This window comes from Centropristis striata, chromosome 9 (genome assembly GCF_030273125.1).
Source record: "Centropristis striata isolate RG_2023a ecotype Rhode Island chromosome 9, C.striata_1.0, whole genome shotgun sequence".
Classification (NCBI taxonomy): domain Eukaryota; kingdom Metazoa; phylum Chordata; class Actinopteri; order Perciformes; family Serranidae; genus Centropristis; species Centropristis striata.
The window spans coordinates 14,873,684-15,001,601 of NC_081525.1; the positions used below are offsets into that span (position 1 = coordinate 14,873,684).

The following is a 127,918-nucleotide window of genomic DNA, read 5'->3' on the forward strand; positions in this document are numbered from 1 at the left end:
AAAGGTCAGAGCATGTCGTACCCTGTACAGTCTGTAAACTCCTTTGAGGCCAATCTGTGATTTGTGATTTCGGGCTATATAAGTAAAATTGAATTGAATTGAATATTGAGTAGGTAAAATTTACTCTACCTTGACAACAGTGAAATGTGCAATAACAATCATCCTGTAATATATTTGGAATATATATATAACAACAATTGGAATGCAGAACTTTTACTTGTAGTGGAGTAATTTCACAGTGTGGTATACGCAGTGGTGGAAAAAGTATTCAGATCTTTTACTAAAGTAAAAGTACTGATACCACACTGTGAAATTACTCCACTACAAGTAAAAGTCCTGCATTCAAAACTTAAAAATGTATCAGCATCAAAATGTACTTAAAGTATCAAAAGTAAAAGCACTCATTATGCAGAATGGCTCCACTCAGATTGTTTTATATATTATCAGGTCATTTGTATTAATTCATTTATGTAAGCAGTGGTTTAATTTTGTAAAGATAGGGTTCATTTTGACTATTTAATATACTGTTGAGTTTAAAATGTATCATGACTTTGAATTTATCACGACCTGAAAAGTAACTAACGCTGGCAGCTAAATGTAGTGGAGTAAGAAGTACAATATTAACCTCAAAATGTAGTGGAGTAGAAGTATAAAGTTACATAAAATGAAAATACTCAAGTAAAGTACAAGTATCTCAACATTATACTTAAGTACAGTACTTTCCACTACTGGGTATACGTTACATAAACTAAAGGGCCTGAATATTTCTTCCGTGTAACACACTTTAACCAAACAGTGAGATCATTATTCTATGCAGTTATTTTTGGTGTGCAATGTTCATGCTGCACGCATGAAAATTGTTGGACTTGACAGCTAGTGCAATCAACTGGGTCAATACGAACTCAAGAAGTGTGGTTACATTAATGGAATGTGAAGATGCTTCAGATTGTTCGTATCTTTGATGCATGGTAACGCTTTCTATCCCCCTTCCTCTCAGCTGTATTCACAACCCTAACACTGTGTAAATAAACAAAGTGGAACACTTTAACAGAGACATGCATATGTATGAGATGTAAAATAATTTGATCCCTTTGAGCGTTTCCTTGTCAGCTCTCAAAAGCAGGATATCTGTGTTTTTTCCTAGTGTGTGTGTGTGTGTGTGTGTGTGTGTGTGTGTGTGTGTTTTCCACAACAAAAGTTTGCTTCCTTCTTGTCACAGATGCCATCTCATTAGTGGTAAATCACTAAGCTGACATTTATGTTGTACCCAGTCACACAGCATCTTCTCTTCACTGGAAGTCTGATATCACAGCAAAGCAACGCAGTGTTTGTTCAGGAGGGTACGACAGATTTCACACAGAAGTCATTCTGCATACAGTTTAGTGCTTGTGATTGAGGTCGCTGGGTTGGTGGATTCAAAGTGTGTGACAAAAATGTCTTGTGAGAGCTGAGAAAAAGTATTTCACATCCTGATATTAGAAGGCACTCGGAATTTAAATATGAGAGAAGCCAAACATGCAGTGATGCTTATTGTGATTAATAATTTCTGTTCTTGTGCTAATCTGATCACAATAAAAAGCAAGTGACTCTCAATTACTTTTTGCACAAAATCAAAAAGCAGTAAGGTACAAAAAGAAATGCAAAGTGTTTGTATATCACATAGGAGCTTGAGTGCACGTACTATAGAGGGGTGAAGTCATTTATTTTAAGCTGCTTTGAGCAACAACAAAAAAATCTGCCAAATGAGTGTATGTGTCATAAACATTTAAATAACTAAATTACATGATCTATAACAATACCATATAGGAATATCAGAATGGTCCTATCTTATCTTATCTTATCTTATCTTATCTTATCTTAATTTGAGCATTTTATTTCTTGGAACCTGGCAGTAATAGATTGTACAGTATAGATCTATATAATAAGAGATCACAACAATCAGCAGCACATAAGCTTTCCCTCACATTCCAAATGCATTGACATTACATACATAAGAAGCTTCAAACTCAGCACCCATTATATAACTTATTTTAATTGCTTATGTTTAATGCAGATTTGTCTGCATGTTTGTATTATTATTCTATAATTTTCAGTATTTATGTTCTGTTTCATGGTATGTATTTATGTATGTTTGGCCAATTTAGGTCCGGCATTTGCAGTCTTTTCCACTGACTTACTGATGTTATTTCAGTAACATACATACTGTATGTGTGTGTTTTTGTTTCGTTTTTTTCTCTCCCCTATGGACTGTCATATTAGTGTTCACCTTTCTGACCACTCTGTATCTTTTTTGTTTTGCCTTGTTACTAATGTTTATTTCTTTAAGGTTACTTGTACGTCTACATAAATTACGTGCAATTAATAATACAAATTTGATCACAAAAAAGAAGCTTTAAACTTGTTATTTCTGTTGCATGATTTTGAATATCATCCAACCTTTGACCTTTGTAGGAGAATGATAAAGCAAAGATTTTCTGATTTTCAAATGCACAGTCAATAAGATGGATGATTGTTTAGTGAAAGGAAAATATTCCATATTTTCATTAGCTTTTGATGGAATCTACACTGTATTTATGTGTGTGTGTGTGTGTGTGTGTGTGTGTGTGTGTGTGTGTGTGAACAATAAATGTAATGTCATTAAACTTTCTAGATTAACATATGTTCAATATTAGGGTTATTAGAAATATCATTTTCCAATAACCTAAGTATCTCTGATGGTACACGTACAAATGTTGCTAAAATACCCAAATCCTGAACATGGCACTGTGTGTACTCTTCCCACAGTGATGGTAAATGGTATGACACAGTCTTAGTGTGTAACTGTGTGTATAAAGTCATTTTTACTTGTCATATTAGAAAAACCACAGGCCTTACTGATAACATTAACAGTGGCTCTGTTGTGTGCAAGTGTCCCAGTAAGCTGTGACAGTGACTGTTTTGTGTCAAATTCTACACACACTGTGCTGATACTGTTTCCTAAGTGTTGCTCTCTGCAAGTGTTTTTTTTCATGGTCTAATCCTCAAAAAGGTCATTTGCATTTTTTTCATTTATGCTATAACATAAAACAAGTGCACAAAATTACTTAACAATATTGATGAATTGTTTCTATACATACATAAAAATGTATATTACATTTGACTATATTGTTTAATACTAGAAATGGGCTAACAGTATACAGTATAGTATGTATTCTCAGTGAATATGACCACTGCATTCAGATCCCTTACTTAAGTAAAAGTACTAATACTACAATGTGAGATTACTCCACTACAAGTCCTGCATTCAAAACTTACTGAAGTAAAAGTACAAAAGTATCAGCATCAAATTGAAATAAAAGTACTACAAGTAAAAGTACTTGTCAAATATATTTCAAATATATTAATATCATTATTGATGCAATTATGCAAGCAGCGGTTTATTTTCTCAAGCCCGTTCTCATTTTAACCACTTAATATACTGTTATGGGGTTTAGTTTATAGAAATGTCCAATCACTTTAAATTGATCATGTTTTCATGTTAAATCTTGACCTAGTAAGTAACTAAAGCTGTCAGCTAAATGTAATGGAGTAAAAAGTACAATATTTGCATTGTGTTTTTTCCTTTCCTGTGTGTTTGAAAATGTAATATAAAAAGTAGTTCTGAAAAGTCCTTTTATGATGCAATGAAACTGTTTTGGAAAACCAGCAATGCATTCTATTCTCTAAAGTGATCAATAACTTGCTGTCAAGTAAATGTAGTCATGGACCCATTATGAGACAATGAGCCCCTGACATGACCACACTAACTCTCTCACATCGGAGCAAGACACAGACTGTGTGGTGGCTTTTGCTCTTTTGTTGTTTTGCATCTCTTTGTAGTAATTATGCAACATTTCATAGTTAGCATCTCTTTATGGTAATGTATGGTAATGTTTGTCTTTTTGATTGTTTTGTGTCTCTTTGTGTCTTTGTGATCATTAAGTGCATGATTTTTCTGTCTTTTTGAGTTGTTATGTGTCTGTTCATAGTCTTTTTTGTATCTTTGTGGCTGTAGTTGGGCTTTTTTGCATTTCTTTGAGGTAGATATTTGTCTCTTTGAAAGACATTTTTAGGTAAAGGCCAGGGGGGCCTTGACACTTTGGATCCCGGGGCCTGTGCAATCAACCTCTCCTGAATGTACTAATGTAGTAAAGTAAATAGTTAAATAGTTTCCTCTCAAATGTGTGGAGTTGGACTAGATCTATAAAGTAGCATTTATACTCAAGTCAAATAAAAGATAAGATAAGATAAGATAAGATAAGATAAGATAAGATAAGATAAGATAAGATAAGATAAGATAAGATAAGATATTCCTTTATTGATCCCTCATGGGTAAAATTCAGGTGTTGCAGCAGCACAAGTACAGAGTAAAAACAGAATAATAGCATATAATTATAAAAATAAAAAATAATATATATATATTATATATATATATATATATATATATATATATATATATATATATATATATATATATATATATAGCCATATATTTGCTCGTATGTGCAGTTCCTAAGGGCTATTTGCTAATTAAAATGAAATATATTTTTTCCATGCAGATTTGCACCCTTTATTCCTTCTATCTTTTTTTCAACAATGAGATATTTAAGCCCTCTGTGTGCAGTAATACATGCTGAAGTGTTCAGCTGAGGCATGAAAGTGTGCAGTGATTAGTAGACTCTGGGTTAGACTCTTGCTCTGCCAGACCGTCATATAATCTGGCATCAAGGACCCCCATGTAGATACAGATCACTCCATGGTCCTTCCTGTGTTAAGAGTGACCTCTAGCAACCCTATACAAAAATATTTTAAACATTTTGTATTGAGTTGCACTGTAATGAGGGAATGGGTGCAAATACATATCAGCACACAGTCATGCATAATTTTGGACTAAAATGTCAACATTAACCCTCTGGAGTCACCAAAAGCTCAAAATCATGACTTCTTCATCACATCCAGACTAGAAAAGCAGCATGGAGCCCTACTGTAAATTTACCTCTAAAGTTCTGGCTGTAAACTCCATGAGGCCAGTTTCAGTTTGATGATGATATACCAAGTAAAACTGGAGACAAGGTCAAATATATTTAGTATAAAATGATCGAACTGGATGTAACCATCTTATATGTTATATTTGCCACCTTTGTTCACATTTGCAACATTTAAAATTCTTCATTGAGCATGATAGTGTTTTGAAAGTTTAAAAAAAAGATTTAAAATGACTTTTTTTTTCGTAATTTTGTGTCTTTTTTCGGTAATTTTGTGTCTTTTTTAATCCTTTAGTCCAACATAAAATGACACAAAAAGACACAAAATGATCAAAAAAGGCACAAAATGACCAAAGAACCCCCCACAAAAAGACACAAAATGAACAAAAAAGACACAAAATGAACAAAATTGTTAGTCTAACCACACAAGACACAAATAAAATACAGTCACACTAGAATAAAAACCAGAGTTAGATGACAGGATCACACACAATCACAAGATCACATTTATGTTGGTTTTTCTTTGTTTCTTTTTGGTTCAAAATGTTGATCCAGTAAGTCAGAATAAAAAAATAAATTATTATTAGGTCATATAGAAAAAAAACAACATCGCATTTAAATATGTTTTAAGTGGTGTATACAGGCAGGATGAAATTTATTCAAAAATGGACAAAATAGCCCCAGACTCCATAGAGTTAAGTAAGAAGAAGAAGTGAATAAGTGAAGGACCTCCTGACAGTGTTGTTTGGGGCTCCGGAGCAGACCGTGCGCCCCGCTTTGGGCAGCTCTACAGCAGCAGCTCAGCTCAGCCTCCTCCCTCTTCGCCCCGCCTCCAGATGAGTCCCCTCAGTAAAAGGCAGATAGATAGTAGTAAAGTGTTTAAAACTTTGAGCGAGAGGGGCTGTTTAGCTACACTTTGGTCACATAATAGCACGTCAGTTTCGTCGGAAGCCGTTTCTCCCCAAAACAACGGAATGGTGTGACTGTCCAACGGAGAAAATAACGACTTTAATATCCGCATCCACCGGAGCGACTTTAACTTCTATCAAGTTTACTTGGGCATTTTCTGGAGACTCTGCATGGTACGTCCCGAGGAGCTCACGCTTTGAATTGTTACCTTGTTTTTTTAGAACAGTGTGGTTTATCAAAGGACTGTCATTGTATACAGTCTACGTTAATACTGTAAAAACATATATTTTCTAGCTATCTGTGTTTACTTAACCGCCCATAAATCCAGCTGAACATCTGTCTGTTGAATGCGTTGACATGCAGCGTCTTGCTTTCCGTCTTGAAGCTACAAGCTGTTAGCTCACATGTTCATATCCACTTTTCCACTCTTTTTGATCATGTTTTATTAGAAAGCGGAAAACACAGAGATAAACAGAGTGTTTATCCAGCGCTTACAGAGGTTTCCCCCTCAGATAGAGAACAGCATGCGCTCAGTCCGCTCGCTCCTCTGGGATGAAACGTGACTGACAGGGGAACCGTGTCGTGCATTTATATTTTACATGAAAGAAGCGGGACAAATTAACATGACAGTGAAAAGTGACTGCAGCTGAGGTGGAGGTGAATGACTGTGTGCTTATAATGTCAGTGACAGAGGAGCAAGTTCTATATAGAACGTCCCTATCCTTTATTCAACCAGGTAAAAGTCTCGTTAAGATAAAAAAAAAAAATCTCTTTTTCAAGAGAGACCTGGCCAAGAAAGCAGCACTAAAGTGACAAGTTACAACATTTAAACACAGTTAACATAAACAGTTAAATACAAATACAGCATTCACAACAACACTGAAGGAGCCTCAGTAGAGACTTAAATTAAGCAGTCACACTGACCAAGATAAATTATTTCTTTATCCTTTAGAATCGATTTAAATTCACCGATTGTGATCAACTCAGACAATTTCAATTCATTTTGCAGATTGTCCCATGATAAAGGGCGAAGGAGCTATCTTACCTAACTCAGTTCTCACTCTTGGCACCAGCATCTGGACAATGATTTGCGAGCTAGGACCATGTTTAGTTTTTTGACACATGTATGCACACAGGTAAGCAGGGAAGCAGCCCAAGAATACATTTATAGGCTAGATAAAAACTAACCAATGAGACTGCCTGCGGACATACAAAGATGGCATTTCAGCCAAGTTGATTAAGTGTTTAGGACCCTGGAGAAACAGCAGCGTGTAGATGAATGTTACTAATCAACACTTGTTAACAACGTGATGTGATGCACTAAGGATGCATATTTAATGATAAAAAAATAAAATCTCAGTAGCCAGTTCAGGGATATTTGGGTAGAAACACTATCAATTGTGTTTAATATATAAGTGCAAGTAATCAGTATATATAAGAATTAATATTTTAAGTATTTATTGATTGATCTGGTGATTTTCAATGCACTGGTTGATTGTTTTGTCTGAAATATTGAAAAACTCAACGAATAAAGCCCAACGTGATGCTTTCAAATAGCTTATTTTGCCCCATCAGCAGACCGCAAGGGGTAAGGGCTGGGCTTTGTCTAAGAACTCATAGTACCATTAAAGTGATACTAATGCCAAGATACTATACGTGTACTTCATTTGATACCTTTTATTTGTCTACTTAATTTGATTCATGTGGATGGAAGCATTCAATTGAGTAAATATACCACTACCTCTCCTCTCTTCCAAATATTTTTTACATGAACACATTACAAGCTGAACTGCCAGCACCGTTAAATACATATACTGTCGATACGTTAAAGATAAGCCCTACCATTATACAGATGCATTCAATTTGTAATGATGCAAAAACAGAAAATCCTCACAGTGGAGAAGCCAGAACAAGCAGCATTTCTGCGAAAAAAAAAAAAAGTTGCATAATCTTTTTCTGTCAGTTGACTAATCAATTTAGCTCTAATTTAAGTAATTGTATATCATTACTAATGTCTAAAAGTCACATTCATGAAGTTTTATGAGTACTGCAAACCAGACTTGGTACTTATTTTATAGCAGATCATAGATATTTTGGTCAAGAATCGGTTTCCATGGTGCACATCATGCGCAGTGGTCCCGGTCTAAACTCAGACCAGGATGTCACACACCGCTTGGTGTTTCTATACACAGAAGTGTGTTAGGTCTCGGTGTCAAGCTCTGTCTTTAGAATAAGGGCTGTGGTGTGTGGGCACATTTGTGATGGAATGAGTGGGAGGCTGAGAGAACGGCTCTTTTAAGACACATTCATCAGGTCATATGACCACACTAATGTCTAGATGACTTACCATGCAAGCTGGTGTCAGATGAGTAAGTGTTAACATGCTACTCCTGTAACACCAGATGCAATAACACATATAGCACCTCAGCCTATTGTGTTGGAGCCTGCTCTCTTCACTAAGGGCTTTGTGATTACGGGAACATAGTTTCTGCCCTCTGGACCTGAACAACACTTTACTGGGGTGTATGCATACGTGATGACACCGATATAAGCCAGCCCTTTAGCATTGAAACGACCACAAGTATGTAGCTTGGTTTCAGTAACGTGCGGTGCGTTCAGTCTGGGGTCTGCGTGTTGTGATGTACTTTCCAGATCTTCTTTGGGTGAAATAGTTCCTCGGCTTAGACGGTCAGGGTTGAACAGAAGTCACATGAGGTGATTTAAGTTGTTGCTGCAACAAATCCAGCACCGTGGCATGGAGTAAAACCCGTACACTCAACCCAAAACAAGTTAGAAAAAGCTAAGCTCTGTTGCACTGAATTTAACTTTAAAGTTTAAACACTTTTCACATTTTTTAATCTTCAAACACAGCCTTGACTAACAGAGTGAGATACTGCTCTCTTTCACTCTCCAAGCCGCTCTCCTTTGATTTGGTTTTTGCCTCACAGAAGGTATTGCAACACAGTTTACCTTCGTTTAGTCAGTGAGGAGATGAAGGTCAAGGAGAGGCATAAATCAAACAGAGGGCACTGGCTCTCCTTGACTAGCTGAAAGTGTAATATTTGTCATGATCTTCCAAAATGACTTCCCAGCTCCCGCAGCTGCAGAGCAGTGAAAGCCCCTTTTGTCCTGTGCAGGCTGCTTGCACTGCAGAGCGATGCACCTAGTACTGTATGCCTCACTTCCTCTACACCCTCTATGGTTCACCACGAGTCAGATAGGCGCACATCTGTCTCTTCCACGTGGTATTGCGCTTCTCACAGATACAGCGCTCTCTTTAAACTGAGTGCAATTCCTGTCACAGCACCTTTACCACATGGGCTTGACATTCGACTCAAGTTACAGTAACAGTTACAGTAGTTTTGTTGTCATAAGAATCAGATATCAGAAAAATAGTTTGCATAGCGTTTTCAGTGGACCACATCATTCTAAAAGAGAATGTTTGGGTTGTGGCTGCAAATGCCTTGTACCAATATATAATTAGTCAGAGGCCAAAACATACTGTTTGAAATTATTGTTGAGAGTATATTTTGTACAAATTGAATCTTTCTATATTCCCCTTTGAACCTTTATTCAACCTCTAAAAACATGGGGCTAGATTTTTTGTAGAGCTCTCTCTTTTTTTGGGATGTAATAGACCTTAACTTTACAAATGTGTCAGAATGTATATGTTCCTAATAGTGTGGGAAGGGAAACACTGAATTAGTCATGGAAGATGAGAACCGTACAGGTTTTCCTTTTGTATCAAGCAGAGAAAAAAGTTGTGTCAATGTGAATTTGCCTTACTTGACATGCCACATTCTATGATGTCACTATTGCAAATGCGCACATTGCAGTGTTAGTTCCAAAACAATATATTCTGCAGCACTAGTTCCTCTTCTGAAAATCAGCTGGTTGATAACCTGATATGGTATCTACATATCAGTATCTATGTTTTCGATATGGGCCAATATGAAAATGTTTTATACAGAACAAAAATGCAGAAAATGATGCTTGACGTGATTTAAAATTGGTGTGATATAGCTAATAATATTATTTTTATTTGTTCTTTATTTAAAAGGTTAGCAGGTGACTGATACTGAACATATAGTACTGATGTTTATTTTGTTACTTTTCTTTTCAGTGGTCATTTCTAGACTTGGTTTTCAGTGTTATAAATTATATGTATAATGCACAATATTTTAGAATAATGTTGAATATTCTTAAATAAAATACTTAGAACACAGACTTCTGGGCAGACTTCATAGTCATATCAGTGCAAAATTGGATTACAATCCACATAGAAAGACTCTATTTTAATTCCAGACTGCCAGATTGTAATATGTAAAAAAAGTAAGTAAATAAATAAAATAAATCCCCTAAAAAAATCGGTATTGGTATCAATCTCAAAAATCCCATATTGATCAAGCTCTATTTAAAAAAAAATTCCCTTTCAGTTATTTACAATTTGTTTTTTCACAGTGAAATTGTATTTTACTGTCAGTTTGACTTGATTCATAAAGTCCAATGTCATGATGAACTAAAAAAATGTTTAGCATCATTAGTGTATATTAGTACATTGCCTTATTGCTGCATCATTGTAGTTTGAAGTTATCTTACTGAAGTTAGAGCCTGAGGCGAGGTCATGCTAATTAGCGTATGGTACTAAACTGCTTATTTAAGACCCCAATGGAGCATTCAGTGTTTCCTGGCGCTCTCAATTAAAGTGTGTTAATAACCTGTGGCATGTTCCAAAGTGTTTTACACCCAACAAGCCAGTCAGCCGTCCCACGCACTCCTCACACACTCTGACTGGCTGTGGCCAGCGGGAAGGTGTGTGCAGCATGGTCCTTTGAAGCATGCATGACCCCCAATTAACCCGCCAGGATTAATCCCCTGGGCTCCTAACTGCTGCTCCTCTTGTCTCATCTCATCACACCCACGGGGTATATTAAGCAGAGCCCAGTTCCCTGCTGTTTGTCCACGTTCAATACGACCCTCTTCTTCTGCTTGACTTTCTCTACTTTTGTTCACTTTGCAGCTGGGGCTTGAAGCTGACTTCCTACAGACTGCTTCATAGAGAGTGACACCTTTGAGAAAGGCCCGATCATCCACTTTTCTCATACTGGAAGCTACAGGATGGCGAGAAGATTCCCCATTCCCTTGTTACTTCTGGCTCTATGCTGCCTGGCATCTGCAGGTAAGTTTCTACATGTGAAACTAAAAGAGTTATCCATCACACAAGTATGGGTCACTTGTGTCCGTTATCAGGAATGAATGGATGTGTCGGAAAGTTCTGGCTTCTCCGTTGCCTGGGCGACGCCCACCTCGAAGGGCGTGAACCTGTTTATACTTTGTTCACTTGCCAAAAAATAATCACAAAGTACATTCATTTATATTTTCAGAATCTTAAGTCTAAACTCTGTTTACCTGGTAACTTAACAAGAGGGTTCAACTAATGCCTGTAATAATCATTCCCAATTAAAAGATTGTTCACAAGTCCAGTAATTAGGAAGAATCGTAGATATTTCTAGTCCACTGAGCTCATAGAACCCTTTAGCTCAGCTGTTAGCTAAAATGCTAAGGTTATACGAGCAAGATTGAAAGTCAGTAGCATTGGTTGACAAACAGTAATTATAATTTAACAGTGTGTTAAACAACAAACTAGCCAGCTATCCAGCCATGTTATTGTCCCGAAGTCAATACAGAGATTTTCATGAACAAAAAAATCAGTGGTGGGAAAAGTATTCAGATCTTTTACTTAGATAAAAGTACTAATACCACACTGTGAAATTACTCCAATACAAGTAAAAGTCCTGCATTCAAAACTTACTGAAGTAAAAGTACAAAAGTATCACCATCAAAATGTATTTAAAGTATCAAAAGTAAAAGTACTCATGATGCAGAATGGACCCAAATATCACCAAATATATCATTAGATTATTTGTATGGATGCATTTATGTATCTTGTAATTTTCTCAAGATAGGGCTCATTTAACTACCAATTACCTTATGAGGTTAAATTAAAAAAAAACATCTTATCACTTTAAATTTATCTTGATTTGCAGGTCAAAAGTAACTAAAAGCTGTCAACTAAATGTAGTGTATGTAGTACAATATTTACTTTAAATGTGGTGAAGTAGAAGTATAAAGTTACATAATACCAAAGTGAAGTACAAATACCTTAAAATTTTACTGAAGTACCGTACTTAAGTAAATGTACTTAGTTACATTCAACCACTGCAAACAATGTAATGTCAGTGTTGCATAGGGATTTGAGACAATCACTTATGTAAAGTACACTTTTCAAAGTATTTTTACCAATAAGTTCAGAGAGGCATCATATTGGCATTTATAGCTGTGCATTGTTAATAATAATAATAATAATAATTCATTTTATTTAATAGGGCGCCTTTCAAGGCACTCAAGGTCGCCTTACAACATGGAAAAAAACAAAAAAACAATCAGAACATCATACATATCATACAATCTAAACAAATCAGAATATTTACAAATACATTTACAATTAAGGAGGGGAGTTTGTGTGGAGGATCAAATGGAGTGAGCGAGTCTGAACAGGTAGGTCTTGAGTTGTGATTTGAATTGATTGAGAGATGTGATGTTGCGAAGGGAAGGGGGAAGGGAATTCCAGAGCAAGGGAGCAGAGCGACTGAAAGCTCTGCTCCCCATGGTAACCAGACGGGCAGGGGGGACAGAGAGGTGGGTGGAGGAAGAAGATCTGAGTGGGCGGGCGGGTGTGGCAATGTGGAGGAGGTCAGAGAGGTATGGAGGGGCGAGGTTGTGAATGGCCTTGAAGGTGAGCAGTAGAGTTTTGTACTGGATGCGGTGTGTGATGGGGAGCCAGTGGAGCTGCTGGAGGACTGGTGTGATGTGGTGACTGGATGGGGTCCTTGTGATGATGCGGGCTGCTGAGTTCTGTACCAGTTGTAGTTTGTGAAGAGTTTTTTGCGGAAGTCCAAACAGGAGAGAGTTGCAGTAGTCAAGACGGGAGGTGACGAGACTGTGAACCAGGATGGCAGCTGTGTGGGGTGTAAGAGAGGGGTGGAGGCGGTTGATGTTACGGAGATGGAGGTAGGCCGAGCGGGTTATGTGACTGATGTGTGAGGTGTATGAGAGTGTGCTGTCAAGGATGACACCCAGACTCTTTACCTTGGGGGATGGAGAGATGTTGGAATTGTCTATGGATATTGTGAAACTGGGAGATTTGGATAGGGTGGTTTTTGTGCCAATGAGTAGAATTTCTGTTTTGTTGCTATTCAGTTTCAGGAAATTGGATGAAAACCAGGACTGTATTTCGAGGAGGCAGTCAGTGAGGAGGGGGGGAGGGAAGGTGGACTCAGGTTCAGTGGAAATGTGGAGCTGGGTGTCATCCGCATAGCAGTGGAAGTTGATGTGATGTTTCCGGAAAATGTAACCAAGGGGGAGTAGGTAGATGATGAATAAGAGGGGTCCCAGGACAGAGCCTTGGGGCACCCCAGTGGTGACTGGGAGTGGTTGTGATGTGAATGATTTGAGTTGGATGAAGTGTGTGCGGCCAGAGAGGTAGGATTTGAACCAGTTGAGGGGGGTGTGCGTGATGCCTATGGAGAGGAGTCTGTCAAGGAGGATGGTGTGTGAGATGGTGTCGAAGGCCGCACTCAGATCAAGTAGGATGAGGATGGAGAGGAGACCGGAATCAGCTGCGAGGAGGAGGTCGTTGGTGATTTTGAGTAGTGCAGTTTCAGTGCTATGGAGAGGTCGGAAGCCGGACTGGAATTGTTCAAAAATGTCATTGCGGGAAAGGTGGGAATGGAGTTGAGTGGCAACAGTTTTTTCCAGAATCTTTGACAGAAATGGCAGATTGGAGATGGGACGGAGGTTGTTGGGGTCGTTGGGATTTGCACCAGGTTTTTTTAGTATTGGGGTGACAGCAGCTGTTTTGAGGGGTGATGGGACAATTCCAGTAGTGAGAGAGGAGTGGATTATGTGTGTGATGAGGGGGGCCAGAGAGGGAATGGTGGCTTTGACAAGAGTAGTTGGAAGGGGGTCTAAGCGGCAGGTTGATGATTTTGATTTCTTGATGGTATCAGTAATTACAGAGAGTGGGGGGAGGGTAAATGCTGAGAGAGTGTGGGAGGGGGGCACAGATGGAAATAACGGAGATGAACTATGAGAGGCACTGGGAGCAAGTTGTTGGTGGATGTTGTGGATTTTAGTAGTGAAAGAGGATAGAATAGTGTTGCAGGAGGCGGTAGAGTACATCTGTGGTGGTAGTGAGTCCGGAGGTTGAGTGGTGTTGCGGACGAGTGAAAAGAGGGCTCTTGAATTGCCATAGGTGGAACTGATTAGATCTGTGTAGTAGATCTAATCAGAGAAATAGAGATCTAATCATTAAGAAATAATGGACAACCTGGAGCCAATCACAATTGAGTATTCACCCAAATCACGGTATAATACTGTTTGTTTACATCCATACAAATAAATTAATTGTCACTGGTAGGAGCCAACCCATGTGACTCTGGTATCGATACTGACTCTGCACAAAGCCTTGCAGTGCTGTGTATGTTGTCAGTCAACCACAGCTTCGCCCATACTCTGGGATTTTCCACCGTTTCTCCCAGCATGCCTTTTCTAGACAGTGCTTGTCAGAGTCGTGAGTAAGGGGGATTTACATTTAAGAAAGTGCTGACAAGTTCAATCTGAAAACACAAACACTCAGCAGATCTACTGTGTACCTGTCAGATTGATTGGAATGAAGCTCAGATACTGCCAAATACCTTGTAATTTATAGCCGTTAAGCTGGCAAACAAAAGACAGAGAGAGAGGAAATAAGCAAGCAAACTGCTACAAAGATGAATACAGGAAATGTGTGCGTTATCAGTGTGTCATATCAGTCAGTGTAAGGCTCAGGATGATGCCACTTACTGCCACAACACACCCCATAAACTCTATCTAATTGATGAGAAATACTGATATTCTCAGTTTTAGAAATGTTTATGACCTTTTAAGATTTATATCTGTGATGCCCTACTACTTTCTTACACCCACCTCTATATTCGTTAGATAGCTCTTCTTGTTTTTGTACTTGTTTCTGGCTGCAGGAGGCAATGACTGACTCCCTCAGAATAATGATATATAAAATAATCTAATCTAATAATAATCCTGATAAAAAAATCTTTTTGAAATTGTGTTATTCCTTTGTTGATTAGTATTGTAAAAAAAATAATGATTCAGCTCCCTTTTATAGTCACTGAATCAGTTGGTCTGAATGTTTTTTCTTAGGTGCTTTGAGCTAAAGGCAAATATCACCATACTGACGTAATGTTGGCATGCAAAATTTGTGTCCTAATTCCACACAGCAGTTCATACTAAGCCTTGTAATGTCATTTGGGGACCATGAATTTACTAAACTTTAAGATATTTCATCCTGAACCAAAAATGCCAACCTCCTGGTGGCACTAGCTGAAATATCAAGGCAATGCATCCTCTGAGGACCATTAATTTCTGTATTAACTCTCATGATGATTCTGTCAATAGTTGGCTGACTAACCAACAAACATTGCAATAAAGTCCTGCTGCTAGCGTGGCTTACTTAGTGTTCAGATGGCCCGCCGGGACATCGAATATAGTGGAGATGCTGATATTATATAAAACTACAAGATCTAAGTAATCTATAGACCCTAGCATGTCAGGATATCGTGTCAGGAAGTTGTCGAAATAACCCTGCAAAGTTAGGCTATTTTGGCGATTTTCAAAGCGTTTATGTGACCTCTGACGTTATGCTATCTGAATGAAAATAGGCTCATTGGGTAACACAAGTCTCCTCATTATGCTGATAACAGGCAGTTTAAGGCAAAAATCAGTTCAAATTTAGTTCAAATTTGCCATTTCCACCTACTGTATTTGAATATTTGTGCACACTGAGGTTCCTAAACAGGCTTTGAATTACATAAACTGGCTATCACTGGAAAGCTGAGACTCTTGTGGATTCAATGAGCCCAATTTGTGGCATTTATTGTTGACCTGCTATCTCTCCCTAAACATCCACTGCCCACAACCACCAATTCTCAAAAAAAAGGACCTTGAACACGAACTGGTTAAAGTCAACACAAATATATAAATATGTAGATTATGGCTTCAGTACAATAACCTGTTTGGTATGTTTAATAATGCAACATTCCAGGGAAATTCATTGTATCAGTCAAACTGCCAATGATATAGGCCGACATCTTGCTGATCAGATTTCAGACAGTTTTTGCAGTAACTCCACCCTTGTTTATCAACAAAAGTATGACATGGGAAAGACTTATTAAGAATGTACAATTTCAATTATCATTATTGTTGCCCAAAAGAATTAGAGGAGTTTTTACTGTCACCCACATAGGCTTCAAAACTCAGCAGCGGTTCATTTAATTTTGACCAAAATATTCAATTCACTGACCAAAGCCCAACACTCAGCCCAACACTCTGATGAAGAATCTGCGAAGATGGCAACAATCTGGCAGGAACCACGGTGAGAATCTTGTGTACATTCCTCTTTTTCATTTTTTTCAGGTTGTGAAATGTCCTGTTTACGGACTGGTTTCACAGTATATGGCTTTGGACTTGAACTCACTCCAGTTTTAATCTTCAACATCCCGTATTGTTTTTCCGTGGTTGCACAGAAATAATTACCCAGTAGGAGGCACGCTACATAACCAGCTCTCCAAAAACGTTTTTGTGCATTTTTCATGCTTTCTGTCTGCCGCCATAGGTTATTATTTCAGAAGTTGTTCTCTATTCTCTGGAGGATTGAACCGCACACTAGAGAGCTGACTTTTACTCAAAACAATAGCAGTGTAGTCAGTATGTGCTGTGGGTAGAGCAAACATCATTTCTCCCACAATGCCAGGATCTCCAACACAATGAAGTCACGTATGAAGTTTTCCTCTAAATTCTTCCTCATGCGGCACAACACATTGTTTTACTGTGTCACAAGGGACAGATATTTACAGTTAGACAACCAAATGCCCTTTCCCCCAAAGTGCCCTGCCAGCCAGTGTACTTAGTGATTTACACACAAATCTTCAGATCCTCTTGGAGTAACAGTAACAGGTATTAAAAGACATTCTTCCACCTCTATTTGGCCAAATCAACTTATCTTGTCTTATCTTTCAGTAGTTAGCTTATCAATTTTGTCATCTTTTTTAACACCTACACATCAGCCTATCTTTTACCTCTCTCGCTCTCTCTCTCTCTCTCTTTTTGTCTAATTCTATCATCTCGCAGCATCTGTGTAAACAGTCACATCTGCCCTCTAAACTTGTCAGGAGAGTTCTTACGTAATGTTTAGATTAGTCTGCAATGAGTCTTCTCTCAGCGTAATGCTATCCAGGATCTGGGCCTCCCATAACTCTTAAAAGTCAGACTGAAAGCACCTTGACGTCCATATTTCAAGGCTCTGTTCTGCTGCTTCAATCTATTTTTTTTTTTGCTGTTTATAACTTTTTCTTCCATATCCTTACTACCAGTTTGCGGTTGCCTCTCTTCAGCTTGCCAGAACGGTTATTTTTTGAAGGATATATTGTGGACATTTGGGCTGAGTTTGGGTTTCGCAGTGAAATAGAGTCTTGCAGGAGCTGTGCCAGGTATTAATTTGAGGCACTTGCCAGAAACAGCGCCGGCAGGATGCTGGTTATACTGGAGGCACAACGCCGGGCTGGTGACTCACTGACAAACACAGCAGCCTCACTGATTGCAGAAGTACTTTCTCCTCCTCCTATATAGCCTTTCCTGATTTTACTTATGGGGCGGATTGATGAATGATGGTGCTATTAGTGCTGATCTGTCTTCAGCTATTCATTATGGAACCACATAGTCTTACAACGGGATTGTTAAACAAAACAATAACTGGAAAGGGAATAGAATTGTGCTCAAATTCAGAGCGCATATGTTTTTTACAGTAACGTAAACAACTTTCTCTCTGTCTGCATTTTTGTATACTCTTGGCAGACAACAGCCACTGTGGTGCCAGAAGTGGTTTTAATGTTTTTTCCCCCTACAGTTGAGCAAAAGGTTTCGTCTTTATATCCACAACGCTTTTATAGGGCCAGAAAGAGGGGGACTGCCAAAATGCATTGTGCAACCGCTGTAATCTGAGAGGTGGGGTAGCCAGGGGGAGGAGAGAGGCGGGCGCAGGCGTGGGCCGTCTGGTCCAAATCGACACACTCCACACACGTACAGCGTGCCAAACCGACAAAGTCCCTTCCAGCATGCTAAACCAGATGTTGCCCTGTGATTCATGCTAGGAGCACAGAGGCAGTGTGCTGCTAGGCAGAGTGGTTGGGATGTTTACATAGCAACGGGAGTCCCGTTTGTGTCTAATTACAGGTCTGCTCTCCCCCATGGAGGGCCTTTATCTTAACAGGGCTGTCAAGGAGGAGACAGCCATGCTGGCACTGTTTATATATTTTGCTTATTGAATAAAGCACACCCTAATATTACCCGCTTTAATGAACAGCAGTGTATAAATTAGATTGTGGGATATTTACTTTGATTAACTCACTCCGTCTGCGACTCTCTCAAGTAGACACACTCGCAAGAAAGAGTGCCTGCATGAGCATCAGCAGACAGCGCTTTACAAATAGACTCATATCTCCTTCCAGCTCCATCATATCTGGTCAGCTTCCCATAAAGAGGTGGCTTACGCAAATCTACAGGAGTAAACTGAGTCCCACCCCCTTTCCCCTCTATCTGTCTCTCTCTCTGTCTGTCTCTCTCTCTCTCTCTCTCTCTCTCTCTCTCCATAGTTCCAGTAAGCAGGCGTGTAAATAATTTCGGTCAAAGCCAGTAATGGGAGACAGCTGGGGTGATCGTGCGTTTTCCATTGTGTTTCACGTCCCGATAAAAAAAAAAAAAGGCCACTGGAGCTGGGGAGAGCTAGAGTAAGTGAGTTATGCGTGACTTCATTGAAGAAAGAGACAGTTATTGTGCAAAACTCGACTCCCTCTATTCCGAGGGAAAAAAAAAAAGGGTAATCGCGTCATATCAGTCTAGGTTCAGATTATTTTTCACCTAAGTGAGTTTATCGGAACTTTAGTTGCCTAATCATGTTGCAAATGTGCCAATTTCTTTGTGCATTACTCTTTATCTGCAAAAAAGTCCAAATATGGGATTTTAGCTGAAGGCTTCCAGGTGGTGTCTTTCATCAGACCAGCCCCCTCCTGGGGCCTCACCTTCCCCACTCCTTTTCCACCAGATGAGTCCTGCTGAAAGACCATGTCCCAATTTTGGAATGGCCCTTTGGAAAACAGGAGTGTCTGTCCAAAAAATGACAGCAGGGCCTTTACTTTGCCCTAAATAACAGATATTTGGGTTAGGTCACGAACACACACGCACTTGGAAATGCTTTCTTTTTCCACTTGTTTTTCAAAATTTGATTTCAAATATCTAATAGAGACAGGAGTTGTGGTCTAGTTTGTTGTAGGAATAAAGTAACCATTAGCTACAGTGGTATGCCTTTTACAAAGCACTGCAATAGGCAAATTAAAAACAGAACCAAACAAAAACACTTATAAAAGTGACATTTTAGTAGCATATCTCTGTGTTACATCATCTGCTATCTTTGTATTTTTTTACTGTACTTCTTTTCATGGCATATTTATTGTCTTGCGACTATTCAAACAAACCTATTATTCATCACACTTTCCGTTTGTTAACTGTCCAGTAAAGAGGCCTTCCCAGCGTCCTTTGTACGTGTTAAAACACGAGGCAGCATGGCATTTGACAAGTCATTCTTCTTCTTTTTTGCCCTCCCTTTCCTGAAGATGAAGAACCCCGGAGGAATGTATTCCCCTCCAGCTTGTGTGAAAACGCTGTCCGCCTTGCCCTTTCTCACCTCCCTGGCCTCCTTCACACAGGGCTCACACACTGGTACAAAGGCCCAGCATTGTTTCATTCTTTGCTTTCTGTTGATGGCAACCTGCTGCTACTCAAAGGCCTCTATTATCACATCTGAGTGATGATGTTTATGTAAAATATCACAGGACCACAGGAAGGACATCTTTTTTGGTCTGCTATTTGATTGATGTTAAAAAAAAAAAAAAACACCACATCAATGCATCAATGTGCTCGGTGTTATTGATTTAGTAAAAGTTTTTCCACATGCCCCTAAAAAATAAGTGAGCCCAGGCTTATCTGTTGTTTTTTTCCTGTGCAGGGTGTGTCAATTTGGTTTCTATATGGGAAGTAGGGCTGTTCTTGACTGAACAAATTCATAGTATACTAACATTCTATGATTTTATTCATTTAATTTATATTTCATTAACATCAAACTGAGTTTCTCCACAAATAATTACATAAAAGCACCACTTTATATCTCAAATTTACCAGAGAAGTGCTTCTACATTTCTTTGAAATAAGTAATTGAGCATGTATAGGCATAAAAAATGACTTAAGGACTAAAGAAATTCGACTGAGAGGGGGCAGCCCTAAATAAGATAAGATATGACTTTATTTATCCCGCAGTGGGGATGATTTAGTGTGTCAGTCTTTCATTCTTTTAGCCAAACTCTTAAAAAGTTCGGCATTGCGATATTTGTGCAAAGTCCTGTTGATATGCATAATGTCATAATGTTCAAAAGTAGGTTTTTATCCTTCCTGCTTTTTTGGGGTTGCTTGCATCGCTACACCAGCGTTGCAAACTGTTGGCTAGTTATCCTGAATCTGTTGTATTAGCCTGTCCTCTTGTCAAAACATCACTATAGGTCGTATTTCTCCGTCTGCTCTTTACCTACATTTAGTTTAAACTGTCTTTCATAATGCCAAACCAGAAGTTTTTTGGCCTGAACCTAGTTTCACAACATAAATCCACACAAACTGCAGTCTTTTTATTTACAACCGTGGACCGTACGTGTGTGCTAATTTTAGAATGCGCAGTTGTACCACAAGCCGCGAAACCTTAATATTGGCCCTGAAACGCGAGCCGCGGTACGTGCCTACGTGTCGTAATTTGTGGTACTGACCTCTTCTGGTGTTTATGTTGGAGGACTTGTTGGTTGTGTGCATGTCCAAAAAATTCTTCTAAAACTGGAATATCGGAATTTCCCACATGTCAATCAGAAATGCTACATTCGGCGTAAAGCCTAATTTGGAATATCCGAATGGAATATTCTGTTTACATGACCTGTATGAAACATTGTCATATTCACAATAGTGGAATATTAGTCTACATATTAATGTAGTCTTTTTCCTTCTGATCTAGATAGTCCGGTTCAGACATGACATGTATGAAATGTGCAAGTGTAATTGCACATTATGATTTACCGCATTGTGTAGGCCCTTCAACATGTTTTCAAACATCTTTACATTCTGTGGCTTTTGGAATTTCCGGACTTAAACAAACGTCCTTCAGGCTTTCAACTAACCTTTTACCCCCGGCCTGTCTAACATATTGACTTTCTATCGCTGCTAGTGGATGATATTAAATACAGTACAGTGAGGATTTCTGACAAGGCAGATGATCCAACACAAATGAAATGAGGCTAATATCAAGTTGGACAACATAAGTGACCTCTGGGGCACAGCTCCCTGCATCCCCTACTGTGGTTGAATCTCTGTGAATGCAGATGAAGTCGCTCCTCCCAAACCCCCACCAAGCTGCTGTCAGGGAACATGGCTTTTGCAGGCATCTGTGATTGATGAGTGAGATGCCCTTGGAACAGCAGGATACACATTTCTCTCCATTGCCTTGTTTAACCAGGAAAGGCACTTCTGCTTGGGTACTTTTAGTAGTGCTAAGTACTGCAATGTGCAGTGTGAGCTGATGGCTGATGCAGTCCACTTATGGTGGCTAAGGTCATGTTCTGGTAAAGCTATCAAATAATTGTGCCACTACACTGTTGTTACATTTTTCACTCTTTCTGTAATTACCAACCAAGTCTTCACTTGTTTTGGATCTGCTCAGGGTAAAACATTAACTACTTTATATCTAAGTATTCCCTCAAAAGGAATTATGTAGAAAAATGTTTGATATTTTCCATTGTTATTTAGTTGACCACATCTATAGTTTTATGTTTATACTCTAAACTGTTCTGGCTTAGTTTGTCCAAATGGTTAGTCTTAACCATTTACTTATTTTGAGCTTCACGAACAGCCAGTTCTTGTTTCGTGACCGTGCTGACAACTTTTTTGTTCTTTGATAATATCGGTTCAGACAGCACATGTCAACACCCATCAGTAAAGACATACAGTGGTACAACAGCCTGTAAAGTCTTTAGTCATATGCACACATGCTCGGCTGTCTCACTTTACACAGTGGCTCCTGTGTTCCTCTGGGAATCAGCCTTGTCATCCATCTCTTCAAAGCCCTCTGATTTATGTCTGCATTTAGAGGTAGAGAGAAATGTTCCCACTTCCATCTCCTCTGCTTGCCCATGGCTACACATGCCCCTTGTAATTGGTATGTAAGTATTTTTTCCAACTAATGGTGATGGTTTACCAACAGGTGCCCACTGCATCTGTCAGGGCTGATGAATAATAACCAGGCTCACTGTCAGTAACAGAAAAATGTTCGGCCTACCTTTCGTTGCTCATAATATATCAACGACTCTATCTCTATTAAACAGAGCTTTTTGACATTGTTTTCGATCAGTTACAAATGTAACTCCTGCCATGAATGTGAAAAACAGGGCTCATTGAAACAAAGCAGCTGTCCTACCTTCTTGGCTAAGGTTGTTGGGGCAGTATCTTGCAAATCTAATAGAGAAAGGAATGCCCACCTCAGGATAAAATGGGATAACTTTGGTGAACCTTTAACTTTTTAGTTTTTATCAAAATGTTCCCAATACTAGCCAAAACTGCAGCAAAACAAATTGCATGAAGACCCACCAGTATTACTTTGTGTTCAGTGCTTCTAAGCAAGTGCTGTAATGCTAACACACTAAATTAAGATGTGGTAATATACTGTATATAAATAATATTGTTAATATAAGAATGACGACCTGACAGCTCCCCAAAAGTGAAGCCAAAACATCTTAATTGCCCCCTGGTGGCTGGCTGCAGAACAGGTCAATAATCCCACCCCCTCCATGTAACTGGATGGGACATGAGCTAAACATAAAACTCAAACTATAAGTCAGGTACATTTTTCCCAAAGATGGCTTCTGTCATTTCTGGAACTTCCTATCACACGATGTTAAAAACATGTTGAAAACATGAGTGTAACTTCATGAATGACAGATGTAATTGAGTTGCGATGGGTCAGGCAAGTGTTGGGCAGAAACTCTCTACCATGGCTCCACCAGTCAATCATTACTGCCCAGACTCTGGCCCCAAATTACGTCAAAAGCTCAAGATGGCAGCCGCTGTATCCAGAATATTTTGGCTTCACTTTTCTACAGTGGGAGAAAGTGGGGATTGGTCGTCTGTTCCTTATGCAGTCATATTAGCAGCTCTCTGGAGCTGCTAATATGACTCTATAAGACTCGTAGGTTTCGTTCAGACTGCAGGCAAATCCGATTTGTTTATGACATCAGATCTTTAAGACAGACTGCAAGTAATTAAATCAGTTTTGTGTGTCCGGACATCACCAACCTACCTGCATGGGTTGCTCTAGAAATGAGTAATGTAGGTCCATCATTTCACCCTCCAAACAATCGCACGGTGCCAAGTTGAAATGCATAAAATGTATTTTACTGTCGATCCTCAGACTTTTGTCCTCATTGGTGCTCTGCAAGTAGCAGCATGGATTCTCTTCAGCACTACAGTTACTCTGGATCTGATGCTGTCATTGTGTGTTGTGTTTCGGGGGCGACGCAAAAGACAGTTTGAAATTTGATGTGAGCGGCTAGAGCACATGGAATTGTATTTCAAACCACCTCCAAATTTGGTTTGGATCTGATTTGCAAAATTTTCATTTCTTGTGTGTTTTTGCTGTCCAGACTTTTCAAAATCCATCTGGACTGGACTGGACTAGTCTTGTATTTGGTACCTACCTCCATTATGGAAAGTATGATAAGTAATGAATTATTTACTAAATTGGTATACATGTATATCGATGCAGTAAAGTACATTCATGCTTTTCCTTTATTGTGCCTCCTACCAAACCTACGTTATTGCAAATGAGAGAGATGTATTGTTAACAGCACTGGTTTCCTTTGTATTTAGTGCCTTCACTATTGCTGACGTTTTTATATCCACAGGGATGCGGTTTATTGTCTGAACACCTGTTAACATACTTACAATCTGAAAAAGCTCTGCCTGCATACCTTTACTTGTGTTTGTTCCACATCTCTCACACAGATAAAATATAATCCATTGAAACTTCTAGCTGTTTTTTCAATGATATGCCAGCTGACAAGATTATAGTCAATGAGCAATAAAAAGTGTTTGGGTGATATTGAGTTCCAGACAAGTTTTCAGGATATCTTACTTCAGATTTCACACTTTGAAGGTTGACTTTACGACTTCCCTAATGGAGTACGGGCTCACTTATACCCTCCTCCCTTCATCCCCTTCCAGCTTCCTCCTCTTATGCCTGAATTTAACAGTCCGGAGATAAATCCTTTTCATAGGCAGGCGAATGAAATGAACCTACACTACCCTTATGAAAGGCTTTACTCACTTCCTGTAGTAGTGGCTCAAGGTTCAGGGGTGAGTGGGCTGCGCTAATGTCAACACTGCAGAGCTAGTGATTCTTTAGTCCAAAGCCCCTTAGGAAAACAAGAGCGGGCAGAATATTACGTTCCCTAAACTGGTTTGCATAGTTCGTGGTCCATGGGAATCATGCCCTGCAGTCAAAAAGAAAGGAGACCAGAGGATTCATTTAATCCTGTATTTCATATGGGAACTGGGATATCTTAGGTAGGGATGAGAGATAAAGAAACAAAGAGGCCCCATTGTTCGACTTTGTATTTATTGTAATTAAATTGGCCTTATTATTATTTCTTTACATTATTGGATGATTTTTTTTAAATGCACAGTTAGCCTACATGCTACAGGCCTACAGGCTACATGGGATACTGGGAACTAGCCGTGAGGATGTGTATACACACACAGGGGAGAGGTTCTGTTTGTTTATCTTCGGAAATGGCTTTGTGGGAATATCAGATTTGTCCCTAACTGGCACACAGACTGACATCACTTCCTGTACCCAAATCTTGGCCGAGTGCCGCAGTGTGGAAGGAAACAGAGTGCATTCTCTGGAAACAGGCGTTCATCACAAGTCAGAAAGGAGAGGACTTTATTGACAAATGCACCTAGCAGGGAAAATCCTGTGTACTTTGGTAATATTTCAATTTGTACATGGTCCATGTTCCAGTTTTATGTCCTGAATTAAACTTGGTGCTCAGACAGAACTTTACTTTTAAAGCAATATCTTTGTCTATAGGATAGTGTACTAAATATTTAAGTTGTTTTGGACTATTGGTAGGGGAAAATGAGACATTTGAATACTTGTACTAGGCATTTTTATGTATTTTATGACATTTTATAGCTCAAATGAAACAGTTGCAGCCCTTATGTCCTGTTGCAACCCTGATACTGACAACAGGACATGCATTCTTCAGTTTTACATTTTTTGGCCATCTTCTCATTGGAATAATTTCCATTCCATCCATCTACATGACTAATTTAAAATGTGTGATCATATAACATGAGCGTCAAGTATTTACTTCATAATGCACTTATGCATATAATCAGTGGAAGTTCAAACATAGAAAATTACATTTTACACAGTAGTATTTCTTTTCAGCTCTGGGTCCCCCAACTTTCCAAAAAAGCTCTTGTAATTCCTGTCCCATCCAGTTTCACTTATGTTTTTGCAGTTGTTAAAAACAACTGGTTCAGTTATCTGCATATTGTCATTTTACATAGTGATTGCTTTCTTCCCTTAGAAAGTGATGTAGTTGCACTTTGAAAAGCCTGTCTAGTCAAAAGTGTGACAATGAAAGCAGAACTTTCGATCACCTTTTTTTCCATGTTATAATAGTCGAGAATAAAACATAAATGAAAGAGATAATAAATCATAAAAAGGTTAGAGTCTAAGGAGCCTGCCAAAGAATGTGAAAAGTGTCTAGTGACATCATGTTCACTTCCTGCCTTACCTCTAACACCATCCCAGTTAAGCCTAAATGCATTTTAAGCAATGTAAAACAATAAAAGACTATAATGAATATCTTATACAGAAATAGCATATCCAGTGTTGCTCTTTGAATCAGTTTGTGTAAATTCAGTGCTAATCCCCCCAAAAGACATGATTGAAAAAATATACATTGAACTGTTGGTGGTTAGAAGTAAAAAGAGGTAGATTAAAGTGCGTGTCAGTCACAAGTCTTTACTTTTACTTACTTACTTTTTGTGTAGAATGAGTTACACTTCAGGGAACCCTGGTGATGAACTGTGCACAGATGGACCAGCACGAAAAAGTATGTGCATATTGCAAAACTCAAGAAGTTTCAAGACAATGAAACTGCATCCTCAATTAAACACAGTTTCTCCTGTATTACTGTTGCAGAGTTAAACACATTGTTAATGACTCAGGTTAAGTTTACGCACCACAACTACTTGGTTAGGTTTAGAAAAGGATCATGGTTTCGGCTAAAAAAGAAAGTACAAAACTCGTTAAATTAAGTACAATTGTTACATAAGTTTCATAACATGAGTACTTTAACATGAGTAATTCAAATGAGTCAACACAGGGACCAAACAGTGGTCTCCTGGGTTAGAGTCCCATGCTTGTTTGAGCCCTCCATCCTCTGTGACCTCCTCACTACGCAGACTTGCAGACTTCGATTAGAAACATATTTGTTATATGTCAAAACCGTACCATGAGAAAATATGTTCCCTTTAAATGCAAATTATTTTTCAGTGTGGCCACGTAAACTGAAACTTCAGCTTCTTTCAGCACTTCACTTCACTTCACTTCACTTCACTTCACTTCACTTCACTTTAGGAACAGTAGTTTATCACCTCTCCAACTTATTTTTCAGCTGTTTCAAGTGTTTCAGACACATTATTGTCTTTAGAAAGTTGAGTTTTCCTTTATTGATTCCTGGTCAGGAAGGATACCAACATCAAATTGCTATAAAATGCCTTATAGTTATAAACTGAAACTGAAAACAGTGAGGAAAGTAATTTTTTCCACCCTGAAATCTCCCTCTGACTTCTGACTTTCACAGCATAAACCACAAACTCTTCTTACACTCTTTGATGTGGTTTTTTACACCTGTGACATTTGTCACTGAGTTATTGAAATGCTGCCTGTCGTCTGACTTCGTGTGGGAGTCCTCACACAGAGCAGATCTGATGGTTAAGGCATCTTTCAGTTTGCTTGTGGACATGCAGAGATGCCCTGAGCTGATCTGTAGGATCCTGGATAGCAGTCGATAACAAGCATCATATCATACAGGCTAGTGGCAAAATAAAAACGGATGAATTTCTGATCCTTTGTTTGTTAGTTTGCCAGCTGTAAGGAACGCCCCACTGAGTTCTGTTACATTTCCTAATACATAGTGTGTGTGTGTGTGTGTGTGTGCGTTTGTGTGTGTGTGTGTGTTAAACCACAGAGCACAGCAAGCTGTTGGGTGGTACCCAGTAACGTTTAGATTGTTCAAAACAGTGTTTTTCCCCTTTCAGTGTTTCAGATCTTTCTGCGATTAAACAGGTCACATATCCCAGCATGCAAAGCTGAAAGAGCAGATTTGAATGTTAGAGAAGGATGTTGGATTTCAAAAAGAACTTTTACGGTATCTTAGCTTTCCTTGTTGCTGATTCAGAGCTTGTGTCTCTCAGCAGTATGCTAGTATGACTGGATTTAGATTGATGTACAGTATAATAAAGGTACAATCATCTTCATGCTACATACAATATTTTGGAAATCACAGATGCGATTTTTCTCTCCTCTTTATTTCAGTTCAGAAAGTGGACTTTAATAACCCAGCAGCTCTTTTTACTAATGGATCATTTTCATGTTATGAGGTGAGGTTATGAAATATTACTTTGTAGCTTACCACAATGCAGTTGCACATTAAGTTTCCACAATAATTTGAGGTACCATAAGTGGTAAGCTGCATTGACAAAAGGGTCTAGATGGACACAACAGATTTTTTTTCTTGCATATTTCATCATAGGATATAGTTAGGGGTTACATTATCGGCCATTCATCTTTTATACAGTTGGTGCTCTCATCTCTCTGAAGACTTTCAATAAATTTTAGAGATTACTGTTACAGCTGGAGTATCAGATTTAACATCAGATTTGGCTGTTTCTGTCGGGTTAAGGCAGTATTTGTGGTATAGTCTGCAGAGTGTCTGGCTGGACTTGTTTTTCAGGCACATTGAACAACAGCGTCTCTCATTCCTCTGCTGTGGGCGTTTGGCCTGGCCAGCTAAAAGGCACTAGTAGCAGCTGGACAGGACATACTCTGTACTCCATCGATGACCGAACAAACATATAGAGACGAGGGGAGACAGAATCGGGGAAGAGGGGCAGACAGACAAGGTGACAGAAGACACAAAGAAGTAGCAGGTCCAACAGTCGCTCGCCTTTTTTTCTTCCTTTTTTTGTCTGTCCATTGTTGCTGTGGGCTAATGGCTATAGCATATGTGATGGGATTAGAACTCATTCGCTTTTAACATGATAGAACAAATGAACGAGTGGCGAAGTCTGCTATGTATTTATTTTAAGGGCTCAGCTTTTACATACAGTCATGGAAAAAAATATTAGACCACCCATTGTTTTCTTCAATTTATTGTTCATTTTAATCCCTGGTACAACTAAAGGTATATTTGTTTCGACAGATATAATGATATCAACATAAATAGCTCATAATAGTTTAATTTAAGAGCTGATATCTAGACGTTTTACATGGTTTTCTTGATGATGATTTTGGTTAAAATGTCTAGATATCAGCTCTTAAATTAAACTCTTATTGTGTGTTATCATTATATTTGTCCAAACAAATGTACCTTTAGCTGTACCAGGCATTAAAATGAATAAGAAATTGAAGAAAACAAGGGTCTAATAATTTTGTCCCATACCAGACTAAACTTGTATCATCATTTATGTGACATTTGTGTACGCAAAGATCACTAGAGATGAATCCCATAATGGAGTCCGCTACTGTCATACTTTATCACCTGTGGAGAACGAGATTGGCTGCTATTAAAAACACTTGTGTTTAATAGCAGTCAACTTCAGTGTTTTGATACAGTTGGTTTTCACACTGAATGTGAACTGTACAAGAATACACATGAACCATACTCAGAATCACCTTTTCAAGTGGACCTGAGCACTGAGCGATGAACCATGCCTGGGTACAGTAAACAGTTATCACATAAATCAAACAAACTGGGTTTTGGTGTCAAGTGTACTCAGATCTGGTCCCAGGTCCCTAATGTGAACCCCCTACTTAAAGGTTTATAGGTCATGTTATGGTTCCTAGATTTACTATAGATTATGATAGTGAAACAACAGTATATCTTTATAGCTCTTGATTGAGCCATTTGCAGTAAAAGACTCATGAGATTTCTATTAAACTGATCAAATAAAGATGTTTGTTTGAATGCATTCATTGATTCTCACAAAACACACAATGTATAAAAATAAAAATCTAAATCCCCACTAGTTGCTCCTGCAAGCTGCAGGGTTCACTACACAACAAAATCCATTCAAAAGTATTGGATGGGCCGAACTAAAGACTTTTATCAATTATCATCATTAATTAACTATACGTAATGAGAAAGATGTTGCTCCCAGTGATAAACCCACCGAAAATTATCATCTGTAGTGTTCCCCCTGGCTCTGTGGAGCTTTTCTTTGTCTGTCAGCTCATTGTTTTGGTTTAACCAACTGCAACGTAACTGTTTTGGAAATGACATCAACTTTAAAACCAGGGAAAGACAACACTTATGCCATATTATGATAGCCAAACTCGAAGACAATTAAGTCTTATATCATATCGATATATTGGTCAGCCCAAGATTTTGGTTCAAAAAAGGATAAAATTCAGTTATCATTTCAACAGAGAAGTTTACTTGATACTTTTTGTTGATGCCTTAAAAGCACTGACATCCAGACCTCCTAAAATTAACATGAATCATCTTCTAGGGACAATTAAAATCTATTTGCTGAGGAGCAAAGTAATAAACAGACAGACTGACTAATATAACTTCTCTTCAGCTCAGCAAAAACAACACCGCAAAACTCTGACTGTCCTACTTTTCTGTCCATGTGGTACCCTTAACAACCACATGCCTCTCTTTTTCATTTGTATTTCTAAGCCATTTTTTAAATCAGATCATTGCCCAGTGTGTATTGTAATCTTTTGGCAGTCTCCCAGAAAGAACTTCGTTTTTCTTTGTTTGTCTGGCAGTTGTTTGTTATTCTCCGTGTGTGAGGGGAAAAAGTGAGTTGGATTGCCCTCAGACGTGTTTGTGGGAGTGAGTCTTGATGACATGGTTAGGCTGTGGTCCTTTGGGAGGAAGGGGGGTTGAGGGAAGGGGGTGAGTGGCGGTTGAAATATTGATGCACCGCAGGTTTTTGCTATTAAGCCTTGTGCTTTTATCACCATAGAAAGACCTTACCATGTTTTAATATATGTATGCTCCCAATAAGAGCTTCCTTCTTAGACAATCTATCTGGGCTTGGAGTGATTCACAAGCAGCAAGAGACAGCACGAAGACCAGGTTGAGACATCTGTCAAGGGCTTGGGGTTTGTCTCCAGAGACATATATGGTAACAATAAAGCCCCTGTTTTTTTCTCATAACAAGGAGAGGGGAGCTATGCCATACATAATCTCTGGCTTTATGCTGATGCAATGTTGGCTTATTGCACAGCACGGAAAGAGAAAACAATAGCTATGTGTTCTGAGAGAAAAAAAAACTTTTCCCCTTAGCTGTACCCCAATGCTGAGGCACTATGTTTTTGGAGTAGGTCCGGGGAGAATTTAACATTGTTATCTAACTGTCTTTCACTTAGACTTTAATGATTTCCAAATGTTCCATCTGATTGCTGTTGGCAACCTCTGCGAGTTTCGCGTGATGTGTTTGAAATGTGAGCGGGCCTTAGCTGGCACAAGGCTGTGGGGTAAAACACAAGGTCTGACCCCGTGAAAGAAAAAAACCTGGCCGCGGACGTTCTCATAGTATACATGTCTAATGGAAAAGAGCTGTTCAGTACCTGCTTCAAAACCTCAGCGCTGCTTATTGTGCCACCCTGACTTCATGTGAGGTGGCTGAATTCTTGTGTATGTGCAAGTTACACCCCGAATGTGTTTAAATGGGTCATACAGATGGAGGGGAAGTTTACAATGTAAGAAGATTTCAGACTGTGGCGTGGTTTGTTAACCACCTGAAAGCTTGTGGCTGAAGAGGAAGTTCCATATCATGCAAGAGCAAACGTGGATGTTAAGTGCGACCCTGTAAACGTCAGTGAATCTTTGTTTAAGTCAAGTAGCCCAGACGTTCACAGGTCACTGAACTGTTCATCACAGCTGACTGTGCAGTAGACAAAACACTGATGGAGACCCAGCAGACGGAGCTTCAGTGTCCCTACACCCTACTGAGTGCTGCTTTGCTTGATTGACTGAGCTTTGTTACTGGAATGAGAGCACAAACTACTAGAGTAAAGTACGAAATTCATGGCTGATAAAGGAAGTGGAAAATAAACAGTTTGTGACGACCAAATCAGATCTGACAGGTGATAACATAACTCAAAATGAGAGCAAACTTTTTTGTTTGACCCACTTTTTTTCTCATTTCTCAACAGTAAGTTGCCAGTGAAATTGTCATACAAAATTGTCATTTCTGGGTCACTCACATCTACTTTTAGGGTCAAATGAGAGTGAAATCTTTGTCCTTTATATCCCTGGTTTGTGGCCTTCAGTGGCAATCAGCGGCAACCACTTTTTAACATAAGAAATAGGCACAGCAAACAGCAAAACCGGCACCCCAGCCCAGCAGGAATTGCAGTTTTTGGCACTTCTGCATTAACTTAATTTTTTTAGGTCGAGAGATTTGGGAGACACTTAAGGTTTTATACAACTTTTTTCATATTCAGTAGTGCAGTGTGACCTGAACCATTACCTTAGACCATGTTTGTCCAGGATATTGTCATATCTCCAAGGCAACTAGCAAAGACCAAAACTAATGGTTAGTTCCAGGCTTTGCAGGACAGAGTGCTCTTGGATTTAAATTTGACCTTTCAAGGAAAATAAAAGTTAAAATTGTCTCTAAAGGAATTGCAATCAGAATGTTGATTATATGTTTCACACGTTGTGAAGGAAAAACCTACATTATAGTACTGAGAAAAAGTTAATTGGCTGACTTATTCTTTTTTTATACAATTGTTTAGTTCTAGTTGTGTTTCATGATGAAATTAGGATTTTTTTCTAAGAAAGAATTAAACTTTGTATTTAAAAAAAAATGGATTCACTTTGTATTGAAAATAGAAATTCACATCGTCAATCTTTTTTCATACATTTAGCACGTTGTTATTACATGCTCTGGTACAGTAAGACAAATGGTGATTCAATGTGTGCATATGTATTCATGGTGTTTATATGGTAAATGTTCAAAGCCCAGATTAAATTAATAAAAACTAAAATATAAAATGCAATTAAAACAATTAAAAAGTATGTAAAAAAACTTTGTATTTATGTGTTCTTGCTGTTAAAAAGTTGACCTACACTTTTCTGTACTACGTCATTGTGACCATGGGACAATATTGTGTACACTACAAGAAATCACTCATACATAATTAACATTAAAAAAACATTTGAAACATCCCTGCACATTGTGTAGCATTTGGTTAAAACGGTATTCTTCTCTTCCCTGAAGGGCCATTGTTTCGCAGCCCGTGTGAGCTGCTGCCGGTGGGGAACGGACACCCAGTGCAGGCTGCGTTGAAGAGCTTCACCGCCCTGTCAGGCTGCGCAAGCAGGGGCACCACCAGTCTCCCTCAGGAGGTCCACATCATCAACCTGAGAGGACATGCTCCAGAGGGACCAGACAACACCCCGGCTGAAGTGAGTCATTCGTAGTGGAAGAAGTTAAACTACAGTTATATTGTCTACCACCATAACCCTCCAATAAAAAAAGCCAAGATTAGACTGTGAGCAAAAATAGTGCATAGCAAAGCATTCAACAGTTCTTTCAACCTATGTCTGCTATCAGTGGAAGCAGAGAGTTGAGCCTTGTTTTTTCATCATTAACAATAGTCTAGTGGGAGGTGATCTGCCTTCCACCATGGTTTTCCTGTCGTCTCATCTTCTGGAGACTTGATAAAGAGTGCAAGATGTGCAGCACTGCCCTCGTTTGCTCTATTTTTAACCAGTAGCTCTGATAATGGCTGCCAGTCCTTTTTCCTTTGCTAAGAGAAAGCTTCTTGGCCAAAGCAAGATAGTACACCATCACACTAGTGTTGCAAAGTAAAGTTCATCCACAAAATTGACGGCACTAGAGGCTTGTTTTTAAAGAAATATTGCAGGGCTAGTTAGTTAGTTGGCTAGTTTCTGCTCTGCACAGTTTACTTCTCTTTGGCATTTTCAGTTCATTTTTTTAGTTTGTTAGCAGGATTATGAAAAAACTACCGGCCTGGTTTTCAGGAAAAATTGGTGTGAGGGTGTAGTGCCAAGGAAGAACCCATTAGGTTTTGGAGCGGATCTGAATGAGGTGCAGATAAATGTATTATTTTTTACACATTTTGGGATAGGACATGGCCGTTGTAGAGATCTGCAGTATCTAACTGTCCTTATTATTGACAAGATTTAAAAAAGGCTGGTAAGCTGTTCACTGTTCATTTGCAAACTTAATGTCATAGTTGCTAAGGGGACAATATGTTCGCATCTTTTACTCACTAGACGTAATTGCACCATGGATTCTTAATGATTTGTCAAATGAGGGTTAAATGAAAGTGAATGGAGCCAGCAGTCTTCATTTTTGACTCCAGTTTTTCCGTTCTGTCAAAGGTAAACACTGTCAGGAAGGCTTGCTAATAATCAACGGCAATCAAAATCAAAATTCCCCAAAGTTGAGCCCGAGCAAGCTTTACATACACAAACCTCATACAGTAAATAACTTTTAAGAATACATTTTTGGATCTCATTGTTAATGGAGGTAAAGTAAACCTTTTCCAAACTTCATGATTTGTATTTTTATTTTCTCAAACATCAAGGCAAATTCCTTGCATGTGAAAACCTACTTGGCAATAAACCTGATTCTGATGATCAGATGGGCTTACCTTACCTAACCCATGACTTTCTAAAGTGGGAAAAACACGACAGTGATTAGTCAGTCATTTAAATGTCTGTGCTGAGGCATTTTCCAACCACTTCTTATTTGTTTTGAGCAGCTCTCTTTAGTGGACTCATTCAAACTGTCAGCACATCTCCTGATAATGCTCTAAAGGTTAATGGCGGTTTTGAAACAACTCCCTGTCTTCAGGTGGTGTACAGCAATTCTCATGGCAGGATTCCTCAAAGTTAGCAATAGTTTGTAGATGAATCATGGCCCCACGGCCTTTGAAAAAGCTGTGTCTGGATTTTAAACTGTCCCACGTTCCCATCCCCCTCAGTCACAGCAGTGTGAAAAGCAGCATGTATAGACTTGCCATTGCATTTCTGCTGCTGATGTAGGCTTAAGCGTTGCCAAGGCCAAACATACAGAAACACAGGGGGGGTGCTTATGCTGCATCAGCAGGTAAATACAGAAATGACTCTGGTTTCAGTGGCTGAGTCTGCGATCATAACAACAAGAAGGATTTGTCTTTTGTTGTAATTTGTCATGTTTACTCCAAACAGTGTAATGTTGAGAAGTTGAAGTCAGCCTCAGGGTTTTTTACATGTAAGATATGACAGATTTTGTTGATTTTGACATTGTTTAAGGTTGAGCAGGAGGTTGTTTCAGACTTAACATCACAATGGATGCATGTGCAAAAGATCTATTGCAAAGGATACAGGTTTAGCATGCATACCCTCTCTGCACAGTGAGTAACAGCTACCTTATATGGGTTTGATAGATTGTTGAGGGTAGGGTGGGCCAACAGATGATGTCGTCGTCCATCAAGATCGACCACTGAGCCCGTCATCGTGATAAAAGCCTCACCCCCCATGCACACCTTCACCGTCACCTGGGCGTGTATTTGTGGTGTTATTTATTAAGAGCTTAAAAAGTAACCATTCTGATTTATTTATATATTTATCAAAATCAAATAAAAATTTGGTACACACTAGGGCTATCACATCAACTTAAAAATTAGTTCTTTTTTTACATCCAATGTAATGCACCCATTTTTGGTGAAAGAATTCATAGAATAACAGACATCCCTTTTATTCCTAAAGGTGGATATAGCCCCTGCGGTCCGTTATGTGCCCATATGAGTTGAATAGTTGACTTGTGCTGACAATATCATCATCCATTGAGATGTTTCACTGTGGACGTTGTCATGTGCCAATTTGGTTGAAATCGCCCAACCCTAGTTGAGTGCAAGGCAGAGTCTGTACAATAAGGATCCTTGACATAAATGCCAAGGATTTTTTTCTGTTTTTAAACTTGTTCCAACAAGGACACTTCAGAAAGTCAAACAATCTTAACTGTATTTTTACTGCTGTTGAAGCTGTCACAATCCATGAGACTGGCTGTCTCCATCCTATTTTCACTTGGTCTCAAGAGACACTTCTTCTGGTCGTTACGGACCAAATAATGGTTCAAGAGTACAGTCAACTGACAAGGTCTGGTGGTAAAAGGAATTTTCGTTTGCTTTTGTTTATTATTAGTCTTCTACAGAGTGTATTTATTGGGACTTAAAGTAGAGTGATGAGTGCATAATTGAAATAAACACATTTGGACACCGTAAGTAGTTCTCGGTTGCATCTAAAAATGTACATACATTTACTTTACATAGTTTTCTTTCTTAACAGATGTATAGAATAATTAGCTCACAGCATAACTGTAACAGATAGTCCAGTAAAACCTAGTTTGAGGATCTGTGAAATCCATCTCTTCACGTCAATTTATCCAGCTGTTGGTAACCCATCACCTCCATGGTCAAGTGAGGACTTTTGCGGAGGAGGCAGAAATCCAGCTGTCTGTTCCCCTGCCTACAGCCTTGGCTGCAGAAGGTCACTCCAGCTCGAGCTGAGATTAGGTGGCCCAGCAGAAAGTGGTTTCCGTGAGTGGAGGTTTCTGCTTATGATAAGATAAGATCCCCACTCCCACTCTAGTCCTTGATTGCATTTCCATCTGGTCGTGGGCACGGATTGGCCAATTCGGACACAAGCATCCTCTTCCTAAGTGCTTAGCCTTCAACAAGACCGTGTCAGAGGGCACACAGTGCATCTCACTTTGGTGTCATTGACACAATCTGACCCCGATCTGTGATCTTCCATGACAGGATCATTCAATATCTAATGGAAAAAAGGATTACCATTTAAAATGACTGATATCTTACAATCATCCTTGGCCACATTTGATGATTGCTGTCGTCTAAGAGGCTGTAAAAAGGATCACAGCTCTAATCTTTTTATCCTTGACCAATTTGAGTCTAAAGCATGAAACGTATCCCTCATTTCTGAAGCAAATTGACAGCAAGAAACGTTGAAAGTAAGGAAGGTTTCTTGAACATTATTGCTTAAAGGAATATTATACTGAAAATGTGTTTTGGATATCAAATAGTAACACCTTTAGGCCTGGTTTATAGGTTGCTCCTTTGCATAGTTTGATAGTCAGTTTGGATTCAGAATAGTTGGATTCCAACAGCATCCCAGTTTCACTGCGAAATAAAACACTCACATAAACTTTTCAAACCACTCTTGAAGCATAATCCATTTCTCCTCTGTCCATCTGTATACTCAGTTTGTGCCAGTCACCCATATCTTTGCTAAAATATGGCTATCTATACAGCTGGATTTGTTGTCAGTGTGTGTTTTGTCATTTTAGGCTAAAGACGTTTTTGGCCCAAGACCATAAACCATAACCTCTTTGATGAATATAATGAATTCAAAATTAAATGTTAATTTCAAGTTTTCACCTTCAAATGGCAACCTCTTATAGGGATAGCTTTAGTTAAGCCTTTTTGTTAGCATAAAGATGTGAAACAGCTATCCTTGCTCTAACCAAAGGTGACACCACCTTCAGTACCAGCAAGCAAACTAAAAAATGATTTTATCATCTTGATCTTCTAGACTCCAAAATGTTATCGGACCAAATGAGTCAAATTCTGATATTGAAATGACTACGTTTTTGGGGGTTGTTATAAGAAAAAATTTACAGATGTTTGTTTTCCAGTATAAGTCTATGGGAAAATACTTTTTGGGCCATTGTGATTCCACGGTTTGACCACTACAAAAATTGCCCAGCACTCCAAATAGGTAGCAAATGACACATACTCTAGCATTGCTTGGGGACACAGCCATGATATATGTTTGGATGAGCGGTTCTTGAGAAAGCTGCAAGCAGCAATAACGAGGAGTTCCTGAACACTCACATTATAAATGGCCACTGCAATAGTTTCTTTAATTTTGGTGTTTTTATAGTTGTCAGATTTGGAAGCGTCCAAATTGATTTCACTCTCAGTAATGGGTCTTTTCCGTATTTGCTTTTCCATGTGTATCCTTTGCTTATTTTCAATGTCAGCAGAGAGGTGCCTGGTCAGTCTGCGATTATGTAGATTTTCTCGGAGCGCTCCTCCTCACCTCTGCTGATGGGGGAGGAAGTGGTGTCTGGGCCACAGAACAGACTGTATTTGGTTGTTTTGAATGATGGCCTGCAGTACAAGAGGTGCCTGTGGCTCAGCTCTGGCTGTGCTGGACTGGCTGTCTGGGTTGAGGGGCTGCTGGAGAACATGGTGTGCCCCAGTGACTCCTTAATAACGTCTGCAAAAACCAAGTCTTGACCAGGTAGGGGAATAAATCTGCTATTGCACATGGTGTGCACGCTCTAATGCGGACAAAGGGGATCACATGGTCTATTTGAGACAGTTTTATACACACATAGGCACACACATATCCTGCAGCCACGATGTGTGAGGCCTGCTTCAAATCTCTTCCACAACCATGTGTGAAAGTCGTGGTTTGCAGTTTGTCCATATTTTCAGTGAAGACGTGAGAGAAATGAATTGTTTCCTGCCTGCACCAGTGAACCCATTCAGTATGGGTATTAACTAAAGGCTATGAACTGTTATCCACAGAAAGAAATGCACAGCTGGACCTGACTCAGAATACACACTTTGGCTCTGTGCCAATCTACACACCAAAGCTGAGTTATTAAGTGCAACAGAACACCTCAGTAGTGACTGTGCACAGTGCTTCGACTGGGATATGCTCACATTTACAGGGCTAGCCGTCACCGTAGAATAAACACACCAAAAGGAGAAAAATATTGTAATCATTCATTCAAGTAGCCTCAAGCTAGAAATACCCACAATAATATTTTGGATAGTATTCTAGTGATTCTCAAGCCATGTGCTCAAATCTGCTGAGTTGAAAGAATACAAGGCTGAAAAACAGGGAAGTTTAAATGGAGTCATTCTTTTATTGTTCTTGCTGCTGATTTTAAAATATGTTACAGCTGTTAAGCTCTTGTATCAACATAAAATAATACATTTGGAAATGGTTTCTTTCCACTTTCACAAGTATTCCCTCAGAAATCAAACGACTAAAGTCAAGTCCGGCTTCCCAACAGCTGTACTTAAATACAGTATTTAACTGCTCAGTTTCCGTTCTTAGGGTCCACCGATGAGCGAGTGATTATCACTTTGTTGTTGTAGTATTGAAACATGGCAGTAGGAAAAATAAGTAATTTTTAGGTTTTGAACAATCACATTCATGCAAAGTCTCTGATAAAGTCAGAAAGTCACTCACAATCATCATTTGTATTGGTCAGTCTCATTTTACTTCTGCCTCTATGGTATACTTGCCACTTTTTTCAGAAACATTTGTCCAATGTCTCACCTTGCACATACTCTGACTAAAGTTTGCTTTTTTATTTGTCTTCATTTAGTTATGGAGCTGGTACGTTTAGTCGAAAAACTCTGAAAAAAACAACATTTTGGTCCAGATCGAAATGTCTCAAAATCTACTCAATGGATTGCAATGAAATGTTGTACTGACATTTATAGTTCCTGGATCCAAATGACTTTGGTGATCCCCCCTGACTTTTCCGCTAGCACCACCACAGAGTGGTTGCTAGTACCACCACAGAGTGGTGGTACTAGCAACAAACTTGTGGATCAATGTCCATGAAATGTGACGCACAGTCAACGTTCAGGATGAGTTTTAATGACGCATGAGATGTATTGATTTATTGATCTGGTGCCATTTTGAGGGTAAAAATGCAAATGGACATTCCCATCAGTCTTGGCTGTACCAAATGTTGCTAAACATGCTAAACTAAGACAGTGAATATGGTAAACATTATACTTGGTTAATATCATCATGTTGGCACTGTCAAAGCCTCACAGAGCCCCTTGCTTGGCTTAGAAACTGATTTCAGTGGGGAGTTTGTAAAAACTTTAGTATTTCCAGAAGAGTTTTTCTCCAAACTAGGTCAGCGATGCCTTGGTCCAGTTAGACAATGGCCCCACTTGAAGAAGAACTTTTCAGTCTTTGTTATTTTTTTTAAATCCTGAAATTACACCGACCCAAGACATCAACCATCGTGGCTTTATTTGGCTAGGTTTGCAATTTCAAACAAACATTTTTTCTCATACTCTGGATTTTTACTCAACATTTCTTTGAGACAGTGGGCTGTTTGTTTCATAAATCCTTAACTCTCCTTTTCCATAAAAGACCAACACTGACAATGGCTCGCCTGGATAATATATATTTTTTATTTCAAAAGTGTTATTCACATTTGTCTGAAGAAAAAAGTGATGATTTCCTCAGCTCCAGTGGTTCTGATCAAAGTAACAGAAGCCCTTTTTGTCTCTTATACCCATGTGGGCCTCTAAATGAAAGACAACCCGGGCTCAGATCCAGTGTCCTGGAACAGGACTAGTAGAGTGACTGTTCTGGGCTGGCAATTCATAGTAAAGCTTGTATTGCGAGGTTGGGGCTTTGCATGTCTGCGGGTATTGGTTTCCTCAAATAATGGCAGAATAATGTTCACATTTTCACAAAATTCAATTAGATTGTATAAAAAAAGATCTTATCTTCTAGAATAAGAGAACAAATGAGTTACAGTCAGAGAGATCTGTGCTGTAGAATAGACTTGCTGCTGAAATTTCATCCAAGCTTTAAACCCTTTGGGACTGTGAAGCAAAAATATATTTTTGTCAGTTGACTATTGACCTGCAGGTGTTGGTGTTTTGCCACTTAAGCTCTACCAAAACAATGACCTCATCCTGAAGTGTGCTTTTTTGTTCCCCCAGCTTTGGTTCAACGGTGTAGGTATCAGCTTTGAACATTTTTCCATATGTTCCTTCTGTCACATGCTAAAGTGGCCTTTTGCACCCTGCTAACAAGCCACCACCACATGTGCATTAGTGCAGAGCTTGGCACTCTGGCAAACGTATACTTCCCCAGTTGCTGCAAACTGCAGAGCAGGAATAAGCGACTCAAAACAAGAGGCCTGTCTGGGGATGCAGTCGGGTGATAGGGTAGAAAATAAACATAAGGGGCCGGTGATATCTGGAATCTGCCATCTTTCTCTAATCAGTTTACCAAAGGCAAACATCAAACATAGCCACTGGCTCTGAATCAGGGTGAGGCAGAGCAGATGATTGTTTTATCAGCTGGAATTCGCAGATATCTTTGACTGCATAAGTGACTAGCTGGAGGAGCTCACCGCGCACAAACAGCTGGCGAGAGCACAGTGTCAGATAAGAGCAGAACTCATACACAAGACAAGCTGCACACACAAAGCCAGAAAAGTTTTTATTTAAACTTTCTTTGGGGCTCACTAGTCATTTTCTCCTGGGAGTTTTCCTAATGTGAATACATTTGATAATAAAACTAGAAGCATAGACTGTATAAAAATAGTGAATATAGTCACCAGGATGTCACCTGCTGGTTTGTTGACTCCAGTTTTGAAACCTTGAATTCTGAATTTTGGATGTCGCCAAATTGGTTTATAACCGTCACCATAGAGTTTTGTTTTTTTTACAACCAATGCATACACAGAATGAATCGGGAGCCGGAATGATCCTACATCATCACTGAACACTTGTGCTAGCCAGCTAGCTAGCTTGGTTAGCAAGGGCCAATCAGTATTCAAAACGAACAGCCAACTCCTTAGAGTGTCTTTAAGTCCAACTGAAAACTGAATAAGACAATATTTTTCAAAATCATGCCGTAAAAAAGAAGACTTGTGAAACAAGCGATTGAGACAATCAATAAAGGAGGTAAATAAATCAAGTGAGAAGTATGGTTATTTTCCTATTGACTTAAATCTAAACTGATTTCTTTTTGCAACCAATAGGGTCGCCCCCTGCTGGCCATTGGAAAGAACACAGGTTTCAGGCACTTCCACATTGGCTTTATTTTCGTGGCCAGAGGTCGCTGCTTGGGTAGAACACTAAAAGCAAAAGGATGAAGGAAGGACTTCACCAATCACAAATGTAACATTAAACTCCAGTTAATTTACAGCCTCTGTGGCTATTGAAATTGAAGTTATATTACAAAGTATTATTTGTGCCTACCTACACAGACATTACCAATGAAATTATAGCACCAACAAGAACCAAAAAGTAAATATTGCTTTGCAGAGATTGATTTTAATTCCTATTTGACTTTAATCTCATGAGTGATTAAATGCTGCTGAACCAGTTCCCCTGCCTCGACGCTGTGCTATTTTCTTCAGCATGTCCTGCCATTCTGCCATATCACTCAAAGATCACTATCCAGAGCCCCCGTCTCACTTTGACGTCTTTCCAGGCTGTTTTCTTGCAGCTTGGCGTTGAGCTGAGTGCAGACTGATTACCATCACAGTGCAGGGGAAAGGCTCCAGGTAGCATCCCATCGCACTCAAATATGTGGGTGGCACTGATAAGAGCGGTCAACAGGCTTTGGTCCGGCTCTCCTTCCCTCTGTACACCCTCAGTGATCCAGAAAGAACCAAGATCCAGACAGACAAGACACACGCACATACTCACACATCAGATAACACAGTATGATTGGTCCCAGGCAGTGTGCCTTTCTCCTCTTGGAGCCATGACTTTTCAGCTCTGAGCCAGCCTTCTTTGTTTTCAACTTTTGCAGTGTTCCACGGTTTAGCATGCAGAATTTTATCTGTCAAGTTGTGTGTGTTTTTTTTTAAACTATTTTTATGTTGTTTATTTAGAATAAGTAGTATACGTCTTCTGAAAGCTGGAAACCCAAAGATAAATTTGAGATGCAATTCAGCACTGCATGTCAAGTCATAAATCTGCGATAAACATTTTAGTTATAAAGGCTTGGAAAATTATAGGAGTATATGATTGCCATTTCCAATACTTCATTATGTTTTATAGGATGATCATAAGATTGATGGCACATTTTTGGGGTTGATGCCATTTGTTACACAGATTTGGTGCTGAATTTAAACATTGTTGACCACTTAAGAATTGATAAAAAGATCAAATATCCCTTCAGAATATCAGATTAAGATACCGAGACCTAAAGAAACAGCATAGAAAAATGCATACTGTGCAAAAACCTTTGCATTAAGTGCATTTTTTGGTGATGGAAGGGTGAGCCCTTTTGTTATGGAAACTGCTGAGAAACCCTTTTATTGTCAATATAACTAGGAAAGCCGAACATCCTCTGAATTCTCTAGGTCTCTAGTTTGTGATTGTAAAGTTTCACAAGACTTCATTATCCTAGAAGTCCCATAATGTTTCAATATATGGTTTGACTACAATGAAATGCTACAATGGGGAGTAACATCATCACACATGAACAATATTGGGCTAATTTGATCCACAAAACTCTCATTCCCAATTTATGCAATTCCAAGACTGTTTATGGACTCCAGTAGGCAAAAACATTCAAATACAATAGGTGAAAACAAGACATTTGTAAAACAGCATGGTTTTTGTCCTAAACTGCATGGAATTAGCATGAAGTGGGCATGTCTGTAAAGCTTGTGGTTACCTATAGAACCTATTTTCATTCATATAACTTGAGGTCAGAGGTCAAGGGACCCCTGTGAAAATGCCCATGTCATTTTCAGACATGACATAGTAGGTACCTATGGATCATTAGGCCTTCTTGTTCCAAATTATACCAATAACTTCACTTCACTGCAGCTTTAAACTTGAGCCTGCTCCAGTCTCTGAAAGACAAAGAGTTGGCCAAGGATGCCGACGTCCTCAAGGAGCTTGAGAGGTTAAAATATGGTTGTTATTCAGACATCGTTCAGTGTGTCTCTGTTTCATGTCATGGAATACATTGTGCTTTCCTTGATTATTATTTCCTGGGAGGGCGAATGTGTGCCTAGATTAGTCCTACTTTTAGGCTAATTAAAGGATGTTTGGGGTTTTCTCTGAACCAACAGGGATCATCAGGCACTTAATCAGCTCTGTCAATAAAGGAAACTGCAAGGACACTGAGCTGCACTGATACTGAGCTCTGACTGCAGAGCGTCTGCTGGTTACACTGTCGGGCACGATATTTGTCCATAAAGTATTGCATTACAATGTTGATTCACAGTGTTTATGGAGCACACTTGAAACTTAGTGTGATTTAGTTGCCTGGAAAGGTCATAAAATTGCAACCACATGCTCAAGACAGGACAAACAAATCAAGCATTACAATTACACTGTCAGGAGCATCAGTGCTTTCTAAATCTAACCATGTGGCTTTGTTATACAATAAAGACTTGTGTATGATTCATCTTTTGAGTTCCAGTTGGTGCTGTGTTTGTTGTTGAAGCCGATTTAGAGCTTAAAGTTCAAGCTGTATTGTTTCTTTTTTAACATTTCCATTGTTTACACATGCTACCACCACTAATGGTATGCTCTGTGACGGGCCTTGCTTATCCTGCTACAGCTGTCGTCCCTTGTGTGGAGTGTAATTTCAGTAACGTGATAGGTCTAGACAAGCCCATGGTTGCTGGCAAATGTGTAACTGTAATGGACACTGGACCTTCAAATCCCGGTGCCAGCCTCCCGATAATCAATCAGGCGTGGCCTCCCGTTCCCGGCAGACCCTCTCCACAGGATCCCATGAAGGTAACTGCAAGAGGGACAACTCAGCGCCACCTGATCCTTGCGAACACCATTAGAGGCACTTTGATGCCTGGTGTTTCTGCACCTCTTCTCTCCACACCCTGGCTGTGTGACAAGGTCTGTTGCTAAGCGCACCAGTCTTACCAAACCTCATGACGGCAACTCAGTGGGCAGAGATGAACACCAGCTGCTGTCGAGTCCTGATCATGGCTCATATTGTGCAACCCAGCTCTAGTGAAAACTGAGCTCGGTTTTATCATTGTTTACCTGCTAAATCTTGGATAATAGCAGATAAATACCACAGTTTTCTCTTTTTACCATCAGTGCCTCTTGGCACTTCCTCACCTCAGCGCTCTGTTTATGCGTGTGTTTTCAGGTGACTCACGTCTTCTGGAAATGTTTCTGTCTGGGTTCTTTTACAACTCTCTCACTTGCTCTCATTCTTCCTCTCTCTTCCATCTCTCAAAGCCAGGGCCTCAAAGCCAAGCCAGGTATGATTATATCTTGGTTTTTTGTTATTCTCAGAGGAGTGATACGCACGCTTTTTCCACAGTCTGGACGAAGGTGGAAGCAAAAATGCAAAAAAAAAAAAAAAGTAGAGCAGTGAGCTTCTGAGTCGCTGATTTGTTTGTTTGGATCACCATCCAGTTTGCCTCATAGATAACTATTCAGTAATTTCTTCCATTTTCTTCTCTCCAAGGGACTTTTTAATGATTTGTGCAGCACTTTCATGGACCACATCACTAAACACTCGTTTGTGTTGCTCTTCTCCAGGGCGTACATCTGTGGAAGGCTGATAATTAGGCTTTGATGCTTCATGTTAACTCTGTCTGGGCTGTCGTTGTCCCTTGTTAAATAGCTTCATGCAGCATCACAGTGACAAGTCTTTGAACGCAGAGTAGAGCAGAAGATAAAACTCACACTTCACTGGATTGAATAGAGATAGAAGCTGATAGGAGCATACAGTGTGTGTGTTTGAGAGATACAGAGAAATAGTTTTCATGTCTTTCCTCCTGACAAGATAATTACATTTATTTCTGATCAATGAGGAAATTGGTATAGCGATTATTGTCTATGAATTAAACTGCAGACCTGTATTTTTATGGTCTGTATAGCACAAGATACTGTGGGCTTGTTTAGGTTCAGGTTTCATTCACAGCAGTTGACTAAACAATTCAGTTGCTGTTGTGGAGCTTTAAATCATATCAAATCATGTTTATCAGCAGATGTCCTAAAATTGTAGATATACATTTTTTGTAAATAATAATGAGCAATTAAAAGGGAATAGTTAGTTTTGGAAATAACTATGTGTTTGGGAAAAACCGATACAGCCTAGTATTGTGATATTTTGTGTGGCAACTGGGGGAAAAAACGTAAGAGATTCGGTCACTCTGCTTGGTTTTAAAGCATGATTTTTTTGTCTGCATTTTAATATTTCAATTTGGCTTTTGGCATTTGGCAAGTCTTTTTATGGTTATAAAACTTATAGAACTGTTTTTATGGCATCATGGTGGCTAAAATGTTGGTGACAAATCTTCCACACCTTGATAACTTTTTGAGTTCATTAAGTTGATATTGTTATTATTTTTGATAGGCCTAGCTGCATAACTTTTGTACAAGTTACATTGTCCACAGGTGTGCATTCACTTAAGTTGGACTATTTAGACTCCAATACAAGTATTTATGATGTCATGACATGTTTTATGACAGTGCTGGTCATTCTTGATGATCCCATTTAATCCCACTGCAATAAAAGTAATAGAGAATGAACAGATTGAAAACTGAATCTTGTTAGATAAAAGACAGAATTTTCCTTTTGAGACATCTTATATAGTTGGAAAAAAGTAATAAATCTAAATCCATGCTATCACAGTCCTCAGGGGGGAAAAAACTTGCAAAAATGTTTCAAATTGCAGCAATATTGTATTCTGAAAGTGCAGTTATTTGCTTCCTTTCTGAGACTTAAATTATTTATATGAATCATCTATACTCAGCTGCAGCTAATCACTAAGCATAGCATAAAGAGAAACAGCTAACTGTCTCTGTCCAATGGTGACAAAATCTGCCTGCCTGCTCACATTATACCTCAACATTTCTCTTGACTATTAGTGTTTTTTGAGGGAAATACATACTTCAGCTCTTTCTTGACTGAGCCAGGGATTGCTGCTTGTGGCCTACCACTGTGACCACAAGATAGGTAGATTAAAACCTTCTTCTGTATCTGATGACCTCTAATGATTCTGCACTTCAGCTGTTAGTGCCAACTGGAGCTTCACAGCACCAAATCTGCAGGCAAGAGATTTTAAGGTTAAAAGCTCAAAACATGCTTGATGTACTTAAAAGGAAGATTCTGAATACTGTGGACTATCTACCAGCTGTCAGTAATTTACACTAATGAGCGAGCTCGTTAGGAAATCACTTCACATTCAACCACTTAACGAGCCAGCTCAGTGATCATCTAGTTTATCCAGGGAAAGACAACCAATCTGTCGGCCTTTTTGAGCAGGATAATTACAGTCGACTTTTTCCTCTTTCAAAACATCACGATGATACATAGTTAAGTTTCTTTTTTTTTCACTGTCTTTGGTGTAAATAGTTTAGACACATGAAAGTGAATAACTCACTAGTCTGACAACAATAACAAAGTCAGTATGTAATAGCGATTTTGGGGCTGTAAGGCTTCACAGAAGTCACCTTTCGGTTCATTCCCTGGTTTAGGAGTCACAGTTTGGTGTGAGTTTGGTACAGCAGGAAATAATCCAAATGCATTAGACATGTTTCTTTTCTTTTAACTTGAACAGTCAGAAGTGCAGGTGTGAACAGTTCTCATTATAAAAAACAAGGAATATTTGAAACACATATGCATTACACTGAACAAATACTTTCCCAAAAGGAAACAGGCCTTTTACATAAACCCCACCCTGGTGACGCAACTCGATTGGAGTGCTCTGAGGATAGTCCGTCCTGGTCAACAGTCACACCAGGAGCCGGGGGGGCCTGTCCCCAGCCTTTTCAAGCCCACCTAGAGCCGGTCGCGGCACACTGCCTCACAGCCGCTGTGAACCACAAAACCACAGGGGTGCATTACTTTTACCACCGCGGTCACAAAACTTTGAACAATCACAGCCCAAATCGACTGAAACAAGGAGAAGAACAGAAATGCATTGTACCAGAAAATGTGAATGGTTTCCATTAACATGAACAATGATCTCCATCTTGATAAAATACAATCTCATCCAAACAAATTATCAGTTTAAATGTTCTCTACAGTTTCTCATGGTTCATATACTCCTTTTATTAAACCGTCAACATATTTTTACAATCACCATCAACTCAACTCCAGATTGTTTGTTCCATTATTAGCTTCAAAAGACCAAAGGCTGTAAGTGTTGAGAAAAGTGAAGGGCCAATATGTTTGTGAGCTGTAACTGATGAAGTTACTGTAGGGGTCGTTTTTTATCATATAAAACATAAATCCTTGTGGTTTGAATTAGTGATTTACACTGCTGACACTCAGGATGGGGTTAATGTGATTAGTCTGGGAAAACAGAGGAGAGGAAGTTCAAAGAATTAATGTCAGACACACCATCAGACCCTCTAGAGAATCACTTCTCATCAAAGCTGGAGAGAACAATTGAACAATTTTAACAACTCTGGCGTGATGGCAATGTTACCAATTATGTAGTGCTATTAATGTGTAAAGAGGACGATGGAAAGCCAGATCATCGTCAGAGATGATCTCAGTGCATGCTCAGGATATGAACCACCTGACCAGATTTGGCCCAAATGGTGCAGACAAGTCTGAAAACAAGAAAACAACACGTAAGGTCCCAAAACATCAAGTTTGTTTTCCCCATCTCACTAGCAGACTGTGAAAATCTATTTTAATGGCAGTCTGAGAACCAAAGGCATAGTTGCGTGCTGTAGAGATGGCAACAGAGACCCCGCCACTTTCTATTTTTTTTCCTCTGTTAACAAAGACTCCACTGTGTGAAAGTTCAGATCCCGCTGAGGCTACATATCAGAGCTAAGCAAGTGCCTTTTAGGGAGAACACAGCACGCTGGCTTTGTGAGTTTATCAGCAAAGTGAGTACATAAACAACCACAAAAGCCTGATAAAGAAGAACAATCTACAACATTATAGCTCTGCAATTACGCCGGGATAGTAACTGATATTTTTGGTTATATTTCAGCGAACATGAGGATATCAAAGCTTTGATACTTGTACTGTGCAGCTGCGTGAAATGGGATCATGTGATTTACTGTGAATTTTCTCTGTTTATGCCCTTATCTCTTCTCTTTTACTGTGTGTTCCTTTATGTGACTTCAATCCCTTGATTTTGCCTTTGCCTTACCAGGTTGAGCTGCATCTGAAGCCCATCCAGTCTTTGCTGCGCCACCTGAAGCCTCTGGTCTTTGTGCTCCACTCCCCCCAACCACTGATCTGGAAGATCAAGACAGAGAACCTAGCCCCGGGCATTAAACGAACCTTTCATGTGAGTCCAGCATCACGAAAAGCCTTTAAATCCTACTTCCTAAAACTGTGTATTCATTTCCTCACGGGCTAAACCGTACTCCCGTTTCAGTAGCCTTGTTCTCTGGGGCAAATATTTAAAGTGATGTAAATTAGCAGAGAAGGAGGCCTTTCCTCATACAGGTCTCTCATGATGAGGCTGCATGCATGCAGAGTCATTGATTAACTCCTGAAGCCCAAGCAGTCTCAGGGCGTTTTAATTGTGCACCTGTCTCATTTGACTGACTGTGGTCTCTTTTTTCACTCTTATATATATTAAAGTCCTTACTCCTGTACTCTATGGAAACAGTGCAATCATGACTAGGCTAATGGGAAGATGTCAAAAATGTCTTTTGTGCAGTTTAACATGGTTACAAAGACAGAAATGACAAGAACAAAAGAAAAAACTGAGGTTAAATTTCTTTAATAATTCATTTTACAAAAAATTATAGCAGATTTTTGCCTATAATTGTTACCAATATTGGAAAAAATGGGGTCTCCACATTCTATACATATTACACTTTGCTTTCAAACTCTCTGCTCTGTTTAAAGAGCATGCATTACTATGTTTTTGTTACATTGAGGAACACAGAAATGTTTTTCACAGGATCTATTATTAAACACTTTATTTTCGGGGAAATTTAAAACATGTACAATTCAATTATTTTTGATGAAATATCATGATTATAAGCTTTGATTTGGTTACTCTCAGAAATGTCTCTCATGATTCGTCTCTGAAGATAAGGCCTGTTTTTACAGTTTCAGTCTTTGATAAATAGTGCAATTTTGTTAAGTTGTTTTGAATAAAACATACTTTTTAAAACCTGCTTTTTAAACCGGGGTTGAGAGGGATAATCGCAGAACACTTACATCATGATTCATTACTGCATACTTATTAAGCTACAGCTGTGCAATCTTCTCAGAAGTGTGCAGACAATTTCTCAGCATTGTATGATAAACTAGTTTTAGATGAGTAAAAATGTAATCAATATGAATATTCTTTGTTTCATATGAAATCATTCAGGATGCATTGTGAGTTCCAATTTTTTTTTATCATTACTTATTACATTATTACCATCATTACCAAACTCAAACCAGTTTCACTCCCCTGCGATGTGCTCTGTCAGCTTTATTCACACTCTATAACCACATGGCTGGATCCCCCCGCCTCCCTCTCTCCTGTTAACAGTCCTGTTGATAGCTTGGCAGCTGTTCAAATCAGACAGGGCGTATCCGTATACCACGAAAAACCCCTAACAACGGGGAATGTGTGGTAGCAAACACAAAACCACTAAACCTCTGCTGAGTAAGGAGTTGATCACCCTGTACAATTTGCTGAAATCCTGAATTATATTGCCAATTTGTTTGGAAATAATCATAATCTTAATGATTGAGCTGAAACTGATCCAGATGTGTAACATCAGCAAGACTCAAAAAAGTGGTCATCACTGACTTAAAGTGAGAATATGTAGTCTTGGCAGAACAGCAGCCACTGATGATGATGATAGTTGAATTAGCCTGAATTTCAATTAATCTCCAAGTATTCTCATGATTTCATGTTACTTTTCTGTGGCATGCTGAAATGAAGTGTAACAGGAGTGCAAGTAGAGCATAGTCATGAAGCCAGCAAAAGTTATGTTAAGTTCGACAGCCAAGTTTGCGAATATTGGCTAAGTAAGTACATTTTATCTATAAAACAGGAAAAAAGTCACAAAGTACTTTACAAGGGCATAAAACAACATACAGGCAAATACAGAAAAACACAATACAACAGGAAAACACAATTAAAATCTATTCGTCTAGTTGAGCAGGTACATACAGTCAACTAAATGCCTGTCTAAACAGATATTATCTTAATGTAACGTGACAGTATGTCCCAACAGCGCTGGACTATCATGTTCAAAACATATTAACATATAAGCAAGTTATGGCATAAGATGGAAAATGTTTAAGAAGAATCTGTGCGTTCTTTGTAGGTAATGTCGTCTTAAGCAGTTGGTGCATTGCTTTAAATGTTGCTGCTGCAAGGAATTATGGGACGGTATGATCTGCTTTTGTTCTGCAAAGGATTGCCCAGTGTACCACATGCAGTGAAGCACCTTTCCTTAGCATTTGGAGAGTTTGATTAACTCTTCTCACGGCTGCCACTGAGATACTTCTGGATCATTTCACTCAGTTAGGAAGCACTTTTTAAGCACAAACTACTTCAAGACTACAAGATTAATGATTTGAGAAATAGTGTGTTTATTGTGAATGATTAAGAAGGTGTTTTTTCCTCTTTTAAAAGTTACATTTTCTCACTTCAAAGCTTTTCAGCTCTTTCAAATTAGCTCACTAGAAATTAAATACTTATTGAGAAGGAAGAAAATAAAGTTTTGGTGAGGGTTATCTCAGTGTACTTGGAGCCAGATCCCCTGGAGAGCAGGCCTTTTTTTAGTAAAGGTACCAGGGGGCCTTGCTGGGAAACTTAATAAGAAATGTAAAAATGGACCGCTCCAGTGCCCACGTTCAAAGCCCTGTATATCACATGAGAAAATCATACTAAAATGAGACCCAGAAGCCTCAGCCTTGGCTTAACTATACTATATTGCGATGAAAACGTTCTATGCTCTGCAGGCTTTTTCTGTATTTTTGGCTTCCCAGATGTAATCATTTTCAATTGTATGTTAACACCACAGCATTCTCCAAGAATGCAGTATCAGGTACACAAATGATTGCCATATGTGGTCCTGTGTTTTCTTGCTTACCTCTCATGCGCCAAACATCCTGCCGTGAAAGCCAATGTGACATGGAGAAAAACATTGGTGGAATTGCAAAATTCCTGCGTTATGCACAGGCTCATCTATACACACGCACACACTTTATAGAAAAAGCCTCATACTCCGCTTACATATTCTTTTTATCCCAGAGTTGCATGCATCTTAAAGACCATATGGAACTTTTTTAGGCTTCTCTGACAAAGTATATAAAGTGAGTCATTGCTAAAAATGGTTTTATAAAGGTTAGGGTTATGGATTTTACTCATCTTGCATTCAATTGAATATTACTTTCAAGAGGATTTCTTAACCATAAAACCTTTTCAGGTCTCTTATCATTTTCTCGTGCTTGAGTGAGTTCCTAGCTTACAGATTAATACACAACATGAAGGCATGAGGACTGAGCCAAGTACTCCTGTTAGTTATTATTTCCTGTAAAGAGATAAATGGTCTTGTGTCTAAGGATACTGTTGCCGTTCATGCAGATGGATGTGCATATTGCCATGTATTTTTCTAAGCTGTGATAATTTGTGGCCAGTGAGATGGGTGTTTCTGTAGAGACCAGCAGGTCAGCATCACAGTAAATGTCTCCCCCTTGTCAGTGGTGGCAGACAGAAAACAGCTGACAACCATCATTAAAGCCTGGAGTCCAGGCAGAGCTGTTGCTGAGCGTCTAATGATGTTGGACGCCGGCATTTTTGCAGAACAAGGAGTTTTTACTTGTTAATCTCTAATAAAAAAATGCTCTGCTCTGAATATATTTTTAAAATGATAAGGTACATCCTGCATTCGAGTCCTTTCAGAATATTTTACAGTAGCTACACATGCTTAGCTATTTATCTGCCTGAGACAAAACTGAGGAATTAGCTTTTTCTGCTAGCCCTTCAGTATGATACATGTCTGACACATGATGATTTTCAAGTGGGGCGAGGAGAGATAAAGGGGATCTTAATGGTGAAGAAGGGGCTCCCTGCAGTCAGACAAAGCTGAGCTAATGTCTTTGACTGACTACAGGGTCCCCCCGCTGAATTAGGTGTTAAGTATTTTGTGTTTGAGTGACAGCACTGAGCCTTCTGGCAGTGCAGAAGTGGTATCTTATCCACCAGCCTGACTGCACATGGCAGGAACCCAGAGGAGTCCCAGGTTCTCAGGTTCTGTCCACAGTGACACCTCCTTAACATGCCACACAAGTCAAAGACTACACAACAACCAACAAACTTCTCTTTACTGCCAAGATTCACCTTTTTATTCATAAGAAATTGCAATTTAAAGGGATAGTTTGGATTTTTGGAAGTTGGGTTGTATGCAGAATTTACCCACAGTCGATGTATTAACTGCAATAGATGATGGTCTGCGTGTTTTCAGTTTGGAGGACCAGAAGTGCTCCAGGCAGGAAACGAATGAATGTATTGCTGCAACAAAACATATTGTAACCACCTCAACAAAGGACCACCCTAAAAATATTATACCTGTTTATGTGTACTTTATATATTTAGAATATGTCCACCGATTTTGTTGCTATCCACAGCCATTTGGCTCTACTTTTTCCCAACCGTGTTCTTACGCATTCTGACCAAAACAGCTGATCTGCAGCAGTGCACGAAGCATATAAGTGCACTTATGCGTAGGAACATGGACGTTCTTCACTTGTGCAAAAGTAGTGCCAAATGAAATGACTGTATAGCAAACAAATATACAACAATATAACAATACAGTCATGGAAAAATTATTAGACCAACCTTTTTCGTCAATTTCTTGTTCATTTTAATGCCTGGTACAACTTAAGGTACATTTGTTTGGACAAATATAATGATAACAACAAAAATAGCTTAATTTAAAAATTTTAAAAAAGTTTAATTTAAGAGCTGATATCTAGCCATTTTCCATGGTTTTCTTGATAATAACCAAAATCGTTATCAAGAAAACCATGGAAAATGGCTACATATCAGCTCTTAAATTACACTCTGTGTACACTCTCTATGCCTGAGCTATTTTTGTTGTTATCATTATATTTGTCCAAACAAATGTACCTTTTGGCATTAAAATTAACAAGAAATTGAAGAAAACAAGGGTCTAATAATTTTGTTCCATACCAGACTAAACTTGTATCATCATTTAATAATAATCTAATATTTTTTTCCATGACTATATATATATATATACATATATTCGAAATATAGTGTACACATAAACAGGTTATCACCAGGGCATCACTAAATCTAGGTTAAGAGTCTCCGCTGTGAGTGTGCTGGAGACAAAAGTGACATCATCACATATTTTGCCTAATACAAGAAGTCTCTGCAAGTTGTTGTGGGGGTCTTGTTTTTAAAATTAGTAACATTTGAAAGGGGTGTTAAACATGCGCTTGATGACTGCATACATGATATCATGCTCAAAGACTGCAGCTCCAGGCCGAAGTCAGTCCTTACCAGTCGATGGTCAATGCTGAATAAGGAAACACACACTGTTGGCTGCTTAGCTAACATATGATCTCTTATATTAAAACGGTATGTTTTCTCTTTTTATAAGAGAAAAAAAGACTTTTAAGATGAGGACAAATGTTTGGCAAATGTAAAGCTATTTTTTGGGTTGGCTGGGGATGCTGGAGGGTAAACCTACCCAAATCTAATAAGGAGCAGTACAGAGCTGGTAGCATTAGCCTAAACTCTAATAGCAGTCAGGATCAGATGTGCTTGTCATGGTTGTTTTTTTATGTCACCTGTAACCACACAAACTTTTTTATAAAGCTTAACTACCGTCTAAACTCTTTAAATGTTTGGATTTCACCATATGGAGCATATGGAGTTTGGCATGCCTGCCACACTTAGTTATGCTGCTAAACTATGATTGGACAATGGTTCAGGGGAGGGGTTTAGTGAACTTTCATTTAAATTAAAATCTTCCATCGGGCCACAAATGTACATATGCAGCATAACCACAGATGCAAAAATCTTAGTTTGTTGGTGGCACTGCCAGTTCCCACACTTCCTGATCGTCTCAGGTGGAGAAGTCAAGGCGGTCAGGTCCGAGAGTAACAGAGTCAAGCGGGACTGGTTTTGAGCTTAACACTTCAGAACAGAAACCCACTGCCAGACCTCCCTCACTCTGCCGTTCCATTGGAGAGGCTGTTTCCTAGGGCTAATTGGACTCTGATTCGGGCCTGCCAGTCCTTGTTTCCTGGTCCCAGCACTCTGGGCTCCGTGGCCACAGATGGGCTGCCTGGAAAAGCTTCAGAGCTGCTGAGCACACTGTTGCTGTTGGCCACTGGACCCTGCCGCCTTTTAAAATGCCAGAATCCAGACTTTTGTTGTAAAACATGTATTCCGCAGTACGCCTTGTCAATCAGCAGCAGGCAAGAAACATCATGGGTCTAAAACGACGTGAAATATAAACATTGAGATCAGGCCAAATTTTATTTTACCAAGGGACACTAGGATTCCGAGTGAGACACATGTGCAGAGTGTGCTGTGTTGACTTTGTGGCCAAGTGTATATATTTCTTTTTGATGGTTTGTGGGGGGGTTCTCTGCTTGAGGCTTGATCTGGATCAAATGTTTTGCGACTGTGGATGGAACAACACTATAAAGTTGTGCTCTTGGCTTGTGTTGCCTATTGTTTGTTTGCCAAACTTCGCCTTTTCACTCCTGTATTTCTTTCATTAGTTTATGGCTTGTATGAGCTCTTTTGCTCTCACACACACGAGCGCTCTCCACAGCGTAATTGTTAATGGAAACCATGGGTAGCCACTATTGGTTTTTATTTGGAGACAAGAATGGCAGAGGAACGCTCCTGAGTGGCGCTGTGACATATGGTGTTGTTTTCTCCACAGCAGAGCGTGCCAGTTCACAGGAACACACGCACATTTGCAGCGTGATTAGCTCCCCTGTATCTCTTCAAGAGAGATGAGATCAAATCAGCCACAAAAGCATTTATCACATTAATATCACCAGAGAGTTATTGCATGCTCATAATAATCTATCAACCCCTTTCTGCACTTTCCATCCCCCTCGTCTGTTTGTAACACCTCCTAATTTCTAAACAGCCTTTTGCGATTTCCCAGGCTCAGGGTGTTGCTCAGTGGAGGATTACAGCTCAGTGATAATTGATCTCAAACATTTGGCATGCCTTCCTTTTTTTTTTACTGCTCATATGGTCGTAATATGTTCATGCTAAATTGGCCGTGTAGCTCACTGGCAGATGTGCTGCTATCATAATAGATTATGAAGTGTTATCTTAAAATTTAGAAGAAAAGCATTTTAAACAGATATTGTACTGAGCTAACATTATATTAGAGAAGACAGTAGTGTTTGAGTTGTTGCAGGAACATGCCTGCCTGCAAATACCATTACAATCATAAGTACATGAGTTTCTGCCATTATGAACATGAAAGCATGAGTCTCAGTCCCCATGGTATGTAACTAACTTCTCCTCTACATTCTTTCTTTGCACTCAACTGCCAAGTCTGAGGAATTCCTCTAAAGTCCCGGTTACATCCATGTATTTTCACTTCAGAACACATTACAAGGCCTTCACAGCTAACACAATCTAGTCACTTTTTGGCAGTAATAGCAATAGATTGCTTAATAAGAGATGAGCTCTATTTTCATATAGTAAAATTGTGCTTTGGTTGGCATTAATGTGCTGCTAGCAGCTCAGAAGAACTCCACTCCAGACAGAAAGCTTTGCACAAAAGATTGGGCCTTTTCACTTAATGTGAGTACATTGGCAACAAAAGTTAAAGTATTTAGAATATGAACAGCTTATGTTATTAGAATGCACTAGGATGGGCGTTGCCAACTGGATTATCTATAATGTTAACGATCAATTAATTGATTATTCGCTATATTTTTATACATACTACAGTATGTATTAAAACATGCATACATGGGCAAAATAAAAGATATATATACAGTACTATGCAAAAGCCTGTTTTGATAATGGATGCTTTTATTTTGAAAGGACAAAAAGAGACTTCCTGTCGGTCATAAAACTAACTCACCTGAGGTGATACTGTAAAAATAACAACAAGGAGTTCAATGTTTTATGTTTTAACCCCTGAAGAGGCATGAGGTTAGTTTTCACAGTAATCTTGCATATTTAAGAGTGCTTTGTGTTTAAATAAGTTTTGGATTCAATTAAACCTAGTGATTCATGCTAGCAGGGTTTGATGCAGTAAGCTAGTTTTGCTCAAGTTAATACTGTTGTATTTCTGTGTGTTTTGTGATTGTTATTGCAACTTTCAGTTTGCAAACTGTAGCTTTATCCAATTTAATTCTCAGCTCATTGGCTTATTGACGTATGGCCGCAGAACTGAACGCTCGGCCGTGTTTCAGTTCAGTGATACTGATACGCAGTCATAGATAAAAATTAAAATTAAAAAACACACAGATCGATTCAAAATTCCATGTGATCGACCAAATTCTTAACAACCATTAATCAATCTTTGATAAATTATTCCCATCCCTTGTACACACTATAGTATTTTAAATTCACATATTCTACTTATTTATATAGTCCACTTAAACCCACAAAGTTTTTCTTTCCTTTTCTAGCTCTTTTTTTTTTAACAAAATGTGGCAATTTTGGTGATCACAGGTGTTGGCGTTAACCAGGGGCAACCAGATGCAATAAAATACACAATAACAAGCAGACTGGATCAAGTGAAAAAGGCAAATAAAAATGTTTTAATATTGCCAGACATTATAATAAAAACAATGTTAGTTAGTTATAAAAACAATCTGTCAGTGTAAGTACTTTTAGTTGGTGTAGATTAATGGTGCAAGATTGCCCTGAGTGGCTGAGTTTCATGACTGCTTGCTGCAGCAATTTTACAAATTGTGGTCCACATTAGTCACTTAGACACAAAAACATGAGAAAATAGGATCCAGGTTGAAAAATACTGAAGTTTCCCTTTAATAAAAGCTCATGAATACAGTTCAACTCTTCTTTCTCCTGTCAACCCTCATTTATTAGCTTGGCATTGCCGGACAAGTTTCCTCAATGCGTATGTCTTTGACTTCGGTTTATTTTTTGATTTCCAAGGAGCGTTATCAACAGGCGCTGATCAAAAATGTCCCTGTATAAACTTCCAACCAATCAGAGCAATGAAGTGTGTGAGTGACGCATGCGAGCTGGGCGATGCTTTGGTCTGTTGGCTGAGTCACAAACTTTCACAAATTACAGCTGACTGGTACACTAGCATGTGTTTCTGAAAACATTTTTGTTGGGAAATAGGCAAGACAGTAACAATCTTTATTCATATTTGATCAGCATTGCCTATTTCAACAGTTTGATCTGATTTTTATGAGTTGAGCTGGACGCCCCGTGTAAGATAAACCATTGTGACAGGTGAAATATGTCTCAATGGGAGAGTGACCAGACTCACCTGCTGGAGCATATAAAACATTAGCTCAGCAGCTTCAACTGGTTTCTTGGCGATTCGTTTATATCTTCAAAGTCCAATAAACATAAAAATACCAGTCTTTATTTAAACACTGATAATTCCTCATATCTTAAAACAAACAAATGCAAGCAGGGTTTGGAGATTTGTTTAAAGAAGATTAGTTAACATTAAATCCTGGTGTTTCGTCAATTATTGAAAGTGTCCACGCTGTGCCAGCTGTGTGTAAAGTAAGCAGGATTCTGGAGAGATATGAGTGTGATCTTCAGAAGAAAGGAAACACATGTGATGTGATCCACTGAAAACACTGAGGCGCTTATTCATCTGCAATCATTTTTATTTATCTATCTAGTCTGGAGTGTGCGTATGCCTCTGCTTACCAAAGCCACCCCCTGTTTCTGTGATAAGAGGTGGGCTGCAAAGGCTTTAACTCAAATTCAGTTTAGCATAACACAGCCTCTCCTCCCACCTCGGCATGTTTGTTTGGTGCCAGGAAACTACCAAAGGAGCACACATGCAAAAAAAAAAAAACTTGAGGCAGAGGAAAAATTGCATAAAAACCACATTTACTCTTGCACTGGCTTTGCCTCTGCAGGAAAACAGTGCCCTAAGTATTTTGGTTCTGTCAACTGAGCATGCATGGGTTAGACAGAGAGAGAGAGAGAGAGAGAGAGAGAGAGAGAGAGAGAGTGAGAGTTTGTTAAAGCCCAGAGTGGGTCCCTTACTTCCCTGTTTCAAATTCCTGAGGTTTTCAGAGCACTGGAAGGCCTGGAGCTAATTTGGCTTTCAGGCTTTCCCCTCTAATTCTTTGCGACTAATTACAGTCGTATTCCTGCAATTAAACTGATAAACTCTGCTGAGCTTGGCAAGGTTACTGGAGAACCCCCAGCCCCTCCTCACTGGCCCAGGGCACCACCTCTTCGCCATCTTTCTTTTTGTTTCTTCTCGCCATAGTAAACACACTAAAAATAAAACCAACCTGAATTCTTCGACAGAGCCTGTCTCGCAGGCCCCAGTATTTACTGCCTCTGGTGACAATGCCAGGAACATCGAGAAGAGCGTCCAGAGGTCAGACAGATGTTGCACATGAGGGGATTTAAACAGTTATGTCTGAAAAACCTAAACACCCTAAAGGGATATTATCATATTATCATTTAGGCATGATTGCAATTTAGGGACAACTTCATAACATCATCACAGAGAAGTGGTCTTACGTATTCCTCCTGGACTCAGATGGATTTAATGTTTTAATTGGGCCTGCCAGCACTGTCTCAGCTCATGCATACAGATAGGATAACCAGGGAGAAAGAAAAACAAGCGTAGAAATAAAACGAGGTAGTCTGTCTAGACCTTGTGCTTGGACTCATTTTGGTCGTTCGGTAGGTTTTTCAGCACATGTGAATGTCTATCCCTCTGAAATGAAGCATATGGGCTGAGCTCCATTAAGTGCTAAAGGGGTGGTCCCTCCTCAATACGACCCTGTCAAACGCAAATCAGCACTTCTGTGCCCTGCATATTTTAAAACCCTCATTTTTGGCTTATTTTGTTTACATTTCACAGCTGGATTCAGCATAGCAACCACCACTTTTATCACTGTAGTATTCAGGATCTATGACCAAATACTGTGTCTCTAGTTTGACATTCTTGCCATCGCCATCTCATTTTTATGAGGCCAGAAATTTGCATATTGCAGTAAAATATTATAAAATATATGCAAAATATCAGGTTATGGTGCAGTAAAATATTATAAAATATGTGCAAAATATCCAGTTAAAATGCAGTAAAATAATATTTTTAAAAAACAGTTCAAAACATTTTAATTGAATATATAGTACAATCACTTGTAATATTTTCTGGTACTGTGAAATAAAATTATATAAACCGTGTTAGAAGATTTTGGCCATATTTGCAAACCCCTAATAAATATAAATTACTCATGAGGAAATGTCTACTGAGGTAATAAATCAAGTGAGAGGTAGGGTCATTTTCTTTCCAAAGAATTGGACTTGTTTTTGTACTTCTGCATTGGCTTCACTTTTCAGGCCGCTTGTTTATGACATGCAAAAACTTTTTTGTCTGAATATTTTACAAACTGTTTTTTTATATGCTCACAGTTTAACGTTAGCTTAAAAAATGTAGTCGTACAGCTTAAATGTTTGTGTGTTTGAACTGTTATGAATGTTGAGCCCACCTACTGGCTGTCACTCATCCTTTCTCAACTATTTGTGTCTTCTCTGTTATCCCCTTGTGGCCATTTTTGAAGCAAAGCTACACATTTAGTGATGACGCACTACAACACAGTACACTGTATAAACACTGGATAGCAGACACCTTATTGTGTCGAGGAACATGTGTAAAAATACACAGAGCATATTTGTAGAAGCTTTGAAATAACGGCTGGGATGGTGTGTGAAGGATGGGTTTCACCAATGTTTAGAGAGCAGGTTTAATTTTGGAACGGCTGAGCTTTTTTTCACTCTGCCTGCAGGTTCTTCTTCTTCTGTTGACTTTTATGTGCATATCCTTCTCAACAGGGAGGTCACCGTTTGCTGCAATGTAAAATGTTAAACTGAGATACAGAAGATTAGATTTAATTTAAATAACTCAACTGAAATAGATGCTAGAAGATGAATCCTGTATTTCAGTATTTACAATCACAATAGCACAGCACTTAATAACCTGTTATCACTGGTGCTCTTTTTTCCTCTAACATTCTTGTGTTTTCTCCTATTCAAGGTGTCTGAGGGCTCAGAGGTCCACTTTCAGCCGGGAAACTTCTCCCTCTCCTGCCAGATCCAGAAGGAGACCCTTCCCCATGGCAATGAGCACCTCCTAAACTGGGCCCAGAAGAAGTACAGGGCAGTCACCTCCTTCTCGGAGCTCAGGATGACTCAAGACATCTACATCAAAGTCGGAGAAGGTGTGTGCTAGATTCCCAAAATTCCCAACATCGCTCTAGGCCCCAAAACACGCCTCCCTCTTCCCTTCAGCTCCCATAACTTTACTTAGCTTTTGTGTTTGAACCCTGGCTAGAGGTTTACATGCAAGACTCTGGGAAAATAATTTCATTCCTGCAACAGGCATTCACTTCTTCACTGTTTAACAGGCTACCTGTGGTAACTCTGAGCTGGAGCTGCTTACAGCTTATGTTGGAAATCATTTACAGTTTTTGTTTTTTTTTTCACTTTTGACTAACCTGGTCTTTCCTTATGCTACTTTTCCTCCCTATTTGTGATGCATGGGTCAGGGTTTTTAATATACACCCACCTGACCCGTAAGACTTAGACAGACTTTATTGTCATTCAAGTTATACATAAACAAATGTACATTTAAATGAAAATTCGATGCCTTGGTCAACAGTGATTGTATTGTGGAATGCAACAAACTCTAGATAAATATAGGTATAAATATAAAAACTATAAAACTGTAAAAATGGAAAAATATATATTGCACTGAAGTGTAGCAGCAAAAAAGTGTAGGCCTACTGCATGTAGAAGTATGAGAGGCAACCTTCAAAAATATGCATCAATCAACCACCTGAACCGAACTATAGCTGCCAACTTTTTGCACAATAATACCATAATTATCAGACTGAAGACTGAGACAGGGGCCTTTCACATCACGATGTTGGCCCGATGGACAATGCAATATGTGCACAGTTATTTATGAATATGTTGACTTATGCCTATAACCTAAAGGTGCCCTGTGGGGTTTTCTTGTAAACAAACAAGTTATGCTTATAAGTATTTTCCTGCAACACATTGAGTGCATCTTTGAGGTCTAACAAACATATTGATGCATTTATTTTGGTGTAAGTTACTAGCTACGCTGATTTTCTGACTTCCTTCGCAGGGGCATTTGTATGCTTACTTACAAGTCACCACTACTAACTGTCAATCACCATAAAGTGTGGAGGACTGTGTATTGCATTGCCCATCTGCTCTCACACATGCATGTACATCTTGATCAGGGGCAGTTCGGGCCTAGAGGTCAGGAATTGGGCCTATAACGGAGACTCGCTGGTTCGAATCCCTGGGTTGACAGATTAAGGACTAAAGTGTTTAAATCTTAATCTAGTTTTACAAACCACAACTTCTTAAAAAAACTCCAAAGGGGGCCTTCAACATAATGAACAACATCATCAGCATCATAATGTGTACTTGAATAACCAAATGTCTTTGTTTGAGGATACTTTGAGACCATTTAGACTTAGTTGCTGTATGTATTGTATGTGTTATAGGATGTAAGTTCCATTATAGAAACTAAAATATGAAGCCATTATAGTGATTTGACCCAAAACTATAAAACAGTTTGCTGGGTCTAAATCTCTCCACTCCACCAAGTTGACTGATTTGCCTGGTATCATGACAGCGTTTTCTCAGTTAAAAAACAATGAATCCAATGAGCTACACTAGGATTCTATAATTAGCCGATCATTGCCTAACACAATTGTCCACCTGTGCACGTACAAAGATGACGTGTATTTTCAATATCGGCCAACATCCTATTTTGTTTTTACCCCACTCTACTTGTAAAACCCTGGCAAAATCAGTATGTTTCCATGGCAACGCACAACACAGATAAGTTGATTAGAGAAAAATCTTATCTTCCTGCTCCGGAAACTAGTTGGAGTGGAGGCAATGTCAGACTAAAGATGGAAATAGAGTGTGACAAGTTGACAGTTCTATCTGGTATCAGCAAATAAAACAGGCAACTTGGTATTTCAATTCAGTTCAATTTTATTTATAAAGCCCAGACTCACAAATCACACATTTGCCTCAAAGGGATTAATGACAGACTGTACAGAGTACTACACCCTCTGTCCTTTGACCTCACAGCGGAGAAGGAAAAACCCTTTATTTAAGCCTTTGGAGTGTTAATTTGGTTTGAGACAGATGCTGGAGGGCATACATAGGTTGATCTAATGTCGAGTGGAAAAAAGCAGACCATCGTTTTCATATTTTTCCAATAAATAAGGTGAAGTTGGGAGTGTGTCTGATGTGAGGAAGCACTGTGGGAGCCACAGGAGGCTATGATTGATCTTCACACATGTTTCAAGCTGCAGACTTTCGATTCTTCATTCTCCACTGGCCGGTCCGTTACAGCCCATCCAACTTCACAGCGTATCAGCTCTCAGACAGGACATCTTAAATTTTAATGAGCATCTTTCACCACATGGAAATAAAACAACGCTCATGTCTGGAGAGAAATAATGGCTCCACTACTGCCGGTGATAAGTTCTGTCTTTATGTTGTTGTGGAGAGCAGAGTGGTTGCTCAGCCTGCAAGCGTTTGGCTTGTGTCATTAGGAGGCTGTGGTTTTGGCAAAAGCCCAGAGTGCCATGATGTTTACTTCAAGCAAAGAGCTGTAGATTTCCACTCCTTCGCATCATCGGTAGTGTTTCATGAAGATGGACAGATCCTCACTCTGCTTCCTAACCAGGCCCGTACTCAAGGTCTCCCCCTCAGCTCTTTAAAGTGCCACAAGGGTTCCGGAAAGGAAGGTGCCAACCTTCAGTTTACACTTCATCCGAGGCTCTGTTTGCCAAATAAGGAAGCAGCTGTCTTGTGTTTTCTCTGAGTGCTGAGAAGGGGTGTAACTTTTCACATTCTTAAAGAACTTTCTTAACAGTTAACGGATTTTTGAACCATCATTAAGGTGGAGGAAAAAACACAAGAAGGGTTGATTAAATGTGTTTATGAATATTATTGTCCTGCTATTGTGGGGGAATTCTGGTAAAAAACATTGCTTAGTTTTCCCACGTAAAAAAAAGAAACCTCCCTGAAGATAAGATGACAGGTCATGCCAACCAGTGCACGCCCGACCTCATGCAACGTAGCTCTGGTCACAGTTAGTGCTGAGACAATGGGAATACCAGCTGCAGGGCTGTGTAGTGAGCAGGGAGGCTGTTCTTCAGCTGGAACAGCTCGGTCAAAGCAAACATCCACCCTACTGACGTCTCCCTTAGCAGGACATTGGATTCCTCCCAGAAGCAGGGGGTGCTGTTCCGTAGCTGACCTCATGCTCTGACCTCCCTGTGGTGGAGGGGTAACAAAAATCCCTATTTCTCCTTTGGGGGATCAAAATATCCTCAGGAAACCCCCAACCAGTAACACAAACATCTCTCCACTTTCAGATCCACTGTTTTCTGACACCTGCAAGATTGATACCAAGTTCCTGTCTCTGAACTACCTGGGCGGCTACGTGGAGCCTCAAACATCAAAGGGTTGTGTCCTGTCTGGACCCGACAGAGACCAAGAAGTCCACATCATTGAGCTCCAAGCCCCCAACTCCAGCAGGTGAGCAGCCAAAAACCAAGAAAACATGTTGTCATAGTTTATTTTTGAGGTCAAGATGCTCTCACTAATCTCTCTGGAGTTTGTTTTGGATGGAAACTCGCATGAAGGCGGGTGGGTGGGGGGTTCTTTTCACTTAATCGTGCTCTTTTGAGAAAGATATTTCAAAACTGGGTCTCAAAGTCCAGGTTGCCAGATAATCTCCTCACTCCCCCAGTGGAGTGATTATTCTGTTTGCCCAAAAGACTGCAAATCTGGGAACGTGTTGCACTGTATCTCACTCCAGTGCTATCTGGTCTGTAGTGCACATGTATGCTTTTTTTCTGGGAACGCGTCCAGCTTTTTAATTAGTTGGCCAGACACAGATAACACTACGTAGACCTAACTGTCCAAAATTATTTTTCTCTCTGCAGTGCTTTCCAGGTGGATGTCATAGTGGATCTACGGCCTCTGGAGGACGATGCCCCGCTAAATCGTGACGTCGTCCTGCTGCTCAAGTGCGCCAAGTCTGTCAACTGGGTCATCAAGGCCCACAGTGTGATTGGCAAGCTGGATGTAGTGGTAAGCTTGCAACATGACAAAAGCTTTTCATTCAGGAACATCTTTTTTTTCTCCCTTTACAGACTTCACCGCTGAGATGTTATATCGTCTTATCACACATCACAGTGGCTCATGAGTCAGACAGAAATGTCATCACTTTTCACCACTGACCAAAGAATTTGTCACCTCAGAATGTGTGTTGAATTGGCGCCTGGTCCCCGCTGCAGGAGAGGGAGGGGATAACAGGTTAGGAGGAACTGTGAAATTTCATCGTGGCAGCTCCAGGGATTGTCATCACATTCAGACAGCCAGTGGTGGGGGCATCACATATTTTTTTATTCTTTTTAGCTAAGGCTACTGCAGTAGTTCAGCTGCACATAGAGCCTGAGCTGCTCCCCATCAGTCACAAAGTGAATAATGAGCAGCACTGGCTTCAGGCAAGCTGCGAGCTGTTAGGACCTCCTCGCCACACACCAAAGACAAACACTGGCTAATTACTGCCATATATCAGAATGCCCTTTACTCAGAAATGTGGTTTTATACATATCAACGCTGAGTACGAGTACAACGTTTTGATATTAAATCTTCATTTGTGTTACTCAAGTCTCTCAGGACCCTTAGGAACTATAAGAATATGACACCTATGTACACTTTGGAAGAATAGTTTAACTGTAGATCATGCTGATGGGGAATTGGCAGTTCTCCAGCTGCTGTATTTGCTCCAGGGATGGAATTTTAAACCTCATCTTTCTCCAGAGTAAATAAATCAGTGCATTTAAACCAAAACAGACTCACTTATGTTGTGCACTAAAAAATATATATTTTATTTGTGTGGTCACTTTTGGTATTTATGGACTTGCTCATCAGTTTGCTGCCGCTAACCCCGTACTGATTTCACTGGAGGTGTGCAAGGCATTCTGGGTTTCCTCACTTTTGTAATGCCGATACTCCTGCAGGGCTGCTGCAGCCATGACGCTGCACTATTGCCAGGCGCCGTATGTTTGTACAGCTGCCTGGTCACTGCTGTACAGTAAGCTAGTCAGGTTGTGTGAGTGTGATGCCAGGTCAGAGCCTATGGTACTTACATCAGCACAAATGCATTCTACAGAAATGCCTCTGGTGGGGGTTGCCAACACATTTGTGTTTTCTTATTCCTTCTAAACACTGTACAGCAATACAGCACTTTATTTCAGGAATGTGTATCACTATAAATGGCTCTATGGATGGCAATGTCAGCCTGTTGGTCAGTCTGACCACTTTGGCCTAGACTGAAATATCCAATATCAGATGGATTGGCGTAACATTTTTTACTGACATTCATGGTCCCCAGAGGATGTGGCTCTTTGGTGAGTGCCTGACTTTTATCACCAATACAAGACAGACATTTGTACTGAAATATTGAAACAACTATCAGGTGTATTGCCATTCAATTTGCTACACACATTCCGTGACCCCCTTATGATCATTTTTTTATAACTGATCCCTATACCTTTCTTCTAGCACCGTCATTCATTTTTTATTCATCCAGTACTTTGGTTTATGACTGAAAACCTGCAACACTTTGTCGAGTGTTAATAGCTAATCCTACCATGCTACCATGTAAAACAAGAAGGTGACCATGGTAAAAAAACAACAACAAAAAAAACATTAAAACAATTATAACATTACGAACTTGCAAAGATTAACTGGCATTTTTACTTGAGGAATGATTATGAAATGATTATCATTTACCAAAAAGTCAAATCTGTCCAACAACTAATCAACCAATCATTTAACTTTTTGATCTTTAGTGGCCAGATCTTCAACGAACAGTAGGGATGAGCGATTAAACCAGTATCTGTATCTGTATCTGTATCTGTTTAGCCATCTGTTTGATCTGTATCTGTACTCCGACTGGAGTCTAAACTGGAAATGAGTGGAAACGAACAAACAAAGTTTATATTTAGGGCTTAAATTGAAATGGGTTGATCAAAAGTTTTTAGAATCAAAATCAGAAAACTTTATTGTCTGTCATGACAGAAATTTGTCTTAGACGTGGCTCACATACAGTTCAAAAAGCAAACTCGGACAATAGACGTCATGTTTTCCTATAAACCAGAATAAAATACCAAATGAAGTTAATTTACGCAGGATAAAAATTACAATATACTATATGTGCAGAGCAGCAAAGTGTCTATGTGTGGATCATCACCTTTTATTTAAGATGGTTTTGGCAGTGGGAATGAAGCCATTTTTATTAGTGGTTTTCTTGGCTAGGGGAACTTTATAACGGCGGCCCAATGGAAGTAATTGGATAGATTTGTGCAGGGGGTGAGTGGGACCTTTTGTAATGTGATTTGATCTCCTGTCAACTGCTTGGGTGTGAAGTACTGATAATGGAGCTTGAGTCTGGCCAGTTATTTTGCTTCCGTGGTTAATGATCCGGGAAAGCTTTGATTTATTCTTAACAGATATGAGGTTGAACCAGGATGAGACGTTTAAGGTGAGTGCAGATTCAATGAGTGATTTGTACACAGTTAAAATGTCCTTCCTGGCCTCAAATCCCTTACATTAATTATTTACAATTTAACATTTTACAGATGAGACGCAGTATTAATCACAAGAGTAACAAAACTATTTAGAGAACACAGCTGGACAGTGAGGATTTTCCTTCATTCAATCCACACATTTTACTTGCATGGTAATGGTAAAAAAATACAATAATTGTACAGGATACTCTTTTTTTTATCCAAAAATCTTTAAATTTATCTACTACATTTTTTTGTTTAGAAGTTTTTCAACACTAAATACATGTACATGTATACAAGTTACCAAAATACACAGTGAATGTGTGTTTGAATGGTTACCTTTACCACTTGTTTGTGGATGTAAAACCACAGAAGGATGTTCAGATTAAACACAAAGACATTTTTGTCCCCAAATAGCTGACGTGTTGACTTTTATGTGGCACACAGGATGCTGTGCTTGTGCAACCAGTGTTTGGGAGAGTGACAACTATTTATGTGATATGATAGCCTCGTAAAAACCGAGGCCTTGCTTCTGTCAGAGAGCGGCTTCTCCTCGGCGTTGCTCAAGAGACACGAATGTGTGGGAAATGGCTGTGAGAAGGAATCATAACTCCCTCACACGGGAAGGGTATGCTGCAGGGCAAGACACACATTTTTAGGAGCAAACTAGCATGTTGGTTTCTCAGCATTGATTGAGCGGCGACACGCCCATTACCTCACACTCATACATATGATTCACACTTGACACAGAGCGAGAGCAGGACTGTACTTGAAGTTGAATTTCTGTGCAACAATAAATCATGTCTTTTGTTTCGTAAAGGAGCTTACCTAAACATATGTTCTTTTATAAATGTGTTATTTTTTTGATGGAAACATGAAATAAGAGATGATAAATTATACCTTTGCTGTCTTTTCCACAGGCCTCTGACACTGTGAGTGTTAGTTCCAATACGGATAGGCTGATGCAAGTTTCAAAGTCCCCCAAGCAGCATTTGCCTTTGGGGCCACAAGCCTTAATCAAGTGGGCAGGAGAGCACGGCTACAGTCCCGTCACGTCGTACACCAGCACTCCTGTGGCTAACCACTTCAATATCCGACTCAGAGAGCAAGGTAAACTGAAGAAACCTGCTCTGAATTCAATAATACTGAAGCCGAAATAGAAATAGTGTGTAGAGTGAAATTATAGTTCAAATGCACAACACGTAAAATTTTAGCAGCTGCTGCAAATTTTTCAAGATTAATATTGCACTTTTCACAGTCGTTACAGAGAAACTAGCGTGAAATTGTGAATTGGTTTTATAGTCGCGGTCCTGTGTAATTTCCCTGCCTGTAAAATCAGCCTCATGAGGTTCTCACAATATGTGACTTCCAGATGTGGTGGATCCTCTGGAGAGCATGTTGCCTCCAGAGCTCTCCATCCTGCGTGACTCCAGTCCTCATCCGAGAGAGGGAACCGCTTCTCGGCGCTCCGGTCTGCCCTTTCCCTTCCCTCCGTCCGTTTCCGACGCCCTGCCCTACCTGCGTCTGCCCCCCTCCCTTGACGAGCGTCCCTGGGAGAACGGGGAGCCCGAGGAGCATCAGGGCGTCCTGAGCGTCGGCCTCAGCGTGCATTGTGAGGACACGAGGATGGTGGTCAGCATCGAGAAAGACAGCCTGCAGGTCAGTGGACAGAATGACCTACAACTGTTGATTATTTTAGATACTTTAGTTGAATTTTATCATATCGTTATGCAAAACATATCACACACATCCAAATGTATGCAACAGAAAAAAGACACAAGATAAGCCTTTATTGATTTCCAGAGAGAAAATGTAGGATTAAGAAATAAATGCTGATAAATAGAGAAGTAAAAAGAATGATGATAATAATAATAATAATAAATATATTAAGAGGTATTTACAAGTAGTATGAGATTAGAAGTTAAATAGTTCAAGTTAAATAGTTAAATTATAAATCATTTGTATTAATTATATTAAACTGAGAAGAGCAAGCAGATCAAAACTCTAACCAGCAACAGTATTTTATAAATAATGATTTTGAATATTGAATGTATTTATTTGTCACAGCAGTAAAAAACAGAAATAAATGTAGATAAATAGTGAAGTAAAAAGAATGATAATAATTGTAATAAATATATGAAGAGGCAGTTACAAGTAGTATGAGATTAGAAGTAAAATAATTGAATAAAATCAAATTAATTTGTTTTAACTCAAAAAATATGTACTGCCAAAATTGTTTATTTATACATTTTGTTATTGATTTTATAATTATATTAAACTGGGAAGAGTAAGCAGATTAAAGCTCTAACCAGGAACAGTATTTTATAAAGAGTAATTTGTTTTTATTTATTTATTTTTATATTTAATACATTTTCTGTCACTCAGCTAATCAATTAAGCAACAATGTTCCCTAAAGTGTCTGACTTTGATTATACTGATGTTAGATTACAATTTCAAAAAGCCAATTAAAAGCCATAAAATAAAAGTGAAACTTCCACAACCACAGCCGCTGTGTGAGCCGCTGCCAGTTACAAACCAACAAGCTGGGCAACAATATAAAAGACACTTTCTACACTTATCAGCAGATTTTGGTGCACAACAGGCTCTTAATCTGTATTCATTCATCAGTTATTTTACATACTTTAACCCTTGTCTGAAGTCGCACTTTAACAAGACAAAAGGAACAGCTTTTTCTCATATTCAATGCTTAATAAATATTTATTCCAGCAAAGAACAAAACAAATGAAAGGCTTTGTTTCCTAGCCACAATTAATCCATTGCCATCGCTTATTTGAAATGTCATTCAAGTTGCACATCTTGAGATTGTTTCATGGTCCGATCAGTCACATTTAGCTTTTTTGGATATTTAGTTTTAACATCTCTGCTCTTGCGACACAGACTTGATGTGACAAATTGTGACCAGAAGAGCAGAAAACAACAAACATGGAGGACCCCCAAAGAGAATACCAGTGTCAGGACCAATTAGGGGCCTGAATGAATGTTTTCTGCACTGTGATTAAAAATAGCCAACACAAACTGTGCACTGTGTTATACCACAGTGGTCGGTATAATAATGAAAGCAAATGAAGAAACTATCTAAGTCTAAAGTTTACTTGTAGATTAATTTGTGGGCCTTGAGCTGCAGATGTCAGTTTTCCCTGCTGACAAAGATAACCTGATTTAAGTTTCAGTTCTACAAGAGTAAAATAAACAGAAATACTGGCGAATACAATGGAAAATGTTTTCGTTTTTCTAACACTTTTGATTTAAACGTCAGTGTCCCTGTTACACACATGCTGACATTGAAGCAAGCAGGACGTTTCCCAACATTTGGCGTCTGAACAGCCCACATCACAGAATGGAAACTGGCATAGACTGTAATTAGGAGAAGCTGGGGCTGGAGCTAGACCACCTTGTGGGATTTGTTTATTCCTGGGAACTCAAAGTCTCACACAACCATTACACTTTTCTTTTTCAATTTTGAAAATGAGTTAATAAAATGAAAAGTTTTTTGATCTTCATCCAATGCTATGCCATTTTTTGATGTTTCCTCAGGCGAATGGGTTCACTCATGCCAACCTCACCCTGCAAGACAAAGCCTGCAAAGCAACAGTGAATGCCACCCACTACACGCTGGAAACCTCTCTGACTGGCTGTCAGACCACTGTGTTCCCCATGCAGGGGAGCCCAATGGCCCTCCACATCAACTCTGTGAGTATTATACCTATTATTACATTTTAGTGGAAACAAGTCATGCCATTATAGCTTGTTTACCTGAATCTTGAAAAATTGCCTCCTAGGTTATAATGTAGAAACAAAGAAAGAAGTTTTAAAGGCATACTATACAGGAATTGTAGCTTACAGTAAACATAACATTAAAACTTGTCCCCGTCTCCCGGCTCAATGATATTTGTATTTTTTAGGCAGCTGGTTTTAATCCTGCATAGTATACCTTTAATGTTGACTGCTTTTCTTTATTTTTGGCAAAGAAATTAGCATATTTGGTGTTATGTTTGACTTGTGTACTTACCAATAAGAATATATTCAAGTTATTTTCATTTATCTGCAATGATAGCACCCTCAACATCAGCATTACTGTTTTCCAGGGGAGTACAATTTTAGTTTTAACTGGTGTCTGTATAACCCCGATTCCAAAAGAGTTGAGTAAAACATATATAAAGACAGAATGTGCCAAATTCAAAATTCAGAGTGTATTTTACAAAGTTTAGCAGTTTGAACTTTTTAGGAATCAGTGTTGTTATTTGACAGTATCATATGTGATGGGGCACTAAAAATCTAATTCCTCGAATTCCAACACAGGCAGTTAACCATCTGGGGTTGTTCACCACTGCTTAAAGCAGCTACAAGAAACTTTCATTTTGTGTTGATTTTGGCGCGCCCTTTATACAAAAGTGGTAGTACTTCCATGAGCTTCCCTACCTCGTGTTGTAAAGACAGGGTATCCGCGGTATCTTAAAAAGTCTTAAAACGTCTTAGAATCCAATACTTGGAATTTAAGGCCTTAAAATGTCAAAAATTCTCTTAAAATCTCATAAAATGTCTTAAATATGATTTTGAATGGTCTCAAAAATGTATTAACGTTGCTTTTATTTATAACAAAATATGCATAAACTTCAGTCTCGCTTTGAAATGTTTCGATTTTTGAGGACGCTTTAACATAACTACAAAACGGATCTAAGTACCTGTGCAGCCCGGTCACAATTTATCGAGCACGACCAGTTAGTGTGCTGTTCATAGCAGTGGAAAAAAATTAACGAAAGCCCACAGCAAAGCCAAATTACTTGTGTAAGATGGGTACGTAAAAGTTAAACGATTTGTGGCTCCAGAACGAACAATTTTTTGCCAGTATGGAAGTGAAATTGGTCTTAAATTGTATTCATTATAGTGTTAAAAAAGTCTTTAAAAGTCTTAAATTTGACTTGCTGAAACCTGCAGAGACCCTGAAAGATCTTGATCTGGCTGTTACATTACATTACATTAATTGTCACTGTAAGTGCATTCAACCTTGATGATACAAGCCTTAGAACACAGGAATCAAGTAAGTGTTTAACTTTTAAGAGCCAACTGTAACCGCTACAGGAGTGCTATATAAGTGTAGCGCAATGTGCTAAAGAAGAAGAGCAAATGAAGAAGAGGGGTTTTTTATTTTTTATTATTTTTTTAGCGACCATGACTCTTGCATGCATTTGTTTTGGAAGCAAGTGAAAGATGCATCTTATTTTTTATGTTGTTTTTCTAAATTGCAAAAGGTTCCAAAACCATTTAAAACTCCTTGTAGCTAATTTAACCACCTACCCTATTTACTCTGTCTTTTCAGAGAGGAAACATTAGTTTGCACAGCTTCTATTTTCTGAGTGGATTTCAAATGTTTTAAATCACTGATGATATGTAACCAAGGTTTTGTGGGTTTGTTGAAAAGAGGGAAACATTGACGTGCTCCAAGTAGACCATTACAGAAGTTGACATGTTTCCTAGCAACATCAGCTCAGAGATGTCAGTTTGTGAAAGGAAACTCCCACTCAGAGTCTTAAAGCATAAACATATTTCCCACAAATTGTTTTCAGCCCTTTTTTTAAAAAACATGATGAAGTTAAAATACATTTTCATGTAATGGTGAACAGAGTGGGAGTGTTTTTATGGGATTCAGTTGTCTTCATTATAATGGAATGCATTCACTCAGCGTGTTTGTTCTAACAAGCAAAGATGAATCACTTCCTCCCAAACCTTTTGAGGTCTTTTGTGGGGGAAATTTAGAACAACACATTTTCTGTCCAATGCAGATTGAAAACCCGGGCTCACGTCCAAGGTCGTCTTTTGTGTTTGCACTTGGATGCAGGGATAACCTCTGACCTCTTGTCAAAAGAGATAAAATTTCATTGTCTAGGGTCTCACACATCAAAGATAATCTGTTTTGGCTGTTGTTTCTCCCGTCTTGTGACATGTTGATTTAATTCCGCGGCGGCACAGATGGCAGGTCAACAAACTAATTTGGTGTAGACTTGAGAGGAACACTAATGTCATTGAGTTGTCCTCTCACCTCATTCAATCAGAATTCTCTCAAAAGCAGCGTGTACTCATGTCAGACCCCTGACATTCTTCCGCTCCGCTGAGAAATTAAAAGTATGTTTTTATGTTTTTGTCCAGGATGAGTCCCACTGCTGAAACCACAGGACATTCCCACATTTTTAAATCCAACTCATGGGTTGCAGAATGTTTTGGCAACTCCTTCTTAAAGATTCGAATCTCTGTGCCTTTGGCTTTCTGAGCACCCTGAATTAAGCAACACAACTGGATCTGTTTAAAAAAAAAAAATGTCTGGAAAGGACTTTTGTGAAGGTTTTCCTTTCACTTACTAACTGATGTGGCTCAGGTTTTAAGAGTAACGGAATCCTCTTTGGATTGCAGGTTTTGATAAGTCATGCTGAGACTAAAGATGGGAGTGGCGGGCCGCAGGATGATGAGGATCTGGAATCTGGAGACGTGCTGTTCCCAAGGGACCCAGTGGAGTTAGAGAGGAGGTTCACGGAGCCCGCAGAGCACCAGTCCGTCATCGTGGTAAGACAGCGGGATCATTGCGGTTCCGTCTCTGTGAAAGCTGCATCTCATTGCAGGCTCAAAGATGACAAGTCAAGACCAATGATCATCTACATCTCTATGTAAATCATGCCGAGTTGGAAGAAACTCCATTTCCCAGAGTCCCTTGGTGTGCATAAAGACGCATCTGGCTCCTGCAATCTCTCCGTCTTTCCATGATGTCTGTTTTATGAACTTGACCTGACATTTTCCATTTTGAAGTTTCTCCATCTTCTTCAACTTATTTTCCTTTGTCTCATCCATTCCTTGTCTCCCACTTATTGTTCTTGTTTATACAGTATCTCTTATGTCCCTTCCCCTTTCTCTGATCCATCTTAAAGTGGTCAAACAATGGCACACAGTCATGAAGGATGAGGGTTTTAGCAGTGGAATCAGATGTCAGATCCCTGCTGATATTTGTGTTGGCTTTGTCTCCTTCTCCTAGTTCAATTGCACGTACCGAAAGAACCAGGAAAGCTCAGCAACTCTTCCCAGGATTGTACCAGGACCGGGGAGGCAACCGGTCAGCAACATGACGTTTAACATGGAGCTGTACAACACGCTGCCGTTCAACAACCCCTCACGTCAGGCCTTCTACACTGTTTCACCAAAGCAGCAAGTCTTTGTGGAGGTATGCTTTGCATTCCTAATAAATTATCAATATAGAGTCATGGAAAAATATATTACACCACCCTTTTTATCTTCAATTTCTTGTTCATTTGAATGCCTGGTACAACTAAAGGTACATTTGTTTGGACAAATATAATGATAACAACAATAGCTCATAAGAGTTTAATTTAAGAGATGATATCTAGCCATTTTCCATGGTTTTCTAGATAATTACCAAAATCCTTATCAAGAAAACCATTAAAAATGGCTAGATATCAGCTCTTAAATCAGCAAAAGTTTGTATGAACATCAATGAGAAAATGAGCCTTCTGCTCACATGATTTATTACTTCAATAACATTTTTATGATGATGTTATGGTCTCAATTGTTAGTTTCAAGTCTTCTTTAAGTCTAATAATTGTATAAATAATGGTCCAATTTAGAGTAAAATAGACTATAAAGCAGAGTGCATTAGGGCGGAGTTACTGTATGATTGACGGATCGCTTCCACAGTGCACTGTCTGTTGAACTTTGACTCGTTCGCACTGTGTCTTCAGTTCATTAAAGTTAACTGTAACTTTTTGGTTGCATAAAAATGTCTTGTTCAATTGTACTAAAAGACACTCTTAGTGGTCTGCTTTTCAATTTGAATAACGATGACCATTACTTACCAGGCTAGCTAGCTAGCACTAGTGTTAGCTGATAAGAGCTGACACTTTTTCAAAGCAAGTCACAGACTTTAATGTATTGTTGGAGTTTTTTCATTTTCATGCTCCATTGTTCAATTGAATCCATTAGCCACCATTCTGTTGCTAAATAATTTGAAGACTTTGTCGTTTTTGTGTGTAGCCCCAAGCTACTGTGTTCTGTGATGGTATTACCATATTTCGATATAGGCCTTTACTTCATCATTAGACCACGTCTGTCCATGAGACATTTTTCAAGCCTGCTACTGTCGGTGCCTGATCTTGATTCTCAAACTTGGTTCACTTCCTTCCTTTGATTCGGACTGCGTTCTCACCTGCAGTGAACTGAACTGCGAAGTGAAGCGAAATCCCCATTCTTTAAGCGGACCCAAGTTCGATTTTTTGGTCCACACCAGAGTTCATCTGAGCATTCACACCAGCAAAAAAACAAACGGACTTACCGACAAACGCACCCTAACCCTAACTAAACAGCTCAGATGTGAATGCCTCCTTATGCAACTTGTGTTTTTGTTCCTGAATTAAAACTTTAGTGAGAAAACTGTGCTCTGTGTACTCTCTGTCTGGGCCTTTCACTCTTCCTGCTTTGATCTCTTGGTGTGGCATGCACAAGGTCAATTTGTATTTTGTCTAGTTTGGGGCTTAAAAAGCTAATACTCACTTCCACCCCTCATGTTCTTTGTAACTCCTCTCTACGTGTCTCTGTATTCTGTCTGGCTGGCTCAAAATCCTTGTTTCATAACACAATTATGAGGTCATGTAAGAGATGGCAGACACTCCTACTCTGAGGGCTTTGACAGGATGATTTATGATCATATCAGCAGGACATGTTTCACTAACAGCATGGACGTGGAGCCAGCTCCTTACAAGGGTTTTCTGTGTAATTCTGAACCTTTCAAGAAGGATACTATCACTGACTACCCAAAAGAAGGAAAGAGGAGGAATAATAACTCCTGGTTGTGGTTAGGGATGATATTACAAGCATCCTATCTGTGACTGAAATACAACTTGATGAATTTCGTTGCAGCTGGAATAGCTCAAATGTTAGCAAACAGTTGTTACCCATCCAACAGACAGAGCAACATTAGGGTTGAGTCATTTTTGTGTCCACATGATGTATAAAAGTTCAATAACCACTTTTAGATCTTGTCTGGTTTCTATGACAGTAAAAGCAAAACAAAAGAAATAAAATGTAGATGAAAAAAATACCCTCTAAGTCCTTATAATGAGAAATCTACTAAAGAAATGACTTAGTATCAAAGAATATTGAGAAACTTTCCTCAAAATAACTAACTTATCTCACAATAATAAGTTAGTATCTCAGTATAATGACAGGTCTTCTGAAAGTAATGTTTTTTCTCAAAATTATGAGTAAAGAAACTTCAAAATAATGTCTTGATGTAATAAGTAAGTATCTCAGAACAATGATAAACTTTCTCAAAAGATACTAACTCATGAACTCGACAAAGGTTGCCATTGAAATGACTTACGGGATTTTCTTTTTTCCTTTTTTAGCTTACCAAAGTAGCATTGAGTTCTTAAAACAAACAATATTACTGCTCAGTCATGACCTCTATCTATCTTACAATGAGAAGCTTGTCATTACAAATGATAAATGATCCATGAATGGGAAGAATAAATGCTTTTTTTTGCCCTTCAGGTCACATCCACCGCAACAGATCCAGAGCTGGGGTTCATCATCATATCCTGCTTCATTTCTCCCAACTCCAACCCGAGGGTGGCCTCAGACTACACTCTCATTGAGACGGTCTGCCCCACAGACGACTCCATCAAGTACTATCCTCAGAGGGACTTCCCTGTCCCTCACACACAGGCGGAGAAGAAAAGTTTCAGCTTCACCTTCAACTCAAAGTTCAACATATCCCTGCTTTTCCTGCACTGTGAGATGTCCCTGTGCTCCAAGAGATCCCAGAGCAACCAAAGACTACCGCTGGTATGCAGTATAATCTTCCCCAACTGACTTTTATTCTTTCGCATGTTAAGTGAAGTTTTTTTTTCCATCTCGATACTGGAATATAGTCATATCAGTGTTGGTGTGGGTGTAGTAGTTCAGTATCAGGTCTGCACCCGAAGCTAAGCAGGAAACATGAATCAATGTAAGGTTTGCCAAGTATCCAGCTGCAGAACAAAATAAGCATCCGTCTGGCCATCATTTTCATTTTTCGCTCACTGTGTTATCTGTCCAAATCATACAAACTCTCACAAGCGCTTTTCTCCACTTTTTCACCTCTTTTCACCACAAAAAAAATAGTTATTAAGTTGTGGTTGACTTGTGTTGAAGCGAATTGTTCTATTGTGATTCTGATCAGGGTCGAGTGTAGACTCATGAGTTCGTCATTTGTTTGAATTCCAAGTTTATTGACTTTGTTCATTGCCTGAACTCGGCTGCTTCCATATTACACAATTTTGTAATCTTACCTCTGTTTTAGAGAGGAAGTGCAATTACTTTATCCAACTTTATCATCCATTACTTGCCAAAAAGCTGTTTTTAAGTTTAACAAAAGCTCTTTCAAGCAAGAAAGTAATAATTTAGGTTCATATTATGTGATCAGTTTATCCAAATAAGGTCTATTTGGAAATATGCACAGATATTTTTGGAGCCGTGAGGAGCTGCTGGCTGTGTGAGACCAGCGGTAGGCATACAAAAGCACATGTCAACAGTGTTTTTGAAATTACTCACGCTGCCAGAAGGGGGCGAAAATCTTGAAAACAGAAGAGCAAATTCAATTTAGTTGAAACCAAGCAGCAACCACCAGGCCTGAAAAGTGAAGCCACTGTGGAAGTACCATAAACCTGCATTTTTTCTAATGGCCAGTCGGGGGTGGCTCCATTGGTTGCAGAAGTTTGTGTGTACGTCAATGAGAAAATGAGCCTTCTGCTTGCATGATTTCTTACCTCAGTAAAAATTTTATGAAGATTTCATTGTCTCAATTGTTAGTTTTAAGTCTTCTTCAATACAGCATGATGTTAATTTTATAAAGTATGATCCCATTTAGAGTAAAATAGACAATAAAGCAGAGTGATTTCGGGCGGGGTTACTGTCTTTTACTGTACTTTGACTCTTTCGCACTGTGTTTTCACTTCATTAAAGTTAACTGTAACATTTTGGTTGCGTAAAAATGTCTTGTTCAGTTGGACTAAGGGAAACTCTTAGTAGTCGGCTTTTCAATTAGATTAACCAAATTTACCAGGATAGCTAGCTGCCACTAGTGTTAGCTGATAAATGAATGTCATTCCGCCTCCCAATCCACTCTGCACATCCAGATGTTGCCAAAAACAGTTTGACAACAGGGATAGGCCAAGATTTTGACTGCCAAAATGCCATATTTGAGGCTTCGAAACTGAAGTCCACAAACCACTGGGTGACATCACGTTAACATGGGCAGGGCCACATCGGGTGAATACTTTAGGACAGGTATGACAGAAGAAAATTTCCCAAAGTTGAGTAAAACCTTTTTTTCTGTTAAAAATCCCAGAGCATAAAGCCTTTTACAGAGCAGCATGTTTTCTTTCTTTGTTTTCATTTCTGCACTGAAATTGTTGTAAATTAATCTGATTTTTTTTTCTCCACTCAGTGCTTACATCCCAGAGAGTCCTGTGATTCTATGTCTTTGGACAGTATCATGGCAATGATGATGAACACCAAGATATCTACCAAGCCGCTGGTTGTGGTGGATGGATCTGGATCTGGTCCACCACCTGACCCAGGTTAGTTAAGAGGGGATGAAATAAAAACATATTTTACGCCTGTTTAGACCTTTTGCCATGAGCTAAACTTGCATAACATACATGTGGGTCTTTAAAGCTCTTGTCACTCATCCATGTTAGGGTTTTATCAGCGCTACACATTATGAATTAAGCTCAGATTTCCATTGTTTTGAATATAAAGTGTGATAAGAGAACTGGAGTAAAGAGAGAAGCAGGTCTGAGTTTGAAGGAGCCAGAGAAAGCTTGGTCCGATTCTTGGAGATTAGACCAAACCACAGAACACTGCACATCATTTCCCCACATCTGGTCGTCATTAACTGCAGTGTGTGTGTTGTGTGATTGTGTATGCACGCGCGTGTGAATGCACTTTCGGCGTATGTCTGTTTACATTAATGTCAGTACACAAGAGTGTGTTTTTGGGTGTGTGCACATACTAGCATGAGGCTGACAGCATTAAAGGGGAGTGTGCTAACACTGAGGCCCAGTTCGGCTGCTTTGGACCCGTCCAGGCTGAGGGAGAGGTGGAAAAAGAGAAGTCATACAGCACCGAGCTCCAGTTGTTTTCACTTAGGACTTTCACTGTGGCCTCCCCCTTTCCACTAGAGAGGGGGAGAAGGGAGGAGTGTGTGTGTGTGTGTGTGTGTGTGCAAGAGGGGAGTGGAGGTCCTCTCGTTGGCTTCGGGAGTCCAGCCAGAGCCTAAAGGCCCCTCGATCATCACTTGTTTAGTCAGTCATTCATTTACTCGATGTCTTGTGGAGTCTCAGGGGTTGTGAGTGTGATCAGAGGGAGGGATCAGCCTGCAGATGTGGGCGGGGGGGGGGCCTGAGGTAACCACGGTCACATTTTACTAATTATGACCTAAACTGAGATGGGGTGATATCATGAGTGCCCAATCTCTGGTGGACTGCCAGAGCTCTTCAAATCAGCATCCCCTCTGAGCAATGACATCAACAAGAGACCTGTGGTCAGTTTGAATCTGTTTCACTGACTCATGAGTTTAATATAAAGCACATCATTTTAATCAGTGTGAGCTAGAGCACTACTCATACATCAGCATGGCTGATATTGGCCTTTTCCAGGTTATTGAGAACGTATTGTTGTCAAAAGTATACATTTTTTAACACCCCATGTTAAAAACACTACAATCTCCTATAATTATACATTTGATAGTGCAGAGAGTACGGAAGTTATCATTTATACACATAAACATTAAACTTCTGTACACACAAATACACCATGTTTGCAAGTGAAGTAACATTAGAGAGAATAGTAATGATAATGTGAAATACTAAGTATTGGTTTTAAGGTTCCATGTGATAAAAAGTGAGATTTCCATGTATTTTCTGATCATAAAACAGGTCTAGGTCCTATATGAATACTGTGAAAATATCAAAACACTCAATCCACTGAGAAGTTCACACAACCTGTCAGAAACTGTCTTTAAACGAGCCGTCAAGACTTCTGTAAGACTGTGATGGTAAAAAAAAAGTGCAGCTACAGTCATTCCCTGGCTGCAATGATGGTGCAGAGACGCAGAGAACACAGAAACACTGACCAGTCAGAGCAGGTCTTAAAGAGACAGGCGCTAAAGTATGTGTTTCATACAGAGTGAATACAGGTATATTCAGACAGTAGTTATGGGGGAAATAATTTATTTTGTGAACATTATATATTATAACATATGTCCCCTTTAATATAAAGTACAAAAAGTTATAACATATGTTTATATATAATATAAACTGGAACAAAAAAATCAATTTCCAATGCCTTCTTTAGCTCTATAATTGTGTTTATAGTTGTCTATTATTTAGAATGTGCCATAACTTCTGTCAAGAGCATTTTCAATACAGATATTAAAAATGGAAAATGTGCATTTTTAAATGTATCCATCATTACAAAAGGCATTTTACATCTTTAATTTGTAATATGTAAGATAGGTCAGTACAGATTGCAATACATATATCCCTCGCCCACAACTCTTTAACAAAATTTTAATTTGTTTATTCGTTTAATTTAAAAATATATTATTTTTTTCAAGGGGCTCAGAAAATCAAGTATCAGTCAGGCTCTAGGTTGACAAGCAAGAGTGGTACAGAAACCTGCAGAGAAGAAGTGGGTGGACTTATTCCATTTTAATTGGACATAGGGTTTCACGGCTGGGCAGATGTGTACAGTGGATGCAGTCACTTTTCAGCACAGAAGTTCCAGTGTGGATGTTCGAGAAGCAGCTGAAGATATTGGTGCACAGAGACTTGCACTAATGAGCGAGCTGGACGAGCTAAAGTCCAGACTAGGCAGCAAACTGCACTGCCCACGCTACTGTGCCAGTGCAGCAGGCTTATTTTCCATGGAACAGATTAAGTAAACACAAATATGCAATAAACACAGTGAAAAAAAAACTGTATTTCAAAGGCCGTGTTTTATAACACAAAGGCATCTCTCATGCTGGGATGGCAAACAAAACAAGCAGCCTTTCAAGGGCCACAGTTCTGCACTGGACAGTATCCCAAAGAGCTCAACTTGATCTACAAATCAAAGGGGGCCACTTGTGGCCAACTTGGTGCATGGAAAAACATAGCAGCCTCAAAGGCCTGCCATCAGAGGTAGATTTATTGCTTCACAATAAAATTTATTGCATCTGGTTACATTCAGGAAAAAGCTGAAAAGTTATCATTTATTTGAGAGGTTGGCAGTGTGGATTATATTATTACACCAGTACAAGCAGTTTTACTTCAGTTGCAAAGGGAGGATAAGAAGAAAAGCTATAATAAGTTTGGTTTATAAATTAAAATGAGTGAAATTGAATCTGCTTTAAAAGAAAACTTTTAATACCAGGATATTGTATAAAACATATTGGACAAGTTGAAACTGCAGTGTGTAAGATAAACTTGTCGTTCATTATTCTAAGAAGCTGATTTCAGTGATAGATATCTGTGATGATGTATCATCTTAAAACGTGCTGAATGAGGATTATTGATGCTCCCTATGAACTGCTGTATTCACTGGCCAAGTGTCAAGAAATGTACTTTATCATTAAATGTATCGGTAAACTTGAACTAATCGTTTTTAAACTCAAAAGAAAAATGATGTTTCTACTTGTACATGAGTTTGGATTCACGCCTCACCAGATTGTGGCCATTAAAAAACTATAAATCATCCACACTTTTGATTTATACTCAAGAGAATTATGTGTGAACTCTGTGTAACTATATGAAACCACTGTATATTATCAGTTGTGCTTGAAAAGTATGAACAACCAGTGTCATGCATCCTGCAGAGGCGACTTCAGCAGTTTGTGTGCTGTGTGGGGAGAGGTTAACACAAACATGCTCTCTCATTCCATAGCAAGAGAACTTGCATAAACAAATGACGTTCACAGAGATATCAGAACTGTTCCAACTCTGGCAACGGCTTAAAGCTGCAAACATGTCATGAGTTTAACTTTCGGGGCTGCTGTCTGGTTCTGTTAAAATAGCGAACAAAAAGTCAAGACCTGACAGACGCCCAGCAGGGCATAGTTCCCCACACACATAAAGGCGGTTTTTGAAAAGGTACATTCATGTTTGCTTACAGGAGTTTACAGGATTATACAGCGCTGTCTGTTTTTTGCTTCCTCTCTCTTCTGTGTGTAGGGCTGAAAGCATTACTGACCACTCTGCAGTCTTAGCACAACAAGCCACAGATAACACTGGCGGGGTGGGGGCAGTGGGTGTCAGAGAGGACGTCCTCTGGCCATCGTCCCCTCCAAAATTAAAGTCCTCTCTGATGGCCTGTCATCATCCATTACGCGTAATGAAAACTCAAAGGTGTTCTGTCCAAGAATAGCACCCATTGTGCCGGAGTCTTGGACTTGCACCAGGCTCGCCTCTTGAGTTTGCCCATACACAAGCGCCTTTGTATTGTTTTTAAAAAAAAAACATCATTACAAGGCCTTCCAGATGGCTTGAAATAAACTGGTCAGAGTCAGTAGGTTCATCCTTTCGGACGCTGTCAGCTGACTGAATAGCTGCTCTCTTTCTGGTTCAGGTTTCTGTGTCACATACCTCAGAGAATTGCTTATCAACACAGGACAATATCAGTCATCTGCTGATCCTCTGGCCTGACTCGGACGATTAATTAAAATTAATAATGTATTTTGTACATCAATTACTATGATGGTCAAACTGACATTATTTGTTTTTATTTTATTTTGCAGTTACTCCTTCGCACACGGCACCGGGAGTGGATCCCCCTGATGGTAAGTTATTTATTCTAAATGTCCTATGGTGTGTTCATACCAGATGCATTACATACAAAGTCAATGCAAAAAAAATCTGCAGATTTTGTGTCATTCTTGTCACTCGGCGCAAATTAATTCTGCATCTTTCCAGTCAAACTAATATTTGCGTGAGTGTGTTGTGAAAGTCAGTGTTTAGACTCTCCTGAATTGCATTGCCTTGAGCAATCCGAACTCCATCCAGAAAACAAGCATTTTAAAAGTTGTTTGCTTATCTGTCTTGCGGACGGACCTGACAATGCATGAATTCAGACTTTTTACACATCAAGTCAAAGTCAAAGTCAACTTTATTGTCAACCAAAAATGCAACAGGTAGTAACACAGATGATTGAAATTGCATTTCCCCATACTCCAAATGTGCAAGTAAAAATATAACACACAACAGATAATATACAACAAATAGTGCAAGCAGACAACAACAATGGGCACAACATTTACACAGACAATGGACCTATAAGTTCTATCAAGAAAATTCACAGTGTGCCAGAGTGTAGCATCATAATGTTGTTATTTCGGCGTATATTTGATCTATTTAATAGAGATTAAATCACAGCAAAATGTGTTTATTTTTGATACGTAATGATGTATTAGCACTGTAGCCGCAGTCATCCATATGCAGTTCCTGGAGAAGGCGGTGAAAATCAACAAGCTGTATGCAATCTCTGGATGATTATTATTATTAATTCAGACATGACAATGTCTGAATTTTTTATTTTTTGGACTTCCATGGCTGATGATGGAGAGAAATAGCAGCATCTCACACGAATGACACAAATAAACACAAATGTGATCCCACTTTTCACGCTACACGGGTAACACAAGGTGGGAATTTGCTTTGTGTTTGGTGCGAACACACAGTTACTCCTCTTCTTTATTTACATATGTCTATGTATATGAATTGTGCCCAAAGTGTTCAGGATAGATGAATATGACATTATGAATGTCTATGTGTTAAAGAATCGGTTGAACCCAGAAATAGTGAAATATTACTTTATTATTATTATTATTATTATTATTATTATTATTTTTATTATTATTTAACATATTTTTAGCTCATTTACACACAGATTGTTCATGTTATTATATATGTCCTATACCAATTATACTATACTGTCTATATCTCTGTATATATTTAAAAATATTTATTCATTGATGTTCATACTACTACATGCAAAAAGGCTTATTTAACCTATTTAACATGCAATATCTGTAAAATGCAAAGTACTTTCAGGAAAACAAAAACAAGCACAAAAAATATATATTAATAGTAAATGCCAAACAGCAGAAATGTGTGTATATAATGTATATAGAATATGTCTTATTTTCTATATTCGTATTCTGTCTTCATATCTATGTGTCTGTATCTTGAGCTGCTGTGGCAACAAAATTTCCCCACTGCGGAATAAATTAAGCCATATCTTATCTTATCTTATAATGTATTTGATTTTGAATGCTATGGGAATCCATGGTTATGTGTCCACATATATGAACTGTGTGCTGCTTTGTTCTCAGGCCCGGTGTATGTGCTGGACACTCCGACGGTGGTGGGGATCGCCTTTGCAGCCTTCGTGATCGGTGCTCTGTTGACCGGAGCCCTCTGGTTTATCTACTCACACACAGGTAGGTCCTTTACCTGCTGCTCCACGGCCCCGGCTCACCTCTCTGCATTAATGAAAAGATTAGATGCAGAGGAATGTCCGTACGTCTCGGTGCCAGAAATGTGCCGCTGGGAATGCCAAACATCCTGCTGCTGACAGAGGCCAGTTCACAATAACAGATTGACTTCTCTACTGTAAATATATCCTGTTGGTCAGCAGCGAGGGCTCTTCTCTTTCCTGCCTTTGAATGTTTTGGGAGCTGCGGGGTGGTCAGCGAATATTCTCAGTACAATGGCTGGAGACGAGTTGGAAATTCCCCTTGTTGGGTTTAGCGGCCCTCACAGGAAAAGACACACAATCTGTCCATTAGATGCCAAGATCTTCCCCATCGTCCCGAGCATGCTGACCCCGGCCGACCCCGGGGAGGAAGTGCGCTCCCAGCAGCCCTCTGAGTTCACCGCTGCATAGAGCTGCCCTGTTCTCGCTGACCTGACTGCTTGACTGGTGATCTGCCATGCCATTGACCTGTTACCCCGTGGCTGATGCCTTCACCATGGACGTCTTTCATAAACGTGGTCAGGATGTTTGAGTTTTAGAAGTCGGGGGCTTTCAGAAACAACAATGTGAGTGTTTAAGTTTGGAAGAAGCTCACAGTCAGTGTTAAATGGTTGGATCAGTAAATCATCCCCCCTGATAGTCGTGAATGTAGCAAAGATCTCTTACAAACCGTTCCAGTCATGCTAAGTCACGTCGACAAGTGTTTACCAAAAAGATCAGCTGTCAGATTTAAGTGCCCTTATCTTTGTCACAATATTGGTCCTGGCTCCTTTTTAGAAAGCCACTTGTTCGGCTTTATGGGTTCCCTAGAGTGCCTTATTGGCTGGTTTTCCAAAGATATTAGAGGTGAACATGTACAGAGAAACAGGTGTAAGGATAGTAGTTCTGGAAAGTTTTCACAACATGTTCCTGTTGACGTTATTAAAATAGGCCTTAGCTGGGCGTGTTTGGCTGTTTTAGCTGAAATGACCTTACATGGTAATATTGGCAGTTCCGTGTAAACCCCAAGAATGTAGATCCCCGAAAAACAACCAACCAAAAATATCAGTTCCGAGTGTATTTTAAACAGAGTGATGAAACATGAAAACAGATTTGGGTCTATCCCCTCAGGGCCTGAGGACAATCATGGCCTCTTGAGAAAAACAACTTTTTTTAAAGTTACATCTAATCATTGGCATTATATTTGGGCTTTTGTGTCCATTACAGTTTAATTCCAAATAAGGCAATTAAAAGTATAAATTCTTTAAAAAAGAACCCTGCAGTATATTATTTGACATTTTGCTCATTATCTTGGCACATACAGTGGGTCCGCACTCTGCCAGGGCTGCAGTCATGTCTGCCAAGAGATCTGCTCTTCACCTCTGCTCAATTGGTAAAATAACATACACATGAAAAAGTCTCACAGATTGTGAAAACAGGCCGAATAACTCACAAGGAAAAAAATTTCACACATTATTTGCTCTGAATCCAAACACTTGCTACTAGATTATAAAATAATAGTGAACTCACACTCCATGATAGTGGGATAGGCTATCAGGACAGAGAACACTGCACTATTAGCTTCATTTAGCCACTTATTTGCCATGCTAGTCGTCCAACATTCATCGCATCTAAAAGATGTTTTCTAAAGACTTTGGTGACCCTCTGATCTTTCCTCTCGCGCCACCATGAGGTGAAGTATTGTAGTTTTGAGTGACATGTGAACAGCTCCCTATGATAATTGGTGCGTACACTCATCTTCAGCTGCACTTTGTGTTAATGCTAAGTGGCAAATGCTATCTTGCTAAAAGGCTAAACTAAGATGGTGATTGTAATGAGCATGTTTAGCTGCTAAATGCCAGCATGTTAGCATTATTTCTTTGACATCAACATTTAGCTCAAAGCACCATTGTGTCTTTGTACAGCATCACAGAACTGCTAGCATGGCTTTAGACTCTTCATCTTGGTCTCTCAAATAAGTTCTGTGATCTCTCTTTTAGAGTTCGACTGATTATCCGATTTGGATGATGGGAAAGTCATGAGTCTTGCAGGTTTTTGGTCATCGGTTTGGCCGATTGATCAGGATCAATGGGATGTATTACAAACTGTTATCAGTGGAACTAGGCTCAGTTTAATCCTTCTCAGGAACAGCAATAATGTTCGTGGGTCAATTTGAGCCGGGGGAAGGTTTGATTATCCAAAATCCAAAAGTGTCCGAAACTAAAAAATCCCAATCCCAATTTACATTTTATTAATAACTCAATTACATTTCAATCAATATTTAGTGCAATGGTGTTCTTCACCTCTCATAGATCATGGTTCAATTGGTTCTCTCAGAATGCATGTTGAAACTTTTTTAATGTAATTTGGAAAGACCTACATATAAAATACAATGGTTTCACATGAAATTCAGTCAGAGATTGAAGTCAGAGATAATAAAAATAGTCTATATTTGATTCTAGGGTCCATACTATAGTATTTATCAAGTGGTAATAGATTAATTTTCACTTGAGTGTAACAATATGATGCTGCTCATCCACAATTCACACAGACGATATGACATGTTTCCTGTCTCTCTAGGGTTAATAAAGTTATTATTTATATATATATATATATATTATTATATTATAACACCAAACTGTGAAATTAATCCACTACAAGTAAAAGTACAGTACTTGAGTAAATGTACTTAGTTACATTCCACCACTGACTTAGTAACACACACATATTTTTTCTCTATATAAATTAGCCGTTTTCAGAAATGTCACGGCCTTTAAAGGAGTTTTCTGTATCATGTCGTTGGACACTTTTTTTGAGATTTAGTTGCGAGTGTTGCCTGTGCCAAGAGATAATGTGAGTCTGCTTTTGTGATGGCGGTAAAGGCAAACTGTCCCTGAGTCACACATCTTTTGCTACAAGTGTTTTCATACACAGTGTGTGTTTCTGTGACATTAAAGCCGCCTTTATCTCTCCTCTCTCAGAAAGATAATATTGGACTTGGGAATTTATATTTCCTCAGACACATGAGGTGAATCACAGTCCCTTTGTTTTGTAGAGCTCTTGGTCCTCTGAGGGAAAGACTGCTGGCAGCTCTGCTCTGGTAAACATTAGCAGAACTGAGGGGCCCCAAAGAGGGATTCTGGATGCAAGATCGCCTGCAAACACATATGCCTGTCATATATGCACGCACTCACACGGACAAGCACACACAACTTTTAGTATAAACCAAACAGTCGATTGGAGAACATTTGTCCAAGAGAGGACATTTTATTGTGAGCTGTCCGTTTTTCAAAAGAGAAAGTTAGGAAGCAAACAGAGGATGGGCTGCAGTAATAATTGTGCCAAATACTCAAATTAAACACAGACTTGGCTTTATTTCAAAAGCTGTTCAGACAGACGCTTTTTTCGTAAACAAATCCGAGAACTTTTATTTGCCTCTTCATTTCAAGTGTTGAATCCCAAGAGTGTATGAAATGAAATGCTTATTTAGACATTGAACAATAAACCAGTCAGTGGTTTGAGCTCCAGTCAGAAGGTCCTGTCTCATGTTTGTTCTGCTTTATCTACTAAAGCCGGGCTAATTGAATCCAGATAACTAAAGAAATGAACTCCATGAACGTGAATCCTCCTCTCTTCTCTTTTTGTTCAAAATAGCATCTGTCAGATAGGATGTGACTGGTTGTTTCTGGGCCCTCCGAGGTGAAGTTTCTTGGGTCGTAGCGTTTGAAAACACTTTGTGAATCTGTGGCAGATTATGATGAAAGATGGTAAAAGTTAGCGCAGATGAAGTCCAGAGATCTTCTTCCAATACTTTACAGATTTTCCGAGTGCTTTGTACTGAAAGCTAGATTCTTTTTTACTTGCCAGTAAAAATGTGTAAATCTGCACAACACTCTGCACAAAACATCAGGATAAAGAGTTTCATTTTAAGTGTAAGGTTTATGTCAAGTGGTGACAGTCATAGTAAACAGTAGGAGATTAAACAGTACCTTTTCTTTTCTGTTAAAATGTTAGAGAAACAATGGATGTTCCCCATATGGAGGATTGGAGCTGCCAAAATCAAAAATAAATGACGCAATAAATACATTAATGTAATTTATCCACTATCCTATTTTCCTTTGATTTATTTATTTTATTAACTTTAAAAGCATTTATTTTTTGTTCATTTGAAATTGGGGTTTTTTCACATTTATTTCATATTCATTCATTATATAATATATATAAAGTAGAATTTATTATTTTTATTTAATAATTTAAGAGATTTGACTACATAAGAAAGCCCCCTCATTTACATAATAAGGAAGAAAAATGCATCAAAAAAGTAAAAAGAAATTGTATGAAGAAAATAATACAGGAATAAATAACTTTTGGGGGAAGTATAGAGGGGAAAATGCAATGGGAAAACAATAAATGAATGCACAAAATAAATAAAATGTTTTATAAATAGGGAAATCAATACAAAGGTAAATAAATAAAGAAGCACATTAAAACATAAAAATTTAATTTTTAACAAATGTTTAATGTCTACATTGATTTTTCATACTTTGGTACATTAAATGGCATATTAATTTACTTATTGAGTCCTTATTTTGTTTCGTTTCCTTTATTTTGGTAGCTTAGGTCCACCATATGCAGAATCTCCAAGGAGTGCAATTTGTAGCAAAGGGAAAGTGATTTGTCTTGTTCCTCTGCCTCACTGTAATATATATTAATTTTTCTGTCTATCTTTGGTCCAATCCCCTCCCTCCCTCCCTCTCCGGCTCTCTCCCTCTGTCTAGGTGAGACAGCTGGCACACAGCAGGTCCAGAAGTCCCAGCCGGCCTCAGAGAACAGCAGCGCGGCCCACAGTATCGGCAGCACGCAGAGCACGCCCTGCTCCAGCAGCAGCACGGCGTAGCCCCGGACGCTAAGCCCAGGAAGGGCCCGACGGTTCACTGGGACCGGTTTGTTCATCTCCTTCCATGAAAGGAATTATGTTAAGGGATGTGATAGGAAGGAAAATAGTATGATTTTTTTTAAAAACACATAAAATAGCAATTTCTTTCCAATCCAAATGCTGCCCTAAATGGTGAGGTTTAGGCTGTTTGTAACAAGCAGGTGAAAGTTATCAGGCTGCAGTGTTGTCAGTATTTCTAAGTAAGCTGTTAATGGCTGGACTGTAACATGTTACTTCACAACACGCAACCTTGAAGGTGGCCAAGGAGCAAAGCAACCACTAGAAACACGCGGACAAGTGCAGTATGAACGGATGTCGTCATCTACGCAAAGAGAAAGACGATAAAAGTTGCAACACAGTGTAGGTATTGAATGTATACAGAAGAGTAAAAGCCAAAAAATGTGAAAAAAAAATGTGAAAGACATGCTGATAAAATACCACATTTTATAATGTACTCATTTCCCCCTTAAAAGATATTTTACCAGTGCTTTCTATACAGTAGTTATAGTAATGCATATTCAGCAGATGGGGGTCTATGAGTCTATGTTTCATTGATGTTACACAACTTCACAGGGGCATTATGGGTTCCCTTCTACCAGTCGTTGTTAATGGAATAGTTCAACATTTTGGGAAATGCTTTTGTTTGCCTTTTATCTAAAAGTTATATGTTGAGTGTCTGTACTTTGAGTTGAGAGCTTGGTGCAGGAGTTGAATAGCATAGTTGGCATGAAGACTGAAAGCAGAGGGGAAACGGCTCAGAGAAAAATAATAACATTTTATAAGAAACAGGATAACTGTAACTTTTATTACAGTAAAATGTCCTCACAACTACACCACCACACTTCTCATACTACACATGAGTGTTTCCTGAATTAGCGCCCCCTACAGATGGCAGGAGGTCAACACATCCTCATACCTCAATGTAATATTGGTTTTACACATATGGATAACATTGTGAAACACAGTTTGGTTAGGTTTAGGAAAAGATCAAAGTTTGATTATAAAAAAGTATGTTTGTTACAAACCTTAAGATACAGTTGGGCTATAGGCGCGTTTCCATTAGGTACTTCTCCTCTAGTGAGCCGTTATGGGTGTGGCTTGGGATAGAGGATCCGCCCAACTTCACCAGTTAGAGGCTCAATCAGCGTTGACTAGCTAGTAGCTGCTCAGTAGCGGCTCAGAAAGTACCTGCCTTGGGTAGGTACTTTTCTACTACTAACTAGTGAACACTGATTGGATATGGTTGAAGTTGCTGTGGGAGGACTGGGCCGCTTGTGAGTTCTTTGGGACGGCGCCTGCTACTCATTAAGAAGAGAAGGAACGAGTCTCCAAAAGTCTCCAATAACACCAGGAAAAGTCCCTGATTTGTCACTTTCTTGAAAAAGAGTCGCTAGAGGGGTCTGAATAGTCGCTAAATATAGCGTCAAAGTTGCTAAGTTGGCAACACTGCTTGCTGCGTCGGTCTGTTGTCGCATTCAAACTCCGTTGGTTAGCCGCAACAAAAGTACCTGTATGGGAACAGAGGCCGAGGGGAACTAACTAGTGGGCGTAACCAAAACACTCAACCGCTTTCCAAACTCAGTGGAAACACGCCTTGTGTTATGGACTAAACTAAAGTTACATACAACAGTAAATCAAGTAAGTTACCTACCTGACATAAGTTACATCGACTGTTGGTTTCACTTACGTAAGTAAAGTGACCTTTGTTTTGACATGGGACACTAGGGAAAAGACAACTGATCTCAGACCTGCTGTTTCCTCTACTCATATAATATATTCCTATGTTAACCAACATCTTTCTGCTGAGCTTTCCAACCACATGTGTGTGTTTCCCACCACGTAGCCACCCACTGTAGCTTTAGTTTTTTTTAAAAAACATCTTAAAAACACATTTTAACAAATCCCTGATGGTTAGGACCACTGGATTTGCAATACACTGGGAAAACCCTATATAAACGTACTGTAAATAAGGGTCACAAAAAGCTGCTTGTAAAAACAACCTGTGGGGTGTTTTTTGTGGGAGGACAGTCCTGGAAAAAAGCTCATTGTTTCCCCTGCTTCAAGTTTTTATACTTAGCTAAGCTCACCTTATATGTCCAGCTCCATACTCAAGGTACAGACTTGATCTTTATATCTCATTCTTAAATATTAGGGAAAAAATGTCAAACTATTCTTCTAATACATGTATATTTTTGTGAATATTGTAAATAATCAAAAATGTTATGAGGCAATGTGTGCCAATTCTAATCTTGTTATTCTGGATGAGAGAAGATTTATCAGTGAGGCGCAAGCTAATTCCCTTCCTCTTTTTAAAAGTGATAAAATAAGAACCATGGTTCATCTTAGAGCATAATTTAAAAACATGGATTTAAAATCACGGCTTAGTGCAGCTGATGTCAGTCCTTTACACCTGGGCTGCTACTAAATATTTTTCAATAATTAAATTAAGAAAAGCAGCAAATTGAATGATATTTGGCATTTCCCCTCGATAAATAACTTAAACAATTGTTATTTTCTCTCAATTGATTATTTAACTAAATGTTTTAGTACACATTCAGCTGATCGTCCTGTTTTCGGGCAGAGCCTGAGGGAGAGCAGATTATGAAGCCAAACAGTGGATGGATCTTCTTATCTTTTGATATAAATCTTGGCACTGACAGTTGAATAAGCTGTAGCCGAAGCTCATTATTATGATCATATATTTTTATGTTTTGTTTTAAACTGCAACACCACAACTACCCCACCACCTCAGAATAATATGAATGTTTGCTGTAGTGCCTTCCTTTAACCTGTATGTGTTTGTGTGTGTGTGGGACTAACTGGGCCCTTTTATATCACAGAAGGGAACTTTCCCTGTAACCATGACAACAAAAAAAAATAGAATGTATATTATCTCAAAGCTTTTGATTTTTTTTTCTTTTGTAAACATGTGTAAAGCTTTCTACAGAGGGAACAGAGTCTAAATATATATTTGTGTATAAAAGTATATTTTGGAATATATTAACCAAGAGAAATCTATCTGTCTTTTATGTGTGTAAGTACTGTGAATTGTGGATGTGCTCATACATAACATAATACGCGTTTGTGGGGGATTTATTACGTTTATTATAGAAGCCTCATGGCATGTTTTGTGACACCTTAACTCATGCAAATGGATAGTCATATTTGTAATACAAAATTATTCAACTTAAAAGAAAATTTTAGAAGTCCAGTCGCCACTACACTGACACGTGTTTATTTACTATAAAATCTTTAATATTTCAATTGTTTTTTCAATGAATGTGTCATAAAAAATGCGATGCTTTTGTAGTGAATATCATATTGTGTTGCATCATTTCTTCTGTTCATGGAATACGATTCCTTATAGTTTGTTTTAAGCATCATTATATTATCATCTGGTTACTTTTTTGTATAAATCAAGTGTTTACTAAAATATTTCATATGAAGTAAAGAAATCAGATGTTTAAAACGTCGCAAAAATTAATATATCTTAAATACTATGTCACATCATTGATGATAAGTTGTATCAATAAATATTTTTATATTTTTTTCTATATTTTAAACATATTATAGTAAATTGGAGTCAGTCCCACACAAACGTAATGTTCCTCCTCAGTAACTGTATTGCTCTATAACAAACCCATATCAAAAACGTATTTTGTTGTCACAATATTGATGTGAATCCCCTTAAATAATGACAAAGAAAAAAATAAAATCAAGGCTAAAGATGGCAGCAGTTAAACCAAAATGAAAGTGAAATGTATAATAAGTGTTTATGTATTCTGTTAGAATGAAAGGTGCAGAAAATGTTTTTTGTTTCTGGAAACTCAACTGTTTTCAGAAACACTTGAGAATTATTGTTATTGAGTATTAGAACCACTTTGTTTTAGAGCAACATTAGAACTTGTTTGTTTTAGCAGGCCTGTTGCCAGTGTGTGTCCACGCCAAAACCCAGTCATACAGTAAATATACAGCAGTGATATGTAGTTCACTGTTGCTGTTATCAAGCAGCATTATTGTGAATACTGTATCCCACTGTATACAGAGCAGTGAAAGATCCATCATGACTCGCAGCCTATAATCAGCGGTCATTGTGGGATTAAGGCTTTCTGACATTCCTGTAGTTTTGAGGTTTCTCTTATCGCCTGCGGCTAATCCATCTCCCATGTATAATTATCTCCTCCACCCCCTTGTGTCACGCTGTTAAGTGGCTGAGCCTCAACTTATGTTCTGGATCTAATCTTCTCATTTGACATAATTTGGGGATATTCTTTCACTTAAACTAACCATGCAATTCAGGAGAGTCGCTGTCCAAATATCAACATTCCTCCCTGCTTTTTGACCCAGTGTATGCTGGGAAAAAGCTCCACCACTTCCCCCTTAAGACCATGAATGTGCACAAGTAGGTCAAGATAATATGCTGTCAATATGAAATAACAAGTCCTCCAACCCATGTGACCACATAGGTCGTTTGTTGCTAGCCTTTCAGACAACCCGGAGAAGTGTTTTCTAAAGTAGCGCCCCCACAGGTGGCAGGAGGTCAACACATCCTCATACACAGTTTCTAAACGTGGTTGAAGTGGAAGTAGACAACGTATCAACTCCTATTGTAACTTTCACCACTGCTCATTTTAGTAAGGCTTCCGCCAGAAATTGTTTTCCTTGTTTATCTTCAACTTGAACCGGGGCTGTAGTTGAGACCCACTTCATGGAGTCCTTCATGGAGACTATCTAAAGGACAATAGATCATAGATGTTTGTTTCTGGCTGCCAGCATTAACTAACTTATGGCGGAGCTGGAGTACTTGAGTCCGGACTTGCACTTGTCGTGGTCTCAGGACTTGTCTGGCTTGTCTTGGTCTCAATGGTCTTGGCTGTTGGTCAAGTTGTTCTTGGCTAGTGATTTGGGATCAGTTTTACAAAACTCATTTTACCAACATGATACAACAGATTAGATTAGAAGATATATCAATCTTGTTTATAGATAGAGTATTTCTAATCATCCTCAGTCCTAAATCACTACATTAGCATCGGAAAGAACATGGCTGGATTTGCTCTGGACTTGGTCTTGACTCGGACTCAACTGGATCTTGTTTCGGTCTTGACTTGGACTCGATGACGTTGATCTCGACTACGTCCCTGGCTTATGGGGAACCGTTAAAAAATAAGCAGTAGTGAAGGTTACTATATTGTGTTATGATCAATTTTAGCAGCCAGCACGACCTGAAATTGTCTACTTTTACTAGCACTACTTGGTTAGGTTTAGTGAAAGATTGTGGCTTGGGTTAAAATAAAAATATTAGGTCAGGTACATAAAATTAACCTACATAATGTGAGTTAAGTTACTTAAATTAAAATCCACATTGACTTTTAGTTTCACATGGGACACGAACAGCTGTCTCCTGGGTCAATGTCCATCCGGCCCGACCTCCTCCCCCATGCGTACTTTGTCGCTCTTTGTACTGCATCACCTCACTTCCTCTTTAGGTTGCCACCTAACGATAAAGACAAATATGGGTCCTAATATTCTGCTGGTATAAATGACCTATGTGGTTATTTTTTTGGTTGGAGGAAAGTCTGAAAAAATGATGCTGTATCAGATAAAAGGAGCATTATTATTGTAGTAAAATCTTCACTATAGAACTTATAGTTAATGCTGAACTGAGAACAGCTGTAATTGGAGCACAAATCCATATATCTAGTTATTGATTGTATTTTTTTACCATTTGACTACCTCATGTTTTTCTATGAATGTGTAATTTGTGTACTATATGTGTGTGATGTGTGTGTGTGTGTGTGTGTGTGTGTGTGTGTGTGTGTGTGTGTCAGAAAAAAATGCTTATAGATCATACTGCAGTTGTATGATTTGGGGCCCCTGCGTGGTGTTATTACATTTTATTTTTCAATCTTAAATCAAACGATGAAGAGTTTTTCAGCTTTCCCATGATGCCAGGATTGCCTTTTTTGGGCATTGTAAATGTGTAAAACTTTTGGTAAGCCTTTATTATTTCCCTTCCGTTTTTTTAAACTTTTTATATGCTGTACATGCGCATGATATCTGTATACCCATTATGTCCAATAAAATTTCTATCATAATGTACAAGTGTTGTTTATTGATTTCTCTGTCATTCTGCAGGCCGAATGTGTGAGGATACCAAGGTTATAATAGTTTTGGATTTTTTTTAATTAGTTTTAGTTTTAATTTCATTGTGAATTTTTGTTTTCAAATTCAGTTAGTTTTTAGAGTGAGTTTGTGGCTTGTTGTTTTTTGTTTGTTTGTTTTTGAAAATGCTAAATTTTAGTTTAGTTTGTATTAGTTTTGGTGTTAGTTTTAGTTTTTTTGTAATGGGGTATTTGTTGGATGCGAGATTCAGAAGGGTCACAATACATTTTTCCTACATTTCCTTTGCCTTATCCATCTCAGGCCCAATAAGGTTATTAACACATAAAGCCAGATACAGTCATGGAAAAAATTATTAGACCAGCCTTGTTTTCTTCAATTTCTTGTTCATTTGTATTGCCTGGTACAACTAAAGGTACATTTGTTTGGACAAATAAAATGATTACAACAAAAATAGCTCATAAGAGTTTAATTTAAGAGCTGATATCTAGTCATTTTCCATGGTTTTCTTTTATAATGATTTGGGTTATTATCAAGAAAACCATGGAAAATGTCTAGATATCAGCTCTTAAATTAAACTCTTGAGCTTTTTGTTGTTATCATTATATTTGTCCAAACAAATAAGTTGCACCAGGTATTAAAATTAATAAGAAATTGAAGAAAACAATGGTCTATTATATTTATCCATGACTGTAGATTAAATTGATTTCATATCAACCAAAAAGTATTTTTCAACATACATAAAGTATGAAAAAGTTGAAAAAGACTAAAAAAGAAGGACATTTTCATTATAGTTTTAGTTAGTTCTGTAATCACACAATACAGTTTCAGTTAGTAATTTTATTTTTTTGAAACTCATTTTTATTTTTGTTTCAATTAACAAGAAATGCTTTTTCAATTGTAGTTTTCGTTATTTCGTTCGTTTTTGTTAACTATAACAACCTAGGTGGATGCCTCCTGTGTGGGTTTGGTTCAGAACAATGAGCTGCAATAATGATGTGTTAGGCCTGGCCCTGTTGCGGTGAAGTCATGACTCGTCTCTGGTGGTGAGCTCATAACGTGATACAGACCATGTGGACTTCTGGCTGTATTTTTTTTTTTTTTTTGGGGGGGGGGGGGGGGGGGCACAGAGATGAGTGCATTGCATGAGTCTTTACCTCCCTCCTCCCCTCCCCACCAACATCTTTGTTTTTGATTAGAGCTCCTTGGAGACGCCTGCAAGCAGCGTGCCCAGAGTAGGCAGTGTGGTTATAGTACTAGAGAGCGGGGCCAGGGGTGAATGGTAAAGCAGCCTCACCTTGCCAGCTCAGGTTTGGGTTCCCTAGTCCACATGAAGCCCTGTAAGGCCTCTGTGATGTCACATCTGTCTCTATCTTTTCTTCCCACACTGAGGAATCCCTACGCTGCGACCCGGTTGTCCAACTGATGACTAATATTACATTCTTAAACAAATGCTCACCCTGCGAAGTGAGCCATAATGTAGATGATGATGTCATTGTTTTCATTTCCAGCGTTCCCCTTTGGGTACCTGGAACACAAATTTGTTGTTTGGCTTTAACACTCTGCAGCTAATCCATTTAGTCACTGATTGCATGTGCCCCAGACAATAGAGCATGACAAATACAGGATCAAATTAAAAAAGGGCTTTTTGTTTTTCGCTGACAGTACTCCAGACACTGACGCTGGGGAGGCTTGGACTAATTTAGACCAGACCTTTTGCTTCTAAACATGATTACATGAATTAAGTTAAGTGAGACGTTCTGGAACTTTCTGGCTGGTTTACAGCATCAGAGGGAGATGAGACCAGATTAACAGGCCATGTGTACGTACCCTCACAGCACCTCTTCCTGTCCCGTGGCACATCACTGTAATGAGTTTGGAGTATTAACAGCCCGTCCTGTGATCAACTGGGGCTAAAGACGCAGGCTGGAGATGTTGCTTCACAGATTCACATACACACATAAAATGTAATTAAATAAACTTTTCACAGAATAATTAGAAATCAGAGCATACTGCATTTTGTATCTCAGAGACACAGACACCTTCCTCTAACAAAGTTCTGATGTGAAAATATAGTAATGTACCCCCAACTGCTTTGGCTCTACCCATCCCATAGATGGATCACAGGTCCAGTAGCCACAGTGGCCTTCATCTACAGAGATCACTCAAAGGGACTCAAAATGACCACAAATAAACATAAAACGATTAGAAATAGACCAAAAAGAAAACAACCATAAAGAGACACGAAACAACTATAAAAAGACACAAAACAACCACAAATGGACATGAAACAACTTAAAATAAACTCCAAGTGGCTACAAAAAGACCACAACAACTACAAAGAGACACAAACATGTCAACAAAAAGATACAAAATAGACACAGAGAGATGCATAAAAACTATAAAGACATACCAAACAACCACAAAGAGACACAAAACAACCATAAAGAGACACAAAACTACAAATTGACAAAAGCATAACCACAAAACAACTACAAAGTGACACAACCATGACCACGAAAATATACAAATAGACACAGAAAGATGCATAACAACTATAAAGACACACCAAACAACCACAAAGGGACATAAAATAACCTCAAAGAGACTAAAAAAAGCCATAAAGAAACACAAAACAACTACAAAGAGACATGACCAAAAAAGACAAAACAACAACAAAAAAGGATAAACTACGATAAAGTGTGTGTGTGTGTGTGTGTGTGTTGCTTCTGTGTAGGAGAGGTGGTTGGGCCCATTGTTTTATAATCTGTCGATCGCTCTACCAGCTCTGCTTCATCACATCTATCATTCAGTATCTGCAGTAAGTGATAAATAACAGTGATGGTATAGTTCTGTCACCTGTCTTGCATTTTCCATCCAGTTGTTTGCTCTGGTAGACTTAAGGTGGTTATTGCAGTTTGGCTGATTTCCCTTGAGAATGTTCTGGATTTGTGTTCCTTCACGCTGGATAAAGTGGGAGGCTTGGGATGATAAAATGCGATGACACGTTGCTCTATGCTCCAATCAGGATCTGGCAACATTTGAATCAAAATGTGATTGCAGTTTTTGGGCTGTTTGCTTTTGTTGCCTGTCCAATGTCTATGAAATATGATCAAAGCACACCCACAAAGACCTGATGAAGCAAATACAGTTTATTAGGTGTGTCTATTTAATGTTTTGGAAAACAGTTTTCACAACTTTGTTACATATATCAGTGGGCTTACGTTTAAGATTACACTGTTGAGAAAACTGATAACACAAAGTGAACTTCTTTTTAATGAATTTGCAGCTGTCTTTTGCTCTCAACTACAAGACAGAAACATTTTTGAGTTTGCTACAGCTCTAATCAGCCTGTACTCACTCCCAACTCGTCACTTCTGATGTACAAAGCACCCTTTAGTGTCTGTATGAGACATACCAGAATTTCAATTAACTCCTACATAAACCTAAGTTTGTCAATATTAGACGCTTAGAGTAATGGAAATAATTTTTTGGATATTTATTTCTATTTCTTGTTTTAATTAGGTTATGGTTCTGTGGCAGAAGGGCCTCTTTTGGATCTGCTGGCCCATTGAGGGTTGGTCCAAGAGTCTCCCTTACTTTTATTGATTTTTGTCAGCCCACCAGACCTTTTGTTTTTTGGGGGGGTTTTTTTGTATGTTTAACTTTTTTTACTAAATCATTGTTTTGCACAGCTCCTGACTTTGTGTCAATTATGTTAGATCCCCTTTATTGGGAGCCTTTGGTAGGGGTCATAACACAATTTGGGGGCTCTTCCAAACTTAATGCCATGTGGTAGCATGGAGTGTTATGTTCTTTTAATCTAACCTAAGTCAAGTGTTTTTATTACCGAAAGTCCACAGCAACAACAGCAGAGACTCATGAGTAAACCCCAAAATTCAGAATGGGGGTATTTACCAGCATTTTTCATTTCGTACAACAAAATGCAAACATCTCTTCAGCTTGTGTTATCCACAGACCTTATTTCAGACATCTAACAACCAATCCATTCAAAACCCTCATTGATTTTGGGAGGTTAGCGCTAAAATGCTAACTTACTTCCAGGTTTATGAACTCATTCCTGTGGCGCCCTATTCTAAACCAAATAACTGTTGGTTGTTTAAACATTTGATGATTAACTGATCAATTTTATTGTGCCTAACAATAGTGATAATATACGCCTCACCAGCTAGTTAAATGAGCCTCAAAAACTCCATGACGGAAACTCAGGGGTGGGGTGATGCATTGTGTGTGTGTTTGTCACAGCGAATGACTCAGATGAACCATTGTTAATGTAAAACACACTGATCACATCGGTCAAAGGATCACTACCATTTACAGTCACATACATACGATGGATCCAGTATCCAGCTCTTACTCAATATGAGTTTCAACAAGTTAAACATATGCAGCCCTGAACATGTTTATCCTCCAGTATGCGTTCTTTTCCTGTTGGGGGTATTGTTTTTCAGCCATGTTGAAACTGCAGCCCCTGACTGAGCCATGCTAACTTTAGCCTCCCATCACAGCTGGTTCTTATGCTGCACCAAAATATGACTTATACTACATTGATACCGCTGCCAAAATCCATAAAACAGCCTCATTTTTTGCTGAATTGCAAAGTCTATTTTCCTTGTGGCACATGGGTACAGCATGTGTGTGTTTTTTTAGACATCTGAGGCCCTCGTACTTATTGCTGGAAAACACTAGAGTGTTTCCAGTGGGAAGAAAAGAACGAAAGAAAAAAAGCCTCTGTAGCCTAAAATTACATTGCTCATAATGAAAAAGCTCGATCATAACCAGCTTTACACCACAAACATCTCCCACTCAATTAATGTTAACGTCTCTTTTTCTCTGTACCCCCTTTTTTCTTCATCTCCTAGCTGGACCTTTGCATGCACATGATGTACACACACATACACACACATCATCCTTCCTTCCTGCACGGACTGATTTGCTGCCCAAGCCTCAAATCTAAAATTAAAAACTGGGATAAAAACGGTCTTATCTGAGTAATCTGTTTATATATCTGCTAATATAACATTTAAATTCATTCAGAAGCTAAATATTACACTTATGTCGTAAGCATCATCCAGATCCACATGATATTTACACCTGGCCACAGCAGAGGTGTGCTCGCATCGACCCGACAGTTTCCTGTGAAAACAACTGTTTTTCATCTGAGGTGGTTGTGGAGTTTATGTTTCCGCTGGTGCGGTCGAAGTCGTAACTTTTTAGGAGGAGCACAGGGCGCACGTGGCTTGTGCAGACACATCATTCATTTACACTCGACCAACTTGTGGCCTCGACCCCAAAGTGTCTCAAACCACCTTGGGAGGTGGTTTTTAATACACACATATAACAGATAAACAGATTAGAACTCAGAGCGGTTATATATGTGTCTGCAGTTATCCTTGGCTTTTCATCTCAGTCATAGATCCAAGAGGTGGCTGATAGATTTGCTCATTTTTCCAGAAAGCATTGATCCAAAGACAGAAACTTCAGCGAGGGCTTTAACCCTTTTGAGTGACTGTTATTACTCTAAAAGCCATAGAGAGAAGGACGGCCGCTGTTTGTTTTTAATAGAAGGAACTTTTGCAGCTCATTTGGATCAGAGCCAACACAAGCATATCAGCTGCGGTGCAGATGACATGCTGCCTGCTTGTGTGTTTGCTGCTTTCAAATGACTCTTTTTACGCAACCAGCTTCATGACTTTACAGAGAATAAGTTGTTGGAGAGGGTTTAGAGTGAGTTGTTAAACAGTAATTAGTGAAACTGACATACTGTTAAATAAACTTAAACTGAGTAAACATCATTTTTCAGATTTTCAACACAGAAAAATCCAAAACATATATACATAAAACATACACAAACGATCATCTCAATCTTATATTGATCATCTAAATGTGATTATATGAGTTTCATGCATTTTTTTATGTTCCACACAAAACTTTGGTTATAGAAAAAGGAAAACAGAAAAAACAAAGGGACATGAAAAGTGGTCTCCACTTCTTCCTCCTTACACAATAGATGATCTAATTAAATTGAATTAAATATCTATTTGGGCTTTTCTTTATTTGTTGTGATTTTGCTCATTTGCTGCAAAAGATTATGTATTGTTATTCTTGTTTCTTTATTTTTATTCAATTTAATTAATTTTTTTATTCTAGATATTTTGTTTGTTTTAACGTTTTCAAATAAAAAGATCAATCAAAAAAAAAGTTTTTTACTTTGTTACGACCACTCATACAATTTTCTCTTACCTAAGAGAAGAGCAAAAATAAGAAAGGATTGGTGATTGGTAAGAGAAGAGCAAAAATAAGAAAAGATTGGTGAATCCAAGAAATCGGTGGGTTTAAAGAACAAATTGTGAAAAAAGAAACAGCAGAAATTTGTTCTCATAACGATTCCTGCATGAGGCCCACTCGGTCTTTGGAAGATTGTATTTTTGAATCATTGTTATTGTTTTATATTTACCTTTACTTTCTGAGTCAAGCTTTAAAACGCTGTCTCCATAACACACTTTGGGATGTTTGGGTTTTTCCATGAACATGTAAACGGTTGCCCATAAAGTTGGAATAATTTTGTTTTTAAGAGACACAATCCTCAACAATTTCATTGTCATATGTTTGGATGAGATTGATTAATAAGGATTTGAGAAGATATACACTTTATCTGTCAAGAATAAATCACATTGTCACAATAATTTCATGGAAAGAGGTAAAAAAAAATATTTATATATTTATATTTATGGGCTACTGTGTATTTCTAAGTTTTGACTCAAATGAGTGAATAGGCTGCTTATGAAGTGAAGTTGAATATTGGTGGGTTCAAAGTAACATTACAGCATTTAGTTTGTCACAAAGGAACGCTATGATCAGATTTCATGATTATTAAAGTGAAGCCAAATCCTCAGTGGTCTAATTGGGGAATAGCTATTAACATGTACAGTTTGGAAAGTTTGTTCCCCTTTGAGATAAAATGATTTTAACATAATATATATTTTTCTAAAATCACAAAAACAACCTTTGACACGGGGGGCCACCGTTCTCTGAGTGTGTTTACCACTGAACCGCACACAATCTGACTTCTGCTAAATTTTCCTTTGACCTTCCTGATGAACACACGAATGATGAATCACACTCTCTCTGCCGTCACAACGACACACAGCACAAGATGCAGGAGGAGGCCAGACTTCATTAACATTTGTTTTTCCATCCAAAATCCTGCATGGAGAACCGCCTGGCCAAGCCTCCAGAGTGCAAATCTGCGCTGCAACCAAACCAAATAAGCCAGGTCCAAGTACCCGCTCCTAAATACAACCAGATGTCTGCCCTCAGCTAATAATCAGAGAAAATACAGACCTTTCCTACCATTGGTCCAATGGAAGCCCCAGCTGATCAGTGAAAGCTGTCATCCAGAAAACAGATGTGCAGACTGTGCGTAGAAATTACGCTCACAGCCCGAGGCAGCCCTGAAAGGTGAATGGAGCAGAGGTGTAGTTAAAGAAAATAGTAAAATATAGAGTGGAAAGGAACGCTGCAGTGGACTGCTGTGCAGGAATCTGCAGCTGATACTGACTAAGAGCAGAAGAGAAAACAGGTTTGCTTGGAAAAGTCATAAATTGATTATATCAGTCCAGCAAATTTTTTAAATAACAAAATACTTTGTGGGTCAAGATTCCACAATTCAACTTTCATCCACAGTTGGAAATATTTAAGCAATTAGGGGAAAATTTATGGTAAGGGTACAGCAAATATCATGAATTCATGTTATGCATGATGAAGCATGAATTAACTATCAGGGATGTACAATAAATAATAACATATTATGCATGACTTAATGCAAGAACAATATGTGAATTACTGCAACAACTAAAGTATCTCAGTCATCTTGATTTCTCAGTAATTACCTGTCTATGTAATGTGTTGAAGAGATATCTACTGAAATTAGCATGCTAACCAGCTAATCCTGTCTTGCAATACCACTTGCTCCTTAAACCACTTGTTTCCCAGACGGAGCTACAGTGTTATTTGTACAGCAGTTAACAGCTTTAGTTTACACCTAAAACTATTGTATGACAGACATACGGACAAAGATTCTGTGTTTAAATAGAGACAACAATGCAGAGGAAGTAGAAGCAAGGCAGTCACATAACCTGCTGTACCTTGCTTCTTCCTGCTGGACTACATGAGACTGTGGATTACCAACCACCGCACGGACATCTGCGTTTTGGTGATATTGAAGATTAGGCTGCATGAAAACATATAGGGCTAGGCTTAGCTGTATCTTTCTCACACCCGACTCCACATTGCATCCACCTGTGACTTCTTTCTGCTGGCTGTTACTCTCTGTACTCTCTGGGCTCTGGGAACACATCCATTGCAACAGTCTCCTAAATGCAGAATCAGTTAAGGGTTAGGTCTTATCTTTGGTTTGTAAAGTTCGCAATATATTTTTGAAGACATGGTTTATTGCTTGTCTTTGTGTCAACGCTGCATTTAGTCATGCATTACACAGAGTAAAGTTCTACCCCCTATTTTTTGGAGCATGTGGCCAGAAATTAAAGATTGCACCTTTAAAGGGTCAAGTCAAAAGAATTGAGCAGCCACAGCGGTGCACGTGTATTTTGTTGAAGTCCAACAGAAATGTAACAATAAAGTCAAACAAATTATATATATATATATATATATATACATATATATATATATATATATATATATATATATATAAACCTCTGAAATGTATATCTTCTACTTGACAAGGATAACAATCTTAATTTTTCCTTAACTTTATCTCAATTTTTTTTCGGGAATAGTAATAGAAATACGTTTTTTTTCTATTCCTTAGCTTCTTACACATCAAAGGATACCAGATATATGCATATAAGCCTTATGGTTGAGGAGATATTACTATCTAATTTCAGATATGTTCTTTTTAGAAGGAATAGGTCTCGTGAATAAGATGTGAAATCAAGTCACTTTGTCCCACTGTGGAGGATGGTATCTGTGATGAAAGAGCAAGGTAACTTCTGAAGGAAATGTCTCTGTTTTATCATTTCACACACAAAAAAAGGAATCAGTCCCCTGTATTGCTCATATTTGGCATTAAAAGCCGTTGGTAGTAGCCTGCAGCAAGTGGTAACAATCAGCCTCAGAGGGGAAAGCTGACGTCTGTCTTCAGGGTAGCTCAAGGACAAATGTGGAACATTTTTTTCTAATATTGGTCACGTGCCAGGTAAAGAAAAATATCAGAGCACAACCGTCAAAGGTATCCCTTAAAGGGGCCCTCTATGTTGGCTGAACTGAGTTAAATTCCACAGACACGTTACCATAAAGACTCCCTGAGGAGTTTTCATCTCTTCTCTCGATCTTAATAACAGACTCTTCCATGCACCCCAGTCACAGTTAGGTCAGACCTGGCTGTGGTTTGTCTCTTCTTCTCTCCTCCGTCTGTTATTGCACACTCTCCCTCTCTCTTACTACCAAACACTATTCATTTTTTCACCCAGCCTGCATGCTGCAATTTGTCTTCCTGGATTGGTACAAAGATTGTGGGTGTTTTGAAGCAAAGCGTGCAATCCTAAAAGCTCCTCATTACGAATCTACTGGTTTATACAGACTGACAGCTGGGCTTGACTTACTCTCGAGTCCCACTAAAGATCAATAATATCCTGCAGACTGCAATGGAAGGATTACATAAACAGCTCTCATGATGAGGGCCCCGTACACAGCATCACAACTCTAGAAGCTTTGGAGAAACTTAAACATCAAGCTTCTTTTGCTCTGGAAGCTGTCAGAGGGAGAGGGGCAGGAGGCATGCTAATTTATTAAAAGAAGTCCGCTGATTCTTATAAAAGTCCTGCTAGTCTGATTGCTCTGGTGTAAACAGTGCTGTCCCCGCTCTGCAGATGCAGCCACGCTCTGCTGCACTGCACAGAGTCTACACCCTATATGGTCAGCATAGTAAAAACACTCAGGGTTAGGACCTAAAACAAATTATTCACAGGGACCTCTGTTTATGGAAGTGTCACCGTCTTGAGGTTTTACATTTTTGTGAAGGTCCTCTGCTGGAGCCCAGCTGTACAAAATTTCCCCCTGAAAACAGAAAAGTGAAACATTAACCCCTGTAGTGAGCATGCACATCTTAATCCCTTATGATCAATATGTCACATGCACAGGATTAAAGATGACGTCCATGAAAACGCCACGCGTTCTCCAGCACCTGTGAGACCTCTTCGGGCCTGCAGATGTTACATCAGCTGTTCAGTTTGTTAGGAATCAACATGTTTCTTTTTTTTCTGCATTTTCCCATAATGAGGGGAGTTTACTGGCGGGCTAGCACCTTCACGGCGCTGATATAAGTCATACTAGGATATGATGCACAGCAGAGCGTTGTGACCTTGCCGGGCAGTGGTGAGAGCTAGACACACAGACAGTGTTTGGGTTGATCTGCTAATGTGTAACACAGCTGGACCCACCCCCACTCTCTTATTATACAGGTCTTGTGTAAGTGGTTCTGGAAGGTAAGTAAGGATCCAAATTCATGAATGCTTTTGCATTCAAATTCTTTGTTTTTCAAAGATATTAAAGGACCGGTATTTAGGATTTAGGGGGATCTATTGACTGAAATGGAATATGTTATTCAGAGACATGTGTTCACGGGTGTTTGGGGCGGCTGTGGTTCAGATGGTGGAGCGGTCGCTAAAGGTGGTTCAATCCCATGGCAGTCTATGTGTCGACAAGAACAAAATACTGAACCCCATACTGATGATCGCCTTATAGGTGTACTGCAAAAAAGGTGTGTCTAAAAACATGATAAAAACACTAAATCTGAGGGAAATGATTTTGCTGCGTGGACAGATAATTTCACTTGATAAGATTTCATGAATTAAGATAGTTAAATCTAGAAATAAGCATGTTGAACACTTAAAATAAAAAAATAACTCTTAAAACAAGATAAATTATCTAATACTTTTAAATCTATGTTTTTTTTTATCTTGGTAAGAGCCAAATAATTTGCAGTGTATGAATATGTGTTTGAATGCTGATCTGTAGTGTAAGAATCGCTTTGAGTGGTCGCTATGAAAAGAAAAGAGCCAGACAAATCCATATGTATAATCACCTAAATTTAAGAATCAATGTGTTGTAGTGTCATGTTACTACAGCAGACCTGTTGGTCAACATGTCCTTAAATCCAGTCCAGTGGTGGAAGAAGTATTCAGATCCCTTACTTAAGTAAAAGTACTAGTACCACACTGTGAAATTACTCCACTTCAAGTAAAAGTCCTGCATTCGAAACTTACTTAAGTAAAAGTACCCGTTACGCAGAATGACCCCACACAGATTGTTAAATATATTCTAAATATATTATTAGATTATTAATTTTGATGCATTTATTTTAGGATTAACTGCACGTTTAACAAACCCCAACCACCTCATGCATACAGTCGCGAGATCAGGGAATCCTAATTAACCAAACCTCCTAACTTAATTTAAACATACATCACTTGTAGTAATATAAATGGAACAATACGATCAACTGATGGAAAGTTACAGTTGCATACAGTTACATCCAGGTGATGCACACTGTAGCACAAAAATGAAATAGAGATTTTCCTGCATTCCTGTAGAACATGTAATGTTAGACAGCCTGATTTACCGGCATTATTAGATCTTGGTACAAGCATGCTGCATGCTTATTGTCTCACTGACACAGATGAGATTAATTCATTGAAATTTAGTTTTTAAATTGTATTTCAGTTATTTAGTTCAGTACCCAGCCCTACACAACAGTGATTCCCCCCTCCGCCCCAACCGTGATCCCAAGCAGCCTCCAGCTGGAGTTGGTCAGCAAAGTGTTCAAAAACTGGATGGAGCATAATTATTCAGACGTCTTTATGTACGCCCACCCAAACTTTACTATGTAACCACTGCTCTGGTCAGGAGAAAGATTTCCATATTTTAGGCCCAAGCCCTTTTCTCCAGCCAGAGCCTCTCACTTCCCCTCAAACATTGACTTTACTGCTTGCTTCAAACTTTATCCAGGAAATGTGTAATTCTCCTAGTAAAGTTGTCTGTGTTACAAACCCTCAACATCCTAATTCCACAGGAGAAAGTTTCACTTTGTCAAATGTTCCATCTTCAGTGCCAGCTCAGAATACATTAGGCTTTTATGTGCCTCATATAAGAGACTGAATGGTATGATTCTCTATGATTTCTCTCAGGCCACTTGACTGGTTTTATCCAGTGGTGGAATGTAACTAAGTACATTTACTCAAGTACTATACTTACGTACAATTTTGAGGTACTTTTACTTTACTTGAGTATTTTCACATTTGTAACTTTATACTTCTACTCCACTACATTTTAGGGACAAATATTGCAATTTTACTCCACCACATTTAGCTGCCAGTTTTAGTGACTTTCGAGGTTGAGATTTAACATAGAAAAATGATCAATCTAAAGTGATTACGCATGTTTATAAATTAAACTGAATATTAAATAGTTACAATAGGTAAAATGCTGCTTACATAAATGCACCAAAAATAATAATTGAATAATATATTTAGAACATATAAAACAATCTCTCTGGGGTTATTCTGCATAACAAGTACTTTTACTTTTGATACTTTAAGCATCTTTAAGTATTTTGATGGTGATAGTTTTGTACTTTTACTTAAGTAAGTTTCAAACACAGGACTTTTACTTGGAGTGGAGTAATTTCACAGTGTGGATTTAGTACTTTTATTGAAGTAAAGGATCTGAATACTTTTTCCACCTCTGGTTGTATCCATATGAGTTTGCCTCACTCCAACCAGGTTCCTCTATCTTTACATTTTGATTCAAGGACACACCTTGGCCCTTCCTTCCAACCTTGACAGTATAGCCTTACTTTTGACGGCTTCCATATTTCTGGCTGTGAGCCTGCCTTCATTTGTTGTATCCCCACCGTCACTACTGTGTGAGAGCTGACTGATTGGGTCTCTTGAGTTCTATTTTTGCCTCTCTGCTATTGTCGGCACTGCATTCATCAAGGTTAGCTCTCTGCATTCTGTCAGCATCTTCTCCAGCTGTTCCTTTGTATAGTTTCCCTGAAGCATTGACCTGAAGGAGTTTAACCTTAACTTCCTGTTGGCCAATTAGCTATATGTATGTTTTTTCCCTTTATTATCAATGCTCAGTAATCTCAGGAGTCTTTTTGTTTTACTGTCGCCTGGATTCTTCATTTAATCATGTAATTTAACCTTGGATCTCTCTCAGGGTTTCAATTATGCCTGCCGCTACTTCAGAATAGGGGATTGTTTTATTTTTTAAATTCTGTAGCAGTGACCACAGCACTCTCTCGCCACGGGGATGAGCGAATGGAGATTTCATAACAACCATAACAGCGCTAGCACTCTGTTGGCATTACTCCAGTTCCTGAGTGAGGTTAGACTGCCTGTTAGAGCAAATGGCTAGCTAACGTTACTGGAAGAGAACAACACACACTGCGGTCAGTCAGCCTCGTGTTTTCCCGGTGCATGTATTTACTAAGCATTACTGTAAGAACATGTTAAACCCGCCTTCAAAATAAAAGGAAACACATTTAGCTTTCAATATAAGACCATATGGATGTGTTAACAGAGTCCACCATATCATTTACAAGAAGAATGTCAAAATATGACGCCTTGAATAAAACATAGAAGAACCCTTATTCTCCGAAGCACCAAATTTAGGCTTTGAGGGCAAAACCCCCCTACTTTGTACGGGTCTCCCCATCATAGCTTGTTTTGCAGTCGAGTGTCATTTTTTTATACTTTTTAAATTGCTGATTGATATTTATACACCATGAAGGGGACAAATAATCCTTTACCCCCGCTGCTGAAAACAATCCTCTTGTAACATTGTCTCTTGTACATGATACATGTATCCTTTAGTGCTTTTTGTATAAAACTAAATTGGATCTGGTTATACTTAATACGGCTATTTATTTAATGGTTCCTTTCATTACCATTGTAGAAGAAAATAAAAGCCATGCTCCCTGTGATGTCTGTCTCCACATGCTGCTGTGGAGCAGTAAAACTTTGATGTTGATGACATTAAAACCACAATGTGTTTAATTTGCACATTTCCTATTTCCTGTAAATCTGCAATCACATTGCCATGCATCAATTAAATAATAAAAACAAAAATATGTAAAAATGTATCAATTGCTTACCTAATATTATGCTAAAATAAGCATGTGGCTTTATTTTTTACTATTTATTATTTTTTATTGATTTATTTTTTTAATTATTATTTTCAATTTTTTAATTTTTCAATTTTTTAATTTTTTAATTTTTTAATTTTTTAATTTTTTAATTTTTTAATTTTTTTAATTTTTTAATTTTTTTTATTTTTTTTATGTTGCTTCTGCGCATGTGCGGCCTCGTTGCGCTTCTGCGCATGCGCGCCCCCGTTGCGCTTCTGCGCATGTGCAGAAAAGCCGCACATGCGCATAAGCGTAACAGGACCACACATGCGCAGAAGCGCGACGGAGCCGCGCATGCGCAGAAGCGCAGGAAAACCGCGCATGCGTAGAAGCGCAACAGGGCCGCGCATGCGCATTGTGCAGGAAAAAAAGAAAGAAAGAAAAATAAAGAAAGAAATAAAAAAAAAAATTTAAATTTAAATTAGAAATTTAAAAAAATAATGAAAAACATAAATCAATAAAAAAATAAAATAAAATAAAAAAAATAAACAAATAAAAAAGGAAAGAAGTAAAAAGGACAGTGGTGGAAGAAGTATTTAGAGTATTGCGCATTATTTTTAGCCAAAGCTCATATCCATAACCACATTGCGCAGTGGGGCCGCGCATGCGCATTGGGAAAAAAAAAAAGAATAAATAAAATTTTAAAAAATAAAATAAAATTTAAAAATACAAAAATTAAAATTATAAATTAAAAAGTAAAGAAGTAAAAAGGACAGTGGTGGAAGAAGTATTCAGATCCTTTACTTCAGTAAAAGTACTAATACCACACTGTGAAATGACTTCACTCCCCTCATTTTAACTACCTAATAAACTTTTAAGTGGTTTCATTAATAAAAATGGGTAATCATTTTAAATGTATCATGTTTGTAATTTTAAATCTTGACCTGAAAAGTAATTAAAGCTGTCAGCTAAATGTAGAGGAGTAAAAAGTACAATATTTGCCTCAAAATGTAGTGGAGTAGAAGTATAAAGTTACATAAAATGTACATAAAAGTACCTCAAAATTGTACTTTAAGTCCAGTACTTGAGTAAATGTTCATAGTTACTTTCCACCATTGCTACCTGCCTCTTCTAACTTATACATATCAGTTAAGAGTCCTCCTTCAGAAACTGTATGAGGATTAAAGGGATAGTTTGTGCATTACAAAACTTGGCACAATTATTGTCAATGCCCTCCTGAGGATAACCCTTTAAGGTTTTATTGATCGGCCCCTAGGTGACACTGTCGTGGCAGTCTAATTTCATATTTGGTACCGTGGCCACACTATAACACTTAAGGCAATGAAATTCATAGGGGTGGTATAGACTGGCCCCTGTAACGCACACACCCCGACGGCAGCATGCCCCGACACGCGTGTACTGCGAGGGCCCGTTCAGTACTGCTTGCAGTCCTAGTTATTATTATTATTATTATTATTATTATTATAAAAATAATAATAGAATCAAATAGTTATAACATGCAGAATATCTGATTAATAATTAAATATGAATCGTGATTTTTGATGTTGAGTTACAGGTGCAGAGCTGATAGAAGCAGTCCGAGCTATTACAGAATAAATATAGACGACTGAAACAGTACAAGCAGATGCTGCAAGCAATAAGCGAGTCCAGTGAGTGTAGACGTCTCCGTGTGGATGATGAAGTTTTGTCTCCTACAGACGTAAACCTAATGGAGCTGGTTTCAGGCCTTTCCAAAAGTACAAGCAACCTCAGAGGGGAAGAGGGCGTCCAAAAGATGACCACACTGATAATTCTGTAGAAACTCACAGGATCCTGCGATAGACCATTCTTCTGAGAAAAGAGCCAGGCCAAAAACATCTCTCAGCAAAAGCACCCTTGAGCAGGCTGATGCTGAAGACATGGGAGGTAGAGGTCCAAAAGGATTCACAAAGTGCAAATGAGAAAGTTTGGTGGACTCAGGCTGTCTGAGGGGCAAAACAAGATTAAAAAGGGCACCAGCTGTGTGCGGTGGACCACCAGTGTGCAGAAAGTTTTCTTGCATATATCAGCTTTTATGGCAGTTCATCACATCTTCTAAATTTTATTTCAATATTTCCATTTTCTCCATTTCTCCACATACATTCCTATGGTGGCCCTGAGAGCTACAGCGCTGCAACTTAAGAAAGCACATGCAAATACACAAAACACAAACAAATTGTGAAAACATCTTCATTAATTTGACAACACAATACATTTTCATCCCTGCAACACAGGGTTTTTAATTCACTATCGACTTGTTTCATTTGCTTTATTCTGCGTGTGTGGAGAGAAGATGGACTACAGCATGCTATGTTCCTCTAAGTTATTGATAGCATGCTCTGAGGCATCATGTTGCTTGAGTATCAAGACAAAAGACTGGTGTGGCAGCTGGATTTCCTCCAGACTCCTGCAACTTGTACATCAAAATGACGCTTAGAATCCACAATTAAAAAAATTATATGCAATAGCTGCCATTCTATGAAATATGTGCAAATGTAGTATTGTACGGCATACAAATACATTTTTTAACTTGCACACAATGGCAAAAAGTATATGTTGCATATTATTTTTACCATTCCCAACTGTACAGTATACTGTATAATTATTTAGCTTTTAAACGTAATATTTGGACTGTCTTGTCTAACTACGTTGTATTATCAAGTTTAATTCCTGTCTCCTCTACATTTGGCAAATAAAAGGTATTCTGAACATGTTTTGGTGTCGTCAAGGTAAAATATTTGTCCATGGAAGTGCTGTCTCATTTCTATAAGTACCATTTTCAGCTCTTACAGCCTCTCACAGTCAAGCTGTATATCAATGTCCACTCTAAAACTGATGTCATTGCTTGTGTCCCGCTACAGAAAATGCAAAGGCATTTGTACCATGGCATGACCCTTCCATGTAAATCTGTATATTTTGGCTGTTTTTGTATTTTTGAATAGTAGTAGCCTGACTATTTGGAAAGTATTTTATGTTCCAGTGCTCTGCACAGGCAGCTGGATGGACATATACAGTCCATCCAGCTGCCTGCTCTCATCCCCAGCTCTCTGTAACTCTGTCTTATCTACAGTGTCCCACTAATTTAATTTAGTAATTTTGGATGATCAGATTTCTTAAATGTACCAAAATCCAGGAATAGGTAGGTAGTAAACACTTTCTTCATTTTGTAATATCTATGTAGTATCATCTGTTCTGAGTATATAGAAGCCGGCGAGTCTGGTCAAGTAGCCTTCTAGCATAATTGAATTATTGAATGTGAATATTGAGCATAATAAGAAAAACATCAACACAATGACAAGCCAGACAAGTTTATTAACCCACCCAAGCTCTTTTTTAATCAAAAAAGTATAGTTTTAAGGCTCAAAAATTGAGCAGAAAATTGCAGAATATGACAACAAATCTCCACTCCAGATCCAGTTATTTTAGTTATCAGAAAAAAGGACAAAGACAGCAGGAAGCGTTTTTTTTCCCCCATGCATATTCGTAATAATACATAGTTAATGTGAGAGTAACCACTGAAATACTCACACACAACACAATGACAAGAAAGATTTGTAATCAAATTTGTCTTTCACAATTGGTGCAGGAGGAGTGGTTAATGGACTACATGCCACTGCTGCTAATTGTACGCAAAAAAAGTCATAAAGGGGCATCACCTGTAGAGCGTCAAGGCTTAGTCCTTGTAGTGCAGTGGGCCGGGGCTTTGTATCTCTACACTATATATGATACTGGAATATGTTTTACTTTCCTAAACCAATCCTTTCATCTTCTTTGATTTCTAAAAAATACAACATGTGTCAGATTATCAAACAATAACCAATATAATGAATGGAATAAAAAGCCTATATATAGCAGCATATGTACAAAAAGGTCAGGTAGGCCACATTGTGACCTTTCCTGACAGAGTGGGCCTACAGATGTATGTATGACGTGTACTTGAGAATTCAAAACAGCCCTTTGAGGCAACACACAGAGCTGCAAATGTGGAACCGTAGCGCGGCGGGCTCTGTTGTCCATGTCTCCGGAGACATGGAGCGTCCACTGTAGTCCTTTTCAAGAGCTCCATCGGTGCCCTGCAGGAGCTAAATGTATCTCTCCTGCTCTTCATCTCTCGCTCTGCTGTTGATCCAAAGACTTCTGTGGTCACTTACTCCCAGATGTAAAGTCTCTTTCATGAACAGAATCAAACATTCAGCATCTCTATTCCCTCTAATCCATACAAGCTTTTTTTTTTTTTTTTTACGACACTTTGTTGTTAGTTCTTAAGTGTCCCCTTTAAATTCCCTTACACAATCCCTGTACAGAAATAAAGGTGTTGATGTGCATATGGACCATACTGAAACTGCAGTGCACAACTTATAATCACCCCAAGGACTAAAAAAAAATCAGCTTTTTTGGTTTATTTTGATACTGTGCATGCTTGCAGGGTAATGGACTAAGAAAAGAAAATAGCAGAAAGATGCTATCAGTGTTCAGATTCAGAAATAAATAGGCTTTTTGTTGATATAATTAACCGGGACGTTGATTCTGATCAAACTAATCATGACTATTAACAGGATTTGGCGTAGAACCCTCACATTATGCCAGTTTAGTCCAGGTCTGCATCACAGACCGGAGCCTGATTACAGCATCTGATACGCTGTGGTGCCAAGGAAATGTAGTGTGTTGTGTAAAAATGCAGACCGCATGCTTATGGCGGGCTCAGAGCGGATAGGGACCTTCTCTGCTATAAAGCGTGTGGTTAATGACGCCGTGTGGTAGCACCAAATCTCCGTTCCCAGGGGGAAGCGTAATCACGTGGGCAATCATTAAGATTCAGTCTCTGTTGTGATCAAAACTGCGGCGTACACACAAAAAGCTGGGCCCTGCTCTTATAAAGCATATTTAGACCATTAGATAAGCCACAACTGACAATTAAACTGCTGGCTGGCTCCCCCACACACATTTTCCTGAGCCTGGTTCAAATTTTAAACGCAATCTTTGCACGGAGCAAGCAAGGGGCTGCCTTATCAAAGTCTTTAAGTTTTTATAGCTGGTAAAGATGTTGGTTCTGTGCAGGGAATTAATCCTGTCACACAGTAAATCGTGCAGTTGTTACTGGATTTCTTCTTGTGCATGTGTAGTCCATCTTATCTCAGCCAGATGTTTCCAGGTTTAGTTCGCTCACGTGACTTAAAGGGTGTTAAGTAAAGGAAATTACATCAGCTGTCTTCAGTTTCACAGGCAGACTACTGTCACATGTACCCTCACATTCAGAGCCCAGTAAACAGGAAATAGTCTAAGAGGATAACAAATCATTTGAATGAGCTCCATGAGCTGCAGAACACTAAACAAAGGTTTATTCTTTTATTATTCTACAACCAACCGTGAAAGAAAAAATTCCAAGGAAAATCAGAGCTAAAGCCTTCTTGAGTATAACTTTACGTTTTTTGTGAATGTGACATCTGTTACCTGTTAGGATCTTTCGTGGCTTTGAAACGGTGCATGGCATTTCCGAGATCTGGAAGCTGCGGTCTACCTGTCGTACGGCAGCCACCTGCTCTTCCTTGGCTGCCTGGTGTAAGCCCAGTGAGCAGACACCAAATCATAGAAGGGAGGGAGAAAAAAATACATGGAGAAATAAAAAAGGGCTCACAGATGTTGTATTGCAGATTAATGCTAATAACCCTAGCGCAAGGACAGGAGGAAAAAAAAATGCTCAGTGATCCAGATGTGTGGAGGAAGCGGCTCCCTGAGGAGTGGTGTCTCTCCTCTTGACGGGACAGAGAGGAATAACTCATCTGCACATGAACGCTGCAGACTCTGCTTGCGTTGTGTTTGGGCCAAAGGGTCGCTGTGGATGTCTGGTGATCAGACTCAGACAAACTTAGCCGTCACCTCCATCAATCTTATCAAGGAAGATGGGGACAAACTAAAGAAAAAGGGATACTTTTGCAAGGAAAATAACAAAACCAGGAGAGCAAATGTTTGAAGAATTGATTAAACAGTAAACAGTGTATTTATCTGCCCTAATGCAAATTGTCACGGGACTCAAGTCTGCACTTCTGCCACGTGCTACAGCATACACTGCTTTATCATCTTTATTATTCGAAATTGGAGCATTATTTTGAAAATGAACATTATGCTGTTTTGGAGAAGGCTGAAACCGAGCGATTGAGACCATAAACTTATTAGGAAAGTGGTAACTGAGGTGAATACAACCCCAACTCCAAAGAAGTTGGGGCACTTTGTTTAATGTAAATAAAAGAGAATGCATATTTACAAATATAAAAAGTTGTACGTTTCAACAATTTATCATCTTTGTAAATTATTAGAAAATTATCGCATTCTGTTTAATTAAGTTTTAGACAAGATCCTCACTGTTTTGGAATAGTGGTCATAAATCAAGTGAGAAGTAGAGGTATTTTTCATAGACCTTAGTAAAGTCACATTTCTTTTTGCAGCCAGAGGAGTTGCCCCCTGCTTGCCATTAGAAAGAATGCAGGTTCAAGGCACTTCTTTTATACAGTCAATGCTGCCAACATTAGCAAATAACTTCCATGATCAAATAGCACATAATTACCTGACTACTTTAGTTTGTGCAGTAACAAGTTATTTTAATAATAAAAGCTTGGGAGCAGGTCCAGGTTTCTCTCTCAAAGCCTCTCTTGCCTTATCCTTCACTGCCTTTCCAAAACCACAAAGAAAACCACAAAACCACAGGAACAAAAGTGAAAGAAGTGGATTAAACATTGTTTCTACCCATCTGTTCTAATGTAAACTGAATTTGTTAGTTAGAGAAAGACAGTCTTAAACAGTCTGATTTCCCCTCAAAAACATCAATATTGGGCATTTATACAGCAAAATACAACATATTTACCTTTTTTACGTAACTTCCATGGCTCAAGGTTTGTGGATCAGGTTTTTTTTGGGGGGTGTAACTCACGTTAGTTGCATCACCCTTCTAACTACTTTACTTCCGGCATTTCCGTTAATTTATTTCCTTTTTAAACAGTCTTTTATAACACCTAACCAGGACGTTGTTTGGCCTAAACCTAGGTCAGTGGTTTTGTACCTAAATTCACAGAAACTGCAGCCTTTTTTACAACCGTGTCAACACATGTCATTATACATGTATGTATATTGACGTCTGTGCTATTTTTATTGTGTATTTGTACTGTGAGCCGCTTCTGACAAACGCTCACATGTCGTTGTGGGCAGTATTGACAAACTGCCTATTCTGCCATTTAGGTTGGAGATCTTGTCTGTCTTAAAACAAATTACACTTATCAGAATAAATGAACGGTAACTCCTTAAAGTTTCTTCATGCTGTATTGAAGAAGACTTTAAACTAGCAATTGAGACCACAAACTAATCTAAAAATGTCTTACTGAGATCATAAATCAAGTGAGATGTGAGCTATTTTTTTCATAGATCTACACTTCTTTTTGCAGCCAGTGGAGTCGCCCCCTGTTGGCCATTAGACATAATGCAGGTCTAAGGGATTTCTGTGTTGGCTTCAGTTTTTATACACTTTTCATATACAGTCTTTGCTACTTACAGTATGACAATCTATGGCTGGGGCGCCCGGTAATACCTTTAAGGCTTAGTCCTTGCAAGCAGTGGGCCAGGGTTCAAACCTGGCATGGATCCGGCTGTCTCCTTCTTTCACTCCACCGCCAAATAAAGCAGACAAAGGCCAAAAATGGCTAAAAATCACTCAAAATAAAAGCATAAAAGCATTTCTAGTTTTCCCTCTCAAAACTGATCTGAGGTCATATCCAGGTTTCTTAAACCAAACCAGACCATAACAGGTCTATGAAGGCGAAAAAGAACACATATATAGTATTTCTCCTGCAGCTTCCTCCAGCTGCTCCTGAGGCCAGCTGGGAGATGTAGTCCTTCACTGTGTCCTGGCTCCAAACCAGAGTTTCCATCCAGTCAGTTGTGCTTGGTACACCTCCAAATAGAGGTGTGGCAATATTAAAAACCTCATGCGATCCGATAATTTTTAATAAGACTGCAGCTGGTGATCACTTTACAACAGCATAATGAATGACCAGGGAGGAGGGTGGCTCAGGTTCCAACACAAATAAATATGAGTGCTGTTTATTGATCATTTAAATCTGCTCATTATAAGGGGGCAGTCAAGTCATCACTTGTTCTTGCTTACTCAGAGAAACCTCCCTGGGATTACAGATGGCATAAAGTGTAGTTTCTGCTGCTGCCTGAGATGTGTTCATTGGCACTGCAGAGGGCCGCGGTAACACACTGTAGAGGCAGAAAAGGTTTGTGTTGGATGAGACCCAGCAGAGAGGGTTGCGCAACATTAGGCTGACCTCCCCCCTGCGTAATATCTGGGATGGGGAGGGACAGAAAACTCCAGACTAACCGTCAGAGTGAAGCTAGGAGAGGAATGGACGGAAAGGGTAGCCAAGCTGTCCCAGGGGACGACGGGTCCAAATCCTCTTCCAATAAAAGGTGATGAGTGGAGTGTAACTCAGATTTTGTCACAGAGACTTTGTCAGAATAAGATGAAACCCGGGCTCCAAGTGTGTATACATGTGTCAGTGTGTACAAGAGAGATTGTGAAGAGGTGAAACTGTAACGATGAGCTCACTTTCAGCTCTGTCAGGACAAACTGTGCGATGAGATAACACACACACACAAATACAACATCATATTTCTCTCTGACGTTGATGTGCTGAGGTCAGAGCAGGTACACTATAAAACTTTGTCTTATCACCATCATAGTCAAGTATGCACACAACACACACACACACACACACACACACACACTGGCTCTGACCCAGTTCTTTGTAGTTGCACACACATACACACATGCCTGCCAGATGCACATACAGTACACTATAAAGCATATATTGGTGAATGCATGCATATGTTGAGCCAACAGACTTGCACTCATATGCGCTGCATGTTGGCATAGAGATAACTCCGAAAATTATAACTTTTTATCATACACTACCTGGATATAATACATGTTGCATTTATTTTCTCTAGTTAGTACACCATCAGTATTAGCAAAAATAACATGGTGCCACAATTTGCTGTAAGTTATTCAGCTCTGTTTATCTTGTTGCTCAGGTAACCGTTAAATGGAAGGGCAGCAGAGTGGAGTCACTAAGAGAAATTTGCTCATCTGCAGCACCCTCTAGTGGAAATAAAATGTCATTAGAGTTTATAGGGGGTGATAGAAAATGCTTCTTTATTATTGTGTATGAATCATACACAATAGTAAAACAGTTATCAGAATAACATAATAGTGTTTTGATTTTACATTTTTTTTTTTTTTTTATCAAATAACACAAAAAAACAAGAGGATAATCAGCAATATCAACATATCACTGAGGATTACACAAACATTAAGTGATCCCTTAGAGGTCCCTGACCCTCTCGGACCCCTTGAAAAGATTATTTAAGTCAACAAGAGACAATATTAAATCAAAATTAAATTCTAAACAAAAACTGACAACATTTTGTGCCATATTTGCCAACAAATAGTGACAAAACATAAACTCACAGACATGCAAAAAAATGGACCATTAGGAAGGCTAAGTAATTTATTGCCCCCTACAAAATACACACTGCCAGGATTCTTTGACCTAAAAATGTATCACATTAAAAGCATAAAATCATAATAAACAACAACAGATAAAACCAAAGTCGACACAACAAGAAAGTGTTTCTACAAGCTAATCGTCGACAGTTTGTAGCCCATAATTTAAGTTAAATAAATTACACTTGGAGGTCAGTTTAAGAATGTTATCTTTTCTTATGTCATGTCCTTACATGGTGGATGTTTAAACTAGTTTTAGTAAGGTACTTCAATATCACCACAAATTATTAGAAAGAGACTTGGCTATAGTTTTCCAAATGAGCATTCCAAACCATGGGTGCCCGATCCTTCAGCTGCTCAGCACCCAGGCTCTGGAACTCCCTCCCCACACACATAAGACAGTCTGACACCATCACAACCTTCAAGTCACAACTCAAAACTCACCTGTTCAAACTGGCATACACTCTAACTGGACACTACTTCACTTGCTTTTATCACATTGTCTTGTTTTTACCATGTTGTGATGTTTTTACCATGTTGTCTTGTTTTTAAAGATGTTTATGATTTTAGACTTTGTAAGGTGACCTTGGGCGACATGAAAGGCGCCTATAAAATAAATGTATTATTATTATTATTATTATTATTATTATTATTATTAAACTAACTGCTGATTTATTTATTTATTCCCCCCTCCAGACATGTTTTGAAATTTGCAAAAACACTCTGCTATGATTAGAACTGTATTTAACATCGGTTTCCCACATAAAAAGTAAAGCAAAAGCTTTGAGAAGGGACTGGACACACATTAATCTTCTTCCCCAAATCACAAATTCTAGATCCCTCCACCACCACTACTCATGTACTGGGTTGACCAGTGAAAGAACAGAGAAGAACAGCTTCCAGGCTCAGATGAGGAGTCTGTTGTGCACCAAAATCAGCAGACATATCAGATTGCTAAGCGTAGTTAGCATCTTTTAGATCGGTTGTTAGCTTGGTTGCTAGCTTGTGATTGGCAGTGGCTGTCACAGCATAAGTGGTTGTGAAAGATGCCTGTACTAACAACTCCACTCTGTAGTGGAGGTTTCAGGTTTATTTTACAGCTTTTTAAAGTACTGATGTACCTAATCTAACTTTCCCGACATACGTTGAATCACAGATTTTAGCTAGAAGCTAGAACTTCTAATTTGATCACTGTAAACAGGCTTGGCTTAATAGTATTATTATTAAATGGATATTTACCATATGATTGCACTGTGAATCATATCTTTTCCTTTCTACTTTCATTTTACACATCAAGGAAACGACCTTGAGTAAGATACTTATATAGTGCAAATATTATATTTGCTGTAGTCTATTTAAAGATGGTGTTGCTTCTTGTCGGTCTCACTTTAGTCTTTGCATGCTTGTACATTCTGAGTGCTTAAACTAATATTTATAAAACACAAGCTGGTTTGTCTGGGGCTCGCCCTAGACATCCACCAATAAAAAGGGTCTGGGCGTATAGTATTATTGTATATTGTGCACATATACATCTATTATATGGCTAGTTGAAATAATAATGTTAGTAATACCTGATAAAAGGAGGGAGAGGAAGTGATAGTAAGTTATAAATGTGTTTTGGCAGCTTGAAAAATAATTTACACAAAAGCAGCAGGGGCCTCATTTCACATTTTATTTGATAATTTGACTATAATTGGTTTTACATTTTTTCCCTATATAGATATAGATATCTAGCTATAGTTCACATACACCCACCTTGTTTCTCTTCTGCCACCACTGCTGTGTGTATCACAGAGTCTTGGAAAGGAAATAACTACAATCCGAAAACCTAAAAACCCCAACCTAAAACTTCAAAATGAACGTCTGGTCAGATGAAACATTTTAACTTCAAAATGTTAAACAAAGCAATTCTTCCTTCAAAGTCTTTGCATTCTTTGAACTCATGCACACATGTCTCCTCTGACTGAAATACACAAAAAAACATGATGTATTTTTGAAATGCATCTGAACTTGATTGAAGCCCTGCAGCAGCCACAGACACACAGTGAGTAGTGAGAGGGATGAGTGTGTTGGAGGAGTCCAGACTGCGACCCGGAGCCAAAGTCTGCATTCCACTGCAGTACAGTTCAGTCCGGAGTACTGTAGCACATTTATTACAGCAGATGGATGTACAGGAAGCTGCTTGGCTCGTTGCGCGTGCTCGTCGTGCCAAAGTGTTGGGAGTAACTGGCCGAGGCCGCCGAGCAAAAAAAAAGTACATCACATGCTGCCACACTCCTACGAAAAACCCCACTGCTGTCTGGAAAACAAAAGAATTAATCTTTGATATTGAAATTGACACAGAGCAGCTGGATGCCAACATATATATCCAACTGGGATGAGATTTCACAGAAAAGATGATGACTATGAACAACTCGCAACGTACTGTCACTGTAAGATCAGAGTGCAAAGAGACTCGGTGGATCTAACTTCTGTGGCGGGGGAATCATTAAAACAGTCCCATCACTTGATTTCCCCTACGGCAGCGTTGCCCTTATCCCCAATTGTTTCTCAATTAAATTGAAAGTGTTGCAGCATGCAAGTGCAACAGTAAATAAATCAGCTGCATGAAAGCGCACAGACTGTCAATCAATTATCCCATTAGTGGAAAACTTTACAGAAGGGGCTCAAACAGGCTTTGTTTTCTGGTGTGATTACTAACTCAAGCAGCATGTTCCAAAGGGCCACATTCTCATCTAGTCCATTTGAGTGCGGGATAACAAGGCGGACGGGGGGTCCCACCATAACCTCGCTAATACCCAAACCAGCATCTGTTATTTTTTTTTGTGCAAAAAGCATTAACTTAACAACAGAGCCAGGGTCATCCACTATTCTCTTTTATAGAGCAATCACGGGAGGCAAAATGGGCTTATTGAAATAATGAGCATGCACATACAACATCTGACACACACTCACAAGATTTCTCTGGGCTTTGAAGAGAACAAACGCATCGGTGAAACTTTAAGCATTCTCTTTATTTCTCTTCCTCAGATATGTTGTGAAAAGAAAACAAATATCATTGCAGACTCCAAAGCGCTTCTCGTCTCCAGTGTACAAAACTAATCAGCCTGTGTTACTCGCCCAAGGTCTTCCCACTTTTTTATTAGCAATGTTCAGCCCCCACAGTGAGGCAACATGAAAGAGAAGGCAGAGTGCTCAAAAGATGGCTTCGTCTTTGCAATTTATGTCAATCTCGCTTGCTTTAGCGTGTTTACAGAGAGATCAATTCCCAAACTCCGAGGGCCAACATTGTCAAAAATGAATAATTTAATAATGATAACCTTAAACTTTCTGTTTTGCCATAATTGCCTCTGTAATATTCTTCCTGATTTTTTTTTTCTTTTACTGCTAAAGAAACGTGACTGGAATCAAAGTGCTTGTTTATTTCATAGTAGTGACAATTTTCTTCTTTTTTTTTAATGACTTTGACCTCAGCTGGAAAAATAGGCTTGCAAAGCTTTTGTCTTTGAGGCCCTGGTGTCTTCTAATCTATCCTAATGTCTACACAGTTTTTTAAACGACTTCTCCGGCTGATTCTGAAGCATTTTATATGAACATAAAGTTCACACAGATTAGTTTCCCTCGCCCTCTACTTAGCCCTTTAAATCGGCACCAGTGAGGCCAGCATCCCAGCACCACACCACTCTGTTATATCCATTCTACCACTAAGAAGTGCTTCAGATCTTGCATAAGCATTAGGATGTGAATATCTGCGCTCCATGTGCCTCATCAATGAATTATGGCCCACTGCTTTCCAAAAGATACCACTGTGTGAGATCTGCTTAGCTGATGAAAAATTACATCAACATCAAAGAAGTCCTCTTAAAAGAGCAAGTTTAGAAGAATTAATATTTGATAATGCTGAAACCCTGCATAAGCACACAGGCAATGAGTGCCTGGTAATCTCTTAAGAATATTAAAAGCCCTAATATGCCATATTTACTGATATTAAGGATTAAAACAGCATATAATATGCGTTTAAAAAGCGTTTTGCATATCAAAATACAATTTGTGAGCAGTGATTTAATGGTAGTTAATAAGACTCATTTCAAAAGGCACACTAGGAATGGACCCAGCAGGCTTCCTTCTGCCACCTTGTGGTCAATTTATACTACTGCATGCATGGATCGGTGTTGATATATTATCATTATATTAACATATAGTTGATGCACTTTATGTTATAGCTACATTCTCTTATAATGTAGCCATGTGAAGCACACAATAGTTTGGGTTAAGATGTAAGTCAAAGAGGGAAGCCACTGATTTGACACATGAAGGCCGAAATGAGGAGAGCGTTACTCCTCATTATAATGTCTTCTGTGGCTCTGGCGGAGCTTTGTCAAATCTAAGATGAAGACCCTTGATGATTTCATCATGGATATTTCAGTTTAGGCTCGGAGACTACAGATTCATAGCAGAAAGACTGTGTTACAAGCGGGCTGTGTGGAGTTTAAAAAACATTTACCAGGCAGAGAGACACACAGAGCCAAAAGTCAGGAGATTACTGCTTTGATTTTAACATGACTTTTGCTTGAAATCTGTCTTTTCTGAGACGTCTGACTTTTTGGAAGTACAAAACTGAGCCATGGGTGGATTATGAGACAACGGGCTCCTGGGCACTGCAACCCAGTTATCTTTGTAGCTGTCCTCTTTTTGTTGTTGTTGTTTTGTGTCTCTGTGGTCCTTTCATGTCTCTTTGTAGCTTTTTTTTTAGTCTTTTTTGATTAGTTATCTTGTGTCAGTGGTTATTTTTTCTCCGTTGTTCTCTTTTTATGTCTCTTTGTAGTTGGGCTTGTGTCTTTACAGTTGTTTTGTGTCTCTATGTGGTTGTTTTTTGTCTCTTTGTGGTTGTTTTGTGTCTCTTTGTAGTTGTTTTGTGTCTCCATGTGGTTGTTTTGAGTCTCTATCTGGTTGTTTTGTGTCTCCGTGTGGTTGTTTTGTGTCTCTATTGGTCGTTTTGTGTCTCTTTAAAATAGTTTGACCTTTTGGTAGTTATTACTTTGTTTGTGGTTGTTTTTTAACATTCTGCTGCATAATGAATACTTGTACTTTTGCTACTTTCATAAAATTTTGCTGATGATACAATTACTTAAAAAAAAAAAATGATATCATAGGTTAGATAAAAAAATGTTATTATTCCTGGGAGGAAATTTCCATGCTACCAAGCAATATATAAATTAATTTCAATAAGCTCCACGTTTACCAGCTACAAAATGAAAATGATGAACATATAAGTGCATCAATAATATAATACATATATTACTCTAAAATGGGACATTCTGCATAATGTGTATTTTTATTATCGGTACTTTGAGTACATTTTGATGTTTTTTCCACAACTAGTCATCTGCAAAAGTCGCAGCTTGCTATAGTGCAGCATTAGGTAAAGCTCCTCTGCTGTCTTTAAAGTCTATGATCACAGGTGACTTCATATGCTTAGAATAAATACTTTAAATCATGTTTCATAAAAACATCTGGCCTTTTTCTGGACATTATGACATGTCACAGTTGGGAAAGCTCAGGTGTAAATAATGTATTAATACATGTCAATGAATGGAAATGAAAAAGGGTCATGACTGGTGTTCATCTGATGCAGACATGGGCCTCACGTTTGAACTAAAGCATAATTTATTAGAGGGAAAAAAATGAATTTCAAATAGCACAGAGTGGTCAGGTGCTGACCTTGAATTCAAACCGAGGTCTAAAATGCGCCTTCATTAGTGAGCCATTTCACCTGAGCAACTGCAGAGAAACAGGCTATGAATAGCTGCATCGGAGTTAGTGAACTCAGTAATTCCTCATACTGTCTCGTGCCCCGTGATTTAAACTGGTTCCCTGCCTCTCTTTGTTAACTAGCTTCAGTATAATGATGTAGTTTTCTGTGATGTTCCAACACCATGGCTGGAGGCAGGAGTTTAGTCAGCAGCATGCAGGATCAAGAAAAAAAAAGTGAGCCACTGAAAATGGAGAAAAATGGCTCGCAGTACCCCAAGGTAGGAAATAAATTGCAGACGATAACTAGTGAAGCGAGGCACAAACAGCATAATAAATTGTTTGAGATTTTTGCTCTCATTTTGCGGAGCAAAATCAAACTTTGGAGTGCACAGTTGGCAGGCCATTAAAAGAATTACTTCATGCTCTGAAAACAGAGGGCTTGTGTCAATCCCTATATCTCGCACAAAAAGACAACGCACTCCTCGGAATTGCTTTGTGTTTTCTGGCATCTAGGTAGGTACAATGATAAGCTCAGATCACAGCGAGCCAAGCACAAATACAGTAAGTGACTTGGAAATAGCTTTGAAAGAAACACATCTCTGTTGAATAAGGAACTAAACCGAGAGTTAATACACACTGGCATGGAGTAGATAAATATTTATGCACAAATATTTATGTCTTACAGTTTCTCAATATATCAATATTAATGATTAATGATCTGCATTCCACACATTTAATAATTTATCATAAATAAATAAGTCATATTTTGCCCACTCTATAAATATTCAACACATTTAGAGGAATTTTTAGTTGTCTGCAGACTATTTCTTGTTGATAATAGCAGTCACTGGAGCAATGTACACTCAAAGATGTGTTAGTTCTTTGCTTAATCCAATCAATATTTTATATGTATGTGAATATGAGAATTACCACTCCAATCAGCCACTGCAGACACCACACACTGTGTTTTCCTCGATGCACTGAGCAAAAAATGTCATACACAATAATAGTATATAATGGTTGGGGAAATCTGTGAAACACTGTGTTTTGTACAGAATTATAATAATAGGGAATGTGGAAGCATATGGTGGACTTAAAGGGGAGTTATTGCAACCTAATAGCTGCAATGCAATGCACTTTAATGCAAAATGTAATCTTAACATGATGTAGACATTTGGACCGTCTTCTAATAAAATGTAAAGGGCAGAAAATTAAACATATTAGTTCACCACCAATGATTCCTGGGAATCATGTTCACTTATAGACAAAAAAATACCAATTTGTAATAAATAACACCTGCTGTAAAACACCCTGACACTGACACGATTTTTTTTCCCTTGACGGGATTCAAAATGTTGTATGGTTTTCCTGCAGAATCATGGAAATAACACTTGGACAAGAAAAAAAAACATGTGAAAGTATTAATAATGTATTTCCAGCATGCATTCTGCATCATTATCCTACAATTTAAATGAGGGTTAAAGCTCACTGCTTCACTTGTACATGAGCAGCTGAACATTAAATATACAACAGTAGCAGCTTTTTTTTTTAACCAGTGAAACTTTCATTGCATCCATTTTTAAATTCAGTTCATGGTCACATAAGACAAATTTAATCCTTTCTGTCGAAGTTCTTGCTACACTGGCAATGACACTGTTGTGGTTAGTTACACCCAGAAGAGTGCAACACAGCAGCTGTACACTCAGCCCAACACTGTAGCCTACTTTCCCTCAGTAATAGGCTGACTGAAATAAATAATAGATACATTCAATATTGTTTTTTGCTTACCCATGATACCCATGATAATGACAATCCACTTATAAGACTAAGTCTGTATCTCTGTGCCAGAAAGATAGACTAAATATTGATTTAATCATACAGGTGCATCTCAATAAATTAGAATATCATAGAAAAGCGTATTTATGTCAGTAATTCAATTCAAAAAGTGGATATTTTTCATGGTTTTCTTGATAATAACCAAAATCATCATCAAGAAAACCATGGAAAATGTCTAGATATCAGCTTTTAAATTCAACTCGTATGAGCTAGTTTTGTTGTTATCATGAACAAGAAATTGGAGGAAAACAAGGGTGGTCTAATATTTTTTTCCATGACTGTATGTCCATCTATATGCACTCAATACTTGGTTGGGGCTATTTGACTTGAACTACTTGAAATTTACTTTTCCATGATATTCTAATGGATTGAATTTTTAATGTACGTAGAGTTTAGTTCAAAGTCATGCACCTTGCTAACAAACTTTAAAAAAAAATGTGTTGTCACTTTCATCACATCCAGACTAGAAAACAAAGCAGCGTGGAGCCCTACTGTAAATTTACCTCTAAAGTTCTGGCTGTAAACTCCTTGAGGTCAGTTTCAGTTTGATAATGATATACCAAGTAAAACTGGAGACAAGGTTAAATATATTCTGTATAAAATTATAAAACTGGATGTAACCCTCTTATATGTTATATTTGCAACCTTTGTTCACATTTGCAACATTTACAATTTTGTATTGAGCATGATAGTGTTTTGAAAGTAAAAAAAGATTTAAAATCACATTTTATGTTGGACTAAAGGACTAAAAAAAAAGACACAAAATGACCCCCCAAAAAAGACACAAAATGACCAAAAAAAGACACAAAATGACCGAAAAAAAGACAAAAATGACTAAAACATAGACAGAAAATGACCAAAAAGACAGAAAATAACTAAAAAATACACAAAAAGACACAATATGACTAAAAAAAGACCCAAAAATGACTAAAAAAA

The 127,918-nt window shown here is 38.7% G+C and overlaps 1 protein-coding gene across 1 annotated transcript; it reads left to right on the plus strand.

The window, feature by feature from the left end:
- Positions 1-5,892: 5,892 nt before the first annotated feature.
- tgfbr3 (transforming growth factor, beta receptor III) lies at positions 5,893-95,606 on the plus strand. Its single transcript, XM_059341102.1, has 17 exons — positions 5,893-6,085; positions 10,933-11,091; positions 32,706-32,893; positions 48,369-48,506; positions 60,415-60,598; positions 63,815-63,977; positions 64,388-64,535; positions 67,942-68,131; positions 68,394-68,680; positions 70,577-70,732; positions 73,448-73,597; positions 74,061-74,246; positions 76,589-76,882; positions 78,525-78,657; positions 82,854-82,895; positions 84,447-84,554; positions 89,347-95,606. Exons 2-17 carry the CDS (start codon positions 11,031-11,033, stop codon positions 89,463-89,465), a joined length of 2,547 nt encoding a protein of 848 aa, XP_059197085.1. The 5' UTR covers positions 5,893-6,085; positions 10,933-11,030; the 3' UTR covers positions 89,466-95,606.
- The last annotated feature ends 32,312 nt before the right edge of the window (positions 95,607-127,918 follow it).

What these genes read in the sequence shown, in the direction of transcription:
- tgfbr3 (XM_059341102.1), top strand. Translation starts at nt 11,031, where the DNA reads ATGGCGAGAAGATTCCCCATTCCCTTGTTACTTCTGGCTCTATGCTGC. An exon ending in TATCCGACTCAGAGAGCAAG is followed by an intron (nt 68,132 to 68,393) that starts GTAAACTGAAGA and finishes TGTGACTTCCAG; the next exon opens with ATGTGGTGGATCCTCTGGAG. An exon ending in TGGTCCACCACCTGACCCAG is followed by an intron (nt 78,658 to 82,853) that starts GTTAGTTAAGAG and finishes TTTATTTTGCAG; the next exon opens with TTACTCCTTCGCACACGGCA.